Source organism: Gymnodraco acuticeps, unplaced genomic scaffold (assembly GCF_902827175.1).
Source record: "Gymnodraco acuticeps unplaced genomic scaffold, fGymAcu1.1, whole genome shotgun sequence".
Lineage (NCBI taxonomy): Eukaryota > Metazoa > Chordata > Actinopteri > Perciformes > Bathydraconidae > Gymnodraco > Gymnodraco acuticeps.
In genome coordinates this window covers 2260624-2385754 of record NW_022990558.1, presented here as the reverse complement: position 1 = coordinate 2385754, position 125131 = coordinate 2260624, and the positions used below count along the sequence as shown (strand labels likewise).

The window sequence follows — 125131 nt, the reverse complement described above, 5'->3', positions numbered from 1 at the left end:
GACGTCCTTTCCTCCGGAGCGTCACGTGAAGCGACTTCCGTTTGTGATGACGCTGCACAGCTGATCGTCTGACAGCAGCTCTGTCCCCGTTGTTTCACACCCTCTGTTAGTACACATTTACTGACACAAACATTTGTATCATCTGTTGTAGACCCAAATACATTAAATAAAATAAGAACTCATTCTCAAAAAAGATAAACGCCATTCTTAAAATGTATAAACAAACAATAGTTGGATTAATATTGATTAGAGTGCACAATAGAAATAAAATAATTGAGAGAAGAAAAAGAGATATATTATCTATCAAAACCCAGTTAGATTAACATTCATTGGATTGCACACTTTGTTTGTTTGTGTAGATATGTAGCACATTAACATTTTAATAGCACTTAATGACTGACTGAATGGAAATGACAATAAATGAAAAAAGCGATCATGAAAATGTTTCCAACAAATGAATAAAATGATTTTTGACCACTTTGTTGTTCAGATATATCACATATTTGTAACTAAATGAAACATGAACTGAAACAAAACACGGTATAAACCAGGGGCGGACTGGCCATCTGTAGAATCTGGAGAACCACAGAACGGCCGGTCGTCAAGCGGCGTTGACGGCCAGCACTTTAAAAAAAAAAAAAGTTTAACGTCATCATTTAAATTGCGCTGACAGCCGACAGAGGGCGACAGCGGCCGCTAATGCAGTTTTGTGGTTTTTATGTCAAATAATCACACACGAAGAAGAAAAAAGACCGGCCACATGAAGAGAAGGGATTAGACGCCACGGCAGACAGGGAGAATGAAAAAACATGGTTAAAAATCAAAGAAAACGAAAAGAAAAAGGTGGGGCCGAGAAGGCAAGAGAAAAAAAGATGAAGTCACTCGCAGGTGAAGCATATAAATGTGGCAAATTGACAGACCTTTTTGGCAGCAGCGCTGCTACAAGCACTATCAGCAGCAGCAGCTTAGAACAAGTGCAAGATGATGAAGAGAATGATGTGGGCGCGAGTTCAGATATACAGCCAGCCTCCTGCGTTCATGATGAGGGACAGAGTTGAGCTGCTGGAAGAACCAGCTCAACTGGCACGTATACAAGTGCAGGGCAAGAGCAAGAGCAAGAGGTGGGTGAGAATTATCCCTTGAACTCAGTGGCGTTTTCTCCTGGAGGCCAAGGGAAGCCAGGCTTCCCCTGTTTTTTTGTATTGTAGTTATAATATTAATAAATACATAAAAACACTTCGTTTAGTTTCGGTAATTATGCTGCCGGCCCGTCTCTCCCCCATTCTCATTGAGTATTTTACAAAGAGTGAAACAGCGCCCCTCTAGATGTTATGGTGAAACAGTAGATTGCACTCTCTGTTGTGAGAGGAGGCCAGCCGAAATTGGCTTCCCTTGGTGAAAAAAAATGGAGGGATTGACCAATCAGATGAGGCTCACGTCATGCCTCACAATCCAACCAAATCGCATCAACTTCAGTTCGTACTGTAACTGTCATCACTGCCCTTAAAAAGTAGCAAGCAACTGAAGCAAGTGCAATTATGGAGGGTGGAGTATTTCATCAAAAATAATTTTACTAAACTTCCGCTACAGCAGCAACTAAAAATGAAATCTGATGACAGGCCAATGCCCAAACTGGAGCTGTGTACTGAGATGAAAAAAGGAGCGAATCGGACGTAAAACTTTAAATAATAAACAGCGGATTTCTAACATTTGACATTTCATGTGGCCGGACTGGGTCAGTTTCCAGGGCTGAATTTGAGTCCCAGTCCGCCCCTGGTATAAACTGAGGAGTGACTCCCGTGAGGTTCATGTATTTTCTTCACTCTGCTCTCATGTCAAGAAGCATCAGATCAGTGCATGCGCTGCATCGTCCAATCAGTGAGCGATACACAGTAAGGGGGCGGGGCGAGTGTCTGAGAATTTCATCGGAGGATGGTCTGGTGGTTCCTCGATTATCGCTCCTCCATTATCGCTCCTCGCTCTTCCGGTGTCAGTACCAGATATGTTCGGGCTACCAGATATGTTCGGGTGTATTTCCGTCGCATCCGTCATCCGTCATATCCGTCATATCCTCACCTCCCTCTGCTCCCAGCGCTCTGCTGCCACACACCGGCCGTCTGCGGAACTGCAGCCGGAGGAACTCAGGACAGCTTGTTATGTGTGGGGTGCTATGGTGGGGTCCCATGTACTTGTGCACATAAATAATGTTTCTAATTATTTACAATTAAAAAAATATATATATTCTGCGTTACTTTAGCCAACACTTTTATAAGGCCACTAGATTAGATAATTACGAAATGTGTAGATAGAATACATATATTTCAGGTTGTTATTTTGTCATTATGTTTAATGTTTTATTTACCTTTTAGTATTTTTATATAGTATCTGAACTTTGGAGAGCAGTTGGGAGACACACGACACATCAAATCACATCTACAGATCAAGACGAAGCGAATGGAAGTACTCCTAGCGTGTGAAAATGTTTGTGAAAAACGTGTGCAAAGTCTCCGAAAACGGAGCAGTGGCTGTGATGCTAGCTTTGCGGCTAGTGGTTAGTTACATTACATTACATTACATTGCATTTAGCTGACGCTTTTGTCCAAAGCGACTTACAATAAGTACATTCGACCAGGAAGACACAACCTTGAAGAAAACAGAATCATATAAGTATATCAGGTTTCATAGAGCCAAACATTTCAAGTGCTACTCAACTGGCTTTAGGTAATCCAGTCCTTTATTAGTATAAAAGTGCTTCGTTAATCGTTCTAACGCTCGAAGTGGAGTCGAAAGAGATGAGTTTTCAGTTTGCGCCGGAAGATGTGCAAGCTATCTGCCGTCCTGATGTCAATGGGGAGCTCATTCCACCATCTTGGAGCCAGGATAGCAAACCCACGTGTTTTCGCCGATGGGAACTTAGTTGTTATTTTTTGAAGTTGTTGCTATGGAAACAACATGACGGAGAACAAATTAATATCTTCTACATATAATAACGGACAAAGTAAAGAATGAAGTGTAGGCTATGCCTGTTTGAAGTTGTTGCTATGGAAACAACATGACGGAGAAAAAGTATAATCTTCTACATATAATAACGGACAAAGTAAAGAATGAAGTGTCGGCTATGTTTAAATGTTCGGAATTTGACCGTGTATGTTGGCCCTCTTGAGTTGCCGTACAATCCGTCATATGACGGATGCGACGGAAATACACCCGAACATATCTGGTAGCCCGAACATATCTGGTACTGACACCGGCAGAAATAAGGCCATTGGGACGCTACTCAAGATGGCGCAGACAAATCAACTTCCGGTGAGACCGAGGAGCGAGAAAATGAAAAATAAGAGAAGTGAGAAGGGGCCCCAGTGTGTGTGTGCATCAAACATCAAGCCACGTTAGCTTTCTACTGTTTCAAGTCTTTATGCTAAGCCAACCCGCTGGGGCTATAGAATCATAAGAGGCTTCTCAATTCTTACATTTCCCCTCCTCGAGACTTAGTCCCGCCTGTAATATTCTGTTCTATGGACATGATGTAAGTGTCTACATAAACAGATGAAGCGGACCACTTCTTTCATTCCGAGTGTCCATCTTTATTTCCACTGGCGCGTAACATGCACACATACCTTACGTCATCCACGTGATCTCTCTAATCAAAGATCTTGTATTCACCAAGATGTTACATCCCCCTTCTTTAGAAAAGAACAGTATAGCTGCCATAACAAATTATAACCATATGCATTTAAAGCATTTAAAATAAATGTACATCTTGAGGCACTATATCTACTAACTGTGATTACTCTATCACTGAGGGAATATTATAAGGCTGGTACATCAACATTTAGTAAACACTTCTGCAGTTTAACTTATCTTGTTGAACAGTTGCCCAGAAATAATTCTAATAGAGCATGTCATACTGCTTCTGAAACAAAACTGTTGAATTCAATTTCTAAACAAATAAAAATCACAGTGCATTGTCAGTGTTGCATTTCTCTTTTTTTTCACAGATTTAACACATCTCTTGGCTTCACTATGCGGCCTGATCTTGTGATCTTATTGTAAACAATGTGTGATTGCTCTCTGGGGCCTGTTTGTTTCTCAGCGTCCTGCTGCAAAGTCTTAGTGTCCTCAGGCTCCAACTCCTCGTCTGATGGAGCCTCCTGATCTGTGTCACTCTCACAGGTTTGTAGAAGGTGACGCCTGTTGCGCCGAAACATGTGACCTCCGTCCGTGCAGATGTTGTAGGATCTCTAGGTACCTGCTGGCTCGACTACTGTTGCAGGTTTCCATGTCCCTGTTGGAAGCTGGTAGTGCAGGCAGTGATCTGGCATTCCTGTCATAATATTGTTTTTGTCGTGTTTGGCACTGTTCTCTCCTGCTGTGAACGGTGCTGCGACAGGCAAGCTCTGGTTGTAGATGCTTTTCAGTGGTGAGAAGGATGGAGCGCAGACGCTTGCTCACGAGTAGCTGCGCTGGCGATTTCAAACCATCCACTGGTGTGTTTCTATACTCCAACAAGCTGAGGTACAGGTCAGTTCTCTGAGCGTGTGCTTTGTCCATGAGAGCTTTGGCAATCTGAACTGTTTTTTCTGCTAGCCCGTTGCGCTGTGGATACTAGTGCTGGGGGGAAACGATTATTTTGAAAACGATTAATCGGGCGATTATTTGATCGATTAGTCGACTAATCGAACGATTATTTTTCTGTTGTTCAATTCATAAAAAACGTAATGTAAAAAAAAATTTTTTCACGATACTGTGTCTCAGGGGATCTTAATATTTAAGAACCTATTAATGTGTTATACCAGATTAACGGAAATAATCTCAGCTAACTGACGATACAAACCATGTTTACCAAAACAAAACACAAGTCTCATAAGAAGCATCTAAATGACCCCTGAGCGAAAAATGCTAACGGACATTGGCACAGATCTCAAGATAAAAGTACCCTTATTACTTATCGTAGCTGCACATACAATATATCCGATTAAAGCTGAGACTCCACAGATTATGTAGGTACATAGTATCATCACTGAGTGATCCGGACTCGCGACAGGGGAAGCAAATACAGTCATCACAACACGTACCTTCACAGAGCTTCTAGGGAGATCGTCTCACCGCCGTAGCTGTCAATCTGATCAAAATACGTGTTCAATGGCATTCAAATGAGAAAAAACGCGGCTGAATCGGTTAATCCATAGGTTTTTAACGTCTATGTATAAAAAAAATTATTGAATTTATAATCCATAATTCCATTTTAAATCGGAGAGCAAATGCTAGCTGCTAATGGTTGCCACCACAGCTAGCTGCTGCTTCCGGTCAAGCAGCAGTCTCAGTGAGATATAAATATATAAATATCTTTGCGTTTTGGACTAACTTTAAAATATTCCCATGCTTTTGAAGACCTGGGGCGAGATGTTTTCGTTTGAGGGCTTCGTGCGCAATCCTGTGAGGAGGAGTTGGTAGCCATTTCAGTCTCCATTGTGTTAGAAGTGCGATTGCGAACTGCTTGTTGCTTTGGGTGACCCACGTGTGTGTGGCGTCATACAGTCTATGGTGGCGACGCGTCGACGCGGAAATATGTCGTCGACGATATTTTGAAGTCGACGCGTCGACAATGTCGACGCGTCGCTACAGCACTAGTGGATACAGAGGACTGCTTGTGACATGTTTGAAGTCCCATGCATGAGCAAAAGCTTTAAACTCTTGTGAACTGTAGCAAGGTCCATTATCGCTGACTAGTGTCTGTGGTATTCCAAATCGAGCGAACATGGCCTTCAGCTTTTGGATGACTACTGAGGAGGTGAGGCTGGTGATTTTTTCTACCTCAAAGTACCTACTATAATAGTCAACTACAACTACATAGTCAGTACTGTTCCATGTGAACAGATCAGTGGCTATTACCTGCCAAGGTTGTTCTGGGATTGGGTGTGACATCATAGGCTCTTTTGGGAGTGAGCTGCGTCGCTCAAGGCAGGTGCTGCAGGTCCCTACTAGTGTCTCTATCTGCTTACCCATCCTTGGCCAGAACAGCACATCTCTTGCACGTTGTTTGCACTTTTCCATCCCTAAGTGAATGGGTGCGAGTGAGTGCGGCACGATGATTTTCTCTCCTTTCAGTAGGATGCCACCTGTCTCTGATATCTCATCCCTATGATTCCAATACTCTGAGACTGCAGGTGGAATTTTTTTGATTTTCTCGGGCCACCCTGCTTGGATCACCTGTCTCAGCACTGAGAGCTGCTCATCTTTGGCTGAAGCGGCTCTGATCTCTGCCATTTTGTGGTCGCTTACCGGAGCGTTGCTGATCACAGTGTGTATTTGGTAGTCCATGCCCTCACTGATGGAGCGGTCGTAACACTCAAGTGGCTTTCTGGATAGAGTGTCTGCGACAGGGATTTGTTTTCCTGGTTTGTGCTCGATAGTCATATCTCTGTAGCTGCAGTATCATGCGTTGCAGACGTGGTGGTGCAGCTGCTAAGGGCTTACGCATGATTGACTCAAGTGGCTTATGATCTGACTCGACGATCACCTGTCGTCCGTACAGGTATTGGTGAAACCGCCTACATCCAAAGAGCACTGCATATAGCTCCTTTTCGATCTGAGCATAGTTCTCTTCAGTTTTAGTCAGTGTCTTTGATGCGTATGCGACTGGTTTCTCTTCCTGGAGCAGGACAGCTCCTAAGCCGTGTTTGGAAGCATCGACTTGTAACTTCACATCCTTTGTGTGATCGAAGTAGGTGGGTACTGGGCCAGGCTCCTGTGTTAGGATGTCTTTTACTCGTTGAAAGGCTGCATCATGATTTGAGTCCCACACAAACTCACTGTTTTCCTTTAACAGTTGCCGGAGTGGAGCTGTTGCCTCTGACATTCTCGGGGCGAACCTGGAAAGGTAAGTGACCATGCCCAGTATGGTCTCCAACTCTTCCTTGCTTTGTGGGTTAGGCATTTCTTTGATGGCCTTAATCTTGTTCGGGTCAGGGCGGATGCCTTCTCTTGTCAGCTTGTGCCCAAAATAGCTTACCTCAGGCACACAGATTTTACACTTGTCCTTATTCAGCTTTATGCCTTTTTCTCTGGTTCTCTCCAGCATGGCACGCAGGCTGGCGTCGTGCTCCTCTTTGGTGCGGCCGTAGACTATGATGTCATCTACGATGGCGGCAATGCCTGGAAGCCCCTCATAGGCCTCATCCACTCTCCTCTGGAAATCATCCTGTGCAGATATGATTCCAAAAGGCAGTCTCTTGAAACGGTACCTGCCGTAGATCGTGTTGAACGTGGTTAGCATAGATGAGTCGTGTGTGAGCTTTATATTCCAGTATCCAGATCTGGCATCTAGTACACTGAAATACTGTGCTCCAGCCAGTTTTGGTGTGACGTCATCTAGAGTAGGGAGTGGATAGTGGGGTCTTTTGGATAGTCTTTGGATGGCTTTTCCAACACTACTAGTGCATTAACCCATTCAGTTGGCTCTGTGACTTTTTGGATAACGTCCAGTTTTTCCATGTCGTCCAACTCATCCTTGAGCCGGTCACGCAGAGCATATGGGATGCGTCAAGGTGGACATACCACTGGTGGTACAGAGGGTTTGAGTTGGAAACTGCATTCTCCAGGAAACAGTCCGATGCCTTTAAACACATCAGCAAACTCTTCCATCATGGTTGTGTGTGTTATCGGCTTTGCATCAACTACATGTATCATTTTGACTAGGTTTAAATCTAGACATGCTCTTAAGCCTAACAGAGGTGGAGCATTTGTATGGACTATGTCAAAACCTACCATGGCTGTTTTCTCACCGTGTTTACATGTCAGTCTACATGTTCCTTCTGCTTTTATCCTGTGCCCACCATAATCTGAGAGTTTGCTTGATGGGGGGCCTAGTATTACACTTCCATATATCTTGCGGAATGTGTCTGTTGGTATAATACTAGTCTGAGCACCAGTGTCCATTTTAAACTTCAGTTTCGCTTTTCCTATTTCTACTTCTGCATATGCCTGTTCTCTATCTGTGTTTTCATGCTCTTTTATGATAGCATCAATATAGAGTTCTTCTAGTGACTGTTCTGCACTGTTTGAGATGGTATGCCATTTTCTGGGATTATATCTCGTCTGTGGCTGCTGTGTTTGTGACCTACACACTTTAGCAAAGTGGTTGGGCTTCTTGCATTTGCTGCATTGGCGACCCTTTGCTGGACATTCCTCATTGCGACTGTGCTCCCTCCCGCATGCTCCACATTACTTGCTCCTCACGGCGCTGTTACGATCATTCCATGTCGTCTTGTGCCCACGGGATGTTTGGTCTGCTCTAAAAGGTTTTCTGCTAACCGCGTGAGTAGATCGACTGTCGTGGCTAGCAGCAGGGGTTAGCATTGTCTTTAGCTGCTGCTGTGATAGCTCATGTGAACGTGCAATGTCAATGGCTTTCTCTAGCGTCAAGTCTGGACCGTGACATAGCAGTTTTTCGCGCACTCTTTGTGAGTTTGTAGCAAAGACAATCCTGTCTCTAATCATTTCCTCACTGTTTGGGTAGTTGCAGTCTTTACTTAGCCATTTTAGCTAGTTACAAACTGGTCAAAACTCTCACTGTCTCCTTGGATCTTTTCATGAAATTTATAGCGCGCAAATATGGGATTTTCTTCAAAACCGTCATAGTATGTTTTTAGTACCTTACTTTGGTCTTCTGTGAGAGTCCATGTATAAAAAACATCTCTGCCTTTTTCCCCAATCCATAGGAGTAGATAGCTACATTTTCCTCCTCGTCTTTAGCATGTAGCGGGCCTGAAAACATTAGCTGCACATGCTGCCGAAACGTTCTCCATGCGTCCGGCAGATTAGACGAGTCCCAGTCCATTCATGGTGTTGGAACGCCTGTGTTCTCCATCTTCCGTCGTCAGGTCGATGATAAATGAACTAACTCTGACACCATGTAATATTCTGTTCTACTATGGACATGTAAGCAAGCCCCCAGGAAGTGCGCCGGACTCAGATGAAAATATTCGTGCTGGCCAAACGGTGGTACTACACTTCCGTTTGGTTGCCAGGCCCGGAAACACTTTTTCCCCATTGACTTACATGGGGAAAGAGTGGTCTGTAAATCGTTGGATAATTTTTTTTAAACTAAATAAACTACCCAGTATGAACACTTGTATAGCCCTTATTAAAAACATTCGTTCCTGAAGTTGTAATAATGTGCTAATAACGTTATTCTGAGAGTTATTTCCCTCTGCATTATGAACGCGCATCTAACCCACGGGACCGCGCCGCCCGGCACGTTCATGTTCATACTGGGTAGTTTATTTAGTCATGTTTAGATGGTGGAATGAGCTCCCCATTGACATCAGGACAGCAGATAGCTTGCACATCTTCCGGCGCAAACTGAAAACTCATCTCTTTCGACTCCACTTCGAGCGATAGATTTATTAACAAAGCACTTATATACTAATAAAGGACTGGCTTATCTAAAGCCAGTTGAGTAGCACTTGAAATGTTTGGCTCTACGAAACCTGATGTACTTATATGATTCTGTTTTCTTCAAGGTTGTGTCTTCCTGGTCGAATGTACTTATTGTAAGTCGCTTTGGATAAAAGCGTCAGCTAAATGCAATGTAATGTAATAATGTAATGTTACGTGTCCCGACCAATCAGAGCACACTGTGCTCACAGGAAGGGTGGGGGCTGGAGCTATTGGAGCTACAACGAGCCGTTAAAGGCAGAGAGTGAAATTCAGTGAATACACGTAGTTTACAGAGATGCTGTTGAGAAACCAATGTGAGTTGCGTTTATCTTTACCCATGGATGCACAATAAGAACGGACCCATATCGTCTTACTGCCAGCCCACGGAGCTGTAATAATGGATATATTGCACATGGTTGCTATAATTCATTATCATACTACATGGGCTGTATGATTAAATCTTGTACCGTAAATGTTGTATTAAATAAAGTTAATATTACTTATTATTATAAGTATATATATATATTAGGGCTGTCAAGTTAACGCTTTAATAACGCGTTAACGCAAAAAAAAAAAAATTAACGCCACTAATTATTTTAACGCGATTAACGCATGTGTATTTTTTTTCCTCAGCCGCCCCGTAGATTCAGAGCGCATCGAGTTTAAAATACCATCTACAAGCTGATGCTGACAGCCCCGCTCCTGCTGACTGCTTGTGGCAGACCATACTTCCACGCTCACCGGCAGGCACCGACTGGCTATTGGGAGGACCGGGACGGTGTGTGTATGTGTGGCTCGAGCGAGCGAGAGAGAGACCTTACGTGCATTGTTGTTGTTAGCATCTGGTGCTAGCTAGCTGCGCTAACGGATATAAGGAGCTGTTTAAATGAAAACAGAGGAGCGACATTTCGCCGACAACTGCGCCGAGCACTTGACTTTATGCAGGCAGCCAGACAGTGGGACATGATCACAACATGATCACAGCGTCCAGGCAGCTCCCGTTCGAGCATATGCCTAGAGTTGCACATAGCTCCAACGATCTCACACACACACACACACACACACACACACACACACACACACACACACACACACACACACACACACACACACACACACACACACACACACACACACACACACACACACACACACACACACACACACCACACACACACACACACACACACACACACACACACACACACACACACACACACACACACACACACACACACACACACACACACACACACACACACACACACACACACACGTATTGTATTATTGAATGAGAGAGGTTCCAGGTTGAATTGAGGCGAATATTTGTAATGTTCAGAGGTGTTGTGTTTAATATTCATGAGCAAACATTAGCATAAAGCATATTTGTCCACTCATATGTTGATAAGAGTATTAAAAACTTGAAAAATATTCCTCTAAGGTACATTTAAAACAGATAACAAATGTGCGATTAATTTGCGATTAATCGCGATTAACTATGGACAATCATGCGATTAATCGCGATTAAATATTTTAATCGACTGACAGCCCTAATATATATATATATATATATATAACATGGTTGCCCTTCTGTTTATTCTCCGCTGTGGCTCTTTTTCTCCCTCCCAGAGGCAAGCGTTTGCGCCTCCTGCTGCTGTAATTCAATGCAATCCCTCCCCGTCGAGGCAAGCGCTGTAATTCTCTCTGGTAGTCCACCAGCAGATGACAAACACCCACCTCTCCGCCTCTTCCAAGGAACGAGGGGACCGTGCGGCAGAGTTTCAGTTCGATTTTTTTCCGCCGGTCAACAGTTAAAGTCCGTTAAAGTTTAAATCTTCCGGACAAAATTAGAAAAGTGATGGTCAAAGGTCTTCTTTGTTATTTATTGAGCTTTAAAACAAATGAATAATGACTCTATATAATCATAAAACACGGAGGATGGAGATCTCTTTTCCTCCCCCTCTTCTGACAGCCCAGCAGCTGATCTCAAAGAAGAAAAACTATAATTATATACTTTATATAGGTATGGCCCTACAATATATTGTTCAAATATAGCATGATAGGTCCACTTTAAGTACAGTACTTGAGTTAATCTACTTAGTTACTTAACACCACTGAGTACAACTTTAGGAATGCCAAATTGCAGTTGTATTCACCTTTCTTAAAGTGGACCTATCATGCTATATTTGAACAATATATTGTAAGGTAAAGTATATAAATATAGTTTTTTTTTCAAAATACCAAACAGATCCTGCATTTTAGCCATGCCTCATTTCGCTCTATTTGCTCTTTCCAGCCCTGTTTTTGCAGGGGCTGATTCTGTGACGTAGCTTTAATGCAAATGAGCTGCAGCTGACCACGCCCTCCTGCTGGAGAGGGGAGCGCTTTGAAATCAGCTGCTGTGCCCAGAAGAGGGGGAGGGATTGCATTGAATAACAGCAGGAGGCGCAAACGCCTGCCTCGGGGAGGGAGAAAAAGAGCCACAGCGGAGAATAAACAGAAGGGCAACCATGCGCGGGAAGTCTTCTTCGCTGCTTTTGTGGCAGACTACAGCACCACTTACAGGCCTGGCATATGTACTACAGCGTCTCCAGCGCTTTCGAGCGGCAATGGCCGGCTGTGGCCCAACCCCACATTCCCCTGATAGGTGGAGAGTTGGCCATATAGGCGGAGCTCCTCGTTCCTGACGTCAGAGAATTTTCAAATCTGTATCAGTCTGTATCAGATCCGTTGCAGCCCCGTTTTTAAAAGATTTGGGTATGGAGGAAAAGAGAGAGGGTTGTGTTGTCTGACGCTGCGTGAGTTCCCTGACACACCGGGGACACATATTCATGTATAAAAGATGTACAAAAGTGCATTTTGCATGATAGGTCCCTCCTGTTAAGCCCCGAGCCTGTTTTTCAGGTCTCAGACTCGAAAATTACATTCCCAGAACAAATGACCATATCTTCCCTTCTAAAAGGGTTACATTAATAATCTTTTTTCTCAAAGCAAGGTTACATCTGTGAGTTGGATGTAGAAGTGTTAGAATCAATATAGATGTTTTTATTTTTAAAGTAAATTCAGATTGAACACTTCTGTAAAATATGTAAATTATTGTGTCAGTCCAAGAAAAAAAAATACTTATAGTGAAAACCACCCTTGAATGACGGGATGGTAGACTAAAAGCTTTAGGAATCCAAACTACAACATATAATAAGTACCCTGTATCAAGATTGATGCAAAAAAGTGACATTTGACCTTTTTAGAGAGATTTAGCAAAAAAACCCACTTCTGGGGTCATTTGGGTGGATTTTCCATATCTCTGGCCCCCCTTGGTCGATTTTGATGATTGACATCTCTTTCTAACCGTCAGAGCCAATGGAATCGAGGGGAACTCCCACATACTCCTTATTTGGTAATGTGTGTGTGTGAGAGAGTGACGCATAGCCAAAACCGGAAGCTGCGATAACTCTGGTGGCTACCATTAGCAGCTAACTTTTACTCTCCGATTTTTACATAAAAATGGAATTAGGGATTATAAATATTTTTTTCAAAGCAACAGACACATTATCAACCTATGGATTAACCAATTTAGCCGCAAACACGTCTTTTGATCAGATTGACAGCTACGATGAGACGATCTCCCGTAAAAGCTCCGTAAAGGTACGTGTTGGGATGTCTATGTTTGCTTCCCCTGTCGCAAGTTCGGATCGCTCTGTGATGATACTATACCTATATAATCTGTGGAACCTCAGCTTTAAATTGGATATCTTGTGCAGCTACGATAAGTAATAAGGGTATCTTTATCTTGAGTTCTGTGCCAAAGTATGCATTAGCATTTTTCGCTCAGGGGTCATTTAGATGCTTCTTATGAGACTTGTGTTTTGTTTTGTTAAAAATGGTTTATATCGTCAGTTAGCTGAGATTCTTCCCGTTAATCTGGTATAACACATTAATAGGTTCTTAAATATTAAGATTCACGACACAGTGTCGTAAAAAAAAAGAAAACCGCGGAAACGGACCCCTAAAACGATATCGGGTCCCAAGGTGGATAGATCTGCGGACTGAACGCTCTGGGGGGCCAAACGGCTCTGTGTGTACGTCCTATACGATCATTTTTCTGATAACGATGAAGCCATAGCCACTTACAGACCCGGCATATGTACTATAGCGTCTCCAGCTGGTCGAGCGGTCTCGTGTGAAGGGACACGTTTATTGAGCCGTATCGGTGTGAACCTTTATATATAGTATATGGTGTGAACGGAAGACTTTTTTGATATCGAATTTGGTTCGTTTCGTTTGCGTTCCCGTGTAAATGGGGACTTTAACAGCATGTAACCGGATTCTTGAACTTTTAAACAAACACTGAAAATGTCCTGTGCAACTGGTTTTGGGGAGATGGGGCTGTACATCCTAGGCGTGTATGTACAGTATGGGCTATGAGTCACCAAACCTACAACTGAAACCTTTACCTTATTTAGCCCAGAGAACATGTAACACAGACCTTCACAACCACCCAGCTGTCCCCTCTCACACTTTTTTTGACGGACTTGTACTGAAGTATTTTAATTTGTTACTACTTTGTACTTCAACCCTACTACAATTAAAAGGTAAATCGTGTACTTTTACTCCACTACATTTATATTGTATAAATTACTTTTTGTTTAATGATGTGAAGTATAAAACTTATGTAAGACAATCTACCCTGTATCAAATCAAATCAAATTTGATTTCTATAGCACATTTAAAAACGATTTTCAGTCGAGCCAAAGTGCTGCACATGCAGATAATAAATAACACATTCCTACCAATGTAAACAGAAGACAATAAATTACAACATCAAATATAAAAATCAAACACAGGGAAGTGTCATGAGTCGTGCTCTGCTCTGATTAGAAGGCCAGGGTGAAGAAGTGAGTTTTTAGTTTAGATTTAAAAACACCTAGGGTCTGGGCCGACCTCAAATGGAGGGGCAGAGTGTTCCAGAGCCTAGGGCCAGCCGCCGCGAAGGCTCGGTGCCCTCTGGTTTTTAGCCTGGTTTTAGGCACTACCAGTAGCAGCTGGTCAGCAGACCTTAACGCTCTGGCTGGGGTGTAGCGCTGGAGGAGTTCAGCTATATAGGCCGGAGCCAGCCCATTTAGTGCTTTAAAAACAAATAAAAGGATTTTAAAATCAATTCCGAACAGAATTGGAAGCCAGTGTAGTGAGGCCAGAATTGGGGTGATGTGGTCACGCTTTTTGTGGCCAGTGAGGAGACGTGCCGCTGCGTTCTGCACTAGCTGCAGGCGTTTAATTGAGGCCTGGTCCATACCCACGTATAGAGCGTTGCAATAATCGAGTCTCGAGGTCACAAAGGCGTTGATAACCCTCTCCAGGTCTTTAAAAGATAAAAAAGACTTGGTTTTGGCCAATACTCTTAATTTAAAAAAGCAGGATTTCACTACGCTGCTGACCTGCTTGTCAAATTTAAAAGTGTTAGTAAAAGTCACTCCAAGATTCATGACAGAGGGGAGGATGTTTGTTTTAAGAGGACCCAGAATGTCAACAGAAGAGGCTGGAGGTTGGGGTCCAAAAAAGATGACCTCAGTCTTGCTCTCGTTAAGGTTAAGAAAATGTCTGCTCAGCCAGGACTTCATTTCTGTCAGGCAATCCATCAACTGCTGTAGTGAGTGTTTGTCATTTCCTTTGAGAGGCAGATAAATCTGAACATCGTCAGCGTAGCAGTGGAAGGGAATGTTACGTTTTGTGAGGATTGAGCCTAGGGGCAGTATATACAATAAAAATAGGATGGGGCCCAGGATAGAGCCTTGGGGAACCCCACAAGTAAGAGGGGCCTTTGCAGAGGAGAAGGCACCTAGCTGCACTGAAAAACTGCGGTCTGTCAGGTAGGACCTGAACCATGCAAGGGCAGAGCCTGTGATGCCAGCGGACTGTTCAAGCCGTGACAACAGGATGCTATGGTCCACAGTGTCGAAGGCAGCTGTTAGGTCTAATAGCACCAGGACAGCTGGGCTACCTGAGTCGGCGGCTAGGAGCAGATCGTTAAAACTCTTAAAAGGGCTGTTTCAGTGCTGTGCATTGGTTTGAAGCCAGACTGAAACTTTTCATGGATTCCATGTGAGATTAAAAAAGACTGCAGCTGGGCGTAGACTACTCGCTCCAGGGCTTTGGATAAAAAAGGTAGCTGGGAGATGGGCCTAAAATTTGCGGGAATTGAGGGGTCGAGATTTTTCTTTTTTAGCAGTGGCTTGACCACAGCATGTTTGAAGGCAGCTGGGACGCAACCTGAGGTAAGAGAGGTGTTTATGAGTAATAAAATACTTGCTCCAACTGAATCAAAAACATCTCTGAGAAGGCGAGAGGGAATGCTGTCTGAGGTGCAGTTTGTCGGCCGCAGGTGCTTGACAACATCTGAGAGAGAAGAGAGGGATACAGGCTCAAAGTGGTCGAGGACAGCAGGGCACAGAAAAGGAGCAGAATCTGGGGTAGCACTAGTGTGGGCTAGCCTAAGGGCAGATACTTTTTCATTAAAAAATGTAAGAAACCTATCACAGAGAGTAGTTGATGGCACAACCAAAGAAGCATCACAGGGATTTATGATCGAGTTCAGGGCCGGCCCTCGGCATAGGCAGTATAGGCGAATGCTAAGGGCGCATCAACCCATAGGGGGCGCCAAAAATTGGGGAGAAAAAAAAAAAAAAAAAGTTAGAAATTAAAAATATATTTATTTTTTCAATTTCATAACAACACAATTTCACGATTTTGAATCAACAAAGTACATCGTATTATCTTATACTAACAGAACTACGACTATATTGCGTACAGCGCCCATAAACTATGGCACACACCCCCCCCAAAAATCAAGTTGAACTGCCCCAGCCCCAGTAAAAACCAGAGGTTTATGTGAAATTGCCAGCTAAAATCTTGCCTAGGGCAGCAAATTGGTCAGGGCCGGCCCTGATCGAGTTGATGACATTAAAAAGAACCTGAGGTTTCTGGCTGTTTTTAGAGATTAACAGAGAAATGTGCTCTGTTTTGGCTGCTTTGACTGCCGTCTGGTAGTCGGAAAGACAAGCACGAAGGATTTCTAGGGAGACATGGAGTTTATCCTTTTTCCATTTTCTCTCTGCACGCCTGCAAGCGCGTCTGAGAGCACGAGTACAGTCATTGAGCCACGGCTCTGAGAGTACTTTGGTGCGTCTAAGCGTAAAAGGAGCAACAGAGTCCAGTATCAGGGTACATGTCGAGTCAAACATGGAGATAAGCTCATCAGCACTAAAAGCACAGTTCATCTCTAATTCACAGATCGGAGAAACATTAAAAACATCAGAAAACTGTGAGGCAGTCAAGGGGTTAATCAAACGCAGACGGCGCGCAGGGGCTCGCGACTCGACCTCTGCGGAAGGGATCGAGGTTGTAAACAGAACCGGAAAATGGTCTGAGATATGTGTTGCTGCACAGATTTCATCCACAGATACAGACAGTCCGAACGATAAAACTAAATCTAAAATGTGTCCTTTTTCGTGTGTTGGGCCAGCCACGGACTGAGTGAGACCAAAAGAATCAAGGAGATTTAAAAAGTCCCTAACCAGAGGTTTGGACTCGCAACACACATGGATATTAAAATCTCCGGAAATCAAGACACGATCATATTTCACCATGATCACGGACAGAAAGTCAGAAAAGTCATTTATAAAATCCTTATTGCACTTTGGCGGACGATACACGACTGCGCAGAGTATAGGTGAGGCCGGGTTCAGTTCAAAGAGCTGCAACTCAAAGCTAGCATAGCTAGTTACAGGGTGAAGCAATCGGCATTGGAGGCTAGCTCTAAACACTGATGCAATGCCCCCACCGAGGCCGGTGGCACGGGGGAGCTGAAGAATGTACAGTCAGGACGGAAGAAGTTCAGAGAACGGTGTATACTCGCCAGCGTGGACCCAGGTCTCCGTCAGAAACATAAAATCCAGTTCACGAGAGGTGAAGAAGTCGTTTAGCAGGAACGTCTTGTTTGCTATTGACCTAGCATTTAATAAAGCCATGCAACGTTTTTGCTCCGGGCTTGTCGAAGGTGTAGTGCGTCTCAGCTGACGGAGATGTGTGTGTTCAACGCCGCGCGAGCCGGGAGCAGCCAGTCGGGCAGGAAGGGCTGCCAGCGGGCTCAGCAGAATCCAGCGCTCCCTCACATGGCGTGCAGCGGGAGGGCCGTGACGTCCGTGGTGTTGATACGTCCTGGAAGAAGCCGTCATGTGAGTTTTAAGATGGACCAGTGCACCACCACGCTTTCCCCGTCGTCTGAAGCGCTTTTGGCGAGGCGGGATGCAGGGCAGCCGGTGCAGGCAGGATATCCAACAGCAGAGGCAGGGGGAACGGTCCCTGGCCGCCAGAAGCATGTCCGGGCAGTAATATAGGCTCCAGTGAGGGTCTGAGGTGGAGGAGAGCTTGGCGATCATACAATAACAGAGCAGAGACATTCTGACAAACATAAAATAAAAATATAAACATAAACACAACGTTAATATAAACCATTAAAATGCGTTTTGATGTCATTTGATGCGAGAAATATGAGTTGTTATTTCAGATGATATGTGCAGTGGATGTACATGATCTTTAGTTTGCTGGTTATTACGAAGATTACTTCAGGAAATTGTGTCTATACAACGTTTTCATTGTCACCAAGGTGGTTGCTAGGGATGCTGCTATCGATATTATTTCTGTTATGTTGTGTAACAGTTTAATGGTGTAATCTTTATTGCTACCCCCTTCCCCGTCTATGTATAGTGTTGGTCCACGGCGCAAACACATTAGTTTAACAAAATCCGCATCTAAAATTGTGAGAGAGATACGTTATTTCCCCCTGTGCAATTCTCCATTTACTCAACAATAACCAGGGTTGGGAGGGTTACTTTGTAAATGTAATCAGTTACTGATTACTGATTACATGGCTCTGAAAGTAATCCGAATACAGTTACAGTTACGTGTCTTAAAAAAGTAACGTAATCAGATTACTTTTAGATTACTTTTGGATTACTTTCCTTTTCCATCACAGATATGTTTTGGTGTACAGGAGACACAAAAAGCAAAAGGAATGTGTTTTTACTGTTTTAATGGCTTATCAAGAGCACAACTGAAACATAACATCTGAAACGATGTAACAACATAATTAACTTTTTGGGGATGCAGTTTGGGATGTGAGGAGTGAGGGACACGGCTTAGAACGAGCGTGTCGCCTTCTGTCCTGCCAGTGTTGGCAGGACATGAATTAAAATGTCAAACTCGGACTTCATTTTAAGGACATTACGGCCAGGGGTGTAGAGCTATATTTGTTTAAGCACCGGATTGGTAAAACAGGAGAGTGTGTGCACCAGTCTGCCTTGATCTATGAATTCATGTCCGTGACTCTCACAGTATCTGCTGCCCGCAGCTGTTTTATAGAAGGAACACCTCCTTCACTTCATGACATCTCTGCAGCGCCAGGAGGCAGCGGGAGGGTTAACTCAGCCTCTGAGAAGACGAGCACGCAGTGCCTTTCACGCACCGCCTTCACTGTGTTTACCTTCAGAAATAATCATTAGTAAGGCTAAAGAAAGAGCGACCGCAGGCTGATGTGTTTTAACCACTCACACGCGATTTAAACGCAGACTTGTGTTCCTCCATGTTTCGTTGTTATTGTTTAACTGAGCGGACCCGCGATTTTTTTTCAAACGCTTTTTTGGTCCATCTGCGGCGGTAATAGGTTTTGTGGGCTGTGATGATTCGGCTGTACCTTTAGTAATGAATATTACATGTTGTGAGGAAATCTTTCCACCAATAATTCCAATAAGTAATCCAAAATGTATTCACTTCAGGTTTACGAAAGTAACTGTAATCAGATTACTCGTTTTTCAAATGTAACGCGAGCTGAATACAGTTACTTGATTTTTGTATTCTGATTACGTAACGCCGTTACATGTATTCCGTTACAACCCAACCCTGACAATAACACATAATTATCCTTGTGTTTATTTATTTGTTTGATTAATAAACACAAGTTGGAGTCCGTCAGGACCGAGGGTCGGAGCAGCTCATTTGCTTTAGAGAATATTACACCGGGAAGTAAGTATTCTCTCCGCTTCGCTTGACAAACCCCGTGATAGTCCTCAAGCTCTGTGATTGGAGAGTGTGCTCCGAGGGTTACGCCGAGCGTCGACCACAGCACTTGACGGCAGACTGTCCAAAACTGGATTTGAACGGGTCCACCGCGTCCCTCCCCTCCCCCACCCCGTCCCCAGAACTACAAATGCTGGCTATTGTGTTTCGCAACATGTTCTCTATCTATGGCACGTCTCTACTGGGAGTTGTAGTTTTAAAAGACGTTTTCGTATTTCCCATAATAAGAAGTTGTCAGTATTAAACTGTGTACATCCCTGGAGGTTTAGGGGATAGGAACACTCAAATGTAAAACATATAATTAATAGGGCCGGGACTCGATTAAAAAAATTAATCTAATTAATTAGAGGCTTTGTAATTAATTAATAGAAATTAATCGCATTTTTAATCACATATAAATATTTGACCTAAGAACAGTGAGAAGCAATTTTTTTCACATGGATTTTAGTATACCATTAGGCGCATTCACACCACAGTACTTTCCCCACAAAGGTTCATGAGAACTTAGTTCATGAGAACTCTTTGAACCTGGGGGTGGATTAGGCAAATGAAGCCGCTGACGTCACTTCTTCTTCTTCTGCTTTGGGTTTACTGGCAGGCCGCAAACCACTTCACGGCGTATACTGCCGCCCAAAGTCCCCGGCCGGAAGTCCCCGGAGTTAGGGACTGGCTTCAGTAGAAGCTGCTGGGAGTCCCAGCAGCTTCTACTGAAGCCTTCCGAGTAAATCGCCAGAACGCCGACACCTCCTCATCTCCACCGCTCCCATGTTTTATTTTGTGTTGCCATAAGTTAGTCTCTCTGCGTTTCTGCGCTGGGCTAATGCTAATAATGCTAATGCGAGGATAATAAAATGGCGGCTTCACAAAACTTTTTGCGAGTATTACGGGGCGTGGTTTGCAATCCGCCCAGCCAATCAGAAATATAGCTCTTTTCTCACAAGAGAGCCGTACGAAAGTCCCTGCTCTCTAGCAGGGACTTTCGTGGAGGTAAAAAGGTTCTCATGAACTAATTTTAGTACCGGCTCTTTTTGGTGTGAACGCGATAAAAGAGGCTAACGTCCACGCTAGCTGCTATATGTTTTGCATTGAGGAGATACTTGAGGCTTGATGTGCTGCGGTGATATGCGAATTCCTTTTTGCATAATTTGCACACAACCGTGCTCTTATCAACGCTTCCATCCGTCCGTTTTTTAAAACAACATTTCCCACTGTTGTTCACTGTGGTTTGTTGTTGTCTGAAGTCATGAACGTTAGTTGGTGCTCCAGTATAATCGGTACGCCTGAAACTCATCCAGTGAGAAACGTTCCGCGGTGCAAAAATAAGTGCGATTAAAATGCGTTAATTTTTTTAACGCGTTAATTTTTGTGTAATTAATTAATCTTAATTAACGCGTTAAAGTCCCGGCCCTAATAATTAATAAATGGGTGAAAATCGCTGTGGACCAACGTAGTTATTACACGTTTTTTTATGAGACTGGGTTGAGAAATCTCATTGCTTTTTTGTGGAGGGAACCCATGCACAGCTTAATTTCTGGTTTTAGGACACGTCTCTCGTCTCCTCTTCACACACCACATTTTACAGCCAATCAGCTCTGAATTATGTGAGATGACGTATGGTGGGGATGGCAGCTCACTGCCCCTATGGTCATTATTTTTTTGCCACACACATTATATAGGACAATACTCTGAGCATGCGCAGTGTAGTTTTTACAGTCACCGTTCACTTAGACAGTGAGAGGGAGGGGCATGATCGGGTTTTGTCCCACATGGCTCTAAACAGCTCAATAGGCACACGCTGTAGACCAGGGGTGGGGAACCTTTTTCCTCTCAAGGGCCATTTCAATGGGGGGCCGGAGGTTCCCCACCCCTGCTGTAGACAGACCCGGCGTCATGGGCGGGCCCCCATTTTTAATCAGGGCTGAATACAACATTTTAATTGTTTTATTATTATGTTTATTGTTGTTATTTTTAGGGCTTTGTCCTAATATTAATTTTTGTTTTAAATTATGTTGAAAGATTAGTTTAATATCATTTTTATTTATTTTGCTATGAAATTCTGAATGAAAGGCTGCGCGAGAGACTGGTTTTTCACTGGGTTGAGTCGTGTGGGTTTTTGAGTGAGATGCGGCACAGCAGCCTGTCAGTTTACTCTTGCTTGGTTAGTTTTGCTATTATCATTTCTATTTATCTGCAACAATGGATATCAGGAAGTGGTTCACGAAAGGAATATGGCAACTCAGCACCAGATGCAGGCACATTAGAAGACATCAGTTAGCCTACGTTACCAACGAGCTAACAAGCCAGCCAGGGACAAGGGAGGCTGGCAATCAATTATATTTTGAAGAGAAATTGACTCTCAAGCCGTGTCGGTACCATATGTGTTCAGGGTCCGTCTCTTACCAGTGACGTCACGACGTAATGACGTCAATGACGTCAATAAAATAAAAATACTCAGGGGAGTTTCCTGAATTTTCCTGCCCAAAGCCAAGCACTAGGCCCTGGGTAAATTAAGAGGCTGATCCGGGGCACTTTTGTCCACTTTCCCTGGTGCTAGAAACTCAAGTCAGGCATCCCTGGAATCGTCTCAGAGAGTAGATGATCAGTGGGGCCTTCTTTTTACTGAAATATGATGTTTCGATGTATATTCCCATTTAAAATGCTAACCGCTTGCCGCAAAGCTATAGCATCGCAGCCACTGCTCCGTTTTCGGAGACTTTGCACACGTTATTCACAAACATTTTCACACGCTAGGATTATGGGAGTAGTAGTGTAAACATAATTATGTAAATAACCCAATTTGTGTTCTGTGAAACGGAAAAGGATTCTATGGAAACAACATCACGGAGAAAAAAGCAATATTTTCTACATATAATAACGGACAAAGTAAAGAATGAAGTGTAGGCTATGTTTAAATGTTCGGCATTTGACCGTGTATGATGGTCCTCTTGAGTTGCCGCCGTACAGCCAATGGCGTACAGCCATTGCTCCGTTTTCATGTTTTTTTAACATGTTTTTCACAAACATTTTCACACGCTAGGAGTATAGGAATACTTCAATTCGGTTCGTCATGATCTGTAGATGTGAATTGCCCCCGAGCACCCCTGGGTAAATTACCGTACAGCCAATCACAATGGGTACAATGCGTGACGTCATTGGTAAGAGACGGCCCCCGAACACATCTGGTACCGACCAAGCCCCCAGGAAGTGCGCCGGACTCAGATGAAAATATTCGTGCTGGCCAAACGGCGGTACTACACTTCCGTTTGGTTGCCAGGCCCGGAAACACTTTTTCCCATTGACTTACATGGGGAAAGAGTGGTCTGTAACTCGTTGGATAATTTTTTTTAAACTAAATAAACTACCCAGTATGAACACTTGTATAGCCCTTATTAAAAACATTCGTTCCTCAAGTTGTAATAATGTGCTAATAACGTTATTCTGAGAGTTATTTCCCTCTGCATTATGAACGCGCATCTAGCCCACGGGACCGCGCCGCCCGGCACGTTCATGTTACGTGTCCCGACCAATCAGAGCACACTGTGCTCACAGGGAGGGTGGGGGCTGAAGCTATTGGAGCTACAACGAGCCGTTAAAGGCAGAGAGTGAAATTCAGTGAATACACGTAGTTTACAGAGATGTTGTATGAGAAACCAATGTGAGTTGCGTTTATCTTTACCCATGGATGCACAATAAGAACGGATCCATATCGTCTTACTGCCATCCCACGGAGCTGTAATAATGGATATATTGCACATGTTTGCTGTAATTCATTATCATACTACATGGGCTGTATGATTAAATCTTGTACCGTAAATGTTGTATTAAATAAAGTTAATATTACCGACATTATTAACGTCCCTGTAGCTTCGTATTGCACTAAGAAGCTTATTGCACTGTAGGCCTATATAAATATATATATATACAGTGCAATAATTATTTCATGCTAAATGAAGCTCTGTTGGATATCACTAGATCCTGTTACAGCGTAATATAAGTACATAACGATTGATGTGTACATTAGCATCATTACTAGCTAGCCGCTAGCCTCGTTCATATTAAATCCATGATAACAATAATCCATTACCATGCTGTCATGAACGCGCGGTGCTGTTACGTGTACGCAAATTGACGTGCTTGATGTGAACGAGCATTTTGGTTAAAGTTGCGCATGCTCTATGAGCGCACATACGGGTACTTCTCAGGCATGCTGGGTAATCTGTGACGTTTCACTCTCTCAAAAGGTGGGCCATTTTATCATCATGCGCTAATGAGCAGCTCTCATAGGAATGAATGAGGCCCCGCCTCCCACGCTGTATCCAGTTCTTATAGAGAGGCGAAGTCCCTCCCCTTCCGAAAGCCTCCATGGGACCCCGGAAGCGGAAAATTATACATTGAAGTCAATGGAGAGAGAAAGGTTATCTTTTGATCCCGTTTGAATTGTGCCACGAATGACACATATGATGTTTGTCAATTTAAAAGAACATTTTGCAAGTCAAAAAAATTAAAATGTGTCGTAAAACTGTGAAGTTACACATTTTTTCGTGTGAAACCGCTTAGTGAACTACAGGTCTCTGGTCTCGCACAATACGCGTCACCAACATAAAGATGGCCGTCATGTTAGCACATTTCACCACATTCTTTCAGAATGAGAATAAAAGTATTTTACGAGGTGAAAATCACTACAAGTCTGGGCACATTGAGAGCTGTACCTATATGAAAGGGGAGTTAGTCGGTTCTGTAAGAGCCAGCATGCGGGACCGGCTTTACAAGGTTTCGGTGAGTAATATGAGTGCAATGTGTAACGTTAATGTCAGCTAGCTAACATTAGCTAACAAGGAACACTAACGTGTTTTGTTTTAGCAACTAGTTTTCTCCTTAAGAACTTCGTGGTCTCTGTGTATGCTGTGGATAACATTAGTGTTCACAAGAACAAGGTACACTCCCGTGTTTTGTTTTAGTTGCTCTTCAGATTGAAGCGGACAGTTTTATATCGACTATACTGTATGTGTGATCTCCTTTGTGTCATTTGAGTTGATTTGCTGTGTGTAGATTCAAGGATTTTGGTTATCTTGTCAATTTGTTTGGTTATCTAGGCACAGCTGTGTGTGACTCCCTCTGGTACACTGGTATGTGTGTTCCTAATGTAGAGAGCATTGATTAATTAATAAACTACACACTGAGTCTAGATCCTGATCAAATCCTTTTTTTTTGTTGATCAAATGTTTTACAAAATGTATTCATACACATTTAAAAAAATTAGGGCTGTCAGTCGATTAAAATATTTAATCGCGATTAATCGCATGATTGTCCATAGTTAATCTCGATTAATCGGAAATTAATCGCACATTTTGTATCTGTTCTAAATGTACCTTAGAGGAATATTTGTCACGTTTTTAATACTCTTATCAACATATGAGTGGACAAATATGCTTTATGCAAATGTTTGTTATCATTTGAACAATGACAAATATCTCATGAATATTAAACACAACAACCTCATAGGTAATACAGAAAAATCAAACAATAACAACAATCAGACAAATATATGGAAAAATAAACCCTCCCACCCCCAGATCCTGACCATCCTTGTATTGCTCATTCAATCTATTATAGCATGCTAACAAATGGTACTTACTTTATTTTTACAGATCTGCATGGGAGACGATGGCGCGATGCAGAGCGCTGTCTGTGATTGTGCACGGGGGATGTACAAATGCAGCCACGCTGCAGCATTGGCAATATTTGCCATGTGGCAGATCAGCTCCACAGATGTTTAGTGCCAGTGGAGGAAGCCTGGCACTTCCAAAGTAGTCCAGCCGGTGTCTCAACTCTATCAACAGCAAGAGGAGACATACAACCCACTGGCCAGAGACATCGCCACTCAGGATGTAGACTGGTTCAGGTCTGCACTGAGGGGCACACAGTGTGGCATGACATGGCTTTTATCACCTGAGCCAGAGCCGCAGCCTCAACATCAGGCCATTGTCACCGTGCCGGAGCTGGTGAAGGAGCATGGAAACAAAACCGTCCCTTCTTAGGGCAACTTCCCACTGCCTCCTCCTCTCTCCGGTTTTGGAAAACCTTAAAAACATGAGAAAGGTAGCCAGATATATACATTATTGTCAACATTGTCCGCCCTTCTTTCCTTTAACATTAAGGGTAAGGACAAAAATACACACCGAAATTATCATATTTTTGGGGTAATTGTATGTATGTATGTATGTATGTATGTATATATGTATGTATGTATGTATGTAATGTATGTATGTATACTTTAAGAATAAGACAACCACACTAAGAGTAATAAAAAAGGTGTCCAAAAGAAACATTACATAATTGTGTAAAGAAATGGTAGCAACATATTCTGAAGAGGCTGGGTCAACATCAATCTTGCAATACTATTATCTCACATAGCCCCACTGATCCTGTGTAGCAGGACTTGTAATGTACATACATCCACTAAGTAATTAACGATTATCCTAATTATAGTCATAATATTGTCATATCTTACACGTGAAAGGTGATTCCACGGGTTCTTGTTTGCAGACTGCGGCGATTAGAGCAGCCGTAGGCTGCACAAAAGTCAGGCATAGTCATGTACTTCTGTAAACACAAAGCCAGCAATTTCCTGTATCATAATGTGTCTAAAATGTAAGATGTTTTTAACAAGCCCAACCACTTGGAAGAAATCATGTGTAACTTAAATTATGTTGAAAAGAAAGAGCAGGTATGCCTCTCCCACTGGTGTAAAGTTGCTGGGTCAACTTTGTAATACTAGGTCTCACTCACAGCCTCTTGTTATTAGCCAGCTAATAAATACAACCACGTCATACACAAAGAAAAGCTGCAATTTCAACATGTCCAAGCATCCTGTATCATAGCCATGCTAATAACGTTTATAATAAACAAAACCGTTTGTAAATCAGTCAAGATTTCAGCGATTTAAGATTTAAGAGTATTTTTGTGCAGATCACTCACCTTACAACAGCTACCATAGCGCGTACCAGAGTAGCTGTTGACTGTAGCAAGATGGCGGCCGGTGAGCTACGCTAGAAAATATCCCATGAGCCATCTAGTGTTTATATATCTATGCCGACACCGGCTCTCTCACAAACTCCTGCTCTGTGCGCAAGCAGACCGCTGCACTGTTTGTCTGTCTGTCTGTCTGTCTGTCTGTCTCTCTCTCTCTCTATCTCTCTCTATCTCTCTCTATCTCTCTCTCTCTCTCCCCCAAATGCCAGCCCAGAGACGTATGTCTGCCGCCATGTCTGACAGTAGACACTAATTAGAAGAACACAGACTAAAACAGCAATGTACAAACATGATCTTCAAATATAGGCCTATGTTATATATATTTTTTGCATTTTTTTGTAAACATTATTTGTAATACTTTCTGCTGACACTAGGTGGCACTTTTTACGCTGCTATGGACAGTTTTGCACTACTGTATATATTTTGGTGCTGAAATAATTTATCATCTCTTTCAATTAATCCTTTTAGCAGTCTGGCCCACTAGACTAGACTCAAACCCATACGTTATTATAATTTTAAATAAATATAATATATATAATATATGTATATATTTTTGTATTTACTCTCTCTGTGGTGAGATAATTATGACACAAAAAGAGAAGTTGATAATAAAGTTGACTGTATCCCTGATTTCAATGTTTTGTGTATGTAATTTTTGATTGTATGACATTTATAATTTGTTTAATAAAAGGGGGAAAAAACTGAGAAATATGGGGGCGGGGCTTAGTAAACTGACACCCTGCTCTGCCTTGCCCTCGCGACAACCTCCCGGTGAACTAATTCTCCACAGGCTCTGAAGGACTTTTCTCTCCGTTTCTCACCAGGGCGGAAGGAGCGGACGGTTTCCTGACTGCTCCACGTTGTCGCCGGGGGGAAGACACGGTAACCGAGGCGCCTACGCTACACATACCTGGCATGTGACAGTTAGCGAGCATCTCTTTTTTTTTTTACGCCGAGGAAAAAGGAAAGTTGGTCGGCGAGAAAGGGCTCGACCGGTAGAGGGTGAGCTCGGCGTTGGTCTCCCGCCGAGACAGTCACAGAGATGGAGCGGCTGTGCGGACCAGAGCTCCCTTTCTGGGTGAGTAGGTCTCCGTCACTCGCTGCCGGCCGGTGTACGGTTTGTCACGACCGCCGTGTATGTCACAAGATACGCTCACTCCATTGGTGTGTACTTCACGTACTACCTGACAAGGTTATGCAATGTTATGTCATTCTATTGTTTTCTTTCCGGGCAGAAGAAGCCACTAATGGTCATAGATTACTCGAAATAACCCACTTGATAGCATTCACTGTGTTAACAAGCTCCCAGTTCATGTCATGCTGTATTCAGTGCTCTCGTTTGCTGTATAAAGAAGGTCGGAAACTGCAGTTGTTTCCTATGGGACGAACACTCCGGTAGTAAACTGTCTAATATACGTCAGCTAGCTTAATGTTGATATTATTATAGTATTTATGATACACCTTAGACACAATAATGTCCGTAAACTTATCTCAGTGTTAGTAGGCTACACAGTAGCTACATCAATCAATTTGAAAGTGACAGCATAGCAGAGATAACAACATCATAAAGAAGGAAGTATCTACAGATAGCATTTAACACTCACTATAGGCTCACTGGGAATATTTTTCTATGGTGATTAAAACACGTGCAGTACCAAAGTCCCTTAATACTCATATTAATGGTCAATATTACAAGACATTGCTGCGTTAATATATCTATTAGTCACCAAAGACACCTGTGACAGTACACACATGTATATGAATATTGTAGGAGATGAAAAATCCCAAAAGCTATAATAGGATAAGGTAATTACTCAGTAGTGCCACTTTCCTTAGAAACCCTCAAATGCAGGCACATTGTGTGGATGGTAGTGGTTACTTGAGTCCTAATAATGACTTTTAGCCTCAGAAATATCGTTAAAAATAAGCTTACAATCACAAAAACCTTGCAAACGGCTGCAATTGTGTATTTCTACATGCTTAAAACATACATAAGCTTACCTAGTGATGTCTGACACATTTATGTGCTACATTTGATCCTGAACATAACAATTCTGACATTTCGCCTTCATAGGTTAATGATACATTTTTTAATGTTATATTCATATATCAGTGTGGTAATGGGGACGTCTGTTTATAGATCTGTTGCTGTGGTAAATCAGTGTTTCCTGGGTGATGTAGAGAAAATATGTCACTTGTGAATGTTATGATTCGGGTGTGAAATGTGCAGTTTCATTTGTTATTGCTGTAAATATACAGAGACTGTAACGGCCCGTCCACACGGCGGCGTGCGTTGAAGCTTCAACGATTCTGCCCATTCACTTTGAATGGGGTGACGTCACGCTTCGCCGAACTGCATTGTGGGAGCGTCGCTACGCTTTGTTTGCGTTGCTCGCTTTGCTTGCGTTGCTGGCTTTGCTCACGTTGCTCGCTTCCAAAGTTGAGCAATGTTCAACTTTTGAAGCTTCGACGGAAGCGTCAGCCAATCAAATCATATGCCAGCACAAACTCTAGCTAATCAAACCGCGTGCTTGTGTGTCCGGGGCGGGAGATTCATGTGATTGGTTGTTGGTCGAGTTTAAGACACGCCCGCCGGCAAGCTTCACCGCACGCCGCCGTGTAGACGCTGCGTAAACCTGAAGTGCTTCCTTGATTTATACCATATTAAAAATGATGATTAGAGATGTTTTTTATCTATTGTTAACATGAAAATATGACCACACCAATATTTGTGTTGGTGCACCAGGTACCACTACTACAACATTTTGCATCTTTGTGCCATTCAGACATACCCTTGCTTTGGCTCACACCTCATTAAACTGTCATGCTATATTAGTGACGAAACCCCTCTATGCACAAAACTCAACACTTTAGGGGCACAAAGGTTAAGACTGTGCACCTGATTTTCCTCTCGCTGGATATTATATCAAGGGCTGGCTTGTTTTAGAGGCCATCTGAGGTGACTTGGACTAATTGCTGCTGTTTACATCCACTTCAAACAAACTGGAGGTGGTTGTAATCCCCCAGGGCTCAACAGTGCAACAATGTTCAGTGTGAGTCAGGTTAAACACGAAAGGCATGACCAAGAACATTATTTGCAATCTCATTGTTTATAAAAGTTTGTAACCGGACCTTTATCGTTAGCTCAAACAAGGTTTATCTTAGTTAAATCCATATTAATATTGTTCAACGCTTTTTTAATAAGATTTCCCAGCAATAGCCTGTTCACAATCCAAAGGGGTTTGAACGTGCTGCTTCCCTTCTTATATGCTTATATAACGGCTGCAGATGGCAGGTTTTACATGTTGTAACTTTCACTAGATCAAGATAAAAAAACACCATTGATTCAGATCTCTTTGGTTTTTTCCCAAAGCATACCCAACTTGAGACCACAAAGGTTGCCTTGAAAATTATTAAAGTATTTCAATTTGACAATTGTGTAAATGTAACAGCATATTTGAAGTACTGTTGCTGTGGTTAATCATCGTTACCTAGATAAAGAAGAATATTCTTGTAAACAAATCTAAAATATACCAACTTAATTTTTGTAATTGAACAAATAACAGTGCTTGTGTCTCCTAAATCAAGATATATCATGTTTATTACCCAAACCAGCATTTGTTAAACTAGTAACCGTTTGCTTGAAAAATGTGATGTACTTTTAAGTTGTTATTACAGTTGTTGCAGAATAATCTCCTGTGGATGAATAACTAAACTGATAATTTCAGCTTTATAGCCATTCTTAGTTAGACAAATACAATATACTCTTTAGATGTGCCGACAGTAAGCTCCATAGGTCAAGAATGCCTCATTTCAACTTAATGCTACAGCACAGCATCTTTTTGAATCTGTTCTTTGGTCACAATTAGAAAGAGATTTGGTTACTAACATCAATACAAAACCTGTATCTTAATTGTAATACTTAGACCCCATTTACACGCATACGTTTCGTATGCGTTTTCAAAAAAGTCTTCCGTTCACACGCATTCGATTCATTTAACGTGTCCATTCACACGAGACCGCTGGAAACGCTGTAGTATGCCAGGCCTGTAAGTGGCGCTGCTGCCGCCACAAAATACACCAAAAGCAGCGAAGAAGACCCCAGAGCATGGTTGCCCTTCTGTTTATTCTCCGCGGTGGACGGCGTGTGCTCCTGCTGTAAATCTCTCCGGTAGTCCACCAGCAGATGAAAAACACCCACCTCTCCGCCTCTTCCAAGGGACGAGGGAACCGTGCAGCAGAGTTTCCGTTGAAAAAATTGTTCGCCGGTCAACATGTCCGTTAAAGTTGAAATCTTCCGTACAAAATTAGAAAAGTGCCGGTCAGAGGTCTTCTTTGTTATTTATTGAGCTTTAAAACAAATTGATAACGACTCTATATAATAATATAAGAATAAAAAACGGAGCCTCTCTTTTCCTCCCCCTCTTCTGACAGCCCAGCAGCTGATCTCTGAGCAGGAGACGTGGGGAGAGGGAGACGTGGGGAGAGGGAGACGTGGGGAGAGGGAGGCGGGGCTATTTCATCGCTATCAGAAAATGATCGTATAGAGGCATACAGACGGAGCCGTTTGACCCCCCAGAGCGTTCCGTTTGCAGATCTATCCACCTTGGGACCCGTTATCGTTTGCGGGATCAGTTTCTATCATTTTGTTACGGCCTCGTGTAAACGAAAGGTCTATACGCAAGAGAAACTATGCGGATACAACCCGTATCGTCCTCATGTAAAACGGGGTCTTAAACAATACCACAGCAAAAACTTAAAACATCAGGAAAGTAATGATGACAGAGCATGGCATTTTAATTATTATTTGCCTTATTATTAATTAATAAACATCATGGTCAACGTCATGCAGTGGAGCAGGGACACACAGACATTTTGGGGGGCGGGTGCTCAAGTGAGAAAAAGGGCACTTCCCATAATCATTTATAAAAAACATTTTTAAAACAAAAAGTTAAATATAGTTGCACATCTCTGACCAATTTATTTTAATACCCTCACACTCACTTAAATGAGCAGCCAACAATCAAAATTATGAAGTTACTGTTTAAGGACATTACAGGAAAAAATATCCTTTTATCATGTACTTGTTATTTCCATGTTTTCTTTCACTCTAATGGAAATAAAACATCCAAGAAACATATAAATGGTGTTCGTGTTACCATGTCTGAATTCATCTATAGATTTAAAGCTAAACTGCATATTTAAACATAACATTTCCGGGGAAAATACTGACTTGACGTAAGTAACTATCTGGGGAAGTTGTGAGGTGATGTGTTTTTTTGTTTTATCCTTTTCACCTGCAATGCCTTGGTAACTGCATGCAAATTAGCGCATTTTAATTAGGCCTAGTTAAAGCCTAATTTACATATCAATGTGGCGATTGTGATGACGTTATTAGATACACATTTGACTGTATTCACTTTAAGTGTCTCCCCTTAAGTATTAGTGTTGTCACGATACCAACATTTTGGTTTCGATACCGATACCAAGTCAAGAATTGCGATTCCGATTATTTTTCGATACTTTTCTTAAAAAAAGGGAAAGTCTTAAATGTAATTATTGTGCTTTATTTCACACCATAACCATAACACAAACTTTTAAACAATAAACAAAATAAATGACAAGAATTCGTATTAAATCAAATTAAGCATCATCTCAAACAACTTTTTTGTTTTATAAACCGTTTTATAAAATATAATTTTTTTTGTAATAGTACAGTAATATAAATAATTATTGACAAAATGTACATTGCAGATGTTAGCCACATTGGTAAGTTAGCTAAAAAGATAGCCATATTAGACAGTTATCATTGCCATTAATTGCCTCTTCAAACTACGAAAACGTTCGTTTGTCACAAAATAAATTACACTTGTTTGACTTAGATTTGAGGGCATGGGCTTGAGCATGATGTAATTATGTTATCTATCACATTCGCTAACCTGTCTGTCTTTAAATTCTTTAAACAGCTCGTTTTCTCACATGCTCTGGCAGCTAGCGCGTGCACGAGAGATGGGAGGCACTTATGGCGCGTTTCCACTGCAGGCCTCGCTCGGCCTCGCTCGGTTTGGTTAGGCCTTATTAGGCCCGGCTCACTTTAATGCTGCGCTTCCATTACAGTTTATGAACTGGGGTAGTTACTATAGTAACGCAGTGTAGGCGGAGCCGTGAAGTCATCTTCAATGAGCGCCCCAGAAAAACAACACAGCCGTTAGCTCTTAGCACTCAGAGCTCACAGCTCTTCATATCTGTTCAGAAACTAGACAAAAGTTAAACAAGTACAAACCACAGACTGCCTGTGTCATGGCGAATACAGTCGCTGGTTTATTTATGTCTGTATAGGCCGTTGTTGTGAGTGTGGACGGTCGGAGCATATATAATGTTAGCTTAGCCAAGCTCCATTTAGAAAACACGCATTTTAAAAGGGTTTTTCGCCTGCCGTCTGTCTGCAGACTTGTCAAAGCATTAATTCATGGTTTATACTAACCGGTATCAGTATGTTGTTACGTCGGCATCATTTAGAAACGTGTATTATAATTTAATCACGGTAAAATATGTTCATTTTGTTGTAGATGTAGCTCCCGAGCGCGTCTTGTTTGAATGATGCGAGTAAACACAGCTGGCAGCCACGGTGAAACTCGAGCGACTAGAGCGATGCGATAGGAGCGTTTAGAGCGAAGCGAATATTCGCATCGCGTCCGGTCTGAACGCAGCATTAAAGCGAGCTCCGCGCTGCACTGGAAACGCGCCATTGCATCACCAGAAGTCCTAATTTAAGGGGTAATTTCTCCCAAAAAAACTTTTTTTACTCACTATATCAACAGCCCCACCAAAAATATTTTCCACCAGCCGCCACTGCACTAGAAGCCAACTCCATCGATCAAGCTGGCTGAAACGTTCTCTCCCTCTTCTTCTCATGCTCCCTGTCACTCTCTTTTAACTCCTCCGGTGACTTTCTTTTATTTGAAGATTGTTTTTTGCCCGGCTACTGCTGGTATTAAAAACATTTTGGCAAATGGTTAGGTGGTGAGATAGTCTGTAGTGAAGGAGCGCGCTCCCGCTCACGGGAGCCTGCTCGCGCTGTGCTCCGCAGCAAACAGCTGTTTGCTTTTCACCCAACAACGACAACCGACTCACGAAATGCTATGTTGTAGCATTAATAAATGAAACAATTTAACTAAATTGCTAGTCAAAATACCAATACCACAGGACATTTTTTTAAAGCAATATTTTTAGTGGCCCGAGCGGGCAAGTGGAAAGTAGGCTACGTTATGCTGGCCCGAGGTGTCTAAATAGTGCTTCTGGGCCAGCGGGCCATTTATAATGTCGAGCCCTGCGCGCCTTTCGATGCCAATTCATTACCAAGGATATAAATAAGGATGTTAAACACATTGCATGCTTATCTGTAACTTTATGGTACAGGTGCCCGGAGCGGCCAAAAAGGTGTGTTGCCTTTTTAAATGATGTTAGGAAGTCGGCCATCATGACATTCTTCCCAAGGGTTTATCAAACCTTGGGCAAACACATTTAAACAGGCAGTGTTTACCCTAGGATGGAGTCATAGCAGCGGTGCTAAGGCACGTGGGCCCAGCATAATGTGAGCGCGGAGTGCGTGGAATTTTTTAGTGTGTGCAAGTGCGCCCCGCCAATTTGTTTCTATGCGTCTGCCAGCACAAGAAAGGCTCTTGAGGCCTAGTACCAGGGCCGGTTCTAGCCAATTTGCTGTCCTAGGCGAGATTTTATATATAAAGATTACATGAAAAATCTCTACAAAAGACAAATACACTACAAAAACAGAAACTTATTGACGTAGGTAATATACGTCAAAATGGCTTCAAATGTATTCAGTATTGTACGAACATGTTTGAATTGGGGGTTGGACGTCACATCCTCTAGGGGGGTCTGGGGGTATGTCCCCCCGGGATGATTTTTTTTGAACATTTTAAAGTAAAATGCTTCAATCTGGTGCACTTTGAGCACACAATTACTAGAGACCTGATCTAGGGGGTACAACTCTAAAACACCCATATGAAAAAGATCGGTTTACATTTTTAATAATCAAATAAGTATATGAACATAACCAATTACCTACCATAGCCAATAACAAATAAATGTCACTTATTTTATTTTTGTTGTTCATTATATCTTATTTGACCTAGTTACTATTTATTTATTTATGCATAGGGGGTATGCGGACCCCTAGGTTGGAGTACTGCAAGGGGTACGTGAGAATTATTTTATGTTAATGGGGGGAAAAAACATAATTAATGCATTTAAACAAACTACTAATAGTAGATTAACTACTTTATTCAAAGGTTTACAGTAATTCTGGATAATAACATGGGAAAAGTAAACGGGGTGCTCTCTTTGGGTCCTTCTCACTTCGGTTAAATGGATTCCTTGCGTCCCTCACTTGCGTCGTTTCCCTGCGACTAGTCCCTCCCACCAGGGAAGCATGGAGAGACGCAAGGAAACCACGAGAAGCAGGGAAATGAGTTTTAAGAGCAATGGGACGTCCTTTCCTCCGGAGCGTCACGTGAAGCGACGTCTGTTTGTGATGACGCCGCACAGCTGATCGTCTGAAAGCAGCTCTGTCCCCGTTATTTCCACACACACCCCCGCCTCTGTTAGCACACATTTACTGACACTAACATTTGTATCATCTGTTGTTGACCCAAATACATGAAATCAAATAAGAACTAATTCTCAAAAAAGATAAACGCCATTCTTAAAATGTATAAACGAACAATAGTTTGATTAATATTGATTAGAGTGCACAATAGAAATAAAATAATTGAGAGAAGAAAAAGAGATATATTATCTATCAAAACCCAGTTAGATTAACATTCATTGGATTGCACACTTTGTTTGTTTGGATATGTAGCAAATTAACATTTTAATAGCACTTAATGACTGACTGAATGGAAATGACAATAAATGAAAATGTAAAACAAAAAAAGCGATCATGAAAATGTTTCCAAAAAATGAATAAAATGGTTTTTGACCACTTTGTTGTTCAGATATATCACATATTTGTAACTAAATGATACATGAATTGAAACAAAACACGGTATAAACTGAGGAGTGACTCCCGTGAGGTTCATGTATTTTCTTCACTCCGCTGGGAAACTGCTCTCATGTCAAGAAGCATCAGATCAGTGCATGCGCTGCATCGTCCAATCAGTGAGCGATACACAGTAAGGGGGCGGGGCGAGTGTCTGAGGATTTCATCGAAGGATGGTCTGGTGGTTCCTCGCTTATATTTCCTCCATTATCGCTCCTTGGTCCTCGATCCTCTGGCAGAAATAAGGCCATTGGGACGGTACTCAAGATGGCGCAGACAAATCAACTTCCGGTGAGACCGAGACTGAGGAGCGAGGAAATGAAAAATAAGAGAAGTGAGAAGGGGCCTTTTCCTCTCCCTCTCCTGACAGCCCGTCAGTCTCGTGCAGCTCACTGAACCTGTAATAAGTGACCCGACAGTAAAGAATACATATATGTATAACTAGTTTAGCTAGTTCCAGAGTAGATGAACTAGTTAGGTCTAACTCTCGTGTATTTTGCTTCGCTCAACGGTCCGTCACAGCGGCGGAGCTGTGATCATGCAGAGCTGCGTGTTCTCCGTCAGCAGCAGATGATCTGATCTCTGATCTCTCTCGCGTCCGGTTATACTTCCCTCGCGTTTATGTCCAAATCTATCAGATCTAGCTAATTCTAGTTAATTATATGACTGCCTGCTTATCAAAGGACACCTAAACAATAAGCGTTGCTTGGCAACGGCGTGTGGCCGCAAAGTATAGTGCAGCATTATGCATATGCCTATGTTTATATGAGGGGTCAAAATCCCATGCTCATAAAATGCTCATATACTTTTTTCTCTTCATTCCCCACGCCCCAAAATAAATAAATATACCAATTTTAGGAAAAGTAAGGAAGTTTGAGCAATGTGGGTTTTATATGAGCAGAGTTACACATATTTCAAAACGCAAAGTGTAATAACTGCAGTTTGCCTCCCTGTCAGAATGACAAAGCTCCTCAGTGAAGCACAAGCCCATGTTTCACTACATTGTAAGTACAACTTATTGACAAAAGCGAACAATAGTTTGATTAATATTGATTAGAGTGCACAATAGAAATAAAATAATTGAGAGAAGAAAAAGAGATATGTTATCTATCAAAACCCAGTTAGATTAACATTCATTGGATTGCACACTTTGTTTGTTTGGATATGTAGCAAATTAACATTTTAATAGCACTTAATGACTGACTGAATGGAAATGACAATAAATGAAAATGTAAAACGAAAAAAGTGATTATGAAAATGTTTCCAAAAAATGAATAAAATGGTTTTTGACCACTTTGTTGTTCAGATATATCTCATATTTGTAACTAAATGATACATGAATTGAAACAAAACACGGTATAAACTGAGGAGTGACTCCCGTGAGGTTCATGTATTTTCTTCACTCCGCTGGGAAACTGCTCTCATGTCAAGAAGCATCAGATCAGTGCATGCGCTGCATCGTCCAATCAGTGAGCGATACACAGTAAGGGGGCGGGGCGAGTGTCTGAGGATTTCATCGAAGGATGGTCTGGTGGTTCCTCGCTTATATTTCCTCCATTATCGCTCCTTGGTCCTCGATCCTCTGGCAGAAATAAGGCCATTGGGACGGTACTCAAGATGGCGCAGACAAATCAACTTCCGGTGAGACCGAGACTGAGGAGCGAGGAAATGAAAAATAAGAGAAGTGAGAAGGGGCCTTTTCCTCTCCCTCTCCTGACAGCCCGTCAGTCTCGTGCAGCTCACTGAACCTGTAATAAGTGACCCGACAGTAAAGAATACATATATGTATAACTAGTTTAGCTAGTTCCAGAGTAGATGAACTAGTTAGGTCTAACTCTCGTGTATTTTGCTTCGCTCAACGGTCCGTCACAGCGGCGGAGCTGTGATCATGCAGAGCTGCGTGTTCTCCGTCAGCAGCAGATGATCTGATCTCTGATCTCTCTCGCGTCCGGTTATACTTCCCTCGCGTTTATGTCCAAATCTATCAGATCTAGCTAATTCTAGTTAATTATATGACTGCCTGCTTATCAAAGGACACCTAAACAATAAGCGTTGCTTGGCAACGGCGTGTGGCCGCAAAGTATAGTGCAGCATTATGCATATGCCTATGTTTATATGAGGGGTCAAAATCCCATGCTCATAAAATGCTCATATACTTTTTTCTCTTCATTCCCCACGCCCCAAAATAAATAAATATACCAATTTTAGGAAAAGTAAGGAAGTTTGAGCAATGTGGGTTTTATATGAGCAGAGTTACACATATTTCAAAACGCAAAGTGTAATAACTGCAGTTTGCCTCCCTGTCAGAATGACAAAGCTCCTCAGTGAAGCACAAGCCCATGTTTCACTACATTGTAAGTACAACTTATTGACAAAAGCGAACAATAGTTTGATTAATATTGATTAGAGTGCACAATAGAAATAAAATAATTGAGAGAAGAAAAAGAGATATGTTATCTATCAAAACCCAGTTAGATTAACATTCATTGGATTGCACACTTTGTTTGTTTGGATATGTAGCAAATTAACATTTTAATAGCTCTTAATGACTGACTGAATGGAAATGACAATAAATGAAAATGTAAAACGAAAAAAGTGATTATGAAAATGTTTCCAAAAAATGAATAAAATGGTTTTTGACCACTTTGTTGTTCAGATATATCTCATATTTGTAACTAAATGATACATGAATTGAAACAAAACACGGTATAAACTGAGGAGTGACTCCCGTGAGGTTCATGTATTTTCTTCACTCCGCTGGGAAACTGCTCTCATGTCAAGAAGCATCAGATCAGTGCATGCGCTGCATCGTCCAATCAGTGAGCGATACACAGTAAGGGGGCGGGGCGAGTGTCTGAGGATTTCATCGAAGGATGGTCTGGTGGTTCCTCGCTTATATTTCCTCCATTATCGCTCCTTGGTCCTCGATCCTCTGGCAGAAATAAGGCCATTGGGACGGTACTCAAGATGGCGCAGACAAATCAACTTCCGGTGAGACCGAGACTGAGGAGCGAGGAAATGAAAAATAAGAGAAGTGAGAAGGGGCCTTTTCCTCTCCCTCTCCTGACAGCCCGTCAGTCTCGTGCAGCTCACTGAACCTGTAATAAGTGACCCGACAGTAAAGAATACATATATGTATAACTAGTTTAGCTAGTTCCAGAGTAGATGAACTAGTTAGGTCTAACTCTCGTGTATTTTGCTTCGCTCAACGGTCCGTCACAGCGGCGGAGCTGTGATCATGCAGAGCTGCGTGTTCTCCGTCAGCAGCAGATGATCTGATCTCTGATCTCTCTCGCGTCCGGTTATACTTCCCTCGCGTTTATGTCCAAATCTATCAGATCTAGCTAATTCTAGTTAATTATATGACTGCCTGCTTATCAAAGGACACCTAAACAATAAGCGTTGCTTGGCAACGGCGTGTGGCCGCAAAGTATAGTGCAGCATTATGCATATGCCTATGTTTATATGAGGGGTCAAAATCCCATGCTCATAAAATGCTCATATACTTTTTTCTCTTCATTCCCCACGCCCCAAAATAAATAAATATACCAATTTTAGGAAAAGTAAGGAAGTTTGAGCAATGTGGGTTTTATATGAGCAGAGTTACACATATTTCAAAACGCAAAGTGTAATAACTGCAGTTTGCCTCCCTGTCAGAATGACAAAGCTCCTCAGTGAAGCACAAGCCCATGTTTCACTACATTGTAAGTACAACTTATTGACAAAAGCGAACAATAGTTTGATTAATATTGATTAGAGTGCACAATAGAAATAAAATAATTGAGAGAAGAAAAAGAGATATGTTATCTATCAAAACCCAGTTAGATTAACATTCATTGGATTGCACACTTTGTTTGTTTGGATATGTAGCAAATTAACATTTTAATAGCACTTAATGACTGACTGAATGGAAATGACAATAAATGAAAATGTAAAACGAAAAAAGTGATCATGAAAATGTTTCCAAAAAATGAATAAAATGGTTTTTGACCACTTTGTTGTTCAGATATATCTCATATTTGTAACTAAATGATACATGAATTGAAACAAAACACGGTATAAACTGAGGAGTGACTCCCGTGAGGTTCATGTATTTTCTTCACTCCGCTGGGAAACTGCTCTCATGTCAAGAAGCATCAGATCAGTGCATGCGCTGCATCGTCCAATCAGTGAGCGATACACAGTAAGGGGGCGGGGCGAGTGTCTGAGGATTTCATCGAAGGATGGTCTGGTGGTTCCTCGCTTATATTTCCTCCATTATCGCTCCTTGGTCCTCGATCCTCTGGCAGAAATAAGGCCATTGGGACGGTACTCAAGATGGCGCAGACAAATCAACTTCCGGTGAGACCGAGACTGAGGAGCGAGGAAATGAAAAATAAGAGAAGTGAGAAGGGGCCTTTTCCTCTCCCTCTCCTGACAGCCCGTCAGTCTCGTGCAGCTCACTGAACCTGTAATAAGTGACCCGACAGTAAAGAATACATATATGTATAACTAGTTTAGCTAGTTCCAGAGTAGATGAACTAGTTAGGTCTAACTCTCGTGTATTTTGCTCCGCTCAACGGTCCGTCACAGCGGCGGAGCTGTGATCATGCAGAGCTGCGTGTTCTCCGTCAGCAGCAGATGATCTGATCTCTGATCTCTCTCGCGTCCGGTTATACTTCCCTCGCGTTTATGTCCAAATCTATCAGATCTAGCTAATTCTAGTTAATTATATGACTGCCTGCTTATCAAAGGACACCTAAACAATAAGCGTTGCTTGGCAACGGCGTGTGGCCGCAAAGTATAGTGCAGCATTATGCATATGCCTATGTTTATATGAGGGGTCAAAATCCCATGCTCATAAAATGCTCATATACTTTTTTCTCTTCATTCCCCACGCCCCAAAATAAATAAATATACCAATTTTAGGAAAAGTAAGGAAGTTTGAGCAATGTGGGTTTTATATGAGCAGAGTTACACATATTTCTAAACGCAAAGTGTAATAACTGCAGTTTGCCTCCCTGTCAGAATGACAAAGCTCCTCAGTGAAGCACAAGCCCATGTTTCACTACATTGTAAGTACAACTTATTGACAAAAGCGAACAATAGTTTGATTAATATTGATTAGAGTGCACAATAGAAATAAAATAATTGAGAGAAGAAAAAGAGATATGTTATCTATCAAACCCAGTTAGATTAACATTCATTGGATTGCACACTTTGTTTGTTTGGATATGTAGCAAATTAACATTTTAATAGCACTTAATGACTGACTGAATGGAAATGACAATAAATGAAAATGTAAAACGAAAAAAGTGATTATGAAAATGTTTCCAAAAAATGAATAAAATGGTTTTTGACCACTTTGTTGTTCAGATATATCTCATATTTGTAACTAAATGATACATGAATTGAAACAAAACACGGTATAAACTGAGGAGTGACTCCCGTGAGGTTCATGTATTTTCTTCACTCCGCTGGGAAACTGCTCTCATGTCAAGAAGCATCAGATCAGTGCATGCGCTGCATCGTCCAATCAGTGAGCGATACACAGTAAGGGGGCGGGGCGAGTGTCTGAGGATTTCATCGAAGGATGGTCTGGTGGTTCCTCGCTTATATTTCCTCCATTATCGCTCCTTGGTCCTCGATCCTCTGGCAGAAATAAGGCCATTGGGACGGTACTCAAGATGGCGCAGACAAATCAACTTCCGGTGAGACCGAGACTGAGGAGCGAGGAAATGAAAAATAAGAGAAGTGAGAAGGGGCCTTTTCCTCTCCCTCTCCTGACAGCCCGTCAGTCTCGTGCAGCTCACTGAACCTGTAATAAGTGACCCGACAGTAAAGAATACATATATGTATAACTAGTTTAGCTAGTTCCAGAGTAGATGAACTAGTTAGGTCTAACTCTCGTGTATTTTGCTTCGCTCAACGGTCCGTCACAGCGGCGGAGCTGTGATCATGCAGAGCTGCGTGTTCTCCGTCAGCAGCAGATGATCTGATCTCTGATCTCTCTCGCGTCCGGTTATACTTCCCTCGCGTTTATGTCCAAATCTATCAGATCTAGCTAATTCTAGTTAATTATATGACTGCCTGCTTATCAAAGGACACCTAAACAATAAGCGTTGCTTGGCAACGGCGTGTGGCCGCAAAGTATAGTGCAGCATTATGCATATGCCTATGTTTATATGAGGGGTCAAAATCCCATGCTCATAAAATGCTCATATACTTTTTTCTCTTCATTCCCCACGCCCCAAAATAAATAAATATACCAATTTTAGGAAAAGTAAGGAAGTTTGAGCAATGTGGGTTTTATATGAGCAGAGTTACACATATTTCAAAACGCAAAGTGTAATAACTGCAGTTTGCCTCCCTGTCAGAATGACAAAGCTCCTCAGTGAAGCACAAGCCCATGTTTCACTACATTGTAAGTACAACTTATTAAAAAAATCAGTTCAATGCAACTAATGTCGTCTTAGTGTTATTGCATGATGTTGAAATTGGTTTGCCATGACAGGGGTAGACATTAAGGGTAAAAAGCCACTGGCCCTCCGGGCCGGTGGAATTGTATTGTCACTGGCCCCACCATTGTAACCACTGGCCCGGAGCATTCGTCCAAAAAAGAACGACTAATAATGAAGAAAATTAACACAATAGTAATTTATGCACTAATTACATTACTACTTGTACTACAACATTTGAACAATCAGTTCTTCCTCAATTGTTCACATTTGGTTTATTAAAATAATGATATTGTGGTCATTGTTAAAAAATGTCTGCTATTATTATGAGTATTATTATTTGTATAATGCACTTTCTGCCTTCCTGTCATTAGGAGTTAGACATGTAATGGCTATAGATTAGATTAGATCCTTCATTATCCTAAACTGCTGGGACATTTCCTTATAGCCAATACCTTTATATTTTCTACTCTTCACTTACTTGTCAGCATAGGTCGGCATTGATGTACAGAGTCGACAGAAGACCTCGTTTATATTGGCATCATATTGAGAGGTGCAGCCAGTGACGTGTCCTAAAACCAGGAAGTAAGCTGCTGGTTCCCTCGACAAAAAGCAATGGGATTTATCCACAGGGTTTTGGAAAATAGCCTGAAATAAGGTCTGTGTAAAACAAACCTGTTTGATAAATGCACGTTTTGTTCAGCCGGATAATCTCCACATGTCTACCCTACTTTTATAATTTTCGAATCATAAATCTAATCGATAGATTATAAAAGGGTTTTAGGACGCGTCACTGCACCACGAGAAGCCAACTCCATCGATCAAGCTGGCTGAAACTTTCTCTCCCTCTTCTTCTCATGCTCCCTGTCACTCTCCTTTAACTCCTCCGGTGACTTTCTTTTATTTGAAGATTGTTTTTTGCACGGCGCTTGGCCGGTTACCGCTGGTATTAAAAACATTTTGGCGAATGGTTAGGTGGCGCGATAGTCTGTAGTGAAGGAGCGCGTTCCGCTGCGTTCCGCTGCGGTCCGCTGCGTTCCGCTGCGGTCCGCGGCAAACATCTGTTTGCTTTTCACCCAACAATGACAACCGACTCACGAAACGCTATGTTGTAGCGTTAAGAAATGAAACAATTTAACAAAATTGCTAATCAAAATCCCAATACCACACGAAACATTTTTTTTTAAACAATATTTTTAGTGGCACGAGCGGGCAAGTGGAAAGTACGTTATGCTGGCCCGGGGTGTCTAAATAGTGCTTCCGGGCCATCGGGCCATTTATAATGTCGAGCCCTGCATGAATTTAGTGATGGATTGTAAACATTTGAAAGGTAGCATTTAAGTGTTTCTCAGTTACAAGGTTGTTATTTTAATAAATCAGACACTGATGGTGCAGCGCTGTACCTCTTTATATAGGCATTTTTTTCCCTAACAAATTGTTTTTGCGCTGATCAGGGGGTACTTGGCTGCATTTTTTTTTTCAAAGGGGGTACATTATTGAAAAAAGTTTGAGAACCACTGCTATAGTATACATTGGAATGATTTCAAACCTGTTTTTATTTATCCTAATAATTATGAAGGAGTGCCTTGGAAATATGTGGTCAAAACGTTTGAGACCCACTGAGATAACTGACTAAAATGAACTATCTAAACACTCACTCATTTACCTAACTGAGCCTCTCAGTCTGACAGGAGAGCTCTCCTCCACCCTGGTTGCAGAAACATCTACTTCTTATATCCGTTAGCGCAGCTAGCACCAGATTCTAATAACAACAGCGTCGGTACCGGTGCGCCCTCTCTCTCTCTCTCCCTCGCTCGCTCCCACGCTCACACTTTGGCTGTGAGCTGCGGGGGCCTGATAAGCCAACATCCCCCACTTTCATCACTTACAGCGCCCATCGTACAGGGCAAATGAAAAGTGTAACCGGGGTGAAAAGGGTGTTACTTAATTATGAATGTTGTTACATCAAGGCCGAAAATTAGGATGAGCGCCAACAGTAAAAAAAAAATGTTCCCCTCCCAGAGCTACCAGCGCAGCACCCCCCAGATCTGGCGCCCTAGGCGACCGCCTATGCCAAAAATTGGCCCTGCCTAGTACATACAGTGGCAATGTCTCAAGATTTTGCAAAAAAACACCTTTATTGAACATACGGTAACACAAATACTACAAATCCACATAACAAACAATCAAAAATGAAAAAGGGTCTCCACTTATTATTATTTTAATTGAAAAAAAAGAAGTTAAAAAAGCCCCCTATTTGTTTCCCACTATTTGTATATAGTGGGAAACACTCAGTGGCGAACCGTGTCTATCGCAACTGGACCTTCTGTAGACACACACACGACACACCCCCCGCCGCCGCTCCCCCCCCCCCCCCCCCGCGGCATTATAATGTCCGTCTTTACACTGAATTGTCGTCTTGAAAAGGGTACTCACAACAATTCCGCAACAACTTCATCTTCACATGTTGCACTTGTCATTTCAACGTTAAAAACAATAAAACGGCATGAATTGCTTCGTCGCATTCAACTAGATCCTCTGTCTCGAGCCAGTTAACTAGCGGGCCTTCTAGAATAGCCTGGAACCGAGGGAAACTCTGGAAGAACACGCCCATTGGCTACAAATCAATATATGATTGGTTGATCAAACTGTCAGTCCAAACGTACGCTCTCATTCAGTACAACGGCCAGGGCATTCGATCAAAGATGTAGAATACCTTGGTTGAAGGACTACCCAGAGACCCAGAACAAGATCTGATTGGTTGCTTTCTTTTCTAACACAAAACCACTGAAATGCGTAGTGCATGGTCCGAGAAGGACAAACAAATCAACAACACAGATACAATTCTCATTTATTCATTTTATAACATTTTATTTATATAATTAAATCGATTTTTTTGTTTGTTTTATCTGAGTGTTCCAGGGTATTCTCTGAATACCTTGAAGGCCCTGACGGTTCGCCACTGGAAACACTACAGGCCATACAGTTTTTATTGTAGCTGTATTACTCATGATGCGTAGACGAGTTGCTACCCTGTATGTATTTTAGAGTATTTAAGAAGGCCTTGAAGAAGCAGAATATAGCATCCAGTTCACACATGCTGATCTAAAACCTTTTTATCAGCAGCAGCACGTACCAACTATTCAATCTGTCACTAGCATCTTACATTGTCACTTGTCAGTTGATGGATAGCGCAGCCCAACAGCTGGAACTGAATGTTAACAGACTTTGTAAACTATATGGTGTTGCATCAGTCAGGAATAGTTGATGTCTTCATCAGTTAGGGTTTAAGTGGTGTAGGGTGATGCTTCTGCTGAATGGAAACTGAAAAAGAGGAAGCTTTTGAAGAAGTCATTATACTAAGGGACATTTAGTGGGAAAGGTCACTGCTAGTTCCCAACCCTTTGTGTGTTAAGATGTGTTAGCAATAACTCAAGTTGAGATAGAGTAGTGTGAAGTTATTAACCTAAAAGCTAAACCTTTTCACATTGTGAATAAACAACAGCTGTTGGGAAACAATTGTTGTATTATAATGAATGCAACATTCAACTTGATGACTAATTTGTCATTCGTATGCCACCACATTATGTCTGTAAGTGATTCAAAATGGTTAAACGACGGTCTATTTGACACAATATTCATATTTCTTTTAGTCATTTAAAGGTTGTTGACGAACAGTAGTATTGTTTTCTGGCATCACTTTTGCCTTGTATAGTCCGGTTGAATCGAACCCTGGTGCGTTTAGCCGCTTGGTGCAGTTCATTTGGGCCGGTGTGAACACAATCCGAGACCTCTTAAGTGAACTAAACAACCGGACTCTGGTCCGCTAAAATAGGTGGTCTCGGAGCGCTTGTTTGCGTACTCTGGAGCGGTGCATTGCTGGTGTGAACGCAGTCCGCACCAAAACATAGGAAGCGTAGTATTTACGTGTCACAAGAACGCAGATATCTTCAAAATCTTTAGCGAAAGAGTCTTTCAAGACATCCGTGGTTGTTAGTTAAAGAGTGAAGCAGAATGAAGTGTTGAACAGTGTCGTGTAACGTAAAAATTCTCCGTCAGCTACATAAAAGTAAGAACACCTGTCGTCGGTGAAACGCCCCTCCTTACTGCAGAACGTCTCTCATTATATGTGTTATAATGTTTTTTAACGGACGTTGTCTGATTGTATAATCATATGTTTCTGTTGATCTCCAGATTAACAGCAGCATGAGAATAACCTGCCGAAAGTGCCGATGCTCCATGGCGGAGGCTCCGGTAGAAATTGCCGGGATTTGCGTTTTTACCCCCTTAATGTCTGACCAATGGTTGAACAGCATTTCCGTGCACATGACTTGTGTTTAGGGTGCATAGAGTGGTGAAGTCCCTCCCCTTCCGGTGGACCTCCATGGGACCTTATTTCGGAAAAATTATGTATTGAATAGTGCTGTAGCGACGCGTCGACTTCACAATATCGTCGACGACATATTTCCGCGTCGACGCGTCGCCACCATAGACTGTATGACGCCACACACACGTGGGTCACCCAAAGCAACAAGCAGTTCGCAATCGCACTTCTAACACAATGGAGACTGAAACGGCTACCAACTCCTCCTCACAGGATTGCGCACGAAGCCCTCAAACGAAAACATCTCGCCCCAGGTCTTCAAAAGCATGGGAATATTTTAAAGTTAGTCCAAAACGCAAAGATTTTTATATATTTATATCTCACTGAGACTGCTGCTTGACCGGAAGCAGCAGCTAGCTGTGGTGGCAACCATTAGCAGCTAGCATTTGCTCTCCGATTTAAAATGGAATTATGGATTATAAATTCAATAATTTTTTTATACATAGACGTTAAAAACCTATGGATTAACCGATTCAGCCGCGTTTTTTCTCATTTGAATGCCATTGAACACGTATTTTGATTAGATTGACAGCTACGGCGGTGAGACGATCTCCCTAGAAGCTCTGTGAAGGTACGTGTTGTGATGACTGTATTTGCTTCCCCTGTCGCGAGTCCGGATCACTCAGTGATGATACTATGTACCTACATAATCTGTGGAGTCTCAGCTTTAATCGGATATATTGTATGTGCAGCTACGATAAGTAATAAGGGTACTTTTATCTTGAGATCTGTGCCAATGTCCGTTAGCATTTTTCGCTCAGGGGTCATTTAGATGCTTCTTATGAGACTTGTGTTTTGTTTTGGTAAACATGGTTTGTATCGTCAGTTAGCTGAGATTATTTCCGTTAATCTGGTATAACACATTAATAGGTTCTTAAATATTAAGATCCCCTGAGACACAGTATCGTGAAAATCCTTTTTTTTACATTACGTTTTTTATGAATTGAACAACAGAAAAATAATCGTTCGATTAGTCGACTAATCGATCAAATAATCGCCCGATTAATCGTTTTCAAAATAATCGTTTCCCCCCAGCACTAGTATTGAAGTCAATGGAGAGAGAGAAAGATTATCTTTCGATCCCGTTTGAATTGTGCCACGAATTACACATATGATGTTTGTCAATTTAAAAGATAATTTTGCAAGTAAAAAAAAAAAAAATGTGTCGTAAAACTGTGAAGTTACACATTTGTTTGTGTGAAACACTGAATGAACTATATCTCCGGTCTAGCAGAACAACACACGTCACCAAGATGGCCGTCACTACTGTCTTGTCAACAAAAGGATTGGCTACCCTCACTATCACCACAATGAAACACGTCCAGAAGAATGTCATGCAAAGTTGCCTGCCTGCCTTCCTTTGATCCTCTCTGAACTGCCTGGTCTTTTTAATGTTGAATGTCAACCATTTGTGCAGATAGCGTGAAGTAGAAAATATCACAGATGCTAATGTAGCGTTAGCATTTCTCCCCCGGGCTTAAATGGTGTATTATAGAATGATCACACCGGTGACAGTACTCTTCAAAGGGTTCACGAAATATGACTACTACTCTTACTGTTTAACATGTTGGGTTACTTAATGTTAAGGCTAATAAAAATGACAAGGCTGTAATGCTAACTAACGTGCTAGCTAGGTAGCTAACTTGATCCAGCCACTCCTGGTCCTTTCATCAGACGGGAAGCGAAAGAACGAGCAAGACCCATTGCTGGTATGATAACAACCTGGTACTAAGCACACATGCATCTTGTTAAAGTTATCTTATCCAGCGCCATATAGATAGATTCTATCTATATGGCGCTGATCTTAGCTATCTCTTAGTGGAGGAAAACAGTTATGACATCACTTACGCGACTCTGGGATTTGTAGTCTTTCTAGTTGCGTATTTTTCATAGTCTTATATTTCAACAGTTTTATGACAAACTGACTTTTTTGACATGGAAATGATTTTTTAAGATTGACAAACATCATATGTGTAATTCATGGCACAATTCAAATGGGATCGAAAGATAAGTTTTCTCTCTTCATTGACTTCAATGCATAATTTTTCCGAAATAAGGTCCCATGGACCGGAAGTAGATGGGCGTGACTTCGCCACTCTATTCACAATAGTCCGTTTTCTAGTGCGCACCAGACGACAGTTTGTTACATTGTTTCATTTTTCAGAAGGTTCGGTTTGCGTTCACACGAGCAAAACTCAAACGGACTATAAACTTTAAACACAAGTCATGTGCACGGAAATGCTGTTCAACCATTGGTCAGACATTAAGGGGGTAAAAACGCAAATCCCGGCAATTTCTACCGGAGCCTCCGCCATGGAGCATCGGCACTTTCGGCAGGTTATTCTCATGCTGCTGTTAATCTGGAGATCAACAGAAACTAGCGGCCTGCGCATATGATTATATAATCAGACAACGTCCGTTAAAAAACATTATAACACATATAATGAGAGGCGTTCTGCAGTAAGGAGGGGCGTTTCACCGACGACAGGTGTTCTTACTTTTATGTAGCTGACGTAGAATTTTTACTTTACACGACATTGTTCAACACTTCATTCTGCTTCACTCTTTAACTAAACAACCGCGGATGTCTTGAAAGACTCTTTCACTAAAGATTTTGAAGGTATCAGCGTTCTTGTGACACGTAAATACTACGCTTCCTATGTTTTGGTGCGTACTGCGTTCACACCAGCAATGAACCGCTCCAGAGTTCGCAAGCAAGCGTTCCGAGACCACCTATTTTAGCGGACCAGAGTCCGGTTGTTTAGTTCACTTCAGAGGTCTCGGACTGTGTTCACACCAGGTTCACACAGACCCAAATGAACCGCACCAAGCGGCTAAACGCACCAGGGTTCGATTCAACCGGACTATACAAGGCAGGTGTGAACGCACCCTAAAGTTTATAGTCCGTTTGAGTTTTGCCCGTGTGAACGCAAACCGAACCTTCTGAAAAATGAAACAATGTAACAAACTATCGTCTGGTGCGCACCAGAAAAACTGATTATTATGGCGCGTTTCCACTGCAGCGGGTGCCGAGCCGTGCGGGGCCCATTTTTGGTTGCGCTTCCACTTGGCCTAGTTTTGGCCCGGGGCTACTTTTTCACCTTTTTTCTGGCCCGACTAAATCGTGGTTCTAGGGCCAGGAACAACCAGGCTGAGTCGGGCTGAGTATGCTAAACTAGAGAGAGAATCGCTGGCAAGGGGGCTACAACTACAACAAGATGAACATATTTGACCGTGATTTAATTGTAATACACGTTTCAAAAGGATGCCGAAGTAACAACATACTGATACCGGTTAGTAAAAACCATGAATTAATGCTTTGACAAGTCTGCAGACAGACGGCAGGCGAAAAACCCTTTTTAAAATGCGTGTTTTCTAAATGGAGCTTGGCTAAGCTAACGTTATATATGCTCCGACCGTCCACACTCACAACAACGGCCTATACAGACATAAATAAACCAGAGACTGTATTCGCCATGACACAGGCAGTCTGTGGTTTGTACTTGTTTAACTTTTGTCTAGTTTCTGAACAGATATGAAGAGCTATGAGCTCTGAGTGCTAAGAGCTAACGGCTGTGTTGTTTTTTGGGGCGCTCATTGAAGATGACGTCACGGCTCCGCCTACACTGCGTCACTATAGTAACTACCCCAGTTCCTAAACTGTAATGGAAGCGCAGTATTAAAGTGTGCCGGGCCTAATAAGGCCTAACCAAACCGAGCGAGGCCTGCAGTGGAAACGCGCCATTAGGTGTGAATGCACCCTAACATTTTACGGGGGAAATCAGCATTTTGGTATGACGGTGCACGCCACAAATGAGAGGGCGCTGCGCCCCTCTTATCCGGTTTGGAAAAAACCCTGAGATTTAAAAAGCTTTCCAGGAATGTGTGTTTTTGCTGTACTTTTTAAAATAGAAAAATAGCTAACTTGCTCCCCAAAACACATTTTTCTTTTAGATTTACTGCCCACATTCTGATACTACATAATTGGAAATGTTGTCTCCCGGTTTCTTTAGCTGTACGTGGGAGGGGGATATATCTATCTGAGTAGGATCAAGATTAATTGGAGATCTTCTGTGAAATAAGACCTAGAACTTTTGAGCACAAATAGTATTTTGTGTACCAGAAATGTATGCTGGTGTGAAGGACCAGGGTACAGAAAAACTGGAGTGCAGGTTGAGGTGCAAAAATACGGATTTTATTGACCCAATATATGTACAGTTTTAAGATGGGTAATAAAATCAATTAGGTTTAAACAAAAAGGTGTAGATATCAACAGACACAATCTAGCATGTAAACGCATAAGCAGAACGTCACAAAAATGGGTGACATCCTGTGTGCTCTTCTGTCCAAGAGCAACTCACATACCCCCCCTCATCTCCACACTGCAGGAATTTATAGCACTACTGGTCAGTCCATTATTGCATGCAGGGAAAAGAGGCTCTAAAAAGGGGTGGCTTAAATGGAGTGGCCTCTTCAAACACCCCTCAGGGTTTGAGAGGACTGGTGTAGTCCAATTAGCTGACACATCTATAAAGGCAGGTGTTTCCCATCAGCTCAGCCTTTTGCCAGGAGCACGGTGAGCTGTAAGACACTGACAATAGGATTACACACAACACACAATAGATATTTTAAACAAGATTGCGTGCACTCAATCTAGCAAAAATAAAGCTGTTTTAATCAATGTGTCTGTGTAATGTAAACCAAATCATAACCTTTACGATGTGTGTTCGTTTGTGAGGCTTGTAGCCCTCACAGCTGGACACGTCAACTGATGACATTGTAGTTTCAAACTCCTTAAAATATCAGAAAACACACAATTCACAAGGATGTTTGTTTAGTTTTTGTACTTGTAAACCTGTAAACCTTTAATTATTTCATCTCACATTTTCATTATCAAGCTGATGTTTAACTGCAAAGTATCTTAATTCCTCAAAATATAAGGTGACTATAGAAGGCCACTATTTCTTTAGTACTGGCAGCCAAAAGCTGAAGACTGTTTGGTAACCTGGTAACCACTTTTAAAAGTTATTTGTGAGCCCTGTGTACACAAACTGTCAGTCAATAAACCATGTATTGTTAGCTGACTTTGCATGTCCAAGGCAAACCACTCAATATGGCAATGCTGTTTTTAAGGGGACTCACTCACCTATATGCACCAGCATGCTTGTACAATTCTACATTTTCAAAGAAAAATCCCCAAATGTAGTGTCTACTTCTGGAAAAGAAAGACTGCTAACCCAGCAAACAATGAGGAAATGAGAGTTGTGAAATGGGTTCATTTGAGGTCTTTTTTTTTTTAAAGTAGCACCTGAGAACAAGGAGAAATGTGCAAACTAGTTTTGTCACGTTATCATGTTATCAATATCCTTTTACATTCTAGTCTTTGTGTTATACTCCATACAGTCTGACTCACTTCCTGTGACACATTTTGATCGGTTTTACTAGCAAATTCCTTCTTAATCACAAGTGTTTGTCCATTATGAATTGGAATGTCTATCCTGTAATCCACTTTCAAGGAAACTGGTGTCCAACAAACTTTAGAGAACACAGATCGAACCATGAATAACACTGTTAATGTTTTCCATGTCGTAAGCAAACATGGCCAGCAGCAAGTCCTGTCCTCCTGCAGTGTTTACAGTCCTCTGTCTTCCTTTCATGCCTCTCGACAGCTTTTCAGTGTAACAGAGAACAGATGGACGGCCTGCTGCATTTTATTTCTAAATATACGCTCGAAAGCATAAGACAAGTCCGTCACCCCCTCAACATCTGCATACTTTACATCGTGGTGGTCTGTTAGTCACTGTGATTTCATTGCGAAAGCTACTACAGATTCATATAATATAATTCCACTGTTAACACTTTTTTAAAGGATCTTTCTAGTTCTATAATGTCACTTCCAGAGTGCTCCTCCAAAATTGTAATATTACACAAGTGTTACACTCAATCAAAAACAGATACTTACCATATTAGACTCTTACTTTTAAAACAAGCCAGTTTATTGTACTGGTTTGAGTGGTAAGTACTTATTTACTAGAGTAGTAATACATGTTCAGGGTTGGGTTGTAACGGAATACATGTAACGGCGTTACGTAATCAGAATACAAAAATCAAGTAACTGTATTCAGCTCGCGTTACATTTGAAAAACGAGTAATCTGATTACAGTTACTTTCGTAAACCTGAAGTGAATACATTTTGGATTACTTATTGGAATTATTGGTGGAAAGATTTCCTCACAACATTTAATATTCATTACTAAAGGTACAGCCGAATCATCACAGCCCACAAAACCTATTACCGTCGCAGATGGACCAAAAAAGCGTTTGAAAAAAAATCGCGGGTCCGCTCAGTGAAACAATAACAGCGAAACATGGAGGAACACAAGTCTGCGTTTAAATCGCGTGTGAGTGGTTAAAACACATCAGCCTGCGGTCGCTCTTTCTTTAGCCTTACTAATGATTATTTCTGAAGGTAAACACAGTGAAGGCGGTGCGTGAAAGGCACTACGTGCTCGTCTTCTCAGAGGCTGAGTTAACCCTCCCGCTGCCTCCTGGTGCTGCAGAGATGTCATGAAGTGAGGAGGTGTTCCTTCTATAAAACAGCTGCGGGCAGCAGATACTGTGAGAGTCACGGACATGAATTCATAGATCAAGGCAGACTGGTGCACACACTCTCCTGTTTTGCCAATCCGGTGCTTAAACAAATATAGCTCTACACCCCTGGCCGTAATGTCCTTAAAATGAAGTCTGAGTGCGAAATACAAGTCAAATAATGTCATTTCCACACATAAACATAACAGTCTGCAATGAAATAGCGGTCTCCTGTGTGCTCCACTTCCTCTTTTGTGCACCGCGAAAGTATGTCATGCTCGTGAGGAACGTTCTTGTGACCATGTGAAAGTAACCCGTCATCCCAACCTTTTCCCTTTAGGGGCTCTTTTGGTGTTTGTTAAGCAAGACTATTTTGGAGGTTTGTTCCGTATTTTAGTCTCACTATTTTCTACTGTGCTTCCCTGTATCCCTATTAATGCTGTGATGTGCTACTGGTGATGCAAACGGATCACTTCCTGCTTCTTCTGCTTCACATTAATAGCTTTACATCACTAAACCCCGGGAATGCTTTGACTGTGCTAACCGACGTATTTGATCGTTGACAATGTAGCTTTAAGGTAGAGAAATAAGATGCGTCCCCTGAGTTTTCTGTTTCCAAAATATATTTTCTACTATCCCAGGGGCGACAGGATGGTGTGCCTGTAATATGTACCTGCTTTACTATATAAAAAACAAAACAGTATTGTCACGGTTATCAGAATGTTTCAGAATTGACTTGGTACCAAAGTATTGGTTCTTGTGACATCCCTAAAAGGGCTACTATATTACGCATACAATTCAGTTTACTGAGCATAAGGAGTGCTTAACCAGTAAACAGACTTGTATTTATCTTCTGTGGCACAGGAGCAACTTTTTGAAGTGATATCATAAGTATATATTTTGGAATGGGATTGAGACTTTGATTGTAAACAGGAGGAATGGGGTTTGAAACAGGATGGAGGACGGAGGGATCAGATGCTGCATTATAGAACCTGCAGAATCCGGTTCATTCTTTTCTGCTACAAAATATAGCTGACATTGTTTGTCGGGCCATGTGATGGTAAGGTAGTCCTTTGGAACCAATTTCACACCCTTAAATAGAATAGATTGATTAATGTGATTCTTACAACAGCTGCACGTTACATGATTCCACAGTCTCTGTGCAACTCTCAGCATTGATTCATGCTCATTAGGCAATGATGTAACTTTGGGTAAGCCATGCTGTAGCTCCCTGTTGCTTTGACGCCATCCTTTGATAATAACTCGGTTCTATGCAACAATGCCACCAATGTTAACAACACTCTCTGCTAGGGCTGTGCAATTAATCGTATTTTAATCGCGATTACGATTATGGCTTGCGACGATTAGGAAAACAGCATAATTGACAAAATACGATTATTTTGCTGGGTGCGCTTTCGCCCCTCCCTAAAAGCCCACTCGGCCACGTGGGAGTGACATGTGTTGTGAGTGTTCAGCGCAAGCGAAGATCTCAGAACAAGAGCAGCAACTAGTTAAAAAGAAGGGTCGCGGGGAGATTCCCAGTCGATCGCGAGATGTGTCTAAAAATAGAACAACAATATTCTGTTTTATCGTTAATGTCCTGTAACATAATGTTCCCGTGCCAGAATAATGCACTTGAACGCATCAAAGCTTTCTGATTGGCCGGCCTCACCCCATGTGTCCGGGCGTGGCTGGTGAGCAGTGCACTAGTTCGCTGACGTTGTCCGTGTCAACAGCATGGATGGTCAACAGGAGTGACAGTCCGCACACACACAAGACCGCAATTATGGCAGAAGCAAAAAAGCCCAAAATATATAATTTTCACTCCGAGTGGGAGGATCATTATTTTTGTATCTATTCCAATTCAAAGTCCATCTGTCTCATCTGCAATGCGAGCGTGACTTTATCGAAGAAGGGTAATTTAGGAGCGGCATTTCAAAACAGTGCACAAACGCTACGAGACGGAATTCCCTCCTAATTCTGCCCTACGCTCCAAAAGGGGAGGGGCCTGAGAGGACAGCTAAATGCACAGCAGTCCATTTTCACCAGGCACAACAACAAGAGCAAGGCTGCTACCATAGCATCTTATCGTGTCAGTCACGTTCTTGCGAAACACATGAAGTCTTTCGAAGACGGCGAAGTTATGAAAGAAGCTTTCCTGGAGGCTGCGACGCGCTTTTGTGGGACAGTAAAAATAACAGCAGCATTTCAACAGGTTTTTGATATAATAAAAACTCAAGTTAGATACCGTTATTAATCTGCTGTAAGTTTTAGTTTGTTTGAACTTATTCATGATAATTATTGTACAAAATGGTATAAGAATGCAAACATTAAGATCTGTTCTGTTTAAATTGATTATAGTCTATCAGTTCAGAAACTAGTGTTGCTTGCATCCTATTTTAAAAGGCATTTATTTTTATACTCTAATAAAATGCAACAAAAAATGGGTTTGATTCTATTAATGTTGTCTTTTTTATTGCACGTTGGCAGCAGATTACTGTGTAGCTTCAGATCTGAGTTGTCTTATTAGTAAGCCTAATTTATACTTTTGTAGCAACACTATTTTTATATAATGGCAAAGAAAGGGTTCTTCAGAGTCTTTTCTTTTTTTCCTGTGTCATATGTGGCAGCACTGCCACAAGTTCCTCTTCAGAGAGGGTCTTCAGTACAGGTGGCAATATCGTCACCTGCCTGCGCTCATCTCTGAAACCAGACCATGTAAACAGCCTGGTGTTTCTTGCAAAGCATCTTTAAGAGATGACATGAGCAGCCCTACCAGCATGGTGTGACCATGGTGGCCTAAACATTTTTATTTGGTCTTAAATTGTAGCTCAACATTTATTTCCTGTTACTTCTGGACCATGACGGTTGGCCAGCCTTCAACGTTTAACTGAGTGGAATATGTTGAATATGTTTTACCAAAATGTTGGCTATATGTTAAGGAGTTTTCAGTAGGTTGTGACAGTGCACTGCAACATATTTGATTTCATTTATTTTGGTCTAATTTATTTTTATTTATCATATTAATATATGTTTAGTATGGTTTTGGAAGTGCGCTCCAACACATTTATTGATCTTGTTTATTGGTCAAATATTATTTGTTTTAAAGTTCAATAAATGGTCAATGAATAATCGTCAAAATAATCGTGATATCAATTATTGACCAAATAATCGTGATTATGATTTTTGCCATAATCGCACAGCCCTACTCTCTGCTTCATTTACTATTAGTTTCAGACTCCCTGTTCTTGTATTCCTGTTTCTCTCTGCTGGCGCTCTGATAGTGCCTCACCCTTTTCCTTCACCTTTTGTTCAAGTTTCAGGTTACATGCATAGTGCCTGAAAGCCTGTGAAATGGAACAAAAAGCCAACCCTTCCGCATTCAGTAAGAGCTGCAGTGTGGTAACAGCTGATAGTTATCAGTACTAGTCAGTTTTGTTTTTAATTAATTAATGGTAATTTCAATGCCTTTTATAAACAGTTTCCATTTAAAGAGGACATATTATTCTAAGGTTCATATTTGTATTTAGTGCCTCTACTGTGACACGTGTCTATGCTTTGATGTTCAAAATGGGTCTTTATTTTTCTCATACTGCTGCCTGTGCTGCAGCTGGCCGGCTCTGTTGTGATTGGTCAAACGCTTAGAAATGTCCCGCCCATTAGCCTGCCACGATCAATATGTTGAAGTGCTAGCCAATAGAAGTGCGAGTGTTACATATTAATTAGGGCCGGGACTCGATTAAAAAAATTAATCTAATTAATTAGAGGCTTTGTAATTAATTAATCGAAATTAATCGCATTTTTAATCACATATAAATATTTGACCTGAGAACAGTGAGAAGCAATTTTTTTCACATGGATTTTAGTATACCATTAGGCGCATTCACACCGCAGTACTTTTCCCACAAAGGTTCATGAGAACTTAGTTCATGAGAACTCTTTGAACCTGGGGGAGGATTAGGCAAATGAAGCCGCTGACGTCACTTCTTCTTCTTCTGCTTTGGGTTTACTGGCAGGCCGCAAACCACTTCACGGCGTATACTGCCGCCCAAAGTCCCCGGCCGGAAGTCCCCGGAGTTGGGGACTGGCTTCAGTAGAAGCTGCTGGGACTCCCAGCAGCCTTCCGAGTAAATCGCCAGAACGCCGACACCTCCTCATCTCCACCCGCTCCAATGTTTTATTTTGTGTCGCCATAAGTTAGTCTCTCTGCGTTTCTGCGCTGGGCTAATGCTAATAATGCTAATGCGAGGATAATAAAATGGCGGCTTCACAAAACTTTTTGGGAGTTTTACGGGGCGTGGTTTGCAATCCGCCCAGCCAATCAGAAATATAGCTCTTTTCTCACAAGAGAGCCCCACACGAAAGTCCCTGCTAGAGAGCAGGGACTTTCGTGGGGGTAAAAAGGTTCTCATGAACTAATTTTAGTACCGGCTCTTTTTGGTGTGAACGCGATAAAAGAGGCTAACGTCCACGCTAGCTGCTATATGTTTTGCATTGAGGTGATACTTGAGGCTTGATGTGCTGCGGTGATATGCGAATTCCTTTTTGCATAATTTGCACACAACCGTGCTCTTATCGACGCTTCCATCCGTCCGTTTTTAAAACAACATTTCCCACTGTTGTTCACTGTGGTTTGTTGTTGTCTGAAGTCATGAACGTTAGTTGGTGCTCCAGTATAATCGGTACGCCTGAAACTCATCCAGTGAGAAACGTTCCGCGGTGCAAAAATAAGTGCGATTAAAATGCGTTAATTTTTTTAACGCGTTAATTTTTGTGTAATTAATTAATCTTAATTAACGCGTTAAAGTCCCGGCCCTAATATTAATGTAACTTTGTATATGAGAATAACTAAGGAGAGTGAGGGGGAGAGTGTGGGAGAGAAACTCCCTCTGGAGGGAACTTTGGGATTTTAGCCTTTGCAGACCATTTACATGCACTCAAACTATATATAACACCTTTGTAATGCTTTGCAAGGTTATTTCTTTACTATAAGGCTTGGAAATTGTGTTGCGTTTGATTTCCATATATTTCATCATTGATTAGTAGCAGCGGTCCCAAATTGGAAATATGTTCGAGCCCCCCCTAATCTGGTTCCCACGGAGATTGGTAGAATGAATTGTATATAGTTGTACAAACATTACATTTTCTTTGCTAATAATAACAAGACATAAAAGGTCCAACTATAAGTAGAGAGAGAGAGAGAGAGAGAGAGAGAGAGAGAGAGAAGAGAGAGCGAGAGAGAAGAGAGAGAGAGAGAGAGAGAGAGAGAGAGAGAGACGCTCTCTCGCTCTCTCTCTCTCGCTCTCTCTCTCTCTGCTCTCTCTCTTCTCTCTCTTCTCTCTTCTCTCTCTCTCTCTCTCTCTCTCTCTCTCTCTCTCTCTCTCTCTCTCTCTCATACTCTCGCTCTAGCCGTCTCTCATCGCAGCTCTCTCTCTCTCTCTCTCTCATCTCGTCTCTTCTTCTACTCTATCTCTCTCTCACTCTTCTCTCTCTCGTCTCTCTCGCTCTTCTCTCTCTCTCTCTCTCTCTCTCTCTCTCTCTCTATCTCTCTCTCTCTCTCTCTCTCTCTTTTACGAGCAACCAATGTTTGTTTACAAACTTCTTCCCAAGCTTCACGCGCCCCCCCTGCAATAGCGCAATTATTATTGATTGTTAACCTTTCAAGCGCTTTGAGCTCCAGGAAAAGTGCTATATAAATGACATGTATTATTTTATGTGCAGTTACGCAATCTTCAGTTTCAGATTGTATCGGTAGGCGCTAATGTGATGATAACAGCCTATGTAGCATTACATATATGGAAAAGGGAACACGTTTTGCAATAACCACATACGCTTAGAAAACGTAGCCTTTATGTAGTCCCTTCATCCATGGAAACAATCTCCTTTTTGTTATCACTTTCAAACGAACTGAAATGTTAATTTCCCCTGGCAAATATTTAAAAAGTTTCACCACTGTGTGAATATTCCTTTTAGAAGGTGAGCCGATATAGCAGGAATTAATTAAACCATTTCTTATGTGCATTCAGTGTCTTTGCCACTAAGATAATAACAAATGTGATGTGTGAGCAAATAAAACACAATGGTGTGATTAAAGTGGATATTTACTCGCTGCCTTTTCCCCAGTGGGCAGTCGAGATAACTACATGCTTTTAAATGTGACATTTGCTTTCAGCCCTCTGTTCCATGCCGAGTGTGATAGGGAGGTGTGTTACAAACACAACACAGATAATGTGCTGTTGGCCGCTCCCCTGCTGCTCAGGTTGGCATGAGGAAAAAAGCGTTGGAATGGAGAACTTATAAATCGTTGTGCTGTGGACACATTTGTAATGCAAAACTCTGCAGAATCCATTACTTCTAACAACTATGGTGTTAAGGAGCGTGACAACGGCCTGTTTTGCTCCAGTGTTGTGCTAATAATCGACCTATCAAATATTCCTCTCGATTAGTCGATATACGTTACGTCTCTAAAACTTCAGAAGACAGTTGTTGACAGTTGTTGTTGTGAACAAAATACCCAAAGAGAGAATGATCAATACTGTCTCCAATTATTCAAGGTTACGTGGTTTTTGCAAACATGGAGGACGAGAGTGAAGTCTTAAATACAGGGCTGGGGAAGGATAAAGAAGAACGTTGGTTACATGATTAGCAGACATTTGCATTGTAGTTTATTTTGACAGTGTATTGTCAGCTTTTTGAAATGAATGAGAAACAAAACCTTCAGAAAAGGTAAATGTTCCTTTTCTTTTTAGTTACTCTTAAATGCAATACTGTGTGACACTACAGTCAGGCTGGTATTTATTTACACCTGTTAACTGGAAAACCTGAAGTACTTACATTTAGTTTTATCTGTCATTTTTAACTTAAGTGTTGTCCCTTGTGATGGTATTTCAAACAGTTTTGTAATTAAACGTACACCTCAATTACTCTAATCTGAGACTAGGACAGGCAGCAAATGTTAATCATTTGAAAACCTAAACCAGTGCAACTTTTTTCAGTTTTCCTTGTTAAATAATCAGTTGAATATCAAATAGACATTTAGAGCACATCTAAAGCTAACTGCTTAACTTGCTTCATATTCTTTTTTCTATCTGTACAAAAACCAAAGTGTGTTTGTACATGGGGTTATGCATGTATGACTTTTATTTTAATCTGCACACTTGGAGAAATATTTGGATTTAGAATCAGTGATATTTATACTTTAAGATAGGTTGGTAATATCAGATATTCGTTACTTTAAACCTAGCAACATTCTGTCATTAAGGCCCCGGCCCCGAGGATGCATACGGTAAAACGCAAACGCAATTGCAAAAAAGTCTTCCGTTCATACGGTTCACACGCATTCGATTCATTAACTTGTCCGTTCACACGAGACCGCTGGAAATGCTGGAAACGCTGTAGTACATATGCCAGGCCTGTAAGTGGCGCTGCTACCGCCACAAAATACACCAAAAGCAGCGAAGAAGACCCTGGAGCATGGTTGCCACGGTTGCCCTTCTGTCTATTCTCCGCGGTGGACGGCCTGTTCTCCTGCTGTAAATCTCTCCGGTAGTCCACCAGCAGTTGAAAAACACCCACCTCTCCACCTCTTCCAAGGGACGAGGGAACCGTGCGGCAGTTTCCGTTAAAACATTTTTTCGCCGGTCAACATGTCCGTTAAAGTTGAAATCTTCCGTACAAAATTAGAAAAGTGCTGGTCAGAGGTCTTCTTTGTTATTTATTGAGCTTTAAAGCAAATTGATAACGACTCTATATAATAATAATAAACGGAGCCTCTCTTTTCCTCCCCCTTTTCTGACAGCCCAGCAGCTTATCTCTGAGCAGGAGACGTGGGGAGAGGGAGACGGGGCTATTTCATTGTTATCAGGAAATGATCGTATAGAGGCATACATACGGATCCGTTTGCCCCCCCAGAGCGTTCCGTTTGCAGATCTATCCACCTTGGGACCCGTTTTCGTTTGCGGGGTCTGTTTCTATCGTTTTGTTACGGCCTCGTGTAAACGAAAGGGCTATACGCATGGGCGTAGGAAGCATCCTGAATGTGGGGGGGACATTTTTAACGGGGGGTTTGGGGGTCCTCCCCCACGAAAAAAAATAGATTTCCTGTATTCTGGTGCATTTTAACAGGTGGTTTGATACTTTTATGTAGCTATACTAGCATGAAGAAAATGATGGGTACATTTTGTAATTTCATCCAGTAGTAAAGAAAGGAAACATATTTGATTATTAATTCAGAGCCGTCTTTGAATTAATAAAAAGCAGTTTAAATGCCAATTTTTTGTACATTTATATACAACAATAAATATTTGTGAGTGCATTGAGAGATATTGTTGTGGAGAGTCATTTATATATAAATCGCAAAATACATTTGTGAATCCTTCTGTGAGCATTTATTAATATTGCGACTGATCTGACTCCATACCGATGTTAAGTTCACCTAGGAATGGTATCATTGACTTAAATGTTGCTCTTCTGTCTATATTGGTCATATGATGCCCCTTGACTGAAATGTTTCCTTTTCAATATCCCCACTGATTTCCTTAACATTCTGGGATGAGAGTCCCACAATTTACTCTAAACTGTCATTTCCCTTTCATCACTCACCTCAGCAATGGACCTCTCTCCACTGTCCCTGTGTTCTGCCTCTGACTCACTCTCAAGCGCCTAGATGTCAAGAGAGGTGGTGAAGTGATCATTATGTATTGAGCAGTATACTCTTTCACATTGAATCATAACAAGTCATACTGAATGTAAATACAACTGACTCTAAAGTAAGTCCCAGTCTGTGACATTGGACATTTTGAAGACTCAAAGTCCCAAGCAGGAGGTAGAATATTAGCTAGTCTATGTAATGTGCGCAGAAAATAAATAGTTAACTGAATACTGGGATGGAAATGGCCTATAAGCACTCAGTAAAACATAAACACACACAAACAGCTTCTGAATGATAAGAAGTATAATTAAAATATAATGCACATTACCATTTTGAGAGAGAGTACCTTAAAGAACTCAGAAAATAATCTCTTATTGAACTGAGGCTCCAGTAAAACACACTGACTGCGTCTCTATGGACATCATGGTGTTTACATGAGCACAGAGAGATGGGGTTATTCATGTTCCCTGTTTACATGATAAACACTAGTAACCTGGCATTTCGATGCCTTTTCTCAACTAAACTATTCAGTATTTGTGTCTCTCTATCATAACATAAAGACAAAACTCCTCTCCAGAAGTGAGACGCTTTTGCCGCCACCGCCGCCATCACTGTTAACTGATTAACTGCTACCAGCTGAAGACTTAATTTCCTATTCTTTGAAAAAAATGTTCTTATGTCCATGTTGTCTGGGGGAGAAAACATATCAAACCAAGAGATCGTCAACTTTGATTTTCGCTGTATTAACAATGTCCTGAACACTTGGTGTGTGTGCCTTACCTCCGCTACCGGCATCGCTTCATACAACAGATCTGAGCTGTCCAACTACGACTACACTCCTTGAACATGCGCTCGCTATGGGAGAATCTGCCTTGGTACAAAGCAGCAGTGAAAACATGGTACGGAGTTTCATTGATTTGGGCATTCTCTCAATAAGCAAGTGGAATGGATTTGATAGTGAAGCACTGACACAGCGCTCTACAAAGTGCGGCGAGTGGAGAGACCGATTCACGGGCTTTCCACATGGTAAAAGTGGGGGGGTCTAAACTAATCATTTGAAAAAGTGGGGGGGACTTGTCCCACCCTCATATAATGGCTGCGACGCCCATGGCTATACGCAAGAGAAACTATGCGGATACAACCCGTTTCGTCCAGGTGGGGCCGGGGCCTAAGTGAAAAGTTATTAGCAGTAATTGAGAAACATGTTTACCCTATGCTTCTTTACACCTCACCCTAAACTGGTACACACTTTTGTCACATTTAATCATCATTTGTTGCTTTTCAATGTACGTTTGTGTTGGTGTTAAAGCTTTAGAGGAGCTAATAGCTGTTTTTTGGCACAAAAAGCACGACTATCTGTTTCTCTTTATGCTAAGCTTAATAGCTGCTGGCTGTAGCTTTATGTTGACTGCACATTACATACTTCTAATTTTGGTTCTTGGCAAGTAAAACAGTAAATATCCCAAAAGGTTCCAATATTTACAACATAAGGGTCTTAATTATTTGCTCCCCTGGATTCAGTTAGATGTACTGGATGATGCATAGACAAACAACTATTCAAACAAATGAGAATATGTTCAGGCCTTATCAGGTATTCAAAAGCTTAAACACCTTTTCTGGGTGTATGATAGACAAAAAAGACAGAAATATATGTGCTTGTGGTCATTTACACATCACATTGTGTTTAGGGCCAGAGGGTATACTGTAGGACTCCTTAAGAAGAGACATTTCAAAGCTGCCACACACACCAACACGAGCAATTACCCAACACCTCATACCACAGCAACCCTGTGTTTATCTTGGTTCCGTCTGTGGGTGGGTCCTGTACTGTGTTTGTCCAGGGGAGCACGATAACCACGGGCTGAGTCAGGGCTGCATCCCACTATGCTTCATGTTTACTTTACCCATCTCCTCCGGATGTCCTCGGATCACTCAGTTATTGTTGCTCTGCTGCAAAATAAATGATCTGTTTTCATATGCATGGTGTGGAAAAAGTTACACATTAACATATCAGTGTCGGAATCACACAGTTGCTCCATTTTAGATTACAATACAATTAATAAAACATATATTTATATAGATGGATACACTGTATACTTTATTTATCCCACATTGGTAAATTGATATGTCACAGCAGAAATGTTATGCATTAGACATGAGTTTTTAAAAAAAGACATAACTCTACAAAATAAACAGCAATTGTATACATATCAACACTAGGAGAAACTCCAATTGAGTATCTGAAGAACACACAATATAAATGTATAACAATAAGAATTTTAGTCACGGACGTCTGGATCTGAAGTTATAACTTCAGATCCAGACGTCCGTGACTAAAATTCTTCATCCGGTTAAATATAGTTAAAAAAATACCAATTGTATCATGAAAGTTCAAGAAAGGATGTTTTGCGGGGAAAAAAATGGCCTTTTCTTCAATTCTTGTATTTTTTCATATCGCAATATATATCGCAGGGGGAGAAAATATCACAATGTCAGTTTTTTTCCAATATCTTGCAGCCCTACTGTGGACAATACCAACAGGAGCAATTTAAGGTGAAGTGTCTTGCCCAAGGACACAACAGCATGTTGCCTGCGGTGGTCAAGGTGGGATTGAACCTGTGCTTCCCTGGTCCTCTGATCTGAGGATCAGCACACCAAACCACTAGCCCGATCTATTTCCACCCCATATTCGGCATTGTGTTTGTGGTAAACTGTGTCTCATAAGATGTTTTGAAGAGGCCCTATTATGCTTTTTGGGGGTTTTCTCTTTCCTGTAGTGTGTTATTAGGTTTTAGTGCATGTACATGTAAAAGGTCTGCAAAGATTGAAATGACCTTTTTGAAAATGTCAGCATGAAAACATGTCACAGTAGAGGCACAACATGAGCATATTATATCCTATTTAAGATGTATTATTTTGCAGAATGGCATTTTCTTAGATTTTCTTCATTTCCCACCTCTATAAATAGCTGACAGTCTTTGATCTGATTCATTTAGGAATACAAAGAGTTTCTGGGTTTTGACAGCTCTGCATGCAATTCAAGTTTCAAGGTTAAATGGAATAAAGGCAGGCACAGTATCAGTTTTTCATCACATGATTAGCGTAGCAAAGGATAATTCACAGTAGCCATCTTATCTCGATATCTAAGGAATATAAACAAATAATAATAATGCTATCAGTCACATTCATCTTTTACTTTGGTTTATTGTGTGTTGTGTAACTTTTTTTGCAAATAAATACACTGAAAATACAAATGTAGTGACTAGGTAAAAGAGTAAATTACAATAGCAATATATATATATATAATATGATCAAAGAGGTGCTGGATATGTGTATTATGAACATCATATAAATATCTGATTTAAACATCTTGGTACATCTCTAACCCCTAAATGATTGCTGATGCCTTTGCTTCTTTTCAAAGATTTAAAATCCAATACATTCCTGGTTACTGCATATACCACAGTTAGAGGAATGTTGTCAGGCTGCTCTGGCTCTAACCTGCTTGTAAAGCTGTTAATCCTGGCATTTAAAGTTACTATGATATCGCACAGAGGGTGGCAGACAAGTTTCTAACATACAAAGAACAGGATTTCACATCATGTTTTCTTCTCCCATGACGGATGGGTAAATATGTTCACAGTGTTGAAGGGAACCATTTGCTCTGATAAACTAGAAGTGGTGTTTTTGGTTGGGTGTTGGAGGTGTGGCGATGTCTTTTTAGAAGTGTATGTCGGAGCAGAGTTTCTGCAAATCCAGTGAGAAGGTCAGACATACCAGTTTGGGTTTTTTGATCAAATATGAAGCACTGCATTTAAAGGATTACAAGGCTCCTCCGACGATGCAACATCAAATATACTTAACAAGTACTTACAATTTTGTAAAAGACAATGTGGTTTAAGTAAGTTGCAGAATAAGAAATATATATTGTTATAACAATTGAAAAGTTTAGAAATGAAATACTGTAGGGTAGAATAGGCACTGTATACTGTAATAATGTATCAACATTTGGATATGAGGACTTTAAACAGATGTGCAGGACAGCGTATTATGAACAAACTGTAACTGAATGGTCAGACTTCAGGAGACTTTGTACTAAAGTGTTGTTCCCCATATCGTGTGTCTGCAGGTAGCCAATCAGACGTTCCACACGGACCGGCCCGACCTGCCGGAGTGTTTCCAGCTCTCCGTCCTGTCATGGCTGCCGTGCATCTACCTTTGGGCCGTCTGCCCCATCTACCTCTTCTATCTCAAGAGGAACAACAGGGGCTACATCATGATGTCCATAATGAACAGGTTCAAAACGGTGAGAGGGGACTTCATTGTTGTAGATTTGATCACAGTGCACTCCAGAACAAGGTTAGATTGTTACACGTGGCTGATATTCACAATGCCATCTAGTGCTATGAGTACTGTTGGTTGATCTGTTCTTCATTGAATAGCTCTAAAACAGTTAGATATATTTTACATTTCAATGGAAATGATTATATTGCTCCTGAAACTGCATGATTTAAAGACAAATGAAAATCATTGGACAGCCAGCTTCAGGCATGTGTTAGGGCAGTGGTTCTCAAAGTAGGGGGCGCGCCCCCCCAGGGGGCGCAGAGGCATGACAGGGGGGAACGAGAGACCAGGAGGAAAAATGGTTATTAAAAAAGAAAAAAAGAAATGTCATTAAAAAAAATAAAATAAATCATATTTTGAAAAATTATTGATTCGAAAATAATATGATACAGTACTATTACGTCTGGGTCTCTGTGTTTCATTAAGCTTGTGTGTGTGTGTGTGTGTGTGTGTGTGTGTGTGTGTGTGTGTGTGTGTGTGTGTGTGTGTGTGTGTGTGTGTGTGTGTGTGTGTGTGTGTGTGTGTGTGTGTGTGTGTGTGTGTGTGTGTGTGTGTGTGTGTGTGTGTGTGTGTGTGTGTGTGTGTGTGTGGGTGTGTGTGTGTGGTGTGTGTGTGTGTGTGTGTGTGTGTGTGTGTGTGTGTGTGTGTGTGTGTGTGTGTGTGTGTGTGTGTGTGTGTGTGTGTGTGTGTGTGTGTGTGTGTGTGTGTGTGTGTGTGTGTGTGTGTGTGTGTGTGTGTGTTGTGGAACAAGCCATTTTGTGTATGTGCGCGAGAGAGAGAGATAGTGCACCGGTACCGGAGATCGTTGATGTTAGCTTCTGGTGCTAGCGAGCTACGCTAACGGATATAAGGAGTTTTTTTTAACAACAAAGTGGAGGAGAGTCCTCTCCTGTCAGACTGAGAGACTCATGGCGCGTTTCCACTGCAGCGGGGTAGCCCCGTTTAAGCGTCCCTAAGCGTCCTCGCTCAGGCCTCGGGCTGCCTCGCTGGCCGTCCGAGGCCGTGGCGCATTTCCATTACAGTTTAGGACCTGGGGTAGTAACGCAGTGTAGGCGGGGCGATCGGCTTTGTTTTTGTTCACATTTCGAGTTGTTCCGTCGAGCTCCCGCTGGATGTTGATCATCCCCAATGAGATGTAGGAACGTCGTCACCTCCTCGGTCGACCACGGTGTGCTTTTCTTATTAGACGTAGCCATTGTGTAGCTCCTCCGTTTACAAAATGCTGTTTATAAAAATGCTGCAAGCTTGCTTCTAGATATATATGCGACGCTAGGGATGAACTCGCGCGCGATCTTGTGACGATTCTCTCTGACCAATCAGCAGTCGAGAGTGTTGACGTCACTAGTTCAGCCCTGGCCCTGGTCTGAGGGAACCACGATTTTATGGGGCCGGAAAAAGAGGGAAAAAGTACCCGCTGGCCGGTACTAGGCTATATGGAAACGCCACCAAAAACCGGCCTGGCCGCTTGAGGACGGTTAAGGACGCTTAAACGGGGCTACCCGCTGCAGTGGAAACGCGCCATTAGTGAGCTAAAGGACTCTCTCAGTTATCTCAGTGGGTCTCAAACGTTTTGGTCACCATTAATGTAAACAATTATTTCCGAGGCACACGTTTATATGATCATTATAGTTATAAAAAAAATAAGAGAATAAATTAAAAACAGGTATGAAATACTATATGACAGTAAAACAAGAATAAAGTTTAAAAGGGTGATTTGTAAAATATCCATAAATTGTAAATCTGTTTACAGTTCTGTGTTGAGAGATGTATCCATAGATCTCTTCATTTTGCTCTCAAAGTGCACCAGATTGATGCATTTAACTTCAATATTTAAAAATCTTCCCGGGAGAGCTTGTCCCCGGACCCCCCTATGTGAGGTCCACACACCACCTATAAAAATAGCACTTTACCCCTGCTTACATCTATATGCCGTGAGCTGAATATCGAGCCTTCATTGTAACAGTTGCGGGTACATAGTGTGTATGCGTGTGGGGATTGTTGCAGTAGAACATTCCACTGTAGCGACCCGGTACATTAATGGGAAACCCTAAATGTTTCAGCACCCTCTATGAAACGTCAAGCTACCCCACAGCACCCCCAAAAGAAATCTCTGGCGCCGCCACTGAGCCTGACTATTTGTGTTGGGGGGGCCCGACTTTTTTTTTTCTCCAAAGGGGGGGCCTGACAGAAAAAGTTTGAGAACCACTGTGTTAGGGTGTTTGACTGACATTGTTTAGTTACGTTTATTTGTTTATAGTGTCGTGGACAGTCCACATTAATCAACTGTCACAATAAACAGTAAATGGGGCAGCTTAGCCAACATTGCTCATTTCCAGCTGTCGTCCCCGGCCAGATGATAATAGACCCTTAAATTGTACCAACACTAATTTCCTTATAGTTCTCTAATATAATAATGTTGATGCAAGCAATTATTTACATTTGTTCAACAAGTCTTTGTAATGTAGTTACCAACTTACCATGCTGTTACATTTGTTTCTTACTCAAAAAAAAAAAAAATGATAGTGAATTAGCTAGGCTAACTAGAATGAATGGGAAAAACTAAATGCAATCATTTGGCTATTCTAGACTTGAGATTCTCAGTTTCCAGTGATGCTGTATGAGAGAAAGTCCCAAGTGTGCATCCAATGATGTTGCTGGAACTAAGCCACAATAACCTTTGGTTTTTAAGTATTTGATGTCTGTCTGTTTTTTAACCTTGCCTCGTTTCTCTCTTGCTCTGCTCTCAGGTGTTTGGCTTGTTGTTATGGATTGTGTGTTGGACAGATCTCTTCTACACATTCCACGAGCTGCGGCAGGGAAACACACAGCCGCCCATCTACTTTGTCACCCCGCTGGTGCTCGGCATGACCATGGTGAGGATATGTCTAACAAAAAACAGAATGAGGATGTGTGGCTCTCTCGTTTATAATTTAATGCTTTTAAAAAAAATGTTTCCATCATTTTCTAATACAGAGCTCACAGTGATATGATATAATCAAGTCAACTTGCATATATATTGAACTGGAATTACTGATGCTGATTATTACCTGTTGCATGTTGATTAACAATTTGAATGATGACGTTATGAATGAAGCTTCAAGTTATTCGGTTCAGCCCTAATATTTAGTCTAAATATAATTAAAAAGGTACATTTTCAAAGTGAGCATGTGCCCAAAGCAGCTGTAGTCTCTAATGCAGTTTCCCAAATCCATAATACTATTCCCATACAGCAGGGGTGCCCAATACATTGATCGCGATCGCAAAGGTAGTGTGGGTAGATCGCATGGCATTTAAAAAAAACAAAAACATCCTTATTATGGCATTTGCCACTTGTCTACCTACATAAAAAATGCAGGTAGACAGGCCCGCCCCTCCCTACACGCAGATGACGCACACTGCGTGGGGCCTCCGCCGCTGCGAGGTTCCGGCACTCGCAGTTCACTAGCACCCCCCGTCGACGCTCGCAGCACAGAGGGCCTCATGACTTTGCGTGGGGCCACAGATTGGGCAGGGTAGACCTAGGTAGATCATTTTGACTTGGACATTTTAAAAGTAGCTCCCAAGCTGAAAATGTGTGGGCACCCCCTGCCATACAGCATGTACTACATACCTAATGTCAGTTTCAGCAGTTACTAAACAAAAACATCTAAATAGACATTTGAATGTTACTGCCAATAAAATAAAAAAACAAAAAGGTCTTCCTTGATTTATCTGGATCTCACCACCAATTTGGAATTGCAAATATAACAGCATTTAAATGATCATTTAACGCCACATTTATAAATCGATAGCATTTATTTCTCTCTGGTTTTAGTACCCTTAATTGTTTTTTCTCTCCCATGTAGTATTGTTTTGAGACAGACCATTTATCTTGTCATCACTTCCTGTCAGTTATATTGTTTGTTGGTGCCCCTATGTCCTAGCTGGCCATCAGTAGCAGGCTGAAAGCATTTATCCAGAGCCATATACTTGAGTGAAGCTTATCCGCAGTTCTCCTGAGAGCTATGAAGCATGAAAGGCTGACCCAGTCAGACTGCGGTTCACCTTACATGCCCTCAGTGATTAAACCCTGGCTAATCTAACATTCTGCCTCTGCCCTCCTCTCTCAGCTGTTGGCCACGTTTCTGATCCAGTTTGAGAGGTTACGCGGGGTCCAGTCCTCAGGGGTCCTCTTCATCTTCTGGTTCCTGTGTGTGCTATGTGCCATCGTGCCTTTCCGCTCCAAGATCCTCCAGGCCTCCAGCCAGGTGAGAACGGCTCTCAAATGTCTTTTACACACTGAAAAAAAATATTTTTTATGAAACGTATTATGTCAACAAATATCACATAATTGTATTTAGTTCACGTCCATCATCCTCTTCCCCATCCCCAATGCTCTTGTCTTTGCTCTGGTGGTTCTCTTCCATTTCCTTCCTCCTCTGCCTCCTCAGTGCTCTTGACGTTTGAGACTACTTCATCTGTCAGCTCTGTCTCTCCCCTCCCCCTCCACGTTGTCTCAGGAGCTTACAGTGAGTGGATGTTTGGAGAGGGGTCAGCCCAGGGCATCACTAAGCACAGAGGGAATAGTAGGTCTGTTGTTCCTACCATACTTATCTCACCTCTAGGGCTGTTAGCTGCAGCACACTGCGAACAAATCCCACAGGCGACAAGACAAGACAGGGTACAACAACAACAACAACATGTCAAATATAATTCAGAAGCAGCGCCAAAACATTATTTTTGTTGCAAACCATTGATCCAGGTAATTACTTGGCTAGGTGTTGGGCATTTTGGCAGAACTGTAAAGCTCCGAACTGCCGGAAATAAAGCACTCCTCAGTGACCTATTAAACATTTCAGTACCACTTTCTATAATGCTGCATAATGAGTTATAATCTGCTTATAGCGCTGTAAATGGACTGCATTAATATAGCTTCTCTCTAGCTTTAGCAACCACTCCACACAATACAACTCAAGCCAGCCTTCCCCCACACTGAAAAAAATGAAATATTTATTTAAATTGTATTATGTTAACAAATTAAACATAATTGTATTAGGTTAGTTGAAAGTAATAACATTAACCCTCTGGAGTCTAAGGGTATTTTCTCGATTTTTAGATGTTTTCTTAAATCACCTTTTAAATGTATTTCCTCTAACATGGCACCCCATGTGTTACATATCAAAATGTTCAGGACAATCTCTGGTATTGCTATATATGCAAATTACTCACCTTAGAGCACTGTTTGATGAGATAAGTAGCTAAAAAGCTTAAAATTTGACATCCGATTTTCGTAAAATCTTGTGATCGAATTGTTTTGGTGTTTTAGATTTGGTTACCAAAGTCTTAGGATCACAAAAGCAGTGAAATATTTGAATTACACTGTATATAAATGTGTTATTCATGTCTAAAATTAAAAAAATTAAATTCGAATTTTGAGTAAAATAGGTGTTTATCACTCTACTTTCACCACAGCAGGGACTGAGATACATTAGGACTGAATAATGACTTCATATTACATACCAAGGTTCATGTGATGTGTACAAATACAAATTGAGCATTCAACCTTTTTTTTCAACCAACAATTTATTATAAATATGTTTTTTTCAACCAACTATTTATATAAATATAAGAAACTGGAAAATCTAACTATTTACAATATTGAACATCAGAACTTTCAACCAACTATTCATTATAAATGTCAAGACAGTGTCAAGGTCTTTGTCTGTCTTCCAAGACAGTGGGTCTGGCTGCTGTGTAGGTGGGGGTGATGGTGCATGGGCTGCTGTGTAGGTGGGGTGTACAAGTGCTATACGAGACCTCCACGAGACCTCCTTGCTGGCTGGGTTGAAGGTGATGGCTGTGGTGGAGCCTTTGTGCTGAGGTGTATCTTGACCTGGTGGCAGCCGCAGATGGAGGTGAGGCAGCTGTAGTGATGCTGGTCTGCTGGTCCTTGGTGGTGATGGCTCTGGTGAAGGCCCTTGAGCCACGGTAGATCTTGACCTGGGGGCCGGCACAGATGGATGTTCTGCTGGTCCTTGGTGGTGATGTTCTGGCTGCTGGATAAACGCCGCCTGTGGGCCACTAGGCCCAGGCAGCTGTGAAACATCTCTGTAAAACAAATTAAAATGTAGGACAATAATTACAACTAATTTCATTGAAATAAAGTTCAAGTAAAATGTTGCTCAAGCACAAATAACAATGCACACATAAAAAGAAAGTTTCGGGTGTTGGAGAAGGAGTCTCTCTCGATCTCACACACACACACACACACACACACACACACACACACACACACACACACACACACACACACACACACACACACACACACACACACACACACACACACACACACACATACACATACACATACACATACACATACACATACACATTCACACACACACACACATAGGTATTTCCAGTTACTTTACATTCAGTATAAAATCACAGACACACATATACATAGGCTACATCTGATTACAAAGTCTCATCAGTACAGGACGGTAAAATAATAACAGGCACACATATAAATAAATCTATGACAAAGTCTCATCTGTACAGAACAGTATGATAAAATAATCGATGGCAAAAACATGTCACTGTAAAAGTCTCCGTTGTGGGACGAATAAATGATTAATTTAATCCTCTACACATGTAATCTCACTTTTACACACCAAAATAACGTTAACACAGAGTAAACGTTTGCTAATGGAGAGTCTATTTTGTCCAATAAAAAGTTCATGACTATCGATAAAATATATATATCAATAAACCTATTGTTCATTTTCGCGGTATTCCCCACACATTGCCAGTACACTACTACTGTAATATTTACACTTACCCATACCCAAATGGATCCTTGTTGTTGTCTTTGTATTCTTCTTCTTCAGAAGAGTCGAAGACTTCAGGTTCTGAGGCTCTATCTTCACTGCTGCTAGCGAAAAAAATCTCTAGCGAAGTCGGCAACTGTAACGTTTTTTTTAAGCCATTTTCTCTGTCTCTCTCTCTCTCCTCACAGACGTAAACTGATGGGAGACACGTGGTTTATGTTTTTTTTACTTGGTGGGTAGGTCCTTAGTGATTTCTCGATGTCCATTGGTCATTTCAGACCATGATGGCTGCAGGCCGAGATTTCCTTGACGGACACACGAATCCACCAATCCCACACAGTGTAAAGTCAAGCTGCTTTGAGCGGCCATATTGGCTGCTGTGCCCTGGTTACAGTCTCACAGGAGATACCGCTGGAAAGCTACTCTTCCAGCGATTCCGCGGATATCTGAATCATATTTCTACTCCTTATAATCGAAAATATATGATTAATAATTACGTAAAATGATCCGCACCTGGCTGCGCCGGCGCGTCCACCGACTCCAGAGGGTTAAAGGTCCCATGGCATGGCCATTTCTACTGATCATAATTCCTTTGTTGAGGTCTACTAGAATAGATTTACATTGTTCAATGTTCCAAAATCACCTTGGTTTCTCATACAGCATCTCTGTATAGTATGTGTATTCACTCTCTGTCCTAAACGGCTTGTTGGAGCTCCTGCCCCCCCCCCCTCCCTATGAGCCCACTGTGCTCTGATTGGTCAGCTCGCCCACTATGAGTCCACCACCGTTACAGCGGAACATCAGTGATTATGTGTTATAATGGCGTTTGTTAGCAACCAGAAAATGACACCAGTAATGACAAACAGATGAGAATGCTGCGTGGGGTCTGGGTGCCGTGTTAGCGGGACATTGCAGGGCTCGCTGCTGTGAGGAGCGGACAGTGTGAGCTCTATTACTGGTGTCGTTTCCTGGTTTCTGCGTGTGGTCTGCGAGACAGCGAGCTGTGAGTTTGTGTGTGTGCTCAGGCTGAGTTCAGGCTGAGTTTCGCTGTGTCTCGCAGTCTCAAGCTGAGTTCAGGCTGAGAAATCCGCGGAGTAGTGTAGTAATTGGTCCATTTGGTCGTCGTTACGTCACTTAAGAAACAAATGGAAAAAGAGAAATCTCCAACGAGGCGTTCTGGGGAAGCATAGACAGGTCTTTTCTGTGTTAGAGTTTTTCTCGCTACAGGGTGTACTTTGAGGGTTATAACCGGAAAAGCATGACATGGGACCTTTAAGTCTAAATAAAATGTAGGTTACATTTACTATTACTGATTTCAAATAACTTATATAATACATTTAAACGTTGCCGTTTTTCAGTGCATTCATTCACACAAACATTCACACACTTGTGGAAGAGGCTTCCATACAAGCTGCCACCAGCTCATCAGGCTCAATAAACAATTAACAGATTATAATCTTTATGTATTCTCCCCTACACAACATAGCAGATATAACATATCACACGCTTGTTGTAAGTCAATATAAGTTGTAATTGTTTGCTTTAATGAAGTACTTGACACTTAAAGTCATATAACATAGCTTTAGAATGTGTAATGGTTATTGTATATAAAATGTTGGATTCAGGAAGACAAACATGGGGTAATATTTTCAAAAGGAAAGTCTTCAGCATACTCTTAAAAGTTTGGACACTGTCTGTCTCATGAAAATAGGAAATTGAGGTGAATTTCTGTTAGATCTAAGCTCTTTTTGGCATTCTTGATCATCTGTATTATGGAAATGTTTCTGGCTGTGTTAACTTGCACGTTATAATTGGATTACGCTCAATATTCAGAGTAATAACCGATTAAGATGTGCACATTGGTTCATATTCATGTTTCTGTGTGCGAGATAATCTGATTTATGGGAAAGGCCACCTGCAATTGTTTTGGTAGCCTCAAAATAACAGTAAAAAGTGTGAAATAAATATCCATTAGACCAGAAGTGTATAAGAAATGCAAGTCAGCCTCATGAATGCACCACACACTGACGCTAATACCATAGGTTACTGTAAGATATTTGTTTATGAAAAAATAATATCCTGTGTGTGTGGGCGGAAAATCTTTTATATCAGTTAAGAGTAGACTCCACTTGTCCAGCCTGAATGTCTAAGTACAAAAAGGTGTGTTCAATTGCCGTCACTGAATTCCTTTTGTTCCACATGATGGATGGTATTCTTTTCCACTTCCTTTATGATAAAAAACACTTTCAACCAAAATAAATACATTTCATTCATATTTAAAAGTCTTTACTTAGTGTGGCTGCTTTCAAAGTAACACCAACCCAGGACAGACGTGTAAGCAGAGCCTGGAGCGCTCAGTGGGTCAGAGTGTGAGGCAGACAGGCGGTAAACCACGCAGCCATGTGTTCCAGGTCAGCCCAGGCTACAGCAGACCTGTGCTATAATCACGTTGATCCAGAAAATTAGCCCATGAACAAATATGATTCAGTGATTTTACACTAGGTCATCTATTTATAATCATGTTCATCTGATTTAGCTGTTTGGAGAAAAAGTTTGTGGCTTCCCTTTGGGTCTTTCTGTGTTGGGAATATTGTGTGAACTCAAATCAATGGATGCAAGTTAAAAGTCTCAGGAATTCTAACATTTTTAGTCGATGGTAGGTAGCGTTTGCAACAGGACATCCAGGTCAAAATGGTCTGTCTAACTCTTTAGTTTATGATCAAATACCTGTAAAATTAGGTTTGTGGCTTTTCAGATTATATGTTAGCATATTAGCAGTACTGGAATTACATCTGCTAAACATCAGCACTTGCATTGTGAGAAGGTTAGCATGCTAATCATTTAGCTGAAAGAGGCCCTATTATGCAATTTTTTCATCCTTAATGCCTTTTTTGGTCTGACTTGCACTCTACGATTGGCATTGTGGGCCTGTAGGCTGGTCCATACATAATGTCAAGGTGGACTGCCATGACATTTTGTACAGGCTTTGATGGTTCCTTGAGAAAGAACTTGTCTTGTACTTGTGGTGATCGTCTGGCGCAACAATGATGTTGCAACTGCGGTTTTGAATGAAATATTTTGAAGAATGTTGGGAATATCAATTTCCTCATAGGATTTATCAAAACATCTTATCTTATCTTTTTTAACTTTTAATTTAGTGCCAGCATCAGGTCAACATTGTCCATCCAAAACTTGGAAAGAAGGCTCACTTTTGACTGAATACCCACAGAAACTAACAGTTTGATCAATATTAGCTGTACCTCGCATTTAGTTCAAATTGGCATGTTAGTGTGGTTTTTGTGAGAATGTTAGCAACTGACATTTCGCTCAAAGCACTGGTTTGTCCTAGCACAGCCTCACATGATCTTTCCTTTAATTTCATATTTGCTATCATCTCATCTCTTTGTGTCTTTATTTTACATTTCAGAGCGAAGTCGACGACAAGCTGCGATTCACTACGTTCTACTTCTACTTCGCCTTTGTGGTCTGTGAGCTGATCCTCTGCTGCTTCAATGAGAAACCTCCTCTCTTCTCCAATGTTGTCACAGACCCTGTGAGTTATGCATCCTTCTGAAGTGTCCACTCAGAGCCCATGAAGCATGTATGTATGTTACATGCAAGGACATCTTCAATTCCAGCTTGTATGTTCACGGTCCTGAGTGGCTGGAAGTCTGAGTGTGTGCCTCAGGGCCACTGTTTACTTGTTAAAGAAGGTCACACACTTATACACACACACAGAGAACACACTTGTTGCTGGCTGCTCATAGAAGTATGTCAACTGTATCCTTGTTTACCCCTGACTTGTTTTTCTGCACATTTTCCTATTTTTTTCAGAATCCTTGCCCTGAAGCCACAGCTGGTTTTCTCTCCACCATGACGTTCTGGTGGTTCACAAGGTGGGTTCACACTGGTGTCTGCCTCCCATTGCCTCACCCATAGACACATCATGTGTTGTACATATTGGGATTAATAATATTTTGTATTTTGACATTTAAGTTTAAAATGTAACTTTCAATTAAGTCAAGTTACTTCAAGTCACTATAAAACAACCAACTAAAGGCTGCTGCTGCACTTAACACACTACTCACACAAAGTAACCTACTACTCCTTTTATTTAGCTAAACTATGCTACCAACCTAGTGGCTAAATTAGCGAGGCTAGGTTGCTAACTTCGATTATTTCTCGAAGTAGAGTAGGCTTACATGTTAGCAATGTTTTCTAGCTCCTTTTATCGTAAGCAAAGAAAATGTCTGTCATGTTGTTTGTTTTTGGTCAGTTTCATGTTCACAGAATTCTGTATTTCTCTAAGGGACATCTTTGAAATCAAAATCGATTAGCTCCGAATTATCTAGCTAGCTGTTTTTGTCACTTTAGTGCTGATTAATAATACAAGCTAACAACCTAGCATAGTTAGCTGGCTAGGTAGCGTTGTTAAGCTAAATCAGTAAGGTGTTTCTTACTGTGTACAATCTACATTTAAACATCAATAGGAGGTGGTTACATTTGTTAGCGCTTATTTAGCTTGCTGTTAGTCTGGGATCATGTAATTATTTTGAAGGGCTGTAGTCAGGGGGGATTTAAAAGGTAAATATGTTATCCAGCCCAAGGCCCAGGTCCATGCAGAGATCTATGGTGATGATGCATTATTGTGAACAACAATTTAAAGTTAAAATGATACGAGAAGAACTAGTGACGTTAGCTGTTAGAAGCTGGTTATGCAGCACAGCTACTTTTAATAGAGGTTGCATTGTGAATTGTGTCGCTTCAAGCTCTATTCAGTAATAATAATAGCCTACATTTAAACGTAATCTAGTAAATGTACTTTTGGTCCAGAAGCTTTCAAGAAAAATAAAGGTGATCTCTGCAGACCAATATAAAATGGATATCAGGCAATTATTTTATTATAAATTATATAATATATATTTGCTCAAAGTTGATAATTACTGTAAACAAGGGAGACCTATTTTGAGTCGTTGGTTTGTCTCACACCAACTGATGATAACTGACTAATTATTTTTGATTCCAACAACAAACAAGATGTTGCTTCTTTCATCTTACTGAAGTACAGCATCTTCTTTCTGTTTTTTCTGTAAGCCAGTCTCTCCTCTTACCGGAAAATGCATCAGGGCAATTTCCGGTGAAATCTGATCCACCAGTACATAATAATGATTAGCAAATCCAGGAAACTCAATTAAGGTTCTTTGTGGGGAGAATTCCTACTGAGTCAGTATCTTAGATTTTTGTTTTAGAATGACATGTTGCTCATGTAATGAAACACACAACAAGGTACATAAGAAAACACCCTGAAAATCGTTCAAAGGCAGAGAGACAGGTGGAGACTAACAAGCCTATACTGTCTCCTTCACATCTAATTGTGATTGTTGAATTGTTGTGTGACGAAGGTAACTTCGTCACTGTGAACTGACGGCTTCGGGCCGGGTAATATTGCACATGTGGGTTTGCACAGGACAAATGTCACGCAGCACTTTAGTGAACAGTTTGCACTTTATTAGCGTGATTTGCACAGTACAGTTAAACATTGCATATTTGCACATTTTTATACTATTTATTGATGTAGTATTTATTAAATGATTAAACCGTATTTAATTGGAATGTCGTCTGGCAGACGCTGGTCGGGCCCTCGGCTCCACCTGGAAAGAGAGGGGAGTGATAGCGAGAGTGCCGAAAGTGTTTGTTTGTGTAAGATTGACAGCGGTTGAGATTAGTCATTGTGTGCAAATGATATGTTTTAGCGTGTAAAGGTCATGATGTAAAGTTGCATTAATTGTACAAGTTACCACCGTGTTATTCTGTTCAGTTATAATGTTTGTGTTTGAAATGTGTTCCCCCTCCCGTCTTGTCTGTTGTTGCTGATTGTGTTCACCTGGTGCCCTGTGTTGTCTCCTTCCCCCTCACCTGTGTCTTGTTGGTTGATTAGTGTGTGTGTATTTAGGCTCTGTTTTCCCTGTCAGTGGGAGGTAGTGTGTGTGAGATCCTTGTGGATGGTGAATGTGCTCACGGGGACAGCAAGATTGAGGCTGTGTCCTGTGCTCAAATTTAATAAATGCCCACACCGGGTTATATTTTTGGACGTTCTGCCTCTGCCTCCTTGCTTGGTCGGGCCGCTCAATTGTCGGCTTCACATGTTGAATGTTCCAGATTCAATTAAACTGCGCTCTCTCTTCAAATTCAATTAAAAAGCTTTACTGGCATGGCCATGATGACATACATCCTTGCCAAAGCATTGTACAAATAATGCCATTTAAAACACTCATCTAAACATAATGAAAATCATTGTCCCAACCATCTACTGTATCAATGTTTTTTCGAATTTTTTTGAGCAACACATTCAACTACAGCATCCCCTAACACCAGTCCTATTTTTTAAACCCTTAAAGTGACAAAAACTGAACAGAAATCATGTAGGAAATTATTAATTATTCTGCTGGATAAAACTGGTAATATATATATACATTTATATACATTTGATACAGGGTTGTGGTATGATTTAAACAAAAACACTTCTGATTAACAAAAAAATGATAGAAGCATATTGGTAAATTTTGGGAACCAATTACCGGACAGTTTTACATTTTGGGCATTGTGTAAGATAGTGCTGGTCTGTCTCCACAGCAGTTCTGCCACACTGATGGCAGAGCTGTTCCTTTTTTGACGGCCATGTTTTCTTATACCTGCCTGTTCCTATTACCTTGTTGTGAATGCTCAATCTGTACTTTGCTAACATGGCTCTCTCCGTCTCTCTCTCTCTAGTATGGCTATAAAGGGCTACAAAATGCCTCTGGAGACCAAAGACCTGTGGTCTCTGAACCAGCGTGACAGCTCCAAGGTGACGGTGCCCAAACTCCTCAACCAGTGGGAGGAGGAGCTGACGAAAGCCAAGAGGTATGTTTTAAAAGGGAAGAGAAGAAGAAGTTAATATTTGATAAAAACAGCTTTACTTTACTGTCAGTGTATTGAACATACAATATGTTTAATGCCAAAGAGACAGTAGTCTAAAGAGAGGGATCAGGTTTAAGAAGAAAGATCTGCCTAGTTTAAAAATACAATGTGACGCAATAATCACATTTATCCTTTCACATTTTTTTTAACCAAGGCTGTCCAATTGTACAGTACGTCATGACCTTCGAGAGCTGTCATTTGGTCTTCAAAAAAGGAAATTTATTTATTTCAGTTTTACTTGTATTTAACTATCTTGGACACAGCTATGTTTCCTTTCATCTCTGCATTCCTGCCATAATGTACTTTCACTTGAAATATAAATCTTTAAAAAACAGATTTCATAGTTTGATTAAAAAGGTAATTTCCAAAACAGTAGCTCCCGTAACAGGAGGAAATAGTACATTTGATGAGTTCTTCTCATGGTAACAAGGAAAAGGTGTGGTTTACAGCTGTCTTTTGGAGGTCTATAGCACAGAGGAATATGATGTATTAGTCTTCGATACACACACTTTTATTACAGTAGGGTACATTATTTGTTGTTTTTTTTTACAAAAATAAGGAATATAGAATTCTTTAAGACATAGATACACAAGATATCTGGTTTCTCCAGGATTATTCACTTGTGTTACATGGTATTTTGTTTTAATGCAGGAATCAGACACCAACCAGGTTACTTGAGTGTATATAAACATCCTAAATGTAACTTCAATAATGTGGTTTTACACAAACTGCAAGGGAGTTCTTATTTCCTGTGTGAAAAGTTTAAAAAGTGCTGTTGTACAATATGTTCACCCTTTTTTGCACAAGTGAAACCATGAGAATGTCATTGAAACTCTAACAATAACATAGCTACATCTAATTTATGAAACCAATACCACTGTCTCTTTAAAAACATATTTTTCACAGTGGAGTTAATAACAAAAGTATTTACAAAACAAAAGTATTCTTAGTAGTACTTACACATAAGAACAGAAAAAAACAAACACATGAATTAAAAAAGATAAAAAGGAAAGAAAAGAGTCAAGAAGAGGACAGAATAAAGTGTTTTGTGCTATTTTATCATTTTACATTGTTACAATATTTTGGGGATAGTCTGGTTCAGCTGGTGTTAAGAGGAAAAGGAGACCAGGTTTTATTAAAAGGGATTATTTTGCCTTTAAGGTTGAAGAAAGCGGTTCCAGGTTTGCATGATCTGTTTAATTATTGAGCTCATGGTTGATGGATATTTTTATTTCTGTTTTTCCATCTGATTAATATGCTATATTAAATCTGTCTCCCATCTCTGTAAAACATTCTGCAGAACAAATAATTGTTCTAGTATGGGTAATATTTGATTCCACATTACAAGCCTGTTTAGTTACATACTTGAGAACCAAGTGAGTTGCTTAGTCATGATAACAGGACTTCAGCTCTACATCGATTAATGCATCAATACGAAAGATAATCTGCAAATATTTTTTGAAAAACGATTAATAGTTAGGGAAATGTTTAAAGGTGATCATAATTCCATTGTTGAGGTCTACTAGAATAGATTTACGATGTTCAATGTTCCAAAATCACATTGGTTTCTCATACAGCATCTCTGTATAGTATGTGTATTCACTCTCTGTCCTAAACGGCTTGTTGGAGCTGGAGGTTTGAACCTGTGACCCTCTGATCCGAACACCTACGGACAACCCACTACGCCACACGCCTCCCTGTGAACCCACTGTGCTCTGATTGGTCAGCTCGCCCACTCTGTTCTGATGAGTCCACCACCGTTACAGCGGAACATCAGTGATTATGTGTTACAATAGGCGCTTTCACACCGGAGTACTATTCCCAGGAATAGTTGCGATAGTTCCTGGGATTTTGCGTTCACACCAAAAAGATCTGGAACTAGAACTTAGTTATTTTCAGTCCCTGCTAGAGAGGTGGTACTTTCCTGGGGAGGAAAAGGTTCCAATTGCTGGGCGAATTGCAAACCACGCCCCGTAAAACTCCGAAAAGTTTTGTGAAGCCGCCATTTTATTTGCTTGCATTAGCATTATTAGTATTAGCCCAGCACACCAACGGAGAGAGACTAATGCCGCTTTCACACTAACGCGGTTCCCATTCTAGCTCCGTGCTAGAACTTTTCTAGTTCGGAACCGTTTTTTTCTTTTCAGCCACCGCCTTTGTTCACACCGCCCAGAGCCCGAGTGGTGCTGCGTCATTGCGTCATCATTTGCGTCATGACGTAACCGTTTACGTGCCTGCTTTATAAAGCCAAACTGCACGGAAACCCCTCACATCGACAACAACAACAATGGCCGATTGTATTGAAGCGCTACTCGTTTTGGTTTTGCTCTGTTTGCTTTGTGTACAAACTGGATAAAACGCGGGGTTTTTGTTGTTGTTCAGGAGGTTGATCCCGCCTCCGACGTAAGTGTGACGTATGCGGTTCTTGGTTCTACATCAGGGGTATTCAACTAAAATTCAACGAGGTCCAGTTAGAGAAAATGTCCCCATGCAAAGGTCCGGAACATCAAAATGTCTAAGTTGCTTTATGAATTAGTGTGATATGTATTGAAGTAGCCTGCAGCTGTATCAACGTCTGCATGTAATCAACAACTGACTGCCAATCAAATAATGAAAGTACAACAATATTTATTGTCAATTAACATTGAACTATACAGTAAAATACTGTGGATATGTGTAATGTTCCTCTCGGGCTGCATTTAAAAATAAAATAGAGAAAATAAATAAAATAGCTTTTGAAAATATGTGCATCTTAAAAGTGCTTAATTTTAGATAAATAAAATAAAGTGTAGCAGCAGCTTGAGTTTCCCTTTCTTTGTTAACCGTTTCACATCATGACTTAACTGTTTCAGACGATTATAGAACAATATCAGTGTTTACACATCATAACAATTGAACAGTTTTAAAGTTTATCTTTCTGTCCCTCTTATATTGCAGTCCCTCACTCACTTTTTTTAAATTCAGTGCGAGAATTGAGCTGGAGCTTGTCCTGCCAGGAGTTTAAATCTGGGCTGAATTGGTGTCAGGGCCATTACGACTTTTGAATCCACATAAACACATCGGCAAAATCCGGCTTACTTTGAGCATATGTTTTAAACAGTTTAATCCCTTTGTGAATTGTTTCCACTTGCGCCGTCCTTTAATTTCTTCATACAGCGGGAATCCAAATGAATTAATCCTGAGTCCAATAACCATCAAAGACACTCCAATAGTGCTCCTTAATTACGCTTTCATCCTCCTTTAACAAAATACTTCACATTCATCCAGTTTGTGACAGTAGTTGTAGCATTTTTGAGACTTTTAAACTTTAATTATTTTGCGTTCACACCAAAAAGATCTGGAACTAGAACTTAGTTCTTTTCAGTCCCTGCTAGAGAAGTGGTACTTTCCTGGGGAGGAAAAGGTTCCAATTGCTGGGCGAATTGCAAACCACGCCCCGTAAAACTCCGAAAAGTTTTGTGAAGCCGCCATTTTATTTGCTTGCATTAGCATTATTAGCATTAGCCCAGCACACCAACGGAGAGAGACTAATGCCGCTTTCACACTAACGCGGTTCCCATTCTAGCTCCGTGCTAGAACTTTTCTAGTTCGGAACCGTTTTTTCTTTTCAGCCACCGCCTTTGTTCACACCGCCCAGAGCCCGAGTGGTGCTGCGTCATTGCGTCATCATTTGCGTCATGACGTAACCGTTTACGTGCCTGCTTTATAAAGCCAAACTGCACGGAAACCCCTCACATCGACAACAACAACAATGGCCGATTGTATTGAAGCGCTACTCGTTTTGGTTTTGCTCTGTTTGCTTTGTGTACAAACTGGATAAAACGCAGGGTTTTTGTTGTTGTTCAGGAGGTTGATCCCGCCTCCGACGTAAGTGTGACGTATGCGGTTCTTGCTTCTACATCAGGGGTATTCAACTAAAATTCAACGAGGTCCAGTTAGAGAAAATGTCCCCATGCAAAGGTCCGGAACATCAAAATGTCTAAGTTGCTTTATGAATTAGTGTGATATGTATTGAAGTAGCCTGCAGCTGTATCAACGTCTGCATGTAATCAACAACTGACTGCCAATCAAATAATGAAAGTACAACAATATTTATTGTCAATTAACATTGAACTATACAGTAAAATACTGTGGATATGTGTAATGTTCCTCTCGGGCTGCATTTAAAAATAAAATAGAGAAAATAAATAAAATAGCTTTTGAAAATATGTGCATCTTAAAAGTGCTTAATTTTAGATAAATAAAATAAAGTGTAGCAGCAGCTTGAGTTTCCCTTTCTTTGTTAACCGTTTCACATCATGACTTAACTGTTTCAGACGATTATAGAACAATATCAGTGTTTACACATCATAACAATTGAACAGTTTTAAAGTTTATCTTTCTGTCCCTCTTATATTGCAGTCCCTCACTCACTTTTTTTAAATTCAGTGCGAGAATTGAGCTGGAGCTTGTCCTGCCAGGAGTTTAAATCTGGGCTGAATTGGTGTCAGGGCCATTACGACTTTTGAATCCACATAAACACATCGGCAAAATCCGGCTTACTTTGAGCATATGTTTTAAACAGTTTAATCCCTTTGTGAATTGTTTCCACTTGCGCCGTCCTTTAATTTCTTCATACAGCGGGAATCCAAATGAATTAATCCTGAGTCCAATAACCATCAAAGACACTCCAATAGTGCTCCTTAATTACGCTTTCATCCTCCTTTAACAAAATACTTCACATTCATCCAGTTTGTGACAGTAGTTGTAGCATTTTTGAGACTTTTAAACTTTAATTATTTTGCGTTCACACCAAAAAGATCTGGAACTAGAACTTAGTTCTTTTCAGTCCCTGCTAGAGAAGTGGTACTTTCCTGGGGAGGAAAAGGTTCCAATTGCTGGGCGAATTGCAAACCACGCCCCGTAAAACTCCGAAAAGTTTTGTGAAGCCGCCATTTTATTTGCTTGCATTAGCATTATTAGCATTAGCCCAGCACACCAACGGAGAGAGACTAATGCCGCTTTCACACTAACGCGGTTCCCATTCTAGCTCCGTGCTAGAACTTTTCTAGTTCGGAACCGTTTTTTCTTTTCAGCCACCGCCTTTGTTCACACCGCCCAGAGCCCGAGTGGTGCTGCGTCATTGCGTCATCATTTGCGTCATGACGTAACCGTTTACGTGCCTGCTTTATAAAGCCAAACTGCACGGAAACCCCTCACATCGACAACAACAACAATGGCCGATTGTATTGAAGCGCTACTCGTTTTGGTTTTGCTCTGTTTGCTTTGTGTACAAACTGGATAAAACGCAGGGTTTTTGTTGTTGTTCAGGAGGTTGATCCCGCCTCCGACGTAAGCGTGACGTATGCGGTTCTTGCTTCTACATCAGGGGTATTCAACTAAAATTCAACGAGGTCCAGTTAGAGAAAATGTCCCCATGCAAAGGTCCGGAACATCAAAATGTCTAAGTTGCTTTATGAATTAGTGTGATATGTATTGAAGTAGCCTGCAGCTGTATCAACGTCTGCATGTAATCAACAACTGACTGCCAATCAAATAATGAAAGTACAACAATATGTATTGTCAATTAACATTGAACTATACAGTAAAATACTGTGGATATGTGTAATGTTCCTCTCGGGCTGCATTTAAAAATAAAATAGAGAAAATAAATAAAATAGCTTTTGAAAATATGTGCATCTTAAAAGTGCTTAATTTTAGATAAATAAAATAAAGTGTAGCAGCAGCTTGAGTTTCCCTTTCTTTGTTAACCGTTTCACATCATGACTTAACTGTTTCAGACGATTATAGAACAATATCCGTGTTTACACATCATAACAATTGAACAGTTTTAAAGTTTATCTTTCTGTCCCTCTTATATTGCAGTCCCTCACTCACTTTTTTTAAATTCAGTGCGAGAATTGAGCTGGAGCTTGTCCTGCCAGGAGTTTAAATCTGGGCTGAATTGGTGTCAGGGCCATTACGACTTTTGAATCCACATAAACACATCGGCAAAATCCGGCTTACTTTGAGCATGTGTTTTAAACAGTTTAATCCCTTTGTGAATTGTTTCCACTTGCGCCATCCTTTAATTTCTTCATACAGCGGGAATCCAAATTAATTAATCCTGAGTCCAATAACCATCAAAGACACTCCAATAGTGCTCCTTAATTACGCTTTCATCCTCCTTTAACAAAATACTTCACATTCATCCAGTTTGTGACAGTAGTTGTAGCATTTTTGAGACTTTTAAACTTTAATTATTTTGCGTTCACACCAAAAAGATCTGGAACTAGAACTTAGTTATTTTCAGTCCCTGCTAGAGAGGTGGTACTTTCCTGGGGAGGAAAAGGTTCCAATTGCTGGGCGAATTGCAAACCACGCCCCGTAAAACTCCGAAAAGTTTTGTGAAGCCGCCATTTTATTTGCTTGCATTAGCATTATTAGCATTAGCCCAGCACACCAACGGAGAGAGACTAATGCCGCTTTCACACTAACGCGGTTCCCATTCTAGCTCCGTGCTAGAACTTTTCTAGTTCGGAACCGTTTTTTCTTTTCAGCCACCGCCTTTGTTCACACCGCCCAGAGCCCGAGTGGTGCTGCGTCATTGCGTCATCATTTGCGTCATGACGTAACCGTTTACGTGCCTGCTTTATAAAGCCAAACTGCACGGAAACCCCTCACAGGGCGGCCCTTCCAACAGGAGTCATTTGGGGGGGCTCTTGGGAAAAAAGGTTGGGAACCACTGTACTAGATAGTTCAGGAATTAAAAAGTTCCGGGTAACTAAGTTCCGCGAACTATTCCTGGGAAAAGTACTTGGTGTGAAAGCGCCTAATGGTGTTAGCAACCGGAAAAAGACACCAGTAATGACAAACAGTAGTGCTAGTGGAGCATGCTCAGGTACTGCGGAGCGCATAAGCTTAGCAGACTCTTCACGCTAACAAAGGATCACTTCTAGGCTACTGTCTCGCAGCTGCTGCCTCTCTGGCTACTGCTGCGGAGCGCATAAAGCAGACTCTTCACAACGAAGGAACACTTGTTCTTTAGGGCAGGGAAGACTACGCAGTACACAGTCTACTGTCCCGCAGCTGCTGCCTCTCTGTTGGACTCCGGTACTGCACATTACTCACGAGACGTTGTAAAAAAAGAAATGAGTGGGGGGGCGAACACACTAACCAACGCGACAGTCACCCCCGTCGTGCGGGCCGGATGAGAATGTCTGGCGGGCCGGATGTGGCCCGCGGGCCACCATTTGATGGTCACTGGTTTACATGAATAAAAAGCTACATAACACAAGGGGACGGGTAATAACCGGAAAAGCATGTCATGGGACCTTTAATGCAAAAATCTCAGTTGCATATCATATGAAAGTAAAAAAAATTGGGTTTCAACAGATGAAATAAGATATTTAAAGACGTCATCTTAGACTTTGACATTTTAAGCACAACACGACTAATCAAGAAAACTGCAGTCCTACAACATTGTGCTGCTCCAGTGTTCAATTCTGTGCACACTCAACAAGTCTGATGAACTCTGACCTCCTCCAGGCTGCTTCCCCTCTCATGCTCTGGTTTTCCTGTCGTAGTTCCTTTGTGCTTTCTCACTGAGAACAACCTGTAAACTGATATGGAAAAGCTTGATTCAGCCTTTTTTACTCGTCGTCTGGAAACCCGTTTGGTATTGTGCTGAATACCTTCACAGTTGAACTGTAGTCGTCTATTGGTTCGCTGCTGGAATCCGACTCCTGTGCTCTAAGCTGGTATTAGAATACATTTTGTGTAGCTTACAAAAACATTCCTTTCAGAATGTCTCACTGCCTGAGCTTTCTATACATTTCTCAAGATGAGAAATGCACCTTTGTTTGTATTACAGCTAACCTTACTACTCGCTGTTGCAATAATCCAGTGTTTTTCCAAAGAAAATCATCATACCAATAAAATATGGAATGTGTAATTCTTAGGAGCTAAAACAGTTTAAAACAGATAAACATTCATCAATAATAAAAACAGATGTTATTGCAGTGTAATTTATTCACAATTTAAATGGGTTTATTATTTAACCACTTCCTGACGGTGAATTACTGCTAATGCAAGACATATCATCATCAGCTTTGAGTAAGTTGTATATTTATTTCTAAGGCAGATTAAACGTATCTGTTCCTTTCCCTTATATCGAATCACTTAAAGGTGGGGTAGGTAAGTTTGAGAAACCGGCTCGAGATACACTTTTTGTTATATTCCATGGAATGCTCTTAACATCCCGATAGCAATGAATATCTGAAGTGCTTTGACAAAAAATCCATAAAAAAATGTCATCTGTGGAAATCTGTAAAATCTGTAAAGTAACTGGATGGCCGACCTGCCTGTCAGCTTTCCATCTGTGCACAAACTTATCTCGTGCCCTCATTGGTCATGTGCGCGTTCGTGTGTGTTGGAGGAGGGGCTCTGTAAGGAAGTAGCAGATTTCTTCCGGCTGTGTATTTTCAAATTCTAGCGCACTCGAGCTGGTTTCTCCAAAATTACCTACCCCACCTTTAAGCTTATTTTAGGGTTAATATTTGGATTTTGTGCCTCTTCTGTACAATGTTCACTTTTTTCAGATAGGTATTTATTTTTCTCATACTGAGAACTTTGGAATTGTATCCACTGCAGACCATTTATATGCACAAAAAGTTTTTGTTGTTGGAGGATTCTGGGATATGCACAACATGTCCTATATGTAAACAGACATTTCCGTGGCAAATCTAACCATGAGTCAAATGTCCCTAGCCCTAATTCCACCTCAACATTTGCCAGTTAAATGCATAATTGGTTTTAATATTCTTCTTAAGAGTCTTTCAAAGGCCTTACAATGATGTTGTGTGCTGTTTTAATATTATTGCTATTATATATCGTCTTACTTGTTGTGTCAACACTGTTTCATTTTACACATAAAGGCCTTTTTTTACTTAGCCAATAATGAAGCGGATTATCATTCTGAAACACTCTCCAAAATTCCATATTCTCCAGTGATCAGAACCTGTCCAGTCAGGCGGTGTACTCCAAGCCCCAGCCATCCACCACCAACCACACCGGAGCGGAAGGAGGAAGCAGCCCGGAGGAAGTAGAGGTGCTCCTGTCCAATAAGAAGACGGCTCCCAGACAGCCCTCTTTCCTGCGGGCCCTCATCAAAGCCTTCGGACCCTACTTCCTGATCGGGTCTGCCTTCAAGTTACTGCAGGATGTGGTCACCTTCGTCAACCCTCAGCTGCTCCGGTAGGAAAAACGTCCTTAACACACCATATTTGCAAATCTGGAACACCAACAGGCTACCATTGTTCCCAAATACTATGTTCAGGGTAGATCTTTGAATGACATGTTTATGTTTTTGCATCCTGGTTAGTTTTTTCCTAAGGTATGGTAGCCGTTATGTAAATATTGTATGTTTATTCATCTTATAATAGACTAGGATGGACATTTTGTGAGAGCATCTGTCCTCTGAAAGCTAGAACTTTACATAAAAAGAAGATATAGATCAGTTTATACAACCACATCATTTCCCTGAGCGCATTTTGTTACGGTTATGTTTTGACTATAGATGTGTGGCAGATGCTTTTCTTTACATAAGTTATTTTGATATCATACCGGGGTAATGTTACTAGGCTAGAGCTGCAGACCGGACTTTTCTGGAACGACATGGGACTCCTGTTGTAATTCTTCTGAGAGTTCATGATTTGCTGTCCTGCTTTTATAAAAATGTATTCCAGCCATGTGTTTCACCTCCATAATGGAATCTATTTGACACAGAAGAATCCAACACATGAACAGAACCATTTGAATGCATTTTTTAATGAAGCTTCAGCAACCTGCAATTACCAACTTAAAGAATGAAAATAATACTGATTTGTCTCCATGGTCTTGTCAACATGTGAAGAATGACTAAATGTCGACATATAAGGGAGTTTTTAAAGCTTACATTTTTTGTTTCCAATCAAATCTATTAATAGAAGGACTTTGCTTAAGTTATAATCTCTAACAAACGTTGCAGTTTGATACAGATGATATTTTGTCAGATTAAATGTTTTGCTGCCTGATTGTTGTCTGTGTTGTCAGCAGGGGTTAGATTCGACCCGGGCTGTCTGAGGCTCGTAAGCCAACGCTCTTATGTCATTAGCTTCGCACGTCTTACACAATGTATATGTTTAACAATGTGTTTGAAATGGGTGCTCCGTGCACAGAAAGCACTGCTATATTTAAAATCAAGCTCTCAAAACACCAGCCAGTGTAAGAGATGGTTGGTCAGCTTGTTGAAGGTGTCTCTTCTTGTTTGGTTATGTCAATATGAAATTATAGATAGAAATGCTTATTTAAATGTGTCATATATGATTTTGTAACCAATTAATAATCATTGTAAAAAATGGTGATCTCTTATTAGTTTCTTTCCACATTTATAAAAGTGATGCAAAGGCTTTGATGTTGGAAAAGGTGTATATGTAGCTGTAAATGAATGAAATGAAATTAGCTTTTTCATAATAACCACCTGACCCCAGAGCCCCCCCCCCCCCCTTTCGACACACCACAACAATTTGTTGTGTCTTATCTCAAATAATGTCCCTCCTTCTCGCTCTTTCAGAATGCTGATCTCGTTCACCAAACAGAAGGGTGCTCCTGATTGGTGGGGTTACTCGCTGGCCTTCCTCATGTTCTTCACGGCCTTCTTGCAGACGCTCATCCTCCACCGTCACTTTCAGTACTGTTTCGTCACTGGCATGAATGTACGCACAGCTGTCATAGGAGCCATCTACAGGAAGGTATGCAGAAATGTTCACGTTTCATTTTCTGGGGTTTTACCAAAAACAAATGCAACAACTCTTAAACAGCCCTCAAAACTTCACTTCTCCCCCTATTATTGATCTGCAGTCGCTGGTGATAACTAACGCCGCCAAGCGCTCCTCCACGGTGGGAGAGGTGGTCAACCTGATGTCGGTGGACGCACAGAGGTTCATGGACCTCACCACCTTCCTCAACATGCTGTGGTCTGCTCCTCTTCAGATTATGCTGGCCCTTTATTTCCTCTGGCAGGTATGTGCACAAACTATGCCTTTGATAGCTGTGCTAGGCATTTCCCTCCATATTCTTTTGCATGAACCTTTCTTTATGGGACACAGTGGACTTTTGCTTTCTCTCTAGTAGTGAATGTTTGACCATGCTTTTAGTTCCTAGGCCACTTAGTCTGATTAAACGGATGTATACCATTGAGATCAGAATCAGAATAACTGTATTCGTCCCACTGAGGGGACATTTACATTGTTACAAGTAAAGAGCCATAGATAGCTTAATATTCATTAAGAAGCATGCATAAAATATTAAAGATAGAAGTAGGAACTACACAATTTACAATTTACAAAACTCACATCTAGTACAGTTAAGAGATAGCAGCCAGGTGATAGCATTACAGGTGGAAGTATATATATATTGCACAGTTATTTACTGATGTATTAAGTTGAATGGTCTATCTAAAGAAGAGCAGCAGGTTATACAAACTAATAATTATGAATATAAACATCTCAGTTCTGACTAATGTTCCAATAAAGTGAGGCTCTACTCTACTACTACTACTAAGGGACAAAAAGAGGGCCTTTACATCAGGCAACAGAGAGGAGCTGAGGATTGTGCAGAGGTAGCTGAGGAGGATCAGAGAGGGGAAGAAGAGCGGCAGGAAGAGGAACAGCTGCAGCAGAGGAATGTCAGAGTCTGGAGAGGCCTGAACATCTCTGGCTACAAAGAGCTAGACTCCCAGGTCCAGGCAGGGGGACCGTCAGTGGGCAAACAACCTGAATCATTTCTTCAATAGATCTGATCAGTCAGGTGCCCCTCCCCCTGCCCATTCCCCCCCCCCCCCCCCCCCGCTGCACCCGTTGTCCCATCTGCCTGCACATGGCCCTCCCACTCCTCCCCTGACCCGCGGTGTCTCGATACCGCAGGTCCTTTCTTCCTGCAGCGGTCAGACTCTACATCCATCATGGCCCCTGGTGGACCCCCACACTACAACACAGACTAAGATACCACTGTTGTGTAATCACACCAACGTGCAATAATGTAACAAACAAGAGTACGACTCCAATGTTCTGTAATGACACTTGTGTGCATTAGGTACATTTTTTGTCCCCATCTTCACTTTTGCTGTAACAATGTAAATGTCCCCTCTGTGAGACGAATAACGGTATTAATACTGCCAAACCCGGCAAACCCTTTCAACAATATAGTTTTAGTTTTATTTTGTTATGATTACTTAAGCACAACAATTCTATTTTACAACATTTTCTGATACTCTAAACAAAAAAATCCATAGTACTAGATTATTGAAATAACTGATAAATATATACTATTTATCATTTTTATACATAAAATGCCTTCCTCACGGAATATAATTTGCATGCAGGATTCATCTGGTTTAGTTCTACTAGACTTATTTATTTGAATTTTATTTATATATTTATTTGACAGGGACAGTGCACACTATTGTTCGTCTGTAGTCCCTGAAGTACTTGATGTTCCAATATGAAATGCTATAACACTGTCATTAGTAAATAAAAGAACACTGACATGGTGATCTTGCATTACCATGAACTGTTTACATGTTCCTTTCCCTTAACTTCTGTTGGTGTTTACTTCCTGTTTGTCTCATTCTGCTGTTCCTGTTATTGTTTACTTCCTGTTTGTCTCATTCTGCTGTTCCTGTTATTGTTTACTTCCTGTTTGTCTCATTCTGTTGATTTCTCTGACATCCAGCGCTCTGTCTTTTAACCTCTTTCCTCGTCTATCTTTTCTTTACTGGCAACAGCTCAGTTGTATTCCATGGTGTTTCCTGATGGATGAAAAACAAATGTTGGTTGTCCACAGCTGACTTTTAAATAACAGGACATCTTTCTGCGCAAAATGAACAACCTCTCAATTGTCCAAATGATACAAAGATGTGCTAAAGAGCCGCTTACTGTTATATTGGTTTTTAATTATGTTTGCAGTCATTTATTGACGCTGTTGTTTTTTCAGAACCTGGGTCCCTCCGTGCTGGCGGGGGTTGCTGTGATGATCATGCTGATCCCGTTAAATGCTGTCATTGCCATGAGGACACGAGCCTACCAGGTATGAGCGGAAATAGTATTTGACAAAAAATGTAATTGTTGTCTTTTGACTTTGGAATCAGTGATATTTACAAATTACTTGATTAATTTGCAAAAAGAAATGTGCATTCAAAATAAATAAAAGCCCTAGTATATACCAAGAGCTACTTTAATTGTTTTATTCTTTTTTATTTGCATTTTAAGAAATGAAATGGTTAAACGACATACATGACGGAATGGCATACTGATAAAGCTAGAGTAAATGAATACAATTACAAATCAGAAACAGTTTAAAGTAATCTGTAGTCTAAAGTAGTTTTGTGTCATCGTTCTCGTCTTCCCCCTCCTCTTCCTCTCTCCCAGGTGGAGCAGATGCAGTACAAGGACGCTCGTATCAAGCTGATGAACGAGATCCTGAACGGCATCAAAGTGCTGAAGCTGTACGCCTGGGAGAACTCCTTCAAAGAGAAGGTCCTGGACATCCGTCAGAAGGAGCTCAACGTGCTGCGGAAGACTGCCTACCTGGGAGCGCTGTCCACCATGGCCTGGACCAGCGCCCCCTTCCTGGTAGGCTCTGCTCACATTTCTGGAGGCTGGCTGTCTTTTAAACTGCTTTTTGAATCTTCATGTTCATGAATGAAGCATAAGGAGCAGAATTCTGTTGTTTCCTTTTGATCAGATTCCTTGTTAAAGCGTACCTGTGACTTCTGATTGTTGCACATGCATAGTGACGTTAAGCCAAACGCACAATGTTTGTGTTTGTTTGGCAACGGAGCAATGGGGAAGATAAAAAACAAATGGTGCTTATGAACTGCGACCCACCTTGTGTTTTTCCTGATGATGCTACATTACATCACAACAAAGCTTTGATAGAATCAACAGGAAGTGGCTAGATAACTAAGAGAGTCAGCTAACATTTACTTACGTTTCACATACTAAAATGTACTTTTTGAAAAGAAACCTGAATAATTACAGTTGATAAAGAAGATGCTTTAACAGCAAAAGGATATCAAAGATGAAGATGTATTCAGTGTTTCGATCACTTTGTCCATTGGGTTTGTAGAGGAGATCTCTGCGGATCATTTGACTTTGAAAAAACCTCTTAACAAATAACGATGAATGTGAGAAGCTGTCTGCAGTGGCAGAAATGGTGATGGAGGCAACGACTCCCATGATGCCATTAAAGTCCTTTATAATCTTTTGTTATTGTTTTGATAGAGACCCCTAGTGGCAGGAAATGACATCAGAATTTACAAAATTGCATTAGCTGGCTACGGTTACATGGGAGACTAAATGCAGAATACTTGTGGTGGAACCGCTGCCATGTTACATTTGAACATCTTGAATGTCTAGTAACATTTACACAACATGAGCAGCAAGGATGGTTGAATAATCTTTCGACTGACCCCCCCTCCACCCTACACCAGAGGCGTCTCGGGAATCATTGACTGCACAGAGGCTGCACACGCTCCAGTGCACACGCCGTAGCAACATTACACACCACTTTTCACCAGCTGATTGCCTGCTTACCAAACCAAATCCTCACGATTATATGAAACAAGTTGCCATGCCACTGTTCCCATAAACACACAGCCAGTGTGTATCAGTCTTTATAAACTGAATCTGAGATGTTGTGAATATCTGCAGCTGTTGATAGTGAGGTCATTGCTGAGTCACCGGTTGAATGAGATTAAAGTGTGAGTGTGTGTAGCATCACAGCACTGACTGCTACAGTAAATGATGGGTCTGTTTGCCCATGTGCTTTGCAGGTTGCTTTGACAACGTTTGCCGTGTACGTGTCTATTGACGAGAACAACATCCTCGACGCAGAGAAGGCCTTCGTGTCGCTCTCGCTCTTCAACATCCTCCGGTTTCCTCTCAACATGCTTCCCCAAGTCATCAGCAGCATGGTGCAGGTGGGAACTTTTTTCCTTTTTTCTGTTAATTGTGTTTACCTATCTTTTTTGTGTGTGTGATTTCATTTTGTGTGTGTTTATCATGCAGGCCAGCGTCTCACTGAAGCGAATAGAATCTTTCCTGAGTCATGAAGAGCTGGACCCAAATTCAGTAGACAGGAAGAACACAGCCGCAGGTGATTAAACACTCCTACTCCTTTCACAGACCTTAAATCAACATGTGGGTTCTGTTTTCCCTTCCTTGCCATACTTTGATATGTTTGCACATCTGATGTCATTGCGCATGCTTTTAACTGACTGAAGACCTTTAGAAAATGTGGCTTGTCATCATTTTGAATCTCTTGTCTGAACTCAATAGCGTCTTAAGGTTCAAGGAGTTTCTCAAAGACACTGCTTCCAACGTATGCTTCCAACGCATCCCTTTCGCACAGTGAGCTTGAAGAGCTTTTGGATGACTAACACTTAAAAATGCCGTTTGTACTTCCAACGGGTGGAAAGTAACTAAGTACATTTACTCAAGTTTTGTACTTTACTTGAGTACTTACATTTATAGATAGTACATACTTCTACTTCTCTACATTTCAGAGACAAATATTCTTATTTTTACTCCACTACATTTATTATATTATACTCAGTTACTTTGTACATCTATAAACACCTGAAATGCTAATATGATTTAAAGTGTTTTTTCTCTTTCCTTTAGTGTGTTATCTAGATTTTGGTGAATTGGTCTGCAAGGGTTAAAATCCCAAAGTCCTCCCCCGTCTGAAACACGTCCATTGGACTCCTTTTTTTACTTCCGCGACACTGTAAAGTCACTATTTAAATCTCGCGCTTCTATTGGCTAGCGCTCCGACACATTGTACATGATAGGCTAAGGGGCGGGACATCTCTAAGTGGTTGCCCATCACATCAGTGCCGACCTGCTAACCAATCAGAGCAGACTGGGCTCTGGTTTCAGACAGAGGGTGAAAAGAGTTGCTGCAGCACAGGCAGTATGAGGAAAGTAAAGGGCTTTTTGAACACATTAAAGCATGGAGACGTGTCAGACTAGAGTCACAAAATACAAATATGTCCTCTTTAAAGCAGCGGTACAAATAATCTTCATCATCATTGTTAATAAAAACGCTGAGGTGAGCCCATTAACTCCTTCCTCTGGAGTTGGGAATCACCAGCTGTAAACTTCACCCAACTTCATGCAAGCTCATTTCAAATAGAGTTTGTGGGTGTTTGGGTCTGGGGGTGTAAATGACTGTAAATAAAACATGGCAGATGTAGCTAATCATAATTTTTGTATTAGACCAGCTGCTGAATACTCAGTTTAAATATACACAATGTTAAACATTAATATTGTACATTTCCCAGTAGACCATCTTGCTCTTCAAGATTTGACAGAAGAGGTTTCCAATTTCCAAACCGTGATAAATTATCTGAATTTACAATACCTCCAAAAAAAGCAAAAACAATACTTTTTTTCCCATAAACCAAAATCAGCTGTGTTTCATTAGAGGCAATAAGCAAGCAGACACATCTGGTGTGTTTACATCTCACAGGCTCACGGGCGTGGGATCAAACTGAGCCAGCAAATATCCTCCGCTATATCTTGTCAGAGAATATGAACCTGAAAATGAGCACAATAATGCAGTACTAATCTACACAGTATTTCAAGTATCTACATTTGGTCTGCAATGACAACTACAATACTAAAATGCTCGTACATGTATAAAAACACGATATTACAAATATGATAATAATAGAATACTGTGAAAGATCCATTCTGCATAGTGGGTGCTTTTGATACTTCAAGTACATTTAGCTCAGTGGTTCTCAAACTTGTTCTGTCATTCCCCACTTTGAACAGGTGGGCCTTTTCAAGCCCCACCTGTTCCTCATCGCTCCAATAAAATGGTAGGCCAAGCTTAAAATTGTCAAATGTATCGTTCTATAACAGGGGTCTCCAACCTTTTTTAGGATGAGAGCTTGCACCCCCGGGAAAATATTTTTTTAAATGTTGAAGTTAAAAGCATCAATTTGGTGCACTTTGAGCACAAAATGAATTTATGGATACAGCTCTCAACACTCATATGAAAGGGAGCTGTATACTTATAATCCAAACATCTTTAGATTATGATCACAACCAATAACAAATCATTTAAACTTGTTTATTCTTATCTTATGTTACCAGTTAGCATTCTTTCTTTTTATTTGTGCATATTTTACTAATCACCCCCCTTTTAAACTGTTTACTGTCCTACACCTAGGCTATATTAAATAGATAAAGGTGTGCTCTCTCTGTCTCGCTCGCTCACAGAGGCTGTGTGCTCCTCCGTGGCGATGACGGCTTGCGTTAAAAAAAATAAATAAACATAGGCCTATTTGTAAAGAACACAAACGGGATTTCGAAAAGTGTCACGGTTAAACTCCTTATGAAGTGGTGAGGTGCCGCTCCACATTGCTTTTCTTCCCGACTGCAACGCTGTGTGTGTGTGTGTGTGTGTGTGTGTGTGTGTGTGTGTGTGTGTGTGTGTGTGTGTGTGTGTGTGTGTGTCTGTGTGTGTGTGTGTGTGTGTGTGTGTGTGTGTGTGTGTGTGTGTGTGTGTGTGTGTGAGAGAGAGATTTTTACATATGTCTGTAAATGATTTTGGTTTCAGTTGTGTGTGTGTGAGCAGGCTCGGATTGGCCATCGGGAGATTCGGGACTTTTCCCGGTGGGCCTTGCCTTTGGTGGGCCTTGCCTTTGGTGGGCCTTGCCTTTGGTGGGCCGCTGCCTTGCCTTTGGTGGGCCGCTGGCTCTGACATAGGTGGGCCGTGGACTTTCACAGCGCCGGTACCGCACCCGCCGCTGCAAACACCCGCCGTTGCGAGGCTCCGGCGGATCCGGCGCTGTGAAAGTCCACCGCCGTTGCAAGTCTCCGGCTGTAACAGTCCACTAACGCCCGGGAGGACCCCGGTTCGATTCCGGCCTGAGGTCCAAAATATTTATTAAAAAATAAATAAATCGCGTCCATTCGCGACCCACCTATCACATCTCTGCACCCCACCAGTGGGGCGCGCCCCACACTTTGAGAAACGCTGATTTAGCTGATAATACCTGTTTACCTCATTTTATTCTGAAATGTGACATTGTGCAGAATGAGTACTTTTTGTACTTAAACTATATTCAAATGCTAACATTTTTCTTCTTCAACTTAAGTCAAATTTGGAAATCAGGAATTTTACTTGTTGTAGAGTATTTTAGTATCATATTTGTACTTTTAACTTGTAAAGGATGCGAGTACTTCTTCGTCACTGGCCCTGCCTGAATAAATCAAGCTGACATCAATTTCAAAAGATATTGACAAAGATGTTTCCACTTTTCTTGCTCCACAGACTTTGCAGTGACGGTTGTCAATGGGAAATTCAGCTGGGCTAAAGACGACCCTCCTGTCCTGCACAAGTAGGTCTTGAATCTCCTCCACATTTTTGTCATGTTTCTGTGTTGTCATACCTGTGGCTAACTCCTGTGAATGTTCTGTGTGTTTGTAGCATTAACGTGATGGTGCCTCAGGGCTCCCTGCTGGCGGTGGTGGGCCATGTCGGCTGTGGGAAGTCCTCCCTGCTCTCTGCGCTGCTGGGGGAGGTAGAGAAACTGGAGGGAGAGGTCTCAATCCGGGTAAGACTTAAGTACACCTTCTATAAAAACAAAACAAGCTTATTTTTCTTTCTTTCTTTCCTTCCCTAAAGCTGCATTAATTCGTTTTTATGTTAATAATAGACCATTCTGTATTTTCTCTGATCATTTTATATTGTCTATTCTTTAGATACTCTAATAATATATATATATATATATATATATATATATATATATATATATATATATATATATATATATATAACCTTTTAAGGTACTGACTCAAGACACGTATTAACATATATTTAAATTCCTCACTTTCAAAAGTAACCACAAGCCCTTAGGCTCAATAAATAACACAATAAGCTTTTGGGGATTTATCTGAACCAAAAATGAAAAACAACAACCAAGGCTTTTCCTCCCTGCTTCCAGAATTTAAGCTAAGCTAATCGCTGCTGGTTAACATGCTAAACAAATCTCAATTTGGGATGATCAAAGTATATTTGATCCAATCTATTGTTGTGTAATTTAACAGTGATGACCCAAATATAGAATGATCACCTCACTCAACTGAGCTCTTAAGAGCATTTTAGCATTTCAACCCTTTGTTTATTCACACCAACTTTAGATTCGTTGCTGAATTTCATAATACATTTCTTTTTTTATTAAGTAATGTTTTATTACACACGTTATGTGAAAGTGACCCGCTCTGTTATTCATTGGCACCAGGTGTACACTTATCACAAAAGATGGAATAAAGAGGGGAATCAATCAGTCACACTTTATTAATATAGCACTGTTTGCACAACTAACCATACAAGTGGTTCAGAGGGTTCACAAGTCATTGCAAATGTTATGAACAAAACAAACTAAACACAAAAACTAATCTCTTTGAGAGGCTTACTTATTATTAAACACCTGTACACTAAAACAATGACTTACTCATTTCCGTTACTGTGTCTTTCAGTGGATCATAATTACATTACATTACATTGCATTTAGCTGACGCTTTTGTCCAAAGCGACTTACAATAAGTACATTCGACCAGGAAGACACAACCTTGAAGAAAACAGAATCATATAAGTACATCAGGTTTCATAGAGCCAAACATTTCAAGTGCTACCCAACTGGCTTTAGGTAAGCCAGTCCTTTATTAGTATAAAAGTGCTTCGTTAATAGTTCTATCGCTCGAAGTGGAGTCGAAAGAGATGAGTTTTCAGTTTGCGCCGGAAGATGTGCAAGCTATCTGCTGTCCTGATGTCAATGGGGAGCTCATTCCACCATCTTGGAGCCAGGATAGCAAACCCACGTGTTTTTGCTGATGGGAACTTGGGTCCCCCTCGCAGCGAGGGTGCAGCGAGTCGTTTGGCTGATGCAGAGCGTAGTGCACGCGCTGGGGTGTACGGTTTAACCATGTCCTGGATGTAGGAAGGGCCAGATCCATTCGCAGCATGGTAAGCAAGTACCAGTGTCTTGAAGTGGATTCTAGCAGTTACCGGAAGCCAGTGAAGGCAGCGGAGGAGCGGAGTGGTGTGGGAACATTTAGGAAGGTTGAAGACCAGACGAGCCGCTGCATTCTGGGTGAGCTGCAGAGGTCGGATGGCACATGCAGGTACACCAGCCAGGAGGGAGTTGCAGTAGTCTAGGCGTGAGATGACGAGAGCCTGGACCAGAACCTGAGTCGCTTTCTGAGTCAGCTGGGGACGTATCTTCCTGATGTTGTAAAGCGTGTATCTGCAGCAACGGGTTGTAGCAGCGATGTTTGCAGTGAAGGACAGGTTGTTATCTAGGGTCACACCCAGATTCCTTGCAGTCTGAGTCGGGGAAACAACTGAGGTGCCGATGTTGATTGTTAGGTCAAGAGTGGGACAATCTTTTCCCGGAAGGAAAAATAATAAGTGTTTCCCCTAGTTATGGTAGTAGAAACACTGATTATATTAATATTACATTTTGGGAATTTGCCCTCTTGTGGAGACTTTGATTAGAAATTGACACAACTCTGTCTGCCTGCTTCATATGAAACTTTAACCAGCAGCGATTAGCTTAGCGTAAATACCGGAAGCAGGAAGGAAAAGCCTTGCTTGTTGTTTTTCATTTTTGGTTCAGATAAATTCCCAAAAGCTTATTGTGTTATTGATTGAGCTTAAGGGCTTGTGGTCACTAATGCGGCTTTCACACCAGCGCTTTTCCCGTTCTGGCTCCGAGCTAGAGCTTTTCTGGTTCAGCTCCGGTTTCCCTTTTCTGCTGCCGCTCTGTTCACACCGCCCAGAGCCCGACTGGGTGCTGCCGCTGCTGCGTCATGACGTCACCGTTTACATCGCTGATTTGCTCCCCAACGGCGTTACAGCGCTCACAACAACGGGGAACTGCGTCGGGTCGATGATCGTGTTGCTTTTAATCACACGAAGCCAGATTAAATTAAATAACGACTTCTCCAACCTTATGCTTTTCTCCAGAGTGCCGTGGTTCATTGTTTATTAATGTGTTTCTGCAGCATTTACCGACCGCTGCAGTGCTGGCTGCTCTTCCACGGGAGTTTATTCTCCCGTTAGCTCCCGGTTAGCTCACACGGCAGCGGCCGCTCTAAAGTATTCACTGTCCGACTCACACAAGCAGCTGATACATATCCCCAGTTCCCCTTAGCCTAAGTGAATGTGTGTCAGTCTGAATTGACGCTGTTTGGCATCACAACGCTGTTATGAAAGTTTCTCTGGTATAAAATGGGTGATGTTAGCATAGCAACCGAAGCTAAACTGACTACTTGCTATTGCTATCCTATTGTGGCATAGACCGTTTTCTACAGGCACATTTTACCGGCGTATTTTTATTATGATTCTACTTGTGATAGTCGGACACGACAACCTGTGCAGCCCATGTATTGATTCCATCCGATAGCTGCTATAATCAGGGCTGCACATAACTGGTGCGCATGCGCACCTCGGCCAAAAAAAGGGCACCGGGTCATTTGAAAAAAGGCGCATTTGCGTACCAACATTGAGAGAGAGGGAGAGAGAAGGGAGAAGAGAAAAGAGAAAAGAGAAAAGAGAGGAGAGAGCAGAAAGAGAGAGAGAGAGAGAGAGAAAGATATTTGCGAGTTGCATATGAACTCAGGGCCGGCCCGTCGCACTGGCGTTGATTTTCGCCTAGGGCGCCAGATCTGGGGAGGCGCTGCGCTGGTAGTTCTGGGAGGGAAACAAATATTTTTGACTGTTGGTGCTCATCCTAATTTTCGGCCTTGATGTAACAATATTCATAATTAAGTAAATGTAACACCCTTTTCACCCCGGTTACACGTTTCATTTTCCCTGTACGATGGGCGCTGTAAGTGATGAAAATGGGGGATGTTGGCTTATCTGGCGCCCGCAGCTCACAGCCAAAATGCGAGAGAGAGAGGAAGGGTGCACCGGTACCGGCGCTGTTGTTATTAGAATCTGGTGCTAGCTGCGGATATAAGAAGATGTTTCTACAATGATGTGGAGGGAGAGTCCTCTCCAGTCAGACCGAGAGACTGATAACTACAGCTCAGTGAGGTAAAGGACTCTGAGTGTTTAGATAGTTCACTTTAGTCTAAGTTCAAACGGTTTGGTCACGATTTATGTAAACACATATTTCCAAGGCACTCCTTTATAATTATTGGGATAAACAGGTTTGAAATCATTCCAATGTATACTATAGGACAGTAACCCAACATATCCTTTTAAAACTGGACTTTCAACCCAAACCCAGCTGTTGACTTGTGGATGCAAGCAGCTAATCGCAGACTCAACCAGAGAGGAAGTAGTAGGCCTACATCATCAGCTACCATGTCTGACAGAGAGGAAGACAGTGAGGAGAACAGTCAGGAGGGTAGTGATGACAGCTTGTAGGATTACTGGTCGTGCTAATGTTGTCTTGTGTTCACCTCTGCATGTGTGTTCTGTGTTCACCTCTGTGTGTTCTGTGCCGTGTGTCTGGCAAATAAAGACCGGTTTATTTATTTCATTTTAAGGATGAGCACCAAGCAACATCTCCAGGTGCTCCTTTGAGAACCAGGGCAAAAAAAGTTATGTGCACCCCTGGCTATAATACAAAACAACACGTCTGCCTCTCTCCACAATGATCAATAACAATGAACGGATGGTCAAAGTAAGGTACAAATAAACAGAATCACACGAAGCCTGGTTAGTGTTGCCTGACTTTATAAAGTGTGTTTATAAGCACTCTGCTTGTAGGCAGGCATGACAGTCGACCCATGTTCATGTTTAGTTTCCTGCACGCCTCGACGTAAGAGAGACGTAAGCGACGCCACCTCTTAGCTCCGAAGCTCTTGCCTCTAGACCGAAAATTTTTTGGAGCTGGAAGTGAACCGGATTCCGGAGCTAAGAGCCGGCGCCGCTGCGGTGTGAACAGGAAAAAACGGCGCATTTCAGGCTCCAGCTCCGAGCCGGAGCTGAAAAAGCGCTGGTGTGAAAGAGGCAAAAGTGAGGAATTGAAATAGATGGTGTCTTGAGTCAGCACATTAAAAGGTGAGCATAAGATATACTTTAGATACTGTTAATTCTTGGGACAAAAGACTTGTTAAAGGCTACTAACTACCAGTGTGTGGGCTCTCCTCTCCTCAGGGCTCAGTAGCATATGTCCCGCAGCAGGCCTGGATCCAGAACGCCACGCTGCGGGACAACATCCTGTTCGGGAAAGACTACAATGAGCAAAAGTACCGCTGCGTTCTGGAAGCCTGTGCCTTAACTCCTGACCTGGAAGTGCTTCCTGGAGGGGATATGACCGAGATAGGAGAGAAGGTACAAAGAGAAAAACACTTCGCTTTCCATTCTTTTACTGAAAAACACTTTCATTTTCCATTCTCTTACTAAAAAACACTTTCAGTTTCCATACTCTTACCAAAAAAAACACTCTTTGTTCCTGTTTTCTGGTGTGAGCTTTGGTCATGGTTTCTGATGTTTTCGACATTAAAGAGAAAAACCTTTTGAAATTGATTCGTCATCGTGAAAGAAGAGGGAGACTTCCATAACAAGTCTCCGTCTGACTAGTGTGAAGTATCCAGAACACACATTTAGGTGTTTTATTTTTCATTGTTAACTGATTTATAGAACATTTTATTTTGTTAAACTTGGTGGAAATTGTTTTTTGTGACAGTTTTTTATGATTATGGAGTGATATAGAGAGATATCAAACATTTCCTCATTGGCCTAATCCAATGTTTTCTATTCCATATGCAAATAAGCACACATTTTAGTTTGCATATTTAAACATATTCATTGAAAAAGAAAAACGTAATTATTTTTAAGTTAAAGGTCACATGGCATGGCCATTTCCACTGATCATAATTCCATTGTTGAGGTCTACTAGAATAGATTTACATTGTTCCAAACTCACATTGGTTTCGCATACAGCATCTCTGTATAGTATGTGTATTCAGCAGTATTCACTCTCTCCACTAAACGGCTCGTTGCAGCTCTTGCCCCCCCCCTCCCTGTGAGCCCAGTGTGCTCCGATTGGTCGGGACCAGTCGGGACGTTGTGAATCGCGCTGAGCTCCGTGGAGGTGTGATTTCCTTGTTTAGCGATACACAGCGAAACACAGCTGAGCACACACAAAGTCACAGCCGAAGTAAAAACAAAAAGTGTGGCTTGATATTGAGTAAGAAAAAGGTTGATAAACGCTGTGAGAATGGGTCTGCAGAGAGAATGGGTCTGCAGAGAGAATGGGTCTGCAGTGAGAATGGGTCTGCAGAGAGAATTTCGCCGCGATCCCAACTGTCTGTTATCAGCCTGCAGCCAGGGAGGAGAAATCAGCAGAGCTGCCTGCACTGAGTGTGTGAGGAAGTCCGTGGATTGGTCAATTTGGACCAATCAGCGGGGGCTTAACGTAACGGCTCCACGGATTGGTCCATTTCGTTCCGGAGACGACATGACATCATGATGTACCCGGAAGAATCAAATGGACAATGACGTATCTCCAACGAGGCGTTTTGGGGAGGTATTTTCTGTGTTAGAGTTTTACTCGCTACAGGGTGTACTTTGAGGGTTTTGACTCTGCACACCGTTTACATGCATAAAAACCTTCATAACACACAAGGGGACGGGTAATAACCGGAAAAGCACGACATGTCACCTTTAATGTATTTCAAATGTTTCACCTGATTTATAGAACATTTTTATTCCTAACAACAACAAAATTGAGTTTTCTATTAAAGTATTTCTGTTTATGGTGCATGTACACAGTGTTGTACTAGTTACTGAAAACCAGTAACTAGTTACCATTACTAGTTACTTCATTTAGAAAGTAACGCAGTTACTTTACTGATTACTTACACCTACAAAGTAATGCGTTACCTTGAAAGTAACTTTTTAGTTACTTAAAAAAAGGGCTCCCATTAAGGCATTCTCCAATGCAATAACAGTACTGAAATGAAGGCTATAAGCCTTCATTTCAGTACTGTTATTGCATTGGAGACTAATACAAGGTAACACTTTATTTTGATAGTCCATATTTAACACTCTATAAGTCATCAGTTGACATTTAGTAGCATGTCAACAGCGTATTAACCAATATTCAACCTTACTATCTGTATATTGTGTCAACATCTTCAAAATTGACAATCAACTACTCAAAATCAATCTGTCAGTTGAAAGTCAACAGGGTCATGTTGACTATCTGTTGATAATCTGTTGAGAGTCAAGATGTCAACTAAAGATTACATTAAGCATTAGTTGATGATCAACAGATAAGCAACTTTAGAGTTTAGTTGACTATCTGTTGATCGTCAACTAATCTAGAGTTGACTATCTGTATACTTTTAGTAGGCATTCTCCACTAAGCGTTTGTAGGCATGTGTTAGGACTATCCAATTAAAGTGAAACACAGTTGAGAACAGTAGAAAGTCTATAACCTATCAACAGAACACATACATTCATCCACTAATGATATGCAACAGACATGGGAATAAAGCGAAATGTTTTGCACAACTGATCACAAACTTTATTTATTCATTATGTATGTCATGTTTGAGTTAGAAACACCTGTTCCCGTTTTATTTGACTAATATATAAGATAAATACAGAAGCCTAATGCATTCACTTGAGAAAAAAAGGTTTTTCACAAGAACTCACAATCGACAGATAGTAAGGTTGAATATCGGTTAATAACCTGTTGCAAAAAACACGTTGACAGTCAACAGACACTTTTTGTAAAATCTATAGAACACTTGAGATGTACCTTATATTCTACTGGCAGTTAGTGAAATGCATGTTAATTGTCTGTTGAAACAGTGTTGTTGAATGTCAACTGATGACTTGTAGAGTGTTAACTATGGACTATCAAAATAAAGTGTTACCTAATACAATCTGTTGATCAACTTGACATGCATTATATGCAATCTGGATTGCATCGATATTAGCTGGCTTTCCATTTTTGTATATTCTTTCTCCAGGTAGTTGGAAAAAGTGTTCCGTCCCATATGCCGTGTGCCGCCCGGACATGCTATCATGCTAACTAGCTCCCTGAAAGCGGGTGACTCCACTGTAGCAATAGCCTGCATGTGTTCTACAACATACCGTGCAATGGCTTTATCGACTTTTCCCTGGCCAGCAGTCCCTTGGTTAAAATCCAGCCGCTGTTGCTTAGGTGGAGGTGGAGTGGCGTCGGCTGAGTCTCTGTGGTCTTAGCTACTAGCTTCGTCCCAGCATGTTGTTTTTGCAGATGTTTTAAGAGATTTGAATTACTGGTTTGGGCAGTAGATAGGATCTTTGACCCGCCAGGACACAACTTACATTTAACTAAAACGTTCTTTTCTTTGTGCTCGACAAAAGTGAAATAGTGAGAATATCTCCAGGTGGAGAAACTAGACTTGAGCTCCGCCGCCGCCATGATAGTCTTGTTAGTAAACAACACAAACACGCCCACAGCCCGTCTCCGCATGTGACACAGGAAGTATCTAAGTACATTTACTCAAGTACTGTACTTAAGTACAGTTCTCATCTCTGTTCGCCTGGCTGTTGACTATATTAAAAAACTAACGGAGTAACGCACCATGTAGTAACGGTAACTGCGTTACTGAATTAAAAAAGTAATGCGTTAGAGTACTAGTTACTGCCCAACACGTTAGTCCCAACACTGCGTGTACAGTAGAGCAGGGGTGTCCAAACTACGGCCCGGTGGCCAAATGTGTTCCGTGGTCAATTTTGTATTAGCCCGCAGCAAATTCAAAAAGTATAATGGAATATGGCCCAAACATGAAACTTGTGCTTTTCTTATATTGTACAAATATATTACACAGTATTCATTTGTTAATGAGCCCCATTTTCAAATACATTTGGTAAATTAAAGCTGCCAACACTTTTTGTAACAAAATATATGGAACCCTCTGGAAAGCTGGGATGCAGGCTTTTTTTTTTTTTTCAAGACAGTGCTCCACTTGCATTTTTAAACATAATAATTGAGTAACTCCTGTAAAAATAAGAAAAAGTGTTTCCTTAATGAGTGACGTGTCTGTGTCCTGCAGGGCATCAACCTGTCGGGGGGGCAGCGGCAGAGGGTGAGTCTGGCCCGCGCTGTGTACAGCGACACTGACGTCTACCTGCTGGATGACCCGCTGTCCGCTGTGGACGCACACGTAGCCAAACACATCTTTGACAACCTCATCGGCCCAGAGGGGTGTCTGAAGGGCAAGGTGGGAGAGCCTTATCTTTCCATTAGTTTGTGATTTAAAAAGTCCAGAATCGCCATTTTAAACTGTGCAATGCCTACATTACTGAGGCTGACGCTACTCAACTTGTCGGACCCCAGGAAGAGTAGCTTTTGTCAAGAGCAAAAGCTAATGCGGATCCTTAATAAACATAACTGTGTCATAACTTAATCATTAATATCTTCATTACAACACTGAATAGATTTGTATCAGTTTATTTTTATTTTATTACATTTTTACACTACTCTTACCTAATTTTTTATTCTATTTTATAAAATGTTATCTTTGAATGTTTTCTCTTGTAAAAAGAAAAAATGTGCCAATGCTTGTCTGTAGTTTTGTAATATATGTGTTTTATTAAATGACAATGTTTTTTTTTCTTGTTAACTCCAGACACGTATTCTGGTGACACATGGCATCAGCTTCCTGCCTCAGGTGGATAACATCATTGTGATTGTGGAGGGCCGGGTGTCAGAGATGGGCTCCTACCAGGAGCTGCTCAAACAGAACGGGGCCTTCGCAGAGTTCCTCAGGAACTACTCCATGGAGGACTTCGTGGAGGAGGAAGAGCCTGCTGGTAGACCATCACTTACTTATATTATTTACCTCATTTTGCATATTTTCTGCTTGAGCTGTATAACATACTGCTTAATTGCTTCACAGAGGAGATCATTCAGGATGAAGAACTGTTCCCTGACGACGCCCTTAGCAACCACACAGACATGGTGGACAATGAGCCGGTGGTCAATGAAACCAAGCGGAATTTTATAAGGTAGAGAAATACTATTGTTTCCTTCCTTTGCCTTTTCTCTCATAAAAACTTTAATGATTCATTTTAGACATATTATGGAATGCTTTTCAAGTGGAGTTTTTGAATGTGGCTTTTTCTAATGAAATGCCATACATGGAAATAATATGTTCTCCCTTTACAGACAGATCAGCATCATATCAGCAGAGGGAGAAAACCAGAGGGGCCGCTCAGTGAGGAGACACAACTGCAGCCTGAAGAAACATGGGGAGCAACAAGAGAAGAAGAAACCAAACGAGCTGCAGAAACTCATCCATGCAGAGACCGCGGAAACAGGCAGAGTCAGTCTTTAATTGTTCATTTTTATCCTCAGATGTACAGTGAGCCTTTTGGGTTTTTTTATGAGGCCTCTTGTTTTGTTTTTTTTTACTTTAAAATTAGATAATGTTTTCTTTCATCATATCCTGAGATGCTCTTCAGCCCTATCCTATTGCAAAGTTTAGTTTCTTTCCCAGGGCCATATGTGCACTTACTGTAAGGCTGCTAATATTTAAGTTATCATGTCTTCCGTGCAATATGAGGGGAATCGTGCAATTTCATTTATTATTTATTTATGTACATATTCCCTATCATGTCTATTTAAGTCCCATTTCTTGTTTTTATATTGTCTTGTTGTTGCGCGTTGGCACCTTGAGTTCATATTGTAATTTCGTTGTACTTGTACAATGACAAATTAAAGATCTTATGTTATCTTATCACACTATGAGTATTATAAATTATTATATGTATGAATAGAAATCATAAAATACAACAAAGGTTGTGAGTGTTGATCCACGACAAGGTCACTCAAGAGAGTACATTAAAGACTTAAATCTCACTAAATTGTCCCTACCAGCTCTTCAAGACAACACTACAAATTTGAAATGCACACACTGCACAAGTGTTCACAGTGCACAACATGCAGTGTATTAAACGAAGTGTCCAAATTGAGACACAGCAAAAGTTTGTTTTTCACTTTTTGCTACTGAAGAGATTGATGTTCACTTGGCGCCCTTACTGGCCGTTTGAGTCATCCATAAATGACGATAATAAGTGAATAACAAAGGTTTTCAAAATTGATGAATCACCACAAACGTTGTTTGAGCATACTGTCATAAATGTTCGCCAAAAAAAAGCAAGCGAGTTTAGCTGCAGAGACACACATGCAACAGAAAAATATGACTCCTAATTATATACATCAATATATGATTGTAATGGTTATACCTCTGCATGTGTGACCATTAAAGAGGGTTTCATCCCTCCCAATTCAATTCTGTCATGAAGGCTGTGTGCGCTGACCTTGCCTGACCTCTGTCCCTCTGACAGGTGAAATCAAAGGTGTTCCTGGAGTACGCCAAGGCAGTGGGCATCCTGCTGTCGGTGTTCATCTGCTTCCTGTACGGCTGCCAGAGCGCGGCAGCCATCGGAGCCAACATCTGGCTCAGCCAGTGGACCAACGACGCCTTAACAAATCAGACTCAGGAGAATATTCACTTGAGGGTGGGGGTGTACGCAGCTCTGGGCATTGCACAAGGTAAGAATCACTCAAAATGAGCATTAAGTCAGTTAAAGTCCAGCTCTTGTTTATGCATTTACTGTTGTATAATACCTTTTTTTCTAATTGTGCACAGTGGTTCAAATTGTGCTTTCAGGTTGTATGTTCTGCCACACCATGGTGCTAAAATATTGTTTTACCTGATGGTGCTAAAGGTGCTCCACCCACACAGTGTCTTGTTGCAGACTTTGTTGAATAAACTGTGTACTTGCTTTACAGCTAGTTTTTCTACATTAAACCAACTGGAGAGATGTTTCAGCAAGAGAACATTTGAGTGGTGTAATGATTTAACGTTGTTCCTTTTACAGCAAACTGTTGATGGACTGACTGTGTCTGCTAGTAACACACTAACACCTTCCCCTCCACTCCTACTCCTCTGATCCACCCCCGTCACAGGTCTCCTGGTCATGCTCTCTTCCTTCACACTAGCCATGGGGAACATCGGCGCTGCAAGGAAGCTGCACTTTAACCTGCTCACCAACAAATTTCACACGCCCCAGTCTTTCTATGACACCACGCCTTTAGGACGCATCATCAACCGCTTCTCCAAGGACATCTACGTCATAGACGAGGCTCTCCCATCCACCGTGCTCATGTTCCTGGGCACCTTCTTCGTTTCTCTCTCCACCCTGATAGTTATCATTTCCAGCACACCCATCTTTGCTGTCGTCATAGCCCCCCTGGCTTTCATATATATCTTTGTCCAGGTACTTTGGGAAAATGTTGCTCATATGCCGGATGATCGATCCTCTTTCTTCCTCTTTTCTTTGCTTTTGTCCTTTTCCTGGGATGGCATGCATGTTGGAGCAGCAGCTTAATTAACTTTCAGTTTCAGCTTCTCCATAGCCTGTGATGTTGTCCGTGATGAGCCTGCTTCCACACACTCAAACATACATGCACACACAGGTTGAGCCATACTGCCCAACCCCAATATGCACACAATGTACTTAAGTACCTTTTTGTTTTAGGAACCAAAAATATTATTACTCAGGCTTCCCTTATCTATAATCTCCCTCTAGTGGTGGACCATTGTAAATACAACTGGATCAATTTGGGGCTTTTCTTTGAATGCCAGTGGTCTGCATTTGTTTTAGGGTTTTAGCAGGTGTCATGTGTAGAAAACTTGTGGACGAATTATTTCCATTCATGGAATATTGGAGCATTTCTGAAGTTGTTTGAAATACCAAAAGGGTAGTTGGTTGGTTAAATTAACGGTAGTCTGTGAATGTATAGGAGTATCTCTGGATAAATATGGAGGATTCCGTACATTTTACCCATTATAACTGTATCTTAATATATCTAAATATAAAATGACTTAGGTTCGAGGTTACGGTTTTATTCTAAGCCAACAGTAAAATAAAACAGCAGAGATGGAGAATAATAAACATTACTTTAAAATAGTGATTGATCGAAAAATCTGTTTTTTGTGTAACATTTAGGTCAAAGTTAAAATGCACACTTCTTGAGATACAGTAAACTCGATGTTTGTGGCCATATGAAGTCACAACTGATTAGGTATATATTTATTGAATGAGATAGTAGTTCATTTACTGATACCAAGGTTTGTTGTACCACTTGATTTGTACTTTGTATTTGAACCCCCCCCCCCCCCCTCCGCCTCCGTCTACTTTTAGGGAACAGCGCTGGCACACAATCATTTTTTTAAAGAAGTGTTTTCTGTTTAGCTGGAGCACACATTGTCATTAGACATCAGGAACAGGTCCTAATCTATTTAACTCAGGTGTTGTTGTATGTCAAATTTGACCCCCTCCCCCTCCCCCTCCCCCTCTCTCAGGTGTGTTCGTGTTGGTTAACTGCCTGTTGGGTCGGGGCTTCTGTATGCTGCGGGCAGCCAAGCTCATACACTGCGACCTGCTTCAGGGGGTCCTGCGCGCTCCGCAGGGCTTCTTCGAGAGCACCCCCACTGGGCGGTTACTAAACCGCTTCAGCAAAGACGTGGATGCTATAGACACCCACATCCCTGACAATATTGACATATGGATGCGCACTTTCTGGTACACTTCGACTGTGCTGCTCATATGCTCTGCCCTCACCCCAATGTTCCTCCTAGTCATAGCCCCGTTAACGGTGTTCTATTGGTGGGTTCAGGTAAATAGGACGTCCCCTAATTCATTAATACAACATGCATGTCTGAGAGTGTGTGTGCATGGGGTTGAAGTGGTTGCAGTGCAGTAGGTGCAGTGTAGTTTGGTGTCTGTTAGTCCAGTAGTCACAGCAGGCTGGGGCCTTCAAGGCTCAGGGGCCAGTGTGTAGTCAGCAGCACCACCTGGTACAGATGATTACACCAATACTTTTTGGCATATTGCAAATCCAGTTATATTACACATTCATTCTCACAGGCAAAGCTGCTCTGGAGGCAGAGATAATCTCACTAGTTGTACTGTATGTGTACATTTAATGTCTATTTGGAACTAAGCTTGTCTATTGAACTTGTTTTGACCCTGCCCAGTTATTGAGGGTTTGCCAGATAGCTGTAGTAACTTCGGCCCACTGAGGTTAATGAGGTTACTCCTGCCACAGGAGCAGCTGTGTCTGTCAGGTCTGGTGGTGGCTGTGTAGGCAGTGGGACTTGTGGTAGATGGATGGTCGTGTGCGTAGTGCTAATGACTGCTGTATTGGTTTACATTTGTTTCCGTATTTCAAACAAATAATGAGGGCAATTTCAAGTCATCCATTACTCATTTTGCTATGGATCTTGTGGATCTTCTCTGTGGGTCAGTCATATGTCTGCTACTACAGTACATCCGCTTAAAGGAGCACTTATTTTACACATCGAGTTTAGTTTACTTTCCCGAAGGAGTACTAATCAGCCTGTGAAAACAGTTGAATCATTATTTCGGCGGTGCTGTGGAGAGACCTTTTCTTAGTTTTGAAAGAGGTGGCTTAAGACCTTTGGAGCTTGACTCGTGCTAATGAAACAAATACATATCTCAGTGTCTGCTGCTTTGGTCTTTAATCTTGTGAGCTAAAACATTGGAGTATCCCTTCAACCCCTCTGGATACACATCATATAATGCTAGCTGTTTTGCTAACCAGATTATCTTTAAATCAAGCCTACAGACTTTAAGTTAAGGAATAATCAATCACTCAATAAAAAAGTCAGTCTGTAAAACATTTCAAATCAACAATCCAATCCACTTTATTTAACAGTCACAAACTAACTGGAAAATGATACAGAAATGAGAAATTCATGGGGTGTTTTAGTGCGCGTGTACATTTACACTAACTAAATGAACCTTCAAATAGCTCAAATCTGCTTCACTATCACAATCTCTTAAATGTCTTTGTCTTTGTCTTGACATTAATCCTGCATGCTTTATGTCTTTGCGGCATCATCTGTCTCGAAACTTAGTCTTTGTTTGAATGATTAATTTTTAAATGTATGATAACTAATCATACCAATAATAGCACGAAAAATTGATCATTTAATAATATGTGTGATGAACAAAACACCTGCAGTTGAACACATTTGATTAACTGTGCAGAAATTCACAGTTATTATGCACTAAGGGATTTTTGTTCCTATTCTAGCTATTTGCTAACATGATTGGTCTGTTTACATGCGGTTTAAAGTGATTGCAGGTAATATGCATGTAGACTGAGTTGGCATCCTATCATAAATGTGTAAATTGGACTATTAAATAATCACTGTGAGTGTTTTGTTCACACAGGCTTCTTAATTACTCTGCATGTGTGTGAGTGTGTGTGGACTTGTCTGTGTGCATCATATTTGTTTTTAACATCCGAGCATGTTTAACACCCTGTTCAGTTGTAATGTTGTGTTTGTTTCTCTCCCCCCCACCCCTGTAGAGATTTTACGTTGCCACGTCCCGACAGCTAAAGCGCCTGGAGTCAGTCAGCCGCTCGCCCATATACTCCCATTTCTCTGAGACGGTCACCGGCACTAGTGTAATCCGAGCCTATGGCAGACACTCTGCCTTTGTTCTCATGAGTGATATGAAAGTGGATGAGAACCAAAAGTGTTACTACCCGGGTATAGTTTCCAACAGGTAAGTGTCCCATTTCAGCTGTGTCTTAAAGGGATAGTGGAAATCCGCGAATTTTGGGTTTAACTTATGTATTTTTATTAAAAAGAAGCATATTAAACAATTTTTTTTAATTTCATGCGCCTAGTTTCATTTTATTTTCAATTTTACTGCGCCCTCTCAATGAAACGAAATACTTCGGGAATCGTCGGGAATCTTCGGGTGATGACGAGAGCATAGGAAGACGGGCACAAACAATGGCGGACATTCAATAGCATTTGCATGTGAATAGCCGACCTTTATTATGGTGAATAGATGTGTTTTGTATGGCTGTAGTGCGACAGAAAAATTCTACGTGACACAACGACATTGGATTAACCTTGAGATGCGTTTTTATTCCGTTGAACACAACTTTTGATCACAAATCAAAAAAGGTAAGACGTAATTATTGTAATATTTTTGGAACCGGATGTTGTTTACTTTCTCTTTTCTGGCTGATAGCTCCAGGAATTCGAGGTCTTACAGTGATGACATTACATGTGTGGAATCTGTGGAGTCTCAGCTTTAAATCGTATATCTTGTTTGTGCAGTTAAGATAGTAATAAGGGCATTTCTACCGTGTGTTGTGTGTAAAAAAGCGTTAGCATTGTTTCGCTCAATGCTAATTCAAAGGCTTGGTATTACGCTTGTGTTTTTTCTAGCTAACAATTGTTCTTATTGTCAGTTAGCGGAGTTTCTTACCTTTTAAAAGGGTATGAAACATTAATAGTTTCATAAATGTTAAGAAGCCCTGAGACATGTGAGAGAGAAAAAACGGTGGGAGGGGTCCACTGGGGGGACCTTCGGGATTAACTGGTTAACAATGATTAATATTTGTAAAGGCTACAGGTGATCTTAAGATGCGTGAGCTATGCTTAGGGACCTACCAGTCAAGATTATTTGTGCGTAGGGGTGCATCATCTGGCGCCTGGTCCTGGTCATCCTCGCCATTGCCCATGCCGTGAACCATCACCTCGGGCTCGGGCTCGAACAAATAAGGACGTAATGGTCCATCGTCTGGCTCAATATTGTCACCATCGTCGCTTACTGAACCGGATTCAGATTCAGTTCCTAAAACGACATTTTCGTAGGAAAGCCGAGAGGATGTTTCTGACTCGCTATCATCACTGGATACCTCGTACAATCCTTCTTCTTTGTCTGGTATATTTGCCCTTCCACGTTCATTCTGCATAGACGCCATGGTTTGTTATCGTATCGTCTTCCTGAGTTTTCGTCACTTCCGGTTAGGCTGAGAAACATTTCGTTTCTAAAAAACTTCGAGGAAGCTGCAATAAAGTGCTTCTAACATGCGTAAGGCAATTATTATATATTTGTAATCAGGTGTGATTGTTTTGGTACGTAATTATGCTTGTATATAAGTTAAAACGAAACTATTTGAGGTTCCATTTCCACTATCCCTTTAAGTTTTAATATATAGTACCTTTAAAAAAAGTTGTCAAAGTGCTTTAACAGACAAAGCAAAGAAAATCAGGATAAAAGGCAATAAATAAGAGAATTGACACATTAAGAAGATGACAACAATAAATAGTAAGAGAAGAACAAATGATTATATAAAATAAAAGTACAGTATTGTTTTATCCTCCTTCACACAGCCACTAGTAAGATGAATAGTATTTTGTCTATCTATGCTGATACTAACACCACTGTTAATTAACATTTAATAAACCTGTAAAACAGGAATAAACCATGAAGCAGAGTAACATGCTGTTTACAGCCACTATGCTTCCCTCTCTTGTCTGTAGAGGTAGACGTGTTTCGTCCAAAATATGACCCGGAGGACATAGTTATAACATTATATTAGTGTAGCTAATACGAAATAAATAAAATCAATCAATTAAAACTGAGAACATGATTTTTATTGCATTTTAATTGTTATATTTTGTTTTAATATGGGTATGACTATGAGCTGGATTGATGTAATCCACAATCAGTATTGAACAGAAGCAACCATTAGCTTATATATGCTACCAGATGAATACATGTGGTCATATGTATCCACTTCATTACAAAATAATCCAGCAATGAAGTTTAATAACCTCCTGAAAATCATAACTGGTTTTAATGATAGTCAAGATGTCAGTATTAATTAAGGTTTACATTGAATGTCATTCCAGATTTCTAGTTTTCATCAAAACATAAACATCATAATTGAACTTTCAACCAGATGCATGAATTTTAATAATATATATTGTGTCCCACAGGTGGCTGGGAGTACGTATCGAGTTCATTGGGAACTGCATCGTTTTGTTCGCTGCTCTGTTTGCTGTGATTGGAAAGGAGAATCTGAACCCGGGCCTCGTGGGTCTGTCAGTGTCCTACGCTCTGCAGGTACAACTAACTGCTGCAACTAAATCCATCTGCAGGATTTCACCTTTTTTTTTAACAAGTAATGTAAATCAGCAGCTGAAGTTAGTTATGTGTATACGTCCTAACAAAGGTAGCTAATGTTGCCCATCTATAAGTGGTAACTTATACAACCATTTATCTACTATCGTTATCTTTAGCCATTCACCTATTCCTTTGGCAATTTTGACCATTTATCCACTGAATGTAGCTTTTTCACCATTAATGTACTTTTAGCTTACTGTTTTAGCTGACGTTAACTCCTGACTAATCAAACCATTTATCTAGCATTTTTTTGTTGTTATTTTAACATTCATCCACCATTTGTATTTTTTTATGCTATTTGTCTTTAATGGTTAGCTAGCTATTTCAACCATTAGCTATTTTGACCATTTATCCACCACTATTTCTGCTAATGTTACCTGTCTCAAATTTGTACTTAACCAATTAAACCATGTATCTAGTATTATTATTATTTTTAGGTAATACAATTTAGGTTATATTTAACTATTCATCCACCCCTTGTTTCTTTTTAAGCTAACTATTTTAGCTACTCGTCTATAACGATTAGGAAACCACTTTAACCATTTATTCTAACTCTGTGGTTCTGTTGTAGGTAACCATGTCTTTGAACTGGATGGTGCGGATGACTTCAGATCTGGAGAGCAACATCGTAGCAGTGGAGCGGGTCAAGGAATACTCTGAGACCAAGACAGAGGTCTGTCTGTGTCTGTCTTTCTGTCTGTGTCTGTCTGTCTGTCTGTCTGTCTGTCTGTCTGTCTGTCTGTCTGTCTGTCTGTCTGTCTGTCTGTCTGTGTGTGTGTGTGTGTGTGTGTGTGTGTGTGTGTGTGTGTGTGTGTGTGTGTGGTGTGTGTGTGTGTGTGTGTGTGTGTGTGTGTGTGTGTGTGTGTGTGTGTGTGTGTGTGTGTGTGTGTGTGTGTGTGTGTGTGTGTGTGTGTGTGTGTGTGTGTGTGTGTGTGTGTGTGTGTGTGTGTGTGTGTGTGTGTGTGTGTGTGTGTGCACTTCTGTCGCTTTCTGGTATTCCAGAGAAGTTGGCTTGTGCATGTGTTTGCTTGCAGCAGTAAAATAGTGTTGGCTTTGTGCTGCAGTTAAAAAGGAGGAATGTAACCACATTCCAAAAAACTGTCCTGCTGCCAAGTCATGTTCTCAACAAAACCTATAAACTATAACCAGATCCAGAAATGTTAGATTACCTGGTGCCAACAAGGGCCCCTCTGTTATACAAGACAAACATGGCACGTGCACTGTACACAGTGTACTTTCTTCTTACTTTTCAGCAGCCATCACAGTGTGTGCCCCATGTATACAGTAACTGCTATAGTTGTTAGTGAAAGCTTTTGTTTGGAGCATCCAGCGTGTCTCAGAGGGGAAATAAATGTTTGGCAGCTCTGACTCACACACAGAAGTCATTTGAAGTTCTGCTAACAGGCTGACGAGTTGTACAGAAAGTGTTCCTGGTCTGAAATGCTGCTCTTCTGTTCACAGGCCCCCTGGGAGATTGAGGACAAGAAGCCCCCAGCTGATTGGCCCATGAAGGGGAACGTAGAGTTCCACGACTACAGCGTCCGGTACCGAGAGGGACTGGACCTCGTCCTAAAGAACCTCACACTAAGCGTGAAAGGAGGAGAGAAGGTGGGGGGGGTTTAGTGTGGCCATCAGTAAGCAATAATGGGTCAACAAAGTCCACTAATGTATGTGTGTGTGTGTGTGTGTGTGTGTGTGTGTGTGTGTGTGTGTGTGTGTGTGTGTGTGTGTGTGTGTGTGTGTGTGTGTGTGTGTGTGTGTGTGTGTGTGTGTGTGTGTGTGTGTGTGTGTGTGTGTGTGTGTGTGTGTGTGTGTGTGTGTGTGTGTGTGTGTGTGTGTGTGTGTGTGTGTGTGTGTGTGTGTGTGTGTGTGTGTGTGTGTGTGTGTGTGTGTGTGTGTCCACAGATTGGTATCGTGGGTCGTACAGGAGCTGGGAAGTCCTCCATGACGCTCTGCTTGTTCCGACTGCTAGAGTCTGCAGCAGGAGAGATCACCATCGACGACGTGAAGATCTCAGAGATAGGCCTGCACGACCTGAGGTCCAAGCTCACCATCATTCCACAGGTACACATGTGCACACACTCCTCACAATATGTCAGAGAAAATGTTTTTGCCATTGAGATATCAAATATTAAGCATTGTGAAAATAAAATTGACTTGGAAACTCTGATAGCTAAAGGGAGACGGAATTAATAAAACAGTTATGGGTGAATAAAATGAATACTTTTGCTTTATATGGCACTGACACTGGTTTGCATTAGGGGTCGACCGATTATTGGCCTGGCCGATTATCGAGGCCGATATTCCGCATTTCACAGATTATCTGTATCGGCCTTTTTTTTATATCAAATTGCTGATACAACTTTGGCTCTGGTGCGGCCGTTTCTCTGGCTGCAGTCACCACTGTTCACGAGCAATGTCCCGCCCACAGCGCTATCTGATAGGCTATTACTGAAGTGTCAATCAACACTGAAGATTTTCCGGGCTGCAGCCAGCCAGAGAGGCGGGACCTTCTCAGATTACAGGCAGGTGCGAAGAACGCAGACAAAGACAGAGGCAAGCAGCAGCAGTGAGCGGTGTTTCGAAGGTTAATCAGTTGAAAGCCGAAGTTCAATAAACATCCCAATCTCCTATGCTGAAGTTGCAAAAACACCACGATCTTATGATCCAATTCTATCAGTTTCCCAGTTACAAAGGGACATGGGGGGGGGGGGGGGGGGGGGGGGGGGGCGGGTAGCGTCTCGCAGCGGAGAAACTGGGACGCGCTAGGACGGCTGCTAGTGGAGCCTCGCACAACTCTGCTTTCTGCACTACAATCTGGTGCTGCTGAATTGTGACTACTAAATGAGTGAGACTCAAATATCAGAAGTTCAGAACAAGTTTTAGTAGTTTTTATTTTATTTTTACTTCATTTACTTTACTCAGGGTCACAGAGAGGAAACCAGTTTTAAGATGTTGGAAAGTTCATTAAACATAAAAAGGCACTTCATAGAAGTTATTCTACATTTTGACACCAAGATTTTCAGATTTTACTGCAAATGTATATCGGTTCCAAATATCGGTTATCGGTCTCCTTGATTACTAATAATCGGTATCGGCCTTGAAAAAGCCATATCGGTCGATCCCTAGTTTGCATTGTCTCACAGAACCTTTACCTCTCAAAAATGTTAGCATTATATCACAAACCTTTTTCATTTAGGATCCCTATGAAAGCTTCAGGTGAGAAATATCAATACTGGCACTGGATTCGTTGAATTTATTGTTTATCAAACAAAAAAAAGACAAATATGTGCAAGTTAGTGCATCCCTCCTCCTCGCTAGGAGAGAACTTTGCTGAGAGAGGAGGCATTGGAATCAGACCTACAATTAGCAACTGTAACGATTCAGCCAGGAACATAACGTTTACTGACCCGGCAAGTAGTTGGAGCAGTCTGGGATCAGACCCACCGCGCTAGCTCTAGCTCTGGCTGAAGCGCTGGCTATCTATCTCCTCATTTTACTCCCATCAGAAAAGCAAAATGATTCCTTGATGTTTTTTTTAAACTGTTGGTCAGACAAAACTAGTCCTTTTAAGACTTCATCTTGTGTTCTGGAAGTGAAGCATGAGCATATCTCAATTTTTCCTAACAAAATATGTAAAATGTAGTCGGAAATTGTTTGTACTGTTGGTTTCTACGGATTACTGACTAGAAGCGACTAAAACTACTACAATCCAAAATATATAATATCTCTCGTTGGGCCTTTTTCTGATTGTCTCTTATGTTTCAAGCCTGAAAATATTTGCCTGTTGCAGGAGCCTGTGCTGTTCTCTGGCACACTGAAGATGAACCTGGATCCCTTTGAGAAGTACAGTGATGAAGAGCTGTGGGCGGTTCTGGAACATTCTCACCTCCATAAGTTTGTGAGCAACCAGCCGGCCAAACTGGAGCTGGAGTGCTCCGAGGGAGGAGAGAACCTCAGGTTTGTTCAGAGGGAGAGATACAGCAGCTTTTAATGCATGGATGTTAGCAGACAAACTGATTGTTCTCTGTAGCGCTGTGTCTCACATGTTGTGTGCTCTTTATGTTCAGTGTGGGCCAGAGGCAGCTGGTGTGTTTGGCTCGGGCTCTCCTGAGGAAGACGAGGATCCTCGTCCTGGATGAAGCTACAGCTGCTATCGACCTGGAGACAGATGACCTCATCCAGTCCACCATCAGGACTCAGTTTGAGGACTGCACTGTCTTCACCATCGCTCACAGACTCAACACAATCATGGATTACACAAGGTTCAACATATATAAATACTTTACAATTTAAACTTTAAAGTAAACCTTGAAACCTAATGCATCCATCAACAGCAATCAGCTTAACTTAGTAAACACAGAACAATGATAACAATCAGATTTCAAAGCTCCTTAGTGATCCTAAAGTATTCTGGGTTGTGAAGGGCACACAAACATTGAGTGTATCTCACCGAAGCTCACTGTGTGTATTCTTCAGGTCAAAGAAACACGCAGGGGGCACTTTTTAAAATGGCAAAGCATTCTTCTGTATCTTAGAACCTGCATATTTGACACACTGCAACATTTATTGGCATGTTACCGTAGATCAGTGGAATAATGTGAAAACATTGGCAGTAATGACACATGTAAATAATATGATAAACCAAGCAAACTTAAAATATTTATATTCTGTGTTGGTTCGCTTTTAGAAAATATAGAGAAGCGAATGCTTACTGACATTAAGAATCCTTTATTATTTTACTTCATCCTATCTTATCTCAGTGTGAGGAAATCTCATCCAGTAAAAACCAACAGTACAAAACAACTTCCTCACCTGGCAAACAGACAATGAATCTCAACAAAAATGGAGACAGATGAGTTAGAGATGTTGGTAACATAACAACAACAACAACAACAAAATTACGAAACAATCACGAAAATGATGTTAATAGACAACCTTTCTCTGCATAATAACAAGCCATTACTTATGTAATGTGTATATGTACTGTATATATATTTGGGCGATCAAATAATGCTTAATTGGTTCATTTCAAATGCCCATCCATTTGCCACATTGTGTATAAATGTATATCATTTGGATTGTATACTATGTGAACCTTGTACCGCCTGCTTTGGTAATATCGTGGTCATGCCAATAATCCAAACTCTGAAAAGTATCCATGTTTTGTAAATGACTCATGCTCTCCTCTTTCTCCTTGCAGAGTGCTGGTGTTGGACAAGGGACAGATAGCAGAGTTTGACACTCCGGCAAACCTCCTATCACAGAAAGGAATCTTTTATGGCATGGCTAAAGACGCAGGCCTGACGCAGTAGAACTGCCTTTCGTCCCAATTTTTACAAACCAGGGTTGAGGATGAGCTCAGTTCAATGTGACTTTGCATTTCAAACCTGGCAGTGGAGCTGAAGAGTACCTTTTATTGTGAACTTGGTATTTATTTTCAGGGCACTTACTGCTGGTTTTGAATGAAGCCTCCTCTGCAGACTTGGATCAATTAGCCATTGCAAACAGTTGTAGTGTTTTCTAAACCCGTATCAGCAAAATGTACATATTCTTAGATTGTCTTAAGTTTCTTGCACTGAATGTGTTGTTCTTTGTGGCAAAGAAATGTCCATTTGGCATCTCATAAGGATAAACAAGCCATATGTGCAAGTACTAGTTGATCCAAGCCTGCTGTTTAGTGCCTTCTGCTAGTGGGATAAAGAAAGCCAGTGAATGTATACTTTTCTAATCGGCTGACTGCTGCAAAACAAACAACAACAAAAAAAGGAGGAACCTTTTTATTTTTTATTTTTTTTACAGAGAAAAATATTGTGCCACTGTTACTTTCCTCAAAAGAAAAACAACACTCCTTTTGTGATAAACCCACTTGTTTTTGTACTGTACCATTATTTAAGCTACTTTTTAAAGAATTGTTTAATCTTAGGGAAGTTTGCTCAGTTTAATATGTGATTCTTTTGTGAACCAAATCTATTGAAACTTGAACTCTGTACCACCAAAATATGAAAGATGATAAAGCCTTTATTAAAAAAAAAAATGGAAGAACAATGTTTGTGTGCCGTCTTGGTATGATACTGAATCTCAGGGTCACCAAACATATTGCACATTAAAAGTGGAATGCACATAACCAAAGAGTAGTGGTGACTTGCATAGACTGAAAATGATAATACAATAAGGGATGGGAATGTGATTACATCAACAGAGAGTTGGCCATCTTTGGAGGATAACATCGACTGCAACCTATTCACTGATCATGGATGTACAAAGAGAAATGGATACAGCATTAATTCCTACGAAAGTATACCTCAGTGGCGCATGAAACCAAAATGGTAATGATGTGACGTTCACGAACGATCCGATTCTTTTGAACGGCTCTTTGGTACGAATGAAGGGAACCGAGTCCTACTTGGTGAGAGCCGTTCTTTTTATCGTTGGTTCACTGCCTGCCATAAATCCACTCGCCTTTAAAGGAACTTGCTTTCCTGAAAGCAAATTTGCCATAGATGATGGGATAACGCATGCTGCTTGAATAGTAGTTTGGCTGGCTGAGAGATGTAGCAAGTTATACATTTTTCTGAGTTAAAGTAGATTTCTGGCAATACAGTCAATCATTATCCTGGTGATTATTTCGCAGATAAACCTGTTAACCCCGCCTCCTTAAAAAAAACTGCTCTTTTGAACGGCTCTCGGAAAGGAACGGAGCTTCTCCCTTCAAATTGCCGTAATTCCCCTACGTAATAATTAATTATGTAATAATTCCCATCATTACAAAATGGCCTGACTTTGGAGCAAAACTACCTGTTAAAGCTTGGGCCCTTGTTTGCTTAAGTCCCGCCTCCAGTCCGCATTTTCAAGAATGGATCTCTGGATTCTGCTTTTAGCTCATTTCAGTAGCGGTTCTAGACCAATTTGACTGGGGGGGCCAGGCTGGGGCCAGTTATTTTCTGAGAGTAAATATATGCAGGGCGAAAAAGACAAAGACAGTATGAAGTAATTGTGCATAAGAAAACAATGCAATACAGTTATTGGTACACATATTTATTTCAGATACTTATAGTTACAGTTTTTACGCTCTAATGGGTCCGACTAGAATGACAAATAACGTTAGTTCTGACTATTCCGTCAGCCAAGAAATCGTTTAATCATAAACTTTTCATTTTCAGGGGGGCCACAGGGGCGTCCAAAGTCAGTGTTAGGGGGCACTGGCCCCCGTTGCCCCCCCCCCCCCTAGAACCGCCCCTTGCTCATTTTACAACTTTTAGACACTAATGATTGAAATAAGGTCTATAAAAGTCTTCGTACTGGGTAGTTGATTTAGTTAAAGCTAAACAATTGTTCATTTTTCCCCAATCAAAAAATCGTTTTGAGCCCAAGTGACGTCACGGACTGACACTGAAGTTGTAGTACCACCGTTTGGCCAAATGTGCTTCAACGTGCGGCACACTTTCGGGGTCTTGAACGGAACCTGTACGGCAAGCAAAGTTGCTCAACTTTTACCCTCATATTCCACGACCAACAAAATAAAATAAGAAAAAGAACATTACTTTTTATCTTATTTGTTTTCAACAAGGAAGTTACATAGAAGATGTAGCCAACATCAGCACTAGACTGCAAGTGTTGTAAAGGGTAACATATTTGACATTTTGAACTTACAGACATGTGTAGGCAATTTCTCACTCACATTCCAAAAAACAGAGAGTTGACGACTTCAGGTCTATTCTTTTAATATTTGGGAGGCGTGTGGTGTAGTGGGTTGTGCATTGGTGTTCGGATCAGGTCACAGATTCAAACCCCACTTGATGGCGGCTGCTTTGGCTATGGACGCTATACTCCAAAGATGGCCGTGCCGCCACAAACTGTCTAAGAAAGATGCATTCATCAAAATGGATTATATAAAATATTCACTTGTCAGTTGTCTTTATATGGAGTGTGGACTGCTACTTGGAGAGGTCCCAGTTCACTTCCTGGGCCCTGCCGTGGTGCCCTTGAGCAAGGCACCGGACAACCCCCTTCCCCCCTCACTCCCCATTGCTCCCCGAGCGCTGTACAATGGCTGCCCACTGCTCCTAGTACTAGACTCCTGGTACTAGGATGGGTTAAAAGCAGAGTACACATTTCACTGTGTGCGCTGTCTGCATGTATGTGTGACCATTAAAGAGGGTTTCATCCTCCAATTCTATGATCAAACAGGGAATGAATTACTTAATTTCCATTTTATAAGGTACACCTAGCAAACGTAGGGCTATTTTATTTGAGAGCAATGGTAGTAAAACTATTAACTTGGTGTGTACAGTATGTGCTAAGTTATAAGAAACAAAATCTTTTGAAAATGAGAGTGTCATTATTCCACTCATCCACTAGAGTGCGCTCACAGACAATCAGGGGTCCACTAGAAGAACATCAGTCTCCAGTCAACACCATAACATCTGCAGTCTTCTATGGTGAACTTGTGGACCTCACTAAGGAAGTTAGCAGAACGTTTTTACCCCTAATTTGGCATTTCATCTGACACCACACAGGATAGCACCATGGCAGGACTAAGAAGAGTAGTTCACCTCAGATCTCTGGCAAGATGTCTCCTGCCCCAACCACACACACACACACACACACACACACACACACACACACACACACACACACACACACACACACACACACACACACACACACACACACACACTGCGGCTTGCTGTTCTAGAGAAGCTGCGGTTAGCATTTCTCAATGTTCCTCCAATTGCTGATGGCGTACACATACTATTTGTCTAACATGCCAAAACTATCGGATGCTGATAACCAGGGATCAATGGGTGCTTGTTACCAGGATGCTCAGTAATTTACCTGCCCTGGGGCAGCTACATGAAATGGCATGGAGGTTTGTCTCCGGCCGTCTGATGACTTGTCCTTTCGGTTTCTGCTGCAGGCGCAATTTACCAGAAGTGGGTAGAAGTTTGAAAACAACTTCAGCAGAGTTCAGACAAAGCACGGCGCTTTCTTGCCTCAATGTTGCTCAATGTCTGTCTGCCGATACCAACCTGACTGGTCTCCTGGATATTATTTTTGCTATATTCAAACTAGCCAAATGTTAAAAAAGGACAAAAGAAAAGGCTAGTTCAACTTCTTTGGGAGTGCACAAATTAGCTTTCTTGCTACAGTAAGAAGCCACAATCACTCTCATACCTGTACACTAAATAAAGCTAAAGCTAG

The 125131-nt window shown here is 41.3% G+C and overlaps 1 protein-coding gene across 2 annotated transcripts; it reads left to right on the top strand.

The window, feature by feature from the left end:
* The first annotated feature begins 27381 nt into the window (after positions 1-27381).
* Positions 27382-121975, top strand: abcc3 (ATP-binding cassette, sub-family C (CFTR/MRP), member 3). 2 transcript variants are annotated; one of them, XM_034227459.1, is made up of 31 exons: positions 27382-27682; positions 65854-66030; positions 68816-68941; positions 70178-70315; positions 76308-76433; positions 76715-76776; positions 79652-79783; positions 88829-89074; positions 90432-90609; positions 90719-90880; positions 92852-92944; positions 93286-93489; positions 94692-94838; positions 94927-95014; positions 98207-98273; positions 98363-98489; positions 103049-103225; positions 106948-107115; positions 107524-107707; positions 107794-107902; positions 108063-108219; positions 109244-109451; positions 111268-111581; positions 113304-113503; positions 115741-115867; positions 116499-116600; positions 117389-117535; positions 117833-117991; positions 119721-119887; positions 119998-120192; positions 121131-121975. In XM_034227459.1, exons 1-31 carry the CDS (start codon positions 27647-27649, stop codon positions 121240-121242), a joined length of 4635 nt encoding a protein of 1544 aa, XP_034083350.1. In that variant the 5' UTR covers positions 27382-27646; the 3' UTR covers positions 121243-121975. The 2 variants fall into 2 exon arrangements, with proteins under 2 accessions (XP_034083350.1, XP_034083351.1); XM_034227460.1 differs by lacking the exon at positions 111268-111581 and adding an exon at positions 109869-110179 and having other exon boundaries at positions 27383-27682.
* The last annotated feature ends 3156 nt before the right edge of the window (positions 121976-125131 follow it).

What these genes read in the sequence shown, in the direction of transcription:
- abcc3 (XM_034227459.1), top strand. Translation starts at nt 27,647, where the DNA reads ATGGAGCGGCTGTGCGGACCAGAGCTCCCTTTCTGG. An exon ending in TAGGAGCCATCTACAGGAAG is followed by an intron (nt 90,610 to 90,718) that starts GTATGCAGAAAT and finishes ATTGATCTGCAG; the next exon opens with TCGCTGGTGATAACTAACGC. An exon ending in GGAGGAGGAAGAGCCTGCTG is followed by an intron (nt 107,708 to 107,793) that starts GTAGACCATCAC and finishes ATTGCTTCACAG; the next exon opens with AGGAGATCATTCAGGATGAA.